This window comes from Phaenicophaeus curvirostris, chromosome 23, assembly GCF_032191515.1.
Source record: "Phaenicophaeus curvirostris isolate KB17595 chromosome 23, BPBGC_Pcur_1.0, whole genome shotgun sequence".
NCBI classification, from domain to species: Eukaryota; Metazoa; Chordata; class Aves; order Cuculiformes; family Cuculidae; genus Phaenicophaeus; species Phaenicophaeus curvirostris.
In genome coordinates, this window is record NC_091414.1 from 145,814 (window position 1) to 282,368 (window position 136,555).

Genomic DNA, 136,555 nt, shown 5'->3' on the forward strand with positions numbered 1-136,555 from the left:
GAGAATCAGCCTCCCGTATATTTCCCATATATCAAATCCCTAGCGCTGAGGGCTGGCTGGGCCTGGCAATGGCAGACAGGATTTACCTGCAAACCTCGGATGCTGGGTCTGAGCAGAAAGGCTCTCGCCATTGATACTCAGGGAGGAACTGTTGCCATAGCTTGTCTCTATGGCACTGAAACAGAAAGCAGGAGTCCAAAACGCTGCTCATCCATGTGCCGGAGCCTGTTCCAGTCATAGGCCTGTTTGGGCAGTCCTGCACTGAGCACTTAGACAGATGCCACCCCTGGGGCTCTCATGGGATTTGCAGCCGTGACCATACTGCAAGAAATTTTATGCGAGTCCCAAAAATTTGCCTACCCTGAGTGTCTAGGCACCCACGCAAACCACGAGTGGAGATGTGACTAATAGCAATGCATTTTTACCCCAGTTTGAAACAAGATCAAACAAATTATACTGCACCAGCATAAACTGTGTCTCTACTGGAGCCGGAACTGGTACTTATGGCCAAACCCCAAGTACAGATGAGTCCTAAAAAGGCATAAAAAGGAAGCTAACAATTTCATCTCAACCTGAAGGATTTATAACCTTGACAGTGAGACGTTTTCCTGTGAGCTCCTACAGTACCTTTAGGATTAATCACTGCCAGTGAAAACAGTGCCTGCTGCTCCGATTTTCAGCATAGAATTAAATCCATTTTAGGGTGAGCTAGAAAGATCTAATCTGGATTGTTCTTCCACACAAGGAAAATCTGCCCTTTGCAGAGCCATGCAGTGCAAGCTGGCATTGTGCGGCAGCATGCAGGCAAGGCTGTTTGGAGATTCTCCCCCTTGACCTCAGCATGACATTTGGCTGACATTTCCACAGAGCCCATCCCTGCAGTATCAGATCCTTTCTCCCTGTGATCTCCTGTGTCCTCAAGACCCCAGGCAGCTCCCCTGGCTAACAGGAACCCAGATTGAATTCTGGCCATTCACTGCCTGAGGTCAAGCTGTAAAATGAACAATCCAAAATTGCCCCAAAAGGCAGATGTACTAATTAGAGAAACCTTGGGTGGCAGTTCTGAGCACAATGCTTTTAATAACTGCAGGGATGTTGAGAAGCAAATAAATTATATGATGAAAGTCTACCAGGCTGCAGAACCCAGGTATATAATAAGCAAGACTGGCACCAAGGCTGAAATTTTGCCCCCTGGGCTTGGCATTTTGTCCCACTGCCTTTCCAGATGAGAAGGTATCTGGAGCTTCCGGTCGTGCCGACTACTTGGCAGAAAGGTATTTCTCAACAAGCTGGGGAATCATCCTGGGAAGGCTGGAATTAGAAAGCCAGCACTCTGGCACTCAGAGAAGTACAGCCAGGTTTCCACCAGGAAAGAGCAACCAAGGTTTCTCTCCTGACTTTTGGGCTTAAAAGTGGACATAAACCATATGGGAACTTTAAATGCGTGTAATATTGTAAAAAGCTATCTGGTGAAAGCCTTCAGTTCTTCTCTTCACCAATGCACAGATATAAAGGCTCTGGTAGCTCCAGGGGTCAGGATTGCTCCCTGCCTGTCTGTGACCTTTGATGACATCAAGTGTCCCACGCTCTAATGGTTTATCTTCCCAGTGTTCCCTGAAACTGGGAAAACCTCCCTTTATGCTGTGAGGCACATGTTTACTTGGCAACACAGGACAGTGCAGAGCTCCCCAAGAAAATGGAGACATACGTTGTTTGCATCTGCACAGCACAGCCCGCAGAGTTGTGCCAGCATAAAGCTACACACAATGGGTCACATCAATGAGGCTCTCCTGTTTCCAGCCGAGAGCCATTCTCCCAGCAACAGAGGCACTTGCAGGGCGAGCACTCCCAAAATTCCCAGCATAGGGTCATACAAGGAATCCCTGCAGAGCCAGGGCCCCACACGCTCAATTATGTGGCAGTGGGAACAGGACACCCACCTTGCTGCTTTGAGTCCATGCATGCAGCAAGGCCCCTTGAATTGCTTCTCTCCCTCCAGCTGAGTGTGCTACACCCTCCCATGCTTCTTTCCACCACTCTGTAACCTCCTTGTACCCTACATCAGGCCTACCTGTGCCCACCTTCCGGTTATACCACCTCACAACAGCCTGGTACACACTCTGCCCTCTGCTGGGATGCGCACGCATCCACTGCCTCACCAGCACCCACCAGGAGCACCGATGGTCTCTAAAGATACTGGGCTCCTCTCCCATAACCCTGTCTTTGCAGCTTCACCAACAGCTCCAACAAACCTTGCAAATGAGAGGCCTCAGTTACAGGAGGTTTATGGCCCCCTGATAGTTTGCTTAGTCCCACAGGGCATCACAGCTTTCCCCCGCGGTGGAGCTTGTTGAAATCAAACAACACACACATGTAGATCCCACTTCAGACAACTTGACCAGCAGAGACTATTGGTCCTGCTAATAAGGAACAAGGCAAGGCAAGGCAAGCTGAAATAGCTGCCCAAGAAAAGAGGACATCAGCCTCTGTATCACGCCTATGAGAGCCTCCATTCCCTCACAGGCTGCTACATGTCCCAAACAAGCCACAGTTATTTTCAATGGCAATTAAAGACTAGCTCTTGTTTCCAGGGCTGGACAATGAAACTGGAGGAAGAGCTGCCCTGACCCAGCAACCATTATGTCAATAAATACACTGGATTGAGAGATGCTGACACTCATCTTGGCTCCAGTTCACTTTTAATTCTCCTGGCCTGAAACCCTGCAGGAATAATATAGGGAGCTTGTAGCATTACGTGGGGATTTGGGGGCAGTACCTGCTTCAAGAATAATCAGCCCAGTAGGAGGAAAGTTCCTCTTGACTGATCTAAGAGCATTTACATTTTTTACTCTCTCAGGTGATAATAGTGCACTTTGTCAATCTTGCACAAAACCTCTCTGGGCTCTGGACTGGTCTGTCCTGACTCCAGCATGGATCTATTATGACTTTTAAAAAGACCTCCCATAAGGGTTAAATGACCTCACATTACTGCTAATTTGGGGCTAACTTTCCCATTCAGCACATAACAAAGCAATTCGTGTTTACCCAAGTCCCATAAAGTGACAAGGGACCACACACAACCTCACTGCGCTCAGCTTGGACACAGACAAAACTCCAGTCCAGCCCTTTCATTACCATTGCCGTTTTGTAAGAGAGGGAGAGGCTCTGGGAAAATCTTCACCCAGCCTGTGCCCAAAGCCCGACAGGCTGAATTAAGCACTCACAACAGTCAGCCTGAAGCAGCTCCACTGCTGTCCCCAGCGAGACTCTGCAGTGGGAAGAGGCAGCAGCCATCCCTCCCGTTCTCCTACATGGTCTAATTACAGCCTGCTGAGTCACAGACACACAAAACACTTGCTGCCTCATTCCTTAGCTGCTTTTCTCCCTCAAAGGCTCCTTGTGGATTTAACACATATTAATTTAATGCCGGTATATCACTCTGCATAGCTAATAAATTAAATGTCTCCTTGACCCCACTTCTGGGAAAGGCTCGTTGGAAAGCAGTTAGCGCACACTGCACACTGATGGCTCCAGGACCGTTGCCACAAAGGGACTGCCAGTCTCATCCCCATCCCATCTGCCTCTCCATTATTAATGACAGTGCAAAGTAGGGCAGGCTGAAAATAACAACAAACTACAACTGCTGTTCCCAAGCACAGAGCTCAACATAAATCTTCAGCCACAGCCAACCAGTGTCACAACGGGAGTTGAACAGCCAGGCTTGTGCTGCCACCAGACCCAGCAACACCAGCCAAGGGTTTATCCAGCACATCATTCCATTTCTTCAGGGTCTGCTCTGAAGCACAAGGGCTTTTATTTAGCCACATACTTGCCCCCTTCCCGCTGCAATTCAATGAGGTCAAAAAAAAAAAAAAGAGAACACAAACATGTTATTGGCCGAGTGAGTAAACATTTCAGGCTCTTTTGCAATCATTAATGATAGTACCAGGTGTGTGCGAACTTCCTGCATGCTGCACTGCCGTTCATTCTGAATTCACCAATGCAATTAGGGTGTCCTTTCTGCAAGAGCTGAAATTCACTTAGATTGATTTAACGAGTATAATTTCCTCTTTGGAACTGCTGGAAATTAATCATCACTTCTCCAAACTCCATCTGGAATTCACTCTGTCAGCACAACACACAGCTATAATGGTGACATCCAAAGAGAACTGCATGCCGATTGCACTATTGTTGACTTTGTTTTGAGTATTTCCTATACTTAGAATTGGAAATATGTCAAATATGCAGCAAAGTCAACTATCCCAGCACACTGCACACCAATTTTTTCCCTAGTGACAACCATCACACAGACAACAAACCAAATTCTCTGCTTACTCATTCTGGTTTTCATTCATTGAGGCAATTGCACCAGCTTAATTAGATTGACCCTAATTCATGTCAACGAAAGTGGCAGAAGAAACCCATGGAACATTTTAAAGAGAAATTAAATACACATAGCCAGTTACAACTCTAAGAAGCCACATTTGCACAAAAATTATCAATTTGTGCATGCAAATCAGGTAACTAGCTACCTAATTCCCCATTTTCAGGGCTACCTGCCTGATTTGGGTGTACAGCTGTAGGATCCAGAAAGCTGAGAGCAGTGAATGCCTCTGAGAGAGAATGTGCCAGTGACAGAATGACCCAACTAGAAATCCGTTGTTTCTTCCCCATTTCAAAGTCAATGGAAAGCTATAAATGGAGTCCAACAAAGAAAAAACAAAGACAACTTCATAGCACAGTGTACACTGCTTAAGTGACTAGCAGCTGAAAGAACAGAGTGCTCCAGAAAGAAAACTGTTTTGTTTATTAAAACAATTAATACAGCTTAAAAGGGAGAGCACTAAACTAGGTGTGAATGAACTGCCCTTCTCAAAACTGAGGTGTGTCTGCTGCAGAGGTTTTCCCAGCATTTTGGTGTCTTTTGATGTAAACCACAGAAACTAAACTACATGAATTAAAATCAGAGCTCCTTAAAATTCACTAGTTCCAGGATTATTCTTGGGAGCTAACCCATCCCTAGAATACCCCACAGGTGTACAGTCACAAAGGAACTCACATGAAAGCTTGAGCTAGTCTTTGTTGACTTCTTCCACTCCAGTGTTGACCCATTTCAAGACATCAGTAGTTTTTAACATGCTTTGGAGAAGAATCTCTATTCATTTTCCATTCTTCTGTATATAAATCAGTTTAAACCAACTGACAGCAAGCTTCCTTTTCTCCTACCATCTGGAGACTCACCAGAAGTCATGCAAATCCCCTAGGAGTCTTTGGTGAACAAGAATTGATCCCCACCCCTTTATTGCTTCTCCAGCACATACCCATACCCTTTACTCAGCCTCTTGGGAAGAGCCAAGACATACTCCAGCGTATTTTTTCTCTGGACAATAACAGCCCTGTCACAAAAAGCTGCGTATTGGAAATACTCTTCAGGGACCGTCTAAGTAAAGATAACAGCATTCCTGTAGCCCATCTCAAAACAGACTGAATGCTTAAGTGTCTTGCCCAAGAACAGAGCATGAGAGAGCAGCAAAGCCCAGATAACAACAACCACTACTGATGCCTGCCACAGTTTTCAGATTCTGGTTGGCACTATGGAAAAAAAACCAAATAAACCTCCTAAAATCTTCTTTCTGCTAAGTTGGTGCCTCTTTTTTTTGGCACAAGGACAGCTGGAAGCCAAATGAAAGTATTTGCTCTTAGAAGACCTCTATCCAGTTTTGCAAATAAACAGATAAGCAGCTGCCCAATGGCGGGGTGGGGGAGGGTGGAGACGAGGGAGGGAGGGCGTGGCAAGGATAGTAACTAACTGGGCTTCTGAAAGCAGAAAGGTGTGTAAAAACAGAAAAAAGTTTTGAGGATGACAAGAGGGATGAGTGGGAGATGGAATTACAGGCAATCGTAACAGGGGAGTGTTTGAGTTTCCTGTGAAAAAGAAAAACCACAAAACAAACCTGGAAGATTCTCAGAGCCATGGAGAAAGAAGCAGGGAGAGGGATGTGTAAAAATGCACAGAGTAGGAAACTACCACAGACGACTCTTGAGCTTTAAAAGTCTTCCCTTTTATGCAGAGAGCTTTGAGGTAAGAATGGAGCAAGAGAGAGTAATAAGCATAGGTGCTAATTGCATGGAGCATCTCCATGGAGCTTTAGATAAAAGACTCCAGCACCTGGGGTGGGGTGTATGTGAAGGAATCTGTTGATCTTGGAGACAGTAAGTGGGGCAGGCAGCTGCACCCATTGTTACTAACCTGCCTCCCTTCCCCATATGGTCATGTAAACGAGGGCTACAAATGCCAGATTTTACAGCATCTAACATCTCATCTGGTACCTATCTCACTGCCTTGGCAGAAGGCTAGGATGGTGGGAGAGCAGAGGCCAGGCCAGATTAGCCGTACTTGGTGCTCCAAGTTATGGTGAAACACTCCGCATATCCCTGCCACCAGGGCCTTGGGGAAAATGACTTCACCTGCAATCCAAGCGTGCTGACATTTACAGGAAGATCTGAGCAGAAGAAAAGCAGCCGCAGTCCTCAGATGCAGTAGCGGTTTGGCTCTGCGAGTTGCCTGCTTGCCCTGAAATGTGCCGGTACCTTCTTTTACTGCAGGATGGCGATAGCCCAGGACTGTTGAATTCATCACTTATCACATGCTTCTGTGCCTTCTGTGCGGCTGACATTATGTCTGCGTTGCTGACAGATTTTGTTTTTGAAGAGTGGATGCATATATTAAATGAGCAGTTTCCCTTCCTGTCAGTAAAGCAAGCAAACTCAACCAGTCCCTCACTGCTCTTGCCAGAAGGGGAGCAGGGGAAGAAGGGAAAAAAAAAAAAAAAAGGCATCAAATAAACCAGCCTCTGCATCAGCCTCTGGAGCTGATTGTAGCAGAAGCACTGGCAGGTGTGGAATTGCCTTCCTACCATTATCAGCTGGAGCTCATGTGGCAGTTGAGTTTCCTTGGGCTGTGCTATGGAAAGGTGACTCTGAGAACTCTTTGTAGGGCTGCCCTGCTTATGGAGGGCATCACAAAAACTGCACACTTTGCGAACAGAACCGTGGGGGCGAGTGCAGCAAACTGCTCCTCTAGCCTGGCGTTGCTAAGGGGAGGCTCTTTGCCCCATGGCTGTGACTCCCTTCCACACTGATGCATCTCTCTGTGAAGTCCTGCTAAGTCTAAGGGCAGCCCCAGGCAGTGAACTCCATCCTGTGAGGTGCTGAGCACCTCAGCCAGACCCTGTGGGAAAAAGCGGGCTCTGAGTGAAATTATAGGGCAGCATATAGCAGGCTCCTAAAGGGAAATAGCTGTGTCCAGAGCAGAGTAGAGGAATTTGCAGCCGCAGGAGGCCAACTGAGACAAACAATGTTGACTGGGTTTCAAACTTGAGTTGGAAAATTTTATGACTGCAAATAGCACTGGCAGTCATATAACCCAAGGGAAAAAAATAGGGGTAATGAAATCTCCTGCTTCAGGGCATGGGCTGGTGGCCTCTAGGGACAACAGAGGAATTTTTCCTTCCATTCACAGCATTGCTCAAGCAGCTGACTGCATTCTGTAGGGGTTTCACCATCCATAGAAATACCAGGCATCAACTGCTGATACTTAAAAAAAGTTACTGCACTGGATAAGGCACTGTTTGATTTGGTACGGCCATCTAACAAATAAGCCAGGCAGCAATACTGCCATCAAATAAAGGGGATATTGCATGACAGTCCAACCCTGGGGTCCTAGCAAATCAACAGGGATGCTATCCAAAGTCCAAAGATAAACATATCAGACACAAAGAAAAATGCATTGTGTTTTTACTAAGCTGGAGTGGACTACCTCGTACTACTACCTAATATTGCTATTCTGGCCAGACAACTGATACGTCTCTGGAACTGATTTTGAATTCCCACCTTTGGTGGCTAAAGGCTGGGCAGCTGGATCTGGGGTTTTGCGTGGGCTTCTCTTCCTCTTGAATACAGCCAATCTGCTAGCATGGGGAGAGGAATTTTCCCGAGTGTCTCCAAAATGGATTATCGCTAGTATGCAGCAGTGTCTCCTCATTGTCAGTCTAACTCAACCCTGGGCCACTTTACATTTACTGATTACAATGTCAATATTGTCCTTCCTCTAGAATAGTTCTCATTTTCCCAGTGTTCACCACTCAGCGTGGTCTTTGCTGGGTCACAGAGACAGCACCTTCAGGCTGGCTGTCCTGGTACCCCCTCTCTGTACCTCTGATGACCACACCTATAGCTGTTATTCCTGATGAAGCTTTCCCTGGCTTTGTGCAAGAGCACTTGTCCTTCTCTGGCTCCCCTGGTAACACACACACCCACACACCCCACCCCCCCACCCCCGTGCATCTTAATATCACATTTGGCTTCCTTTTACTCACAGATCTGCTGTGATCACTTTAGCACACCCAGGTCCTTCCCTTTTTTTGTTATCTCCAAATTAAATGTTCCTTGTTTATAGCTGATTATTATTAATCTCTGAATGCACGAATTTGTGTTTTCTAATGCGAATGTAAACTTTTTTCTGCTGTTCTGGTTCTGAACGTCACACTGCTCTTACCGTAGAGTAAGACACTTTTTTGTCTATTCTGAAAAAAAGGATAAGATTGAGCCCAAAAATTACTCTGGAAGAACTCCTCTAGTAACCCCCTTCCTGCCTAGTACTTCAGCTTTCAACATTTACCTGTGAGTTAAGTCTTCCTGCCACAGTTTTCCTGCCTGCTTCAAGTGAATTATCATGTCCAGATAGAATCTCACTTTTACAAGGTCTCAGGCATTGCTACACACACAGGTGTGTGTGCACGTGCATGTGTGCTTGCTGAGGAGACCTCCAAGGAACCCATTTCTTAGTGGAAGAATGATGGTCTCTGCAACCCTGAAGGATACAAACCTTAGCTTCCAGGAAATCTTGTTCTTACACCTAATCTGGTTTGGAGCCACTTTGTAGTAGCACTCCCAGCACCCCCACAATAAGTAGCTTTAAAACTCAGACATCAGGACTTAGAGTCTAGCAAATGGGTACTACAGCATCTTCTGCCCCGTAAAGATTTCAGCAACTCCAAAGGCACTCAGATCCAAAAGGGATTAGGCGGTTTATAGGACCAAAGCTGCAGGGCCCCCAGCCATTTGCTCTGTCGGTCATCATTCCTGTCAGGCTAGTTCAGAGTCTCTGCCTTTACTCTTAGTGGATTAAGGGGTGGCTGAGCAGTAATTTTCTCCTGCTTTGTTGCTTGGAGTTAGGACTGTGGAGGGGAATTAATTACATCAGAAAAATACATTAAATTGTCAGTCTGAGAATTAACTGGAAACCCTAGTCCCTCCAGAAAAACAGTACAAATGGCAAGAGAAGAAAGTGCCACAGAAAGCACCTCTACTGTCATTCACAGGTATAGATCAACACAGACGTAATTTTTCTTCCCAGCAATTAATTTCAGTGTATTATTAATTGTAATAACCATCAATTTCTAGTGGATACACTGGGCCTCCTCCAAATCCAGGCACTTAGTTGTCACAGTTAAAGTAACTGTAGTATTCCCTGATCAGCGGGCTCAGTCCTTCCACCTTCTCCCATTCAGAATCCAAAGCACCTTACAGGCAGGAAGAAAGCTTGATGACTGTAGCTACATCCCAGAACTCAGGGTCTCTGCTGCAGATTTTCTATAGGACTTCAAGGAAAATTCTCTCTACCTCCATCTCATCCAGTGATAACATCAGTCCCCTACTGCACTCATTTATTTGGAGGTAAGTTTGTTAAAAATGCAGGGAAGGTTCAGAGATTGAGATAACAGGATCCATAACAAACTGCCTGCTGAGAGAAAAACATCCCAGGGAATGCTGCTAAAAATGCCTTCAAAGAAAGACCCAAGTCCAGTTCTAGGTGCTGAGCTAGCTGAAGTCAGTTTAACTTATGTGTCATATCAGGAGACAATTGCACCAGTTAAGAGCTTTATCCATGCTCACAGAGACACCAACATAAGCGTTTGTCATTTCCTCTGCACAGTTTCACCAACTAGAAACAAAACAGTGGATTGCTACACGTGCCATTAACCTTGTACTTCTCACATCACAGACACACTATAATCAGATCTAAAGAAACAAGTATTAATTACAGCATGAATATCTTAGTCACTGTCCTGATCAAAACAAACTCCAAGAATTTTATCATTAAACACTCTTTCAAATGAGAAGCAAGAAAACTATGCGAACATATTGCTGACACATCCCATCACAGCTGCACTCTCTTTAGGACAGGGACTGCCTTCCGTTCTGAGTAGGTCCAGTACCTATCATGGGGGGCCTGGGATTGCAGTCACTGCTACATCAGCAATTAAGTTTTCCATTAAGGTAGGGGATCTTATTATCAAGAGGTAATAGTTACCATCACTATAGCAGAATACTCAAAGGCAAGTCAGTAAATGGACCATTTAATTGTTTTCTTCCATTTGACCATATTCTTTAAAAGGCCATATTGTGAGAATGGCATCAAGGCCATGAGAGCTAAAACAGTTACAAAGATCACACTTTTTAGGTCAGAGTTAAAGACGTGAGGTGACATTAAAGTACACTTGCCTCCATGTCAGAAATACTGACTTTGTGAAGCTGAGTGGAGATCTCCTATGGATATTGAGATTTGTAGTGAGAGGCATTACCTTTTATAAACCAGCTGCTACAGCTGAAAAAACAGATGCGCTTTTGGGCCCTTGAGCACATATCTAGATCTGAGTCAAAAGCAACAAATTTCAAGCTACATTCAGGCCAAGAAAATTGTCTTTGAGTTTATCAATTAGGCAAACTGAGAGAAAAAGCAGTTGATATAGATGCTAAGTTTTCGCTTGTTAACACAAGTTCCTGTGATGTGATGTTAAGGCTAATGGACTTCCAGGCTGGGGGTACGGACAGATGAGGTTGGTGATTGCTCATATCTGCCCATGTAAGTGTGGACTGAGCTATGGGCAGTTATTTACTGAGTCATTTCCGTGCTCTGACAGGATCGATTTCCAAATCATGTAAGCAGTACAATGTTACCACCTAGCAATGTTTTTTAATGAAAATGTTTGGTTCTGGACTATGACCCAACTAAATGGTTTAGAACACCAGGTGAATCTCAGGATCTCCGTGTTGTAGCCTCCATCCTTCCCCCCCATCTCCTCCCCTTTGTTTACTGCAACCCTTGCTCCCCTTGATGGGGAGGTGCTGCCACCAGGGCCTTCTCCAGCCCTTGCTCAGCATAAACTGCTATTTGCATTCAGCGGGAGACTTACCTGACCCGTGACTTCCTCAGTGGTGGGATCAAGGTGAAATACATTTACATACATGTAAATTTTTGCTGTTTGCTGTGCAAAAATATCCTGTCTCTGAGATACAGGAAAATATGGTTCTGACTCAGAATTGATGCTATCTTTCCAGTCAAGATTAGAGCCTAAATTGTGCAATCCAGCTTAACTCATAGTATCAGTTGCTATGCAAAAGGACAATGTTTCATACAGAGGTGTGGTCTTTCCAATGATTGCAACAAATGCAGACCACAGCTGGCTTGCCATTCAGATTCAGTGCAACTGGGAAGCATGGCCAATGTTTCAGGTTTCATACTAAAAGAAACTGACTGTACCTCATAAGACACAGACTGACCTTAAATCATGGTGAAATGAATGGGATCAAGAGCTTCAAATGCCTGTGAAGAAAATGTCCCTAAAGAAAAAAAAAAAAAACAAACAGAAAAGGCAAAAGCATATAGAAAGAAAAAGACAAAAAGTCTTTTTCCCACAGGAGACTTCCATCACTATTGTATTTTCCCTAAGGAGATTTCTCTATCTGTCACTAAAAATTACTGCTGTCAGCAATAATGCATCGCCACAAACCGGAGGGCTGGGCTTCGGTGGTCTGAAAAGAGATGTAAACCAGAGTTGTTTTTAACCACAACCTCACCTTAGCTCCAATGAACATATTTATTATGCAATAAATCCAACTTTGTCTGGAGAAAAAATGATGTTGGAAAGAAAAACGGTGTGTTGTTTTTACAAGGGCATGCCTGATGCCTAATCAAGGCTGAGAGAGACATTTCACTCACCTAAGGCTAAGCAACTGCCAAAACAGAGTCCAGGGAAAGGTACGCAACAGGGAAATAACAAAACCATTCAAAACCCTAGAACAGCAGAACTGTCTTCCATCAGAGACCTTAAAGAAATGCCTTACCATTTCAGTGGCAACAGAAACAAGCCTAAAACAGATTTGCTCCATAATGTGAAATAACCCCCTTGAAAATTACACCACCAATAAAAAGCTAACGAAAATGTCTCTTGGGAACAGCTCTGCCCAACAGAAAACTCATCCCTACAGATTTTAATGAATTCACCTGTAATTTTGACATGCTTTTATTGCAGCGGCACTCAACACCCTTGAGTTCTCAGTGCTAGGTGCTGTTCAGAGATGGTCTTTGTCCCAGGGAACATGATATAACTCTTAAAAAGGCGATGACAAGGGCTGCTAATTATTCATTGTTTGCACAGGGAATAAAAAACGTTTATATGGAACTAACATATGGGTAAGTGCAAGTATCATTAGCAGTAATTATAGTAACTGCCTCTATGATCCTCCTCTGTTATACTTGAGGCAGACTTCATTTCATACCTACAGGTTTGCCTGCTAAAAAATCCTCTTTCCCAACAGACAGTGCACCACAAGCCAACAGCTGCCTTCATGTGTCCTGCTACTCTGGACAAGCTGTCTCTCCACATGGAGTGGTCTCCTTTGGGTGGAGGCTAGAGGAAAGCTGCAGCAGATTGGTACTACATTTCTCTTCTCAAAGATGCTTACCAAGGGCTCTGCATAGAGACATTTAATGCCACAAATGCATGGGCTGTCAAATCATCCAAGGAAAGGGACAGTGGAAGACCCCAGCTATCTACTTTTTTACACAGGCAAAATACCATCCTGCTTCAAAGCAGCATTTGATAGGAGAGTGGAGATGCGAGGAAGGGTGTCTTCTGCCTAAATGGTTGTTGCTGGGTAAGGGCAGAATTAAATAGGATGAAGAGGGCGTGGACTGCAGACAGGCAATAGGATATCTCGTGATGCAAAAGGCATCTTGGTGTAATGGCACAGCCCAAACGGGAGCTCACAGGCTGCAGCAGTGTCCGCCCAGGCGGAGGTTCACCACCATCCCTCTGCCCCAGAAGGGGAGCGGTTTCCTCTCCATGCACAAAGAAAGCCAGGAGAACCAGAGGTGAAATGGATTTTAATCCCTGTTGAGAATAGGCAGTGGTAAAAGTCCTCTGCTCAGCATGTGCTCACTACCGAACCCACGCAAGCACCCAGGGCGGGTCTGTTTGTCTCTGCGGGGCCACAGAAACCAACAAACAGCAGTGGGGAGAGAAGTTACCGCGGCTGTATCCTCATCACACCCACGCTCCCATGAGCGGTCTTCTTTCTGCCTAATGAAGTGAGGATTAATTAGAGGAGGTAATGGGCTTCTGCAGACGCATTGTCTTGTCGAGCACTGCTTATTGCTGTTTGTTGATTCAGCCAGGCGTTTTGTAATCCCTTACGTTGTTTTGGAGTGACTACGGGAAACAGGTGAAAAAGACACTTGGCTTTACCAAGTTCAAGGCACCTGTGTAACCCCTTAGACATGAGGTCTGATGCCAAATAAAGCTGGACAATAGCAGACATACAATCAGCACTCAAATAGTCCTGTTCATCTCCAGAAGATAGCTAACGTCTAACACATAGCGTGAGAAACAACAGTAAAAATTATTTTCTATTTTTGTTCAGTTTAAATGGAATTTATCTTTGGCACTTACTTCTTTTAAGAAAAAAGTTTTTTCCTTTAAAACTTCCTTACGCTGATTATATAATGGGGGCAATATTGCTCAGACAGGCTGTAAGGTTTTGCCCAAAAATAGGATGGAGAGGAAAACCTCATGGTTTTTGCTTTTCTCTTGTCCCATGAAGAACACAGTACACCCCATAGCCTGACCTTTCTCTGCCCTTTGCTGTGTCCAAGCTTTTGTACCCATAAAACCACAGTGTGTAATGCTACTGGCCCGTAAGTAATGGTCAGCATCCACGCTGCCCTGTGGTGGCAATGCCTCAACACACAAGGCATCAGCAAGCCAGCCCTTACTGTTCCCATGCTTTCTGTGCAATTCTGCTTTGGGCTGCGCCACAAATGTAATACAGAAAAGGCTCTTCAAAAGTTTTCCCTGCATAACCGCTTGGCAAAGGACAAATCTACTCTCCCGGGGTTGAAACAACTCTTATCTCCCTGGCCAACCCACCTGGATGCTAGCAGTCACTCTCCTGTCATGTAACTCAGCCCAGAGAGCATGAACAAACACTAGCAGGTTTAAACCGCCACATGTCTGTGTTTGAGCTAAGCAGAGCTTAGGGCAGAGATCCAATGTTGTCTTTGTAAAAACCCACCACAAAAAAAAAAAAAAATAAAGCCCTAATACCTGATTTTTCACCTTGGTTCATTTCAAAAAGTTTAGAACTTCACCCATCACCGATCATTTGAGGCCCCTTTAAATCTCCCACTGGCTTTTATTTGTCTGTCCAGCAGGGCAGATGACACATTAGATTTCATTTCATTTTCTCAAGACGTGACATTTTTGTTGGCTCATGTAAGGGGGAGGTATCTCACGCCTTTCTGAACATCTTCGCATGCATGAGCACACCACAGAGCAGACAAAGCCTTTGCCCTTCCCAAGAGAGATATTTTGAAGAGGGATGTGCTGGGAAAGGTGTGGGGGAGAAGGGGGCAGACAAGGCTTCCTAAGCAGAGCCCACCATGAGAAGAGAGCAATCATTGTGGTAAGGACAGAGGTTTTGGCCCACTTGCTACAAGATTCCATGGGACTTATGTCGAAGACAATGGGATGGTGTGAGTAGCTGTGTCCTGTCCCACAGGAACAGCCTCTGCAGGCTGGGGTACAAGTAGCTCACGATTTCAGGTGGGCACATCCAGGAGAATACTGGGTTGGGTTCCTTTCCTTTTCCTCAGTTTTCTTACCTTCACCTCAAAGCTGGGTGGTGTCAGGGAACACACATATCTTAATGCAAGCTGCTACAGTTGAGGAACAGGCAGCATGAGGCACAGACACATCTGGAGGCAGCATTACCAGAATGCTGATATACCCCTGCAGACAGTGCCTGAGTCACTTGGGACACAGGTTCCTAAAGGACAGGTCCGGAAAATCCCAGCCTGTGCCCAAGGAACCAGGAAGAATGTCTTCCATCCACAAAGGATGCAACAAGAGCTCCTGCATGCCTTCAAACAGGCTGAGCGAGACTCCTGCTGAACTATTGCTCCACTCTCTTCCCTGGACATAGAGGACAGAGGAACTGTCCTTTTACTACCACGGCAAAGGAAGATTTGCTGCTTTGAGGTATTCCCTAGTGGTCATGCCAACAGCCTTCTCCACTCATTGCTTCCTTGCTCCTCTCCAAGTAGCTGAAGGCTATGAAAAATGCTGTAGGTCTAGTGGAATTGTTTCAGATTGATGCTGGAATTCCTCAAGCTTGTGCACATCATGGAAATTCAGGGAAATCAGTTTGAGCCCATGAATAAGAATAACTTGAAACAGGCCAGAAAAATGGCAATGAACTCTCATCCAGATGCTTCAATTCAGAATCATTTAGCTTTAACTGAGTCATTTAATCCAAAATCACTTTCAATTAAATTACAGTAAATCCGAAGAAGGCTCCTTTAATTTTAATTTAGTCTGTATAGACCACTGGAATTTAACTGAATCTAAAGGTACTCACCTCTTTTTTGGATACATGGGATAAACAGCCTCATCTCTTTGTGTTCAGTGCACTTCCTCTGCTCTGTCATAACCATACTAGGACTTCCCTGAATCGAACTTAATGCCTGTCCTGATTTTCCTCAAGACTGGTTATAAAGCTTATGCATTACCATGCCTGCCTCACCTGACAGTTAAAGACCAGACACAGCCTGCACAGAAAGATCTGTATAAGAAACGTATATTTTTAATACAAACACATTCCTAAGAGCACAAAGGCACCTGGTGAAGGCATTTCCTCACTGCTGGGTACGCGTGCCCAAATGCCATTAGCACTAAAAAGAAATAACAAGAGCCTGGGAAGACCCATCCTCTTGGGCGGAGGCTTATCATAGTGCCCAGTCATCAGAGGAGATTTTAGGGTGATTCTCAGGGATAAAGACCTCCCATTTCAAAACATTGGCACTTGACATTTCCAGTTCAGCTTCAAACTTGCAAAATCACTGAAGAAAGTGAATCCAGGAAACATTAGTACCAAAAGAAACATGTGCCAGTCTCCTCTCAGCCTTGGCCATGCCCATGCTCTGTTAACTGAACTCTTGAGCAATTTTTTGTCTGACCATTGCCAGATTGGTTTCTTGGAACATCAAAACTGACTACTGACTTTCTTTTAACTTATCTGATAGAGTTAAAAAAAAAACCACCCTGGCAATGCCACTGCATCATGAGAGGCTTTGATCACCTGGAACTGCCAACGCACCTTGAAGTGTGTTAAACATCTATGACTTGGCTGACTGCATCTGCCTGTTCCCATTAAGCATACCTGCAAGGAGCATCTGCTGAGAAGGGGTAGCACAAGGGACAATGACCTGGAGTTTGGGCTACTGAAGACTCCTGGAGGTTTTTCAGAGGAGGAACTTTCAGGACTTTGTGTTTAGCATGTCACCCTTGGGTAAGCAGAGGCCAGGTGAAAGTGCATTTCTGAATAAGCTTTTGGCAAGAACTGACCTCTCCACTGTGGTTATGAATGAAGAAAACACTCCAGCAGTAAAAGTCCTTCAATAGCTCTCAAGAACTCTGGGTGCTCATGTGAACTCAACAGATGAAGTTCAAGTCCTTGGATAGCAGGTGCTACCAGTCCATGCTGGAGATCTAGAATGCCACACAGGACACAGCTATGCTGGGGACTCATCCCTCCCACTCCCTGCATAAGTATCCCTGCATACAAAGGCTCTCCCCATATAAAACAGCTCAAACAGTGCTCAGCTCAAGAACCAGAGCAAAGATTTTAGACTCAGCTTTTAAAAACTCAGAGCGGGGGAGTAGATCGAGACAAACGCTGGCATAGGAGACACACTGCTGATGAAATGCTATGACACTTTGATACGAGCCATGTGGGGAGATCTCAGAAACGTCCTTTCTGGTAAAAAAAAAAAAAGTAATCCATTTCCATTAGCCTTTTATTTCCTGTGAATGGTTCAGGAGTCTTCCCACTTATCCTCTGGAGCACGAAACACCAAGGCTACCTCATCCCTTGGCCCTCTGGAAATGTGATTATTTAATTCTTTGTAGGTTATCTGGGTTAGGGTGGGGGAGGAAGCAGCAGAGGATGATGGGGTGCAATGCAGATGTTTCTCATTAATTTTGGAAGAGTTTTAAAAGCTTTAAAGTCTTTCCTAAATATAAGGATACAGCTGATTGAGAACTCATCTGCTTCTATCTCTTGGGTAATCGTGAATACCCTTGTGCTGTGTCACTTCAAAGGTGCAGCACAGCTGGGAGGGTTTTCATCAAAGCTCCTGCATGTCTGGGGGAGGTTTTCCCCCCCATGAATATACATCACTGGAGGCTCCTTTTCCCAGTTTTTCCCATGCCTCTGTCTGATTGATCCTCATTTCATTCAGATGAGCTCTTCCTTTCTGGATGGCTAAAGGGCAAGAGACAGCTCTCTCCAAAGCTTTCCCACTCGCCTGGATGCCTATCCGAAGATTTTCCTCTCACCAGAGTGGGGGAGGGAGGGAGCTGTTCAGACAAGAGATCGAGCCTTTAAATTAAATCCTTGTCATCTGAGGGCTGGGCCTGATAGTAGCGGGGGTGGGAAGCATATTCTCCAGTATCGGGACTCTGGCCAGATCCTCATTTGGTGTAAATATGTGCCAGTGGACTGATCTCAGCAGTCTTGTCATCAAAACCACAAGCCTTAAAACACTCTCCTCTCTGCAAGGCAGTAGGTTGCTGGGTAAAACCAGCATCATCCCCCGTGTGTCTACCTTGCAGAGTACGTGAGTTCTACAGACAAGGAACACTTGCTGAAATTGCTCAATTCCCCTCTCTTTCACTGGGGAGGGAGAGCAGGGCAGCTCGGTGGAATTTCAAACACTCAGCTACCCTCAACCTGGTTGGGATTTCACAAGAGGCCAGACCCTGTGTGCACCCAGCACGTGCAAAGTGCAGCTGGAAGTCGGGGCCCCTCTCCTCATCTCGGATGGGAGCTCAGCCCTCCTAAAAATTCTGGGCTGGATGCCACTTATTTACAGCACGTCTCCTGGATGGTGGCCAGATCAGAGGAGTGAGTCTGAACCTCGTCTTAGCTCTTCTGCCCTCCACCCTGTAATTGCGTGTTCCCCACAGCCAAGGTGACCCCAGCAACTGTCAGGCCAGAGCACTGCTGAAGTGATGACATGCGCACCCTCTTACACCACTGACAAAGCTGGCCCAAATGAAAACATTGCTGTTGATGATCTTTGAAAAAAAAAAAACTCAAGACATTACAAATCTCCTGTGCAGTGTCCCATGGAAAGGTGACAGCCCTGGAGATTATAAATGCCTGCTTGTCCTGTGAGATCTTCTCCTGTCCCAGCAAGACCTTTCAGCAGACAGGGACCCTCTCCAAGAGCTCCACAGCCACCACCAATCACCCACCAGCACAAGCTCGTGTCCTTATAGCCTCCTGTGCATCCTCTCCTGGCCTCAGAGCCCTGCAAACCCACATCTCGGACCTTTGCCAAGGAGAACAAAGCAGATGACATGTCACCTTCATGGGGACTATTCCAATACCACAATACCTGTTGGCACCTATAAACCCTGTTCTCCATGCTCAATTCCAGGCTGTAACCCTCCCCTCTGGAGTGGCATTCAAAGCTGAATCAGTTGTGCTGGTGCTGCATGCAATTGGGAATGTTTCTTCCCCCCAGACAGTGATGGGATTTTCCCGCACCAGTCCCTGAACGTTAATTTGATCTTGAATTGTTTATCGCTTCTTTCACTAGGGTGTGTGGCTGGATTTACTTTGACACAAGCCCCTTTCTGAATTGCAAGTTGGCAACAATAAAAGGGAGAACTCTTTAATTTTTTATCTGGCTAATTAACTTTTACAGCACTGTATAGCTTTGGCATCCAAATACTGCAATGCAAAACATTCAAACAAATACCACCCACCCCACCAGGAAGCTGCTGCCACCAGTGGCTGCAGGGGAACAGCACCTCACAGCCTTGGTAGGGGTGCATGGAAATCCACCTCTCACTGTACCAGACTCCCTGCCCATCCATTTCTGCAGACAACTTGCCTTCTGAGGATGACGTTCAAGTCATAGATACAGAACGCACATGGCTTCCCCATGTCATACTCCCCTTTCCCAGTATATGAAGTCACTCTCCCACTGGGTGAAATACATGGAAGATAAAATTTATTTCTTGTTTGAAAGGGGTGTGTAGGGATCCCTGAATCCTGCTGCCATGCAGAGCTTCACAGTCACAGCTAGCACCAGCACCTCACAGTCTTGAGCCCAGAGAGAACCCCCTCAAATCAGGCAGTGTGACATCATATCAGACAGTAAGGAATTGCCCTCCAAGAGGGATAAGCTCTAAAGCCTGTGGGATGACCCCCAAGAGCACAGTTTGGCTCACAGAGTACAACAGACAGGTTGCTACAATTAAGTCTCTCTGTTGGAACACGCAGGGTCCCCACTGCTTTTCCCATGAGGATCAGTGAGAGCTAGGGGGTTTGGGAGGCATGGTGCCCCCAGGACGTTCCCGTGTTGTTATATCTGCACCTTGTGGGCTAGCACATGTTTTACTCTGTGTGCACTACAGTTTTGCTGTTACTGCACGTCCAGGCAAGCTCCCTAACTACTTTTAGCATGAATAAAAAGGTACTGTAAAGGGGAAGGGACAGATTTCAGGAAAAGCAAGAGAAGCAGTATAAAATGGGACATCAGCTTGAGCCCGTTGGCTAATCAAGTACCATCCCACACGTCTGCCCTGCTGCTTAGGGAGGCACGGAGGGAAGGGAGAAGTCTGTCTGATCTCAGGCTGCTATCCAAAATATGTCTTCTTTGTTATAGTCTGGACTTTAACTGAGATCTGTTTAACTGCTGTATTTAATTTATTTGTGGTAGAAAAAGATCCTTCTTGCTGGCAGGCCCAACTCACCCAAGCTAAACCAGGGGCAGTACTTTTCCCCCTTCCTGTCCATGTGGGATCTGAGGAATACGCATAACTACCAGCTGACAGAACTAGTACCTTTGTTTGAGAGGCAAGTTGCTGCCTCTAAAGCTACGCAGCCAGCTATCAGGGATAGCTGCTACAGGAGGATTCCAGTAAAGCAGCACCGTGTTTGCACACCACAGAGGTGCACACAGAAAGCAGGTCACAGAGAAGGTGAAAATGAAGTCAGCTCAGAGCTGCAGCGTGAGTAACCACTGCTACAAACTGGGCTAAGACCTTCATGGCATCCTGTAAATGTAGACATAAGAAGGTTCTTCTCCTCATTCATTTGCTGTGAGGGAAAGGCAACCTGTTGGAGGGAATGATTTCACTCCACGAGTGCAGGGTTTGTGCCTTGCTCAGTAGGGGCTTCTCTTTGCTGAGGAAAAAAATCTCTCCAGATTTGTGCTTGCTGAATGATAAAACGGCAAGGGATGGCACAAGGACAATGGACTGAACCCCTGGGAGAAGGCAGGAGACAAGGCGAAGGTTGTTCCCTCTGCGTACAGGCATGCATCTTACCAGCTCTCCCTGAAACAGAACACCTAAATCTGGAAGCGACGGAGACACCTGAGAAGCCCCCACTTTCCCCCACTTGCATTGGCCCATCCAGTGTGTATTCTGCCAGCACAGCCAGCAGCCATGCATCCCTCCTCCATCAGTGTCACAGTGGCACCTAGTCTGCCTGACTGTGATATTAATGGTAATGAGGCTTACACGTGAGGGGAGGCCTTTGACCTGTGACTACACGCTGCTTGTGTGGGTATGAAACAGCTGAGAAATACTCCACTCCCCTTAGGCAGATCCTAAGGCCTTTTCCAACCACCCTTAATACTGTCAGAGTATGATGGTCTAATGAAACGAAGACACAGGTACGATCCTTAACATAAAGGCTGGTTTACATCCAGGTGTCTTTACTGTATTCTCTTTTAAATCATGACCCCTTGTTTCAAGAACTGTATCAGCTCCAGCTGCCGTGTGCAGGCAAAGCCCTGAGTTCCTTTAAAAACCTTGCCCCAGCAGAAAAAATAAAGGACATGAAATGATTCGCAGCACTTGTACCAGGAACATTTTATGGGTTTATTTTTGCTTTTGCTTTTCATTTTAAGTCTCTTCAGACTCAGTTTAAAAAATAAATCAAACCCATTGTTTCCTCCTCCTTTTGGTGACTAGTTGCCCAAATGCCTGTCTGGGTCAAGGGGACACTGCTGAGTTTTATTTTACCATCTGGCATCACCCAGCTCAGCAGATTTTTAAACCTCTTTATACTAAACAGCATTTTGTTCTCTGCTCATCCCACTGTTTCCCCATATTCACTTTCCTAAATCTTCAAAAAACAATTCCCATCAAATCTACCCACTCGGCAGCCTGTGTGTCAAGCTAGTTTCTAAGCACAAAGAGGAAAATATTTTCCCTCCTGAGCTGAGAAAGATGAAGTGTCTCCAGCTCCAGATCAGAGCTGAGCCTTCAACAGTAAGATTTTCCAGGAATAGGCAAGAAGCGTCAAGTTCACCAAACTACTTCACTAAACCCAGGACCAGGCCCGCTGCTAGAGCTCTGTGGTGTTTATGGTCCTGGACTGTCACTTTGATCTATCTCTTGCCCTTGAACTATCAGGTTTGCACCCTGCTGCCAAAGCCACGGCTGCAGCCGCTCACAGGGGTGGTGGCTGTTTCCACATTCTGCGTTCCTGGATGGTACAGATGCCTTTGCTGCACAGCTCATCCTACAGACCTACATAAGCCAGAGAGTAAGAAGAGCGAGCTGGGCAGAACTGGGCCAAAGAGAGGAACGTTGTCTGAGGGAGAGCGATTCCTGCATCTCAGGTCCAAACTTGTCTTCTTGGTGCAAGAAACTTGCGACAGGGGAAGAAGGTAACAAAATTGGTGACTTTGGAGTTGTTTGGAAATTTTCTGTCCCTCCCCTAAGCATAGGTTTCCTTGAAGAACAGTACATTCTTCCCAAAAATTACAAGTGGTTTCCAGAGAAAACTTTGGAAATGGGTGACCTCACTTTCAATTCCAGATTGTGGGGGTTTTTTGTTTAGTTTGGGCTATTGAGTATTTTCTTCTCAGACACTGCCATGCTCATTTACTTTTCCAAATAGGTGGTGAAAAGTGTTGAAGGAAGAGCTCCTCTCCAGCCCTCAGGTTTTACTTTGCCCAGCTCTTAAGACAGGCCCATACTGCACACTTTTGCCATCACAGTTACATCAGCTCCACCACCTACAGAAATAAAGACTTTAAGCCAAGAAAAGCAATCTTGCTCTGGTGAAGACATCACCTCTGCTAGGAAGCTCTGCAAGTAGCTTCAAAGACGTTACTTTACGACTACCAGTCCTCAGCCTCATACCTCTGAACTGCTGCGGGGAAGTCAGTAATGTTTTCTGCACCTCAGCCACCATCTATACAATGCTGGCATACACATCCATGTTGAGAGGGATACAGGGCTACAAGAAATGAGCAGAAATGCTACATGGGGTGTGTCTGCCCCGTAAGCTGTGAGTGCGTATCCTGCACTGAGCACAGGGGGAGCAAGCTCAGTGTAGGAGCTGTGTAATAGCAGGTGCTGCCAGAGCTGTTGGCAGCATCCTGCCCTTAGTGAAGCAGAGAAGTTAATTAAAGAGCAGGAAAGGAAAAGACCATTTAAAGAGCTGAGTCAGAATGACTAAAGGTCTTGCTCACTCATTTACCAAGATCTTAGCAAAAACTCCTTTAAAAATAATTTTTATCTGGATCAAGTTTCTTTAAGAAATTTCTCAAATCATCCAGTGGAAACCACTGGGAAATGTCACTCTCATCCCCGGAGCCTTTCAGTTTCTGGCATGTTTGTGACAACTGCCATCCCATCTCCCCACCTGCACCATTCTCTTTGTCTGATGCACCTCACCTAGCACAGGGCTACAAGAGATGCTAGAGAAGAATTATTTTTGTCCTGCAGAAATTTGCTTCCCAAAAAATGTTGACTTAGAACTTTCCAGTATTTCAATGGAAACCTTCTCCAAAAATATCTTATTTCATTAAGGGAATAAAAGGTCTTCTGTTTCAGAAAGAAACAAAAATCAGCTGTGGAAGAGTCCACACAGAGGCTATTTCGGGTGTCTGTTTCACATTTTAGGAAATACTGCAAACGTTCAGCCAGTCCTTCACGCAATACAGTGGTGACAGAGATGTTAAGAGTACAGAGCAAATGTTAAGCATGTCGCACTTATGGATTAGTTTGGTTTCCCATTGTGTCACTCACACCAGAAAAGCCCTGTTAATTTTTTTTAAGGTGTGCTTTTTTTCTCAGCAGGATTAGTGCTTCTCCCAAGCTCATAGCACACAGTGCACACAGCTCCGCTAGCACAACCAGCTGGGGAGACAATACTTTATGCTGCCTATTGCCTCCAAAGGTTTCATAAAATCAAACCACAGCCCAAACCATGCCTTCCTCATGAGATCAAGACTATTTCCTGCAGTGCCCCTCCTCAAGAAAGAAGTCAGTCACTCTGACTCAGGAAAGCTTGCAGGCTTTGCCCTCGTGGTCTGAATCATCTGTTGCATGCAGACAGGCAAGAGGTGACAAATCGATAGTCCCCCGGATGTCTGATACTACAGGAGCAGGCAAAGACCCATCTAGAGACTGCACTATATTGCAGAATGACAAGCCCCAGTGATGGAGAGTGTTATCAAGCTGAGCCCTCTGCAGGAGCAGGCATCCCTGCCTGCAGCTATAAAATCACAACAGGCCAAATCAAATGATCCACTCAACAGGCTCCCAGCACTCCAATGGGTTCACCAGTGCTCCCTGCCCTTCACGCACAGGTCAGGAGCCCTGCTCCTGCAGGCACCTGATCTGCTGTGGACAATGCAAACTCAATGCCTGCCAGAAGAGGATGCTGCTGAAAATACGCATGAAGGCCCGTGTAAAGGAGGGTGCGAGGCAGTGCAGAGGGTGGCAGGAGCTTTAGTGATGCTTCCCAAGTTTTAAACAGGTCCGGGAGGAGCGCCTGTTGCTGGAGGCACACAGGGATTTTGTCTGACAGGCAGCGACATCTTGTGGCACGGGGCCCCTGCTCTGCGCCCAAGGGTAGCCTCTCTCCCTTGGCTAAGGTTCTCACTCATGCCAAAACGGGCAGGAATTTCGTCAGAGTCCTGTGGAGCCCAGATTTCAGGGCAGATGTTTCACAGGAAACGATGATGGTAAGATTCACCTCTTGCTCACTGAAAACCACACATCATCGTTAACACAAGCTGCCGGAGGGGTCTTGGCAAGACCTTAGTGAGATAGCCCTACGATCGCTTCCTAGTCTGTTCAGACCGCTACAGGAAGCTTAAACGCTGGTCGGTACCAGCTCCACGGTTGTGATGCTAAACAGGAACAGACCTTAGACCCTCCATACCCTTAGCTTTGGGTTTTTCCTTAAAAAGGATTAGGATTCTTTTTGCATGAGAAAGAGAAACTTCATACAATTGGGCATAGGTAGCCAAGGAACAAAAGTACAGACACTAGAAGCCCATGATAAGAAGAAATGGAGATTTTTTTGAGAAACGTGTGACTGAAGAAACACATAACTGTGTCTCCTCGTACAGCTTTAATTGTGCCATGCGCAGGCAAATGAGACGTCTAATACCTTCATGGTAAACATGCAAGCTTTTGCCAGTACAAACCCCAGCTCCATGAGCTCTTAGTACCCAGAACCTGACATTCACGTGTACAGCAACAGGCTCTCTGCTGGGCTCAGAAAGTTTTCCATCTGGGGAAGACCCAGAAAAGCCCCTTTTCTCTATGTTGGTGTTATTTTCTGTGTAGTAACTTCATTGACCCATTTTCTTGCCTCCTGGCACAGGCCTGGAGGTGACTGTGATGGGAACAGCAGGAGAGCAGATGTGCCAACCAAACAGCATGATAGACTGGGCCATTTTTTCCCCACTTCTCTCTGTGCACAGCTAGTACAAGCTAATAAGACTGAGCACATCACACTTAGTGGTGCAGCTGGTGGCTGAACCTGGATGTTTCCTGCTGTGTTTCTGATACACGCAGAAAAAACCTGCTGTCTCTGAGACTTTGCTCTAGGAAGATCTATGAGGCTGTAACATACAACAGCAACTTAGGAACTGAGCTTTGCCCCAGGAGGGCTTTGGAGTTTAAAGGTACCATGCAAAGAAAACACAAACATCTCAGGAGTTTCCTAGCTGTAAATGCCAAGGCCAACAGCCAATGTGCTCATCCATCAGGCAGTGCAGGGGCACAGTGTGTTGGCACAGTTCTGGCCGCTGGTCCTGATCTTGACTGATGCTTTTGGGTTGATGACAAATATGGGTAAGTGGTAACTAAGGTATAAGGAAATCAAAGCACTGGCATTCAACAAAACCAAAGGATGTCTCAGAAGGACCCACATTCTTTGATTCTCTCATATTGTGCTCACAGCAGATCCCTGTCCCATTGCTGCACTTTACTTCCCCCATCTGTAAAGTGAGGTAGAAAAACAATCTTAATCTGGTAACATAAACAGAAAATCCTTGGTATCTTGTAAACAACAAGACCATCACATACTGCTGTTCTTTATTATTGCTAGGTCATTGTTAGATAGCTCATACAGTTTAACCTCATTTGATTTCTATTAACACTTCACAACCACATAGTTAAATTCCAAAGGTCATTTTTTTAATTAGGTGCCTGACAAGATAAGGCTCACACCATTTTTCTGCAATCCTATTGCACATGGCCTGTGACAGAGATCAGTTATGTGTCAGGTCCTGCACTTAGGACGCAACAACCCCATGCAGTGCTCCAGGCTTGGGGAAAAGGGGCTGGAAAGCTGCCCAGCAGAGGACCTGGAGGTGTTGGTCGACAGAGGCTGAACATGAGCCAGCAGTAGCCCAGGTGGGCAAGAAGGCCAACAGCATCCTGGCTTGGATCAGCCATGGTGTGGCAAATAGGAGCAGGGCAGTGATTGTGCCACTGTACTCAGCACTGGTGAGGCTGCAGCTCGAATCCTGGGTTCAGTTTTGGGCCCCTCACTACAAGGACACTGAAGGGCTAGAGCACATCCAGAGAAGGGGAATGGAGCTGGAGAAGGGTCTGGAGCAAAGGGGTTCTGGGAGTGGCTGAGGGAACTGGGCTGTTTTACCTTTAAAAAAGGAGGTTGAGGGAAGACCTCATCACTGTCCATGGCTCCCTGAAAGGAGATTGTTGCGACGTGGGTGCTGGTCTCTTCTCCCAGGTAATAAGTGACAGGATGAGAGGAAATGGCCTCAATTTGCACCAAGGGAGGTTCAGATTAGACATCAGGAAAAACTTCTTCACCTAAAGGGTTCTCAGGCACTGTAAGAGGCTGCCCAGGGCAGTGTTTGAGTCACCATTCCTGAAGGGATTTAAATGACAGGCAGAAGAGGTGCTCAGAGACATGGTTCAGTAATGGACAGGTACGGTTGGACTTGATGATCTCAACAGTCTTTTCCAATCAAATGATTCTATGTTACACTGGAGGGCGCAGTACTACAATCTTTACAATATCTCTTTTCTCACCAAAAGCACTCGGGTACACCCCATTCTGGTTAAACGTGGAGGGCTCTAATTGGGCAGTACCAGGAAGCAAGGCTGTGCGTGCGCGTTCCATTCAGTAACTGCATGCACCTCTGGAATTCATGCAACTTACTAAAAGAAAACAACGTGATGAAAAGGTAGCAAGAACAGAAATACATTACAAGTGGAAAGGTTCTGCTTCAGCATGTCTACCTGGAAAGTCAGAGTCCTGATAGCACTGTGCTTCCTGTGGCAGACCAGAGGTACAGTACAGCACTCAGTTACTTTTCATTTTGCTATGCTATGTGGCTTTGCCTGTGGGAGGAGACACATGCAGGTAAATTGTAAGCAGTTTAAATGGGAATGATTTGCATAAAGAGAAATATTCCACTGTGGAGAAATGGCAATTTAAAAATCAGTCTGTAGAATGTGTCCTGCTGAAGACTAGAGATGTACATATTTATGTCAGAAACAATAAGTACCAGGAAAGTAGCAGCAAGCCTGCATGCTGCACCTCACTGCATTTGTGGTAGGCTCTGCCTTTGAAGGACTGGAACTGAACGATTAATGTGAGCCAACTGTGTCTGCCTCATTCAGGGGCAGGAGGTGGGAACGCAAGGGAGTCAGGTGGGAGTTAGTGGGCTTGCAAACCAGGTCACAGTGAAATCCAGTGAGGCCAAAAGGGAAGCCTCTCAAAATTATAGACTAGGATGGTTCACACAAATGTAGCTCCTAGTTCTAACAGCTGTTGAAACGAAGATGTTTTATAAGAGATGAAGAAAACACAACCACATCACACATATACCTGCTTCCATAGCTACTTTCCTGTCTTAAATGAACTGAGCTGCTCTGCCACAAATTTTGAAACCACCTTGGTCAAAACCAGGTGATATTTCCTATCTCCAAAGATATTTTAAATAATTCACCTAATATCCCTTTCAATCAGGTCACTTTCAGCTTCCCCATCCACAAAATGTTACACTACTATCAAAGGATTTTGACATGATTTTGACATGGACTCCAGGAGAAGGCTCTCCACCAGATGTGACATACACAGTGAGGTATGAAAGGTAAGCGCCAACAGAGGACGTTGGGTTGAAAGGATGGCACAGGGCACGCGTGTGTGTGTATATTAACCATTGTCATTATGACCAGTGACCTGGCTGCATCCTTTCAGCAAAACCAATCCTTATCCATCTAGAAAGCGCTCTAAACTCTGAGCATGATTTGGTACCATCCTCCAAAACGTTCCTTCTCTTGCTCTATAAATTAGAAGAAAAATGGCATGTTTAATATTATGGTATGCTTGTTTCTTTTAGCCAGGAACGCATGGGCAAATGGATAAAGGTTCTGCATTGCAAAAATATTCACAGAACCTCTTGCAATGTGACCTGTGTACTTCCAAACTTCTTTGTTAAAGTCCGGGCTCGAGTAAAAGCTGTTTCTGGACGACTCCAGTCACCATGGGTAGAATCACAATTCAAGGAATACCATTTGGATGGTGAGTGTCTGTTAGGTTACAGCCTGGGTGAAAAGACATCCCAACAGCAGTATGGAAGTAAGCAAAGGAGTAGAACACACACCACAGAAAGAGAAACCATAACATGCAGCTTTATGAATGACAGAGATTTGAGCGGCTGCAAACAATTAGCCATGATCATTTGAAAATAAATTTTGTAGCAAGTGTCAGAATTTGTTCATCAGTGCTGTAGGTGAATGAACTGGTTTCAAGCTTTCCACATACCAGTGCGGTTATGTTAGATAAAAAAGACGGATTCCTTTGCCTTCCTCCTTCCTTCATATTAATCACAAGATAACAGAAGTGTAGATCAGCCACAGGAAAGCCTATGAAGGTAAGACACAAGCAAGCACTTTTCTCATGTTTGGTCACTCAATTGCAGTGGACTTGGCTCCTCCAGTGCTAAATGTGAATGTCAAGGAGAACGTAATTCTTGTGAATGCCTCCTTCCCTCTGGCCACCTGTGTGGAGAGTTTCTCTTGGATGTATGACTTGAACCTCTGGGAAGCGGGATCTGAAGACAAGGTCAGTAAGAGTGAAACTTCTTACAGGAAAAGAAGGAGCAATGCCCAGCTTGAACTGAAGTAGCTTTAAATTTCTGGGCAGGGAGAGACTGGATCCAGGGCGTGGAGAAACTGAAATGGCCAAAACAGAGTTAAACCAAAGCCAGAGAAAAAAAGTAGATCTCTGTGTGTGCTTGAGCATCCTTACTTCATTAATAGTTCACCTTCCGATTCTACTCCTATTTTTATCAGGAAGATGCAATGGGAAGGCTATACTACAATCAGTACCATAGGGCAATATATGAGGTTTAAAACAAGCCCAGCTACAGCTAACAGCATGCCATGGCAGCACAGAGCACAGCACCAGCTAGAAATCCCTCCCTAGGATCCATACGCCCTAGAAGAGATGCTCCCTACAAACAGCAAGCAAGGCATTAAGTGTCTCTCCATGCCCTTGCAACCACTTGGGCCACACACACACAGAGTGAAGAGAATCATGGGCTAAAAAGTAGAGAAACACCACCCAAATAATCAAATAACTCTTTCCAATCATCTGTTCCTTTTGTTCCTAAACAGAAGCAATATGAAGGCATCTTTAGGAAGAACACAGTGACTATTGACACCAGGGCACTTAGAGGCAACTACTGTTTAAGCGCCAGATCTTCCTTCCAAAGCATTGACTTCAAGCACAGCGAATTCTCCCAGCCAGTATGTGTGCTGTTAAACCACAAAGGTATGTCTCTGCTGAGAAAAGGAGGTGGTGAGACGTCAAGTGGGTTAGGGCAAGTAAGATTTCCATCAAAATTAGCTTTCAACCTCCAAAAATGGGCTTTCTGTTAAATGGATTGGTTGGATTTTCTGGTGAAAGGTATCTACTTTCTACAGAAATGTTTAAATTTTAAAAAACCCAACCCTGAAACATTTCTAGAAAATCCTGAAATATTGTATTTGAGTGACACTCACAATTAAATTTTGGGAATATTCAAATTTCTCCTGAAAGTCACGTGAATAAAGCACTTTACCTGCTCCAAGTAAGGCACTGGCTGGTCTCAACATTCATTTCTGACTGTGACTCTGACTTATCTGGTCTCAGGCAAGTCTGTTTCATTTCTCTGCATTTGTAACATAAGCGTAACATTTTCTGAGATTTCTGAAAGAAAAGCTGAGTGCATTAGACCATTATTAGCATAAAATATACCACCAGCAGGAGATTATTTTTTGTCTTTTTCTTTTTCAGCAGTGGAGGGGAAGTTCCCATTTTCTGCCACGATCCCTGTGTTTGTCCTCCCCATCCTTCTAACAAGTGCCTTCATCATCTGCTTGCTGAAACAAGACGCTAAGTGGAAGAAGATGCCTCATGCTTTGGTATGGCCCCAACATGAGGTCCCCTCCTGACTCAAAGTCTTGCTGATTTTCAGGGGGTGACTGAGGAGAAGTGGGGGAGTTGCACAGGCTCTGTGCTTCTCAGTTTTGCATTGATGAGTCTCATCATATGTAAGCTTTGATTCTGGCACACCCTCTATCCAATCCCTTCTTTAAAAACATCATTAACTCACTGATCTGTGTGTTTTGTTTCTTTTTTCTGCTAGGATTTATCTCATTTAAAAGCTGCTGGACCTGCCTTTTGCTGTGAGCCCAGTGAAAAGGAGTTCTTCAGAGACTGCCTTATCTGCACAGAGAAGCCAGTGTCACAGAGGAAGACAAACAAAACTTCAGCAAGAAACAGCCCACCATGGATGACTTCTTTCCTATCATCATCAGAGGAGGAGGAGGAGGAAGAGGAAGAAGACAGCAGTACTTTCATCATGTATACTGAAAAGCTTCATTTTCCAAAGAGACATCTCAACTGTCAACCATTCAGAACAACTCAGGGGGAAACTAGCTCGGACTCTGGATCTGGAGGTCTCTCTGTGGAGACCGAATCTGGGCTTGACCTAAGCACCTTGGGTTTCTCATTTTTTCAAATGAGAAAGAATGAGGCGGACACCTCTGGATTCCAAGGAAATAAGAAGGCATCTCTTTCTCACAGTTCCTCTTTGGGAAGAATATCCCTCACTGATGTGAGATTCCCAGGTCCCAGCGAACATGTACAGCACGATACAGACAGGAATGAATGCCTGGAAATCACCCCTCTTCAAACACTGACAAAGAGAGTTTGTGCCAGCCTTCCAGTCAATGATAGCTACCTGCACAGGAAGGCTCATCATCTCAGCAAGTATTATCAGAAACCGATTGCTTATCAGCATGTCCAGACTGGTGAGACATCGCAGCTCCATGAGGACCCTAGCACTGAGCTACTCATTTCCTTTCAGACATTACACATGCCAGAAGATGAAGGTATTGCAAGTGACTGTGACAGCGATAATTTTACTGAAGGGACACCTCTCGCATCCATGGTGCTAAGTGACACATTTGAAATTTCAAATATGAAGGAAAAATATGATCACAAGTTTAAGTTCAAAGACTATGAACACGCACATTACATGGGAAGGAGCTAGAGTACCCTAGCAGCCCTGCGGCATGCCTGGAAAATGCTATAGAGCTCCAGATATCCAGGCAAGGATACCTGAACAAGGACAATGACAAGTAACTGATAGTGTAGTGGTGCTTTTTGTATTTATTTATCTAGACAGAGTTTTTTCCACTAATGTCTGGCCCATCAAGATACAGTGCTTTAGGGACACAAATGGTGTATTTTTACTCTTAAGTGACTGCCATGTGCTCGTCATCCCTCTGTCCAAGTACCGCTGTGATCAGGAGTTAAGGCTCAGGTATGACGCACACTATTTGACCCAGGCAGGGGTAAGGCAGGCAGTGACATCTCCTGTAGTATCACACAGTAAACATGCAGCGCCTTCTCTTCACCCAAGACTCCAGAGCAAACTAACTTTTACGTATGAGTTATGAAAGGCAAAAACACCTCTGAGACAGCAAAGCCACAACATGGACCTGTGTGAAATCGTCAGCTGGGTTCTGAAAACACAGTATGTTGTGCCTATATGTTGATTTTTGGCCAGGATGAGTTACTAAAGCTACATCTGCTTCTCTGTCACTGCAAAGCTGCAACCCGGCTTGACCAGATGCACCTTACAGAGACACTCACCAACTTCTGCTTTTTGTGGGATGAAAAGATCTCCACCTCAGCCTACAGAGATCCCCTTCTGTGTTTCAACAGAGTGAACTGAAGTCAAAGTGATAAATGTGCAGCATGATTATTTATTTACAGGTTTATACAAATATACTTATTGACACTGAAATTCCCCCTGCTGTGCAGAATGTCTGAAAGCTGCTTTATGCAGAGGCAATAATATTTTGATATATAACTCCATGTGTGTCTGTGTTTATGTTTCCCAGAACTACAAAGGGTGACCGCAGCTCATCCTGAAAAACGTAACATTTTAAAGCAGACTCAATCACAGGCTTCCCATCCCTAATGTTTTGGTTTGAGTAGAACCCTGTGAGACTTCCCAGCCAGGTTTCCCTTTGCGTCACTGAAAGATGAGGCCTGTGACCATCTCTCTGAATCACAGCAGAAGTCCAACAACAAAGAGCACAGGAGAGACAAAGCATCTGGTCCCTACTGACCTCTTCATTTGTATTTTTAATTTGCCCTCTTCACATCTCACAGATACACACTCTCCTATTTTATTCCAGAAAAAAAAGGACACCCGGAAAAACAAAGACACATAGCAGCCATTCTCTGCATTCAGAGAGTTGTCTCAGAGGTGAAGGGTGTTCATCTTCACAGAATCAGGAAAACAACATCGGAAAGAGGGAGGGGGTATTAGGGGCTGTGAATTTCTGTGAAAAAGGAAAGCAAAAAGGGGAGGTGGGAGAAAAGAGTCATCAACTGTAACTTTCCTTCTTTTTCCTACCTGTCCTCCGCAAAGTGTCCTTAGGAACATCCTGTATTGTAATCTCTCCTGTTCATTTAGAAAGATAAAGATCATCCAAATAACAACCACCACCCATTTTCTTGTGCAATCAAGGAAAACCCCCCAGGCTTTGAGTTACAGGAAGCTCTGAAGTTGTGCAGCCTCTACAAGACTATTTTGTCATGCCACAGCTCTGCAAACAGGGCCTGGTTTCACTTTGTAGCCTTTTCCAGCTTTGATCTGGATGGGAGCTGGGGGAAAGGCTGCAGGCCAGGTGAGCTGTACTGGTAGAGGCAGTATCCTCCTCCTCCATGTCTTCTTTCACCAGGGCTTGAGACCTGCTTTCCACTGCAAAAGGGTCAGGGACAGCCAGAGCACACTGCTCCCTCTTCCAGAGCAATCGGTGCGTATCTTACACCTTTCTTAACAGCTGTAGCTGTTTAATGAGAAAAGCAGCTCCTCCCTCTCACTGGAAGATGTACGACCCAGCCAGCCAAAAAAACCTGGACATTGCTCATCTACAGCATAAGTGCAAGAGCTGGAATCGCATCTCCTAGACCACTGGATAGCAGTCACTAGGCTTCATGCAGTCCTCAGAATGGGGTTCTGCAACCTGAGCCCTGCAGCAGCTTGGAGAAGATAACCACCTTGGTCTTTTTGGCCTTAATCTGCTGTCTTTACAATATTTCTGGCACACAAGGTTTTTCTCCTCTTTCCCAGGCCATGCCAAGTTATAAGCAGAGTTCCATGGAAAAAACTGCGTCACAAACTTCTGAGTCTGTTGTCCGTAGGAACTTCTGACATAAGCTTAGGCTCTACAGTTTGGAAGCTGATACCAAACTGTTTCATTTTAAACTTGGAACCAAGTGTTTGGAGATCTTCAGGTACCTAAAGATTCAGAGAGGTGTTTCCTGGTCTATTCAAAAGGCAACATCTCTCTAGAAATAGGGGCAGAAATAAAAGTTATAAGTTACATGCATTCTTGGGTGCACTACAGTTACCCTCACCTCTGCCCTATCATGGGTCATTACACAGCAGAAGCATGAGGCAGTGACATGAAGGAAGGAAAGAAATGGAAATACTTTAACAAGCTATGCAGGGAACACCCTAACAGAGAGTGATATTTAATTAGGTGTAGGCTATACTGGTGGATAGGTGTGTCTTGTTTAATATATCTGTGAGGCTTCTGCAGTTGTCCAGGCATGATGAAGGAGAGAAAACAACAGCAAAGCATCAGGGAAACAGTTTGAAACATATAGCCCCATCAGTATAGAAGCAGGACAGGGAATAGAAACAACTTAAGGAACAGAAAATCCATGAGATGAAGAAGTAAGCAGAAGGGGTAGTAACATCTATCACACGTTTTGCTACAAGGGTGGAGTAGTGGAAGTAGAATGCTTTCTGCTTCTGAAAGCACACGGGGTTTGTGTTTTAATTAAACTGACTGCAGGTGTGACATTGCTTATGGGACTTACTTGTAATAATAAGAAAAAGTGCATTGCTTATAAGGAATTTGTCTAATGCGCAGTTGTCAAAGTGGTTTAGGGCAATACTTCTGTTAAAGCTTTTCTAGAGCTGAAATGATCACAATCTGAACAGTTCTCCATGCTCAGAAAGACGGTCCAGTTGGTTTTGCTTTGCTGAACCTCAGCTTTATGCAACAATCCAGTTAGTCTCAGGCAAAACTGGGGACTGAGGACAGGACATCCTCATTTTGTGAACAGTTACGACCATGGAATAAAGTAAGCCCAAGAAGCAAGCCAGGGAGGTTGTCTGTGTCAAGGGAATAGCGATACTATGAAAAATAAATAGAGCAGCAAAGGAGTTTCCTAAGCCTCAAATGCAGGTTGTATGTGTGAAGCTTTCTCCACTTAGGACATCTTGAGTAAAATAAGCAGCATGCAGCTGTACCAGTTCTTCAGATATTAGACACATCTGATGGTTCTGAATCCACACCTCCTGGAGAGAGGCAATCAGTTTACACTTCTGACCAAAGAAGGAAAAGTCTCTCCCTCTTCTGAGAAATGCCTGAAAATGTAACCTAACAACACCCTAAAAAACTAACAACACTATAGAAAAGGACCTATATCTCTCCATCACTTAGATTTCATACAAACTCCCAGTTTTACCATATTGCATGTGATACTCAGAACAGAGCCTTGTATTGAAAACAGCCACAAAAATAAACTGTATGTCAACAGTGGCCTCTCAGAAAAGCCATGGGCTCCTTTCTCATGCCCTGTTCCATAGGCAGCAGTGCTACATGCTGGCCATCTGGCTCTCATCCTTGCCCAGTGTGAACAATAGCAGAGAGCTTAAAAACTAGTGAGTCATCTGACTTTAATTTTAAGACAGTATTTGAAGGTATTTCTTAAGAAAATAGGTGTCTTGCTTGCAGCAGTTATAAAACCAAGTAGAAGTGCAGCACTAGGTTTTAACTCCTAGAGTTTTAACAAGTCAAAGTTACCCAACCAGAAAAGCAAGCTCCAAAACCCAGAAACCTCAGACTGGAAGCTCTTTATCAGCAAAAAGGTATTTGGCTCTCTTTCAAAAGCTGGGGATTTTCTAAGCCTCTGGCTTGTACGCCTTTGTACAGTTAGGTGTGTGTACGCAGAAGGGGAGAGGTGCTCCTGTTGTAATCCTGACATTCCCTCTCACACATGCGCACACAACTTTAGCTGGTGATCTTGGGTCTGAGAGACACGCGTTACTGAGCAGCAAATCCAGCCTGGTCTCACAAGAATTTAACTCATGTAAAAGGTGATTCACCTGCACTCAGGATCAACTGTCTGCACTCCCAGTCCACCTTGCATAGCTATTCATGAAGCAACTTCTGATTGCCTTGGCTGTATTTTCAGTGGTCGGTAAGTCCTGGCTTCACCTTTCCTATCACTGATATTGGTTGTTTCTGTCTGATCCTGTAGTATGGGAGGTAGTTCAGTCGTGTTTACTGAAAGAAAACCTAAAGAACTGAGCTGTTATCTGAGGTCCTTCAAAAGCTCTCTTCTGTGTTATTTTCTCCTTTCAGTAATTTCAAAGTAGCTCAGTGTTTCAAGGATTAGTAGGGAGGAGAAAAGATTCCTTCGCTTCAAAGCTTTTCCACTCACGTGTTACAATCCAAATCCTATGGGAGTAAAGGATATTTACTGACTTCCAGGGCCTTTGGATCAGTTCCCCTTTGTCTTAAGCAGAGACACTAATGAGTACAAGAACAGCCTTGATTTTAAAAGAGGAACAAACAAATAATATATGCCTAAAAATGTGGCAAACCCACTCCTGGGTGAATGAAGGATAAACTTGCTATATTTTCAAATGCCAGCGTTTCAGCAAGCAACTTTATCATTCAACTGCTCTTGTGTCCGTGATCTTACAATGTGGGGAAAGCACCTTCAGAAACCTCAAAAACCGAGGGACTTTCACACTGTGAAATATCCTGTTTTGCCCCTACCCACACTTGACAGAGCTTGTGTTACGCTGCTTTGCATAACTGTGTCTCCCTATGGATAAACGTAAGAAGATGGCGATTTCCCAGTTCCAACATGGTCAGAGCATTGGTGACTCTTTATACTGACTTTATACTGACCAGGAAGATTGTGCAAGTCCTGCATGAGCAGAGGAAAGGGCTGAACAGCAGACGAGGTTCAGGACAAAACCTGGAGTAGATTGCAGTCCATTTCTGAGTTGTTTCCCCACCAAAATGTCATACACAACGAGAATGGGAAATGGATCTCTGTCTTTCTGCCTGATTCCCCTCCTGTGCAGCACACTAGTTTAAACCGCTGACACTCAGTTCTCCTCCATGTGGGGAAAGCAAGGAGTGAGGATCGAGGAACTGGTATGGTTTAGCCTGTGCTTCTACCACAGCAGCTCAATGTGATGTTGTCCAAGTCACTCCCATCCTGGTCCTCAGTTTTCCCATCTGCAAAATGGTGCTGATTTTCCTTGCTTACCCCATCATTTTCTTATGGGGGAACTCACTGATTTTGAGTGTCCTATGACAAGCATTGTGATGGGACTGTTCATTTTCATGAAGTGCAGGCTGAAGCCCACATAAGCTCAAGGTATTTTATCAATATTGCAAAACAAGAGTTGGGTCATGTATAAATTATCTAACTTCGTGGCTATAATTCTAATTTACAGAGCTCATCAGTTCTGAAGGTTACTCTCCAAGTTAGAAGGTCTTGTGAATCAGCCTAGAGAAAATTTTGCACTGTGTATTCTCATGACAAGAGAGAGCCATATACTTCTGCGGTTTCTGCTCAGACACAGTCTGCTGCAGGAGGATCACGGTGGTGTTCTGCTCTACCGAGGCAGCTCAGACTGGGACATGTTTGTCATTTCTGCTCCCTAAAGCCAGAACCCACCCTCCATGAGGAAGAGGCACAGGGCTCAGAAAGCTGAGTGAGTTGTTTGCCTTCACCCTGGCACACCCAGACCAGAGTCCAAGCATCAAGTCTTTGCATGTTGTTCTGTACAGACAGTCTCTATCCAATAAAACACAGAGAACGAGAGGTGAATGGCAGCCATATCGACAACGGATGTGAAACCAATCTCAGCATGTCATTTCCCTGAGTCTAGGCAGAAAACAGAGACATTCATAGATATGAATTCAGACTTGAAAACAGGTTATTTCTCTTAGTCGTCCAGCTATTTTCCTGCTTTAAAAGGAACCTGATAAAGAATTCAAAGATTCTCTTTCTGACTCTGAGTTTTTGAAATCTTTCTGTAAAAATTCCTGACTTACATTTCTTTGGGATGAGTCAACGATCACTTATATGGTGATGCATGCAGGGTTTGAATTCCTGTTCTGTTCAAGCTTCTGTTTTGCAGCCCATCTCTAGCAAACTGGAATTGGCATGCCTGGTATTTCTGTTCACCAAAAGGCTGAGCAGCCTTGGACCCATATTTATCCCGAGGCTGAGATCCCAGAGTATGCATTTTAATACTCTTTTCTTTGCTCTCCTAGGCATTGGGACTACAGAGAGGTCATCATGTCTCAAACACGCAACATTTTCTTCTACAAACTTTGAGAACATCCTGATATGGGAAACCAAAGCAGATATTCCCCCTGGCACTGTATTTGATGTCCAGTATAAACAGTATGTGAAGTTTGCTTCTTTTTGGAGTTCTGTTGGTCGTAGGGCCACTGTTCTCAGAGAGAGAAGGGACAAGAAAGACATGTAGATTTTGTTGTTTCTGCTGCTTGTTTTACTGTTATGGAAATGGTTCTGCCTCAATAAGGACAGGATTATTTAAATTGGTAGACGGTGCTCAGTGAAACAAATACTTTCACATTTTGTTTTGACATCTTTACTCCATTACTGAGCTACTCTCTGCCTTCAAGTAACTTCCTGCTCTCCCTTCTGTGGTTTACTCACCTGTAAATGCAGGTAATAGTAATTTTCTTCCTCTAGTTCAGTCACGAGAGCTAAGAGAAACCAAACCAATGATACACAATAGTTTTGTTGCATTTGGGTAGGTCCATGAAGTGCAAACTTGCATGCAATCATTCAGTGTCAGAGTTGGGCAAAGAACCCCAGAGCTGCTGACTTGCAGGACTCTCGTGTGTGCCCTGAAATAAGCTGCACTTCCTCAAGGCAACATCCATGCAGAAACCATAAATGAGAACGGATTCAGGGCTGCAGTCCAGGGGAAACCTCTGCTATTCCATTCCCCACCACTTTCTAATTGTACTAGTGAATTTCAAAATTACTAAGAGCTGGCAAAACAGCCCATTTGAGTCATTTTGGAGATGAGTTGTATTGCATCTGTTCTAGTAAACAAACTAAAAGCTTTTTTTATCCTAAGGTATGGAGAAAAAGTCTGGCTTAACAAGCGTGAGTGCCAGAGTATCACGCAGCCTTTCTGCAACCTCACTCGTGAAACAGAGAACTTCATGGAGCATTACTACGCCAGGGTGAGGGCCACTGGCCAGAACTACTGCTCGTCCACCTGGGTGCACTCAGAAAGATTTGAACCCAGAAAAGAGAGTATGTACTGATGCTGAAAACTATTAAATCCTGACTGCTAGGGATTCATTTCAAATTTCACTGATGTTTAGGAGAGCATTTCCTCTAATTTCAGTATTGCAAGACTCTGTGCTTTACAGGAAGGGAGTGAAAGCCTAAAGAATCTTGTTATGGGCAAGGAGGCAAACAAGCAAATGGACAGGGCCTTCCCTGAGGTCTGAGCCCAAAGCGGGATGAGAGGAGAAAAGGAAAAGCCAGATGTCCTTGAAGGAAGAACTGCTATTAAGGCTGATGAGATGCAAAAGGAAACTACTAAGAGACATGATGGGCAACCTATGGACAGTCAGCAATACAGTCATAGAAGCTACAAAATATGAACTCCTGAAAATCAGGATAAGAAGCCAGACCATTGGATACTTAATGTTCCCAGCCCCTAAGTGAGCTCTGCTGCAGATATGCAACACAGCTTTTGGCAATTCTCTTACTGGCTCTGTGCCTAAAATCTTCCTACCACATATTTGCCAAGAATAATCCAAGGTAGCATTAGCAGTCACTGATTACGAACTTTGATCTTAACAGCTGTCACTTCCGATTCTCTTTTCTAGCTATTATTGGAGCTCCAGAAGTGGAGTATATCCCTTATGTACGGTCCATAAAGTTTCTCATACGGCCCCCCTATACTCCACTGAGAGATGAGGATGACCGCCAGCTAACCGTAGAGGACATCTATAGCAAGTTTGGCGCTGTTTATTACCACTTAACAATATTTAACCAAAGGACACATCAAAAGGTAAAGCCCAACCTCAGGCCACGAGCCCTCTGACCTCTGTAAACTACATTTCACATAAGATGGAGAGGGACCACAGAGCTCTTAGAGGATGGATGAGATTTCTGATGTACAAGGGAAAGTCTCGGAGTCTTTGACTCTCATTAGGCAAAAGGACCTGTAAGCATTCCTCTAAAATTCTGGAAAGGAAACCAGAGTTCCCCAAGGTACTGTATAAGTAGCAAAAAGTAAAAGCGCTGGTGACTAAAAAAGAGAACAACTTATTAGTTCAAGTCCCAAGGAATAGAAATGCAAATATTAAATACAGTAACAGTAGAAAGCAAAGTATTTATTTAGAATTCCATTTATGCGAATTATTACATTTGTATACTAACTTATTAGTAAATAAAATTATATGCTGGATTTTGCAATCTGATTTGGAGAAATTATATACATTCACTCTTTCTAAAATACAAAATTTGCCTTTATTTTAAATAGTGGACAAAGAATGAGCACAACAAAGAATTTGAAGTTTCCAACTTGGACCCAGACACTGAATATAATGGAACAGTATACATCTCTCTCCTCCAGAGAAGCAGCAGACCTCAAGTATTTGGGGTTAAAACGCTGGCAGGTGAGGCTGTTAACTCTGCTCATTTAAAAGTCCAGATGGAATACTGGATACATAAAATAGACAAATTTTCAGCTGGTATAAAGTAATATAGCCTTGCTAGAGATCTTGAAGCAACACTGACTTTCTTAGTTTAAAAATGTAGCCCTGTAAGACTACACCTATGACATCATTTAGCTAATCCCATGCAGTTTTTCTAATCCAACTTTCTGAACGCATATATCCCACTTGTCCTCTTCCCCATGAACCAGACAACACATGGCTTCTCTCCTGCTTCGTGGCACTTGCATTCTGTGCCGGACTGGTGTTTGCTGCAATTAGTTACGTGATCTATAAATACGTCAAGCAACACAGCGCACAGCCTATGTCTTTGGTAAGTGTTTCTGAGCCACTGCAGCAAACCTTTAAAACGCTTGGGACTATCTGCATGCCCCAGAGTAGCATTGCTAATTGGGAGGATGAATGAGCCCACAAGAGCATTGGCTCGGTGATCACTGCAGACTATGGGCAGTTTAAAATCAGCTCATCCCACCCCAAATTTTGTTACAGGGAGGTGTAAAGTAAGTCAGCATAGATGCCTGCAGATATGAATAATCTTGGTTATTCTATTAAAGAAAATAAACTGCATCTGTTTTTGCTGGAGAAGAGCAAGACTCTATACCAGCATGGTAGAACAGCTCAAAATCACAGAGGCCCAGATGCTCCCTTTCTTCTAAAATTTTCAAGTTTTTTAAGATTTTGGTTTCCATTTTTAAGTGACCACGGGCAACTGGATTTACGTCTTTTATGATCAGATAGTTGCCCAGATGCATAACAAGAATGTCTGTATTCCTCTGAAGGATCATGCCCCAGGAAAAAAAACCAAGAGTTCTTTTGTAAGAGCAATCCTCGTGGTCATTACTAGCCTGTACTGATACTTTGCCAATGAAAATTTTAAAGAACCTAAAGCAAACCTTCAAGGTAACAGCTTCTTGCTACTAACTCATGTTTGTCTGTCTACTTCAACAGGACTTCAGAGGGATTTCATCATTCCAGCCTCTTATACTGACAGTGGAACATATTATAAAGCCCATGAGTTTATCTAGACCTCCGCTTCTCATTCCTGAAGTGCAGTTACCGTGGACCAGCCAACATTTGGACAGAGCACTGCAGCCACCGTGGTCTTTCTGTCCTCCAGAAACTGCCTATCAGCAACAGACCGATGTACTGATATCTAAGCTGACAACTCAGCCACCCTGTGTGGCAAGCACAGCTCCCACTGGTTACGCTCCTCAAACAGCTGAGCAAAGTGTTCCTACTGTCGTGTCCAGCAAAATTCTGCCCCTAACCTATGGGGTGTGTGCTGAAGGCACAGACCATGTTGATAAGAAGAATTTGCAGCCAAGCCAAATGCTAACAGAAATTTCTCAAGATAGTTTTGTTGGTGGAAAGCTCATAACCCAGATGCTGGGTGAGAGCTGCAGCCATTGGAATTATGAAGAACAGAAGCCAAACATGGCATTCTGGAACAACAGTGACACAAGAGAATCAGTTCTTTTACAGGTGAGCCCTAGACAAACACGGCAATTGCTGTTGCAGACTGACGGGATGGAAAGTAAAGTGCATGTATCCCAGCTGCCACTGCCTTTGCTTGAACAAGGAGGGTGCTATAGACAACAGACAGCAGAACTGCCACTATTACTGTCCTCAATGAAAGTTGACACAGACTATGTTCGAGAGGATGAATCACTGCCACCCCTGCCAGCAGCCCTCCTCCTCTCGGTTGGTGTGAGTAACAACTTCCCTGGAGAGAACAACACAGAGCAGTGGACACTGCTACATTCATTCTCACATACAGCAAATAAATTGCAATTCCCAGAGACTCGAGAAACAGAAACGTTAACAGCAACAAAGGAGCTAAGCCGCACAAAACTGAATAATGTTGTGTCCCAAGACATTACCTCTGGCTGGGACAACGGCACTCCTCTCACCACAATGTTCAAAGATCTGGGCTTAAAAGTACTGTGGGACCAGGAAGAAAACACAGAATTTTATTAGGAAGACTTAAAATCCACATTAACTTTGCTTGGAGGAAACAGAAGCCTGCCTTACAAACAGGACATTGCAAATAAACATAGCTAATCTGGGATGAATCAGCATGGCACAGGGTTGTCAGACTGCTTCCACTATTCTTCTGTCATAGGAACAGGTGCCGGTGCCTTTACTTACACAATTACTGCTTGGTACACTGCAATAATGTCTCTTTGCACCTAAGTAATAGGTCTTTATTTCTTGGATATTCTTGAAATTGATAATGAATCAGGCTACTTAAAGCTGAGTTAAGATTCAAGTTCAAATTCTGCACTCAGTTTACTGCAAATTTAGCAAAGTTCACAACAGAAACTGTATTTGCTCTTTACTGACACCAAAGATCTAAGTCTGAGATATACAAGTATCCCTCCTTTGAAGAAATTCAAGCGCAGGTGTATAGAAAGATAAAAGAACTAAATATACTGTGGCACAGTAAAACAATTAAATACATATAGGTGTTCTACCCGTGGATTTATGATTTGTGTAAAACAACAAGCTGTTTCCATGAAACAGACTTTGCTGTTAAAGCAGTCACTGAAACTGTGGTAATAGCTTTTGGTGCAGCAATTCTGTGAACCTACACATCCCCTGTCCTGCTGGGCCCTTGAATGCCTGTAGAAAGAAAGCCTTTTTATCGCTGCAACAGATTAATGCAGTCCTGGCCCAGTCCTGATGTATTTCTCAATTCCTGTTCATTTCTTTCTCTGAAATAGTCGCGCATTCTCTTCTTCCCTTGAAATCCCCAGGGACGAAGCAGCTAGGATCACACTTCACGTAGGCAGGAACGTTAGGATTTACACTACTCTCACTTCTGCCCTGAATCTCAGTTTTCACCAATCTCAAATCATGCACTCAGTAATCTCTAAAGCAGAGTAGGGAGGTCTTGAGCTGCTCCCTCCCACACTTCACTGACACTGTTGGTGGGGAACATGCTCCATCTGCATGATTGAGAGGAGCCTCTGATTGCAGAGCCCTTCTCTGCTCCTGTTACCAGCACACCCACCTCCAGGGCTGGAATGAAACACATCCAATGTAAACTGAGAGCCAAATTCTTTTAGCGCGTCACCTTTACCAAAAGCAAGGTAAATAGTATTTATTCAGGGACAGAGGAGGCAATTTGTTTTAATTAAGAGGAAAGCACAGTTCAGCCTGTTGATTTCCACTGGTGTGGTGAAAAACAGTGAGTATCTGATGACATCAGTTTTAGAGGAGAACCGAAACCATTAATAGGAATAAGCAAATCTTTAAATGGTACAGGGAAGCACTCACATGAAGAGCACTACTAGAAAAGGCCGACGAGAAGCAAAACTCAGCTGCTTTCACCACAAGCGCACTCAGTTTTTCTCAGTTTTTAGCTGAGGCTAAAAGCTAAATTCCACTTGCTTTGGTGTGATTTTGCAAATAAACCGTAACCTTATGAAGTAAAGAGGTTTGATTAAGGGATTAAAGTAATTGTCTTAGAAACTTCATAGGCACAGGTTCAACTCCAAACTCTAGCATCAGTAAGTTGTGTATGGCAGGAATTACCACAATCCCACTATTGCCCCGTCCCGTCCTCATCTGTTCTCCCCCTAACAGCAGATGCTGTAACGAACAGACAAGAGAGAGACTCTGAAAGCCAGGTCTTAAGGAGGCAATGGACAACAGTATTTTCAACTTCCTGCTCTGCCCATGGCTAAGTCAATATTTACCTTTTCGGCCTTGACACACTAAACAGGAGGAGACTGATTCTCATCTCATGAATCACCTCTTAAATATAACAGGAAGATCATTGCTTCTAAAACTATTTCTCTTTGGAAAAGCTTTGAAACAGATGTTGACGCTACTAAGCTGTGTTGTAGGTATGCAAGGGAAGTGCTCATCCATCTCCCATGAGCACGTGCTTACCTTGCTGCCTTCCACTTCACTGCTTTTCATAATCAAATTGTTATCTTTATTTCAAAACACATCCCAGCAAACAGCTGCAGTGGGATCTCATTATCTCAGTCTCATTCTGTGTAAGGACATTTTTCAGATAAACAGCAGGATTTCAACATTGTTCCAAAGGTTTTCCCATGAAGCCATCCCAAGCTAACTACAGCAGGTGGCAGCTGTAACCCTAGAGCTAACATCGCTCTCTGGCTGCCCAGCTAAATCTGGGAGCTGTCTCTCCCCACATTAGCAGCCTGGCTCGCAGCACACCAGGGAACCTCACACGGAGATGGACGCGCTGCTGCTAGCTGAGGCTCACGTTCTCCTGTTACTTGCTCACTGTTCATTTTGGCATTGAAAGATGCCTGTTTGAAGAATATAAAAATCACCAATGATTTTTTAACAAGTCTTTTGAGGAATATCTTACTCAAGGAACAAATTAAAAGCTCCATATTCTGTAAAGAGAATGAAGTAGAGTTGAGGGGCAGCCCTGAAACTATTAGGGACCCTGATAAATCAGAGTTTATACTTTAGCTCTGGCATCACATTGGCCTGGCAGTATTGCTGGCAGTGATGGGGAACTACGATGTGGCAGAACCACAGAAGCTGGATCACGATGCTAAGTGGCGGCCTTACACTTGCTGGTTCAGAGGACTTAAGAGGTTTATGTATATTGCCTTTCTTCTCAGACTGAAATAATGAGAGCTGCGAGACATCATTACACAATATTTTTTCTAAGAAAAAAGCAACAGAAGCGGTCCGCATCCATATCAGGAGAGCGTAAGTAAAGACTCTTCTCCGTAAAACATACAGCAGAGTGTTGATATGACAAAGATGAATGAAATTATTAAGAAGAATAGGTCATAATTTCTGATTACTTCTCATAATGCAAAATTCAGGAAAGCACTCAAGTGGTCATGCAACCAATGAAGTGTTCCTTCGACAGCTCAGCTTACACCAAAACTGATTCAGTGGGCTCTGCCCAGAAGTACCTGTTTACTGCTTTCTTAGGCACGTGTGAAACACAGCCACTTAATAAACTTCACACGCAGAAATACTTGTTGTTTTAGTGTTGATCCTGCTGGATTTCATCTTTGTTTTGTTTGGATGACGAAGCAAACAAGGTTCTTAGAAATGGATCCTATTGATATAGGCAGGGTGACTCAAACTGTGCCAGATTTCATGGTGGAATTCATTTCCACAAGGCCTTGTGAAGGCCACAATCAGAAAGCGTTCAAAAAGGAATTATGCAATTTAACAGGGATACGACTATCAGTGACAATAAAGCATTGTGTCCAGCACAGGACACAGGGCTGAACAGACCCTGAGCTTCATCCAGTACAGCAATTTTATCTTCTTCCATGCTCTTTACAGACTCCTAGTGGCTCTGAGAAGCCCACTGCTGATGGGCTGACTCCTCAGCTCATAAAATGTAACTGGAAACATCTGGCTCACAAACTGGTATTGCAGCCTCGGAGCTTCGCTGCCTTCAAACCTGCATTTCTCCCTCTGACACCACACAACATATCATCCACTTCTCACATTGCTGGGAAGCGTCTATGCTGAATGCTGAAACTACAAGCTTATCTTGAACAAATGGAAAACCAGCAGCCTCAGTTCTTTTACCCTACCCTAGACTCCACAGGCAGCTTGATACGCGAGCTCACCTGCTGCTGTGGCAGCAAGTCTTTGCCTGTAAAAAGGAAAGTGTAACAGTCACAGCCAACCAACCACCAGAGCTGCTGTTAGCTCCACATCTGATTATACAGTGACATAATTTGTCTGGAGTTGGCACTCACTAAAGGGATGTCAAAGTAAATGATTTCACTCCATTATGCAGCAATGGCAATGTTAACCCGAGGGAAATTCCAGGAGGAGATTAAAACATTCACAATTTATTTGAGATGCTTTGTGAGCTTCTATCCTAAATGAGCAGAGGATAATCCATTACTGGTGTCTGAATTTCGGAGGCACCTGTCTTTCCTTGTATCAGTTGGCAAAGGCAATAATTTGCCTGATGCAAAAAAGTTTGTGATCAGTTGCCATCACGGTGAACAGCTCCAACTGTGTAACCCCTGCACGGGTCTCCCCATTGTCACTGCGATGGCATGGTCAGATGCTATATTTAAGACTCCAGGATGGGCACTCAAACATGGGGAACATTCTTTTGGGGAGCGTCATTCTTAGTGTCATCAACAGAGAGAAGGAAACGCTCCTTTGTCTTTTCTTATGAGGACAGGCACTCTCACTGTAGTCTTCACAGGGTGAGTCTGGTTTATCTCTAAATAAACTACTGTTTATAGCAAGATTTTATAAGACCTTTGTAGCAGCATCAGTTATTTTGTATGACCACTATTTGAATTGCACTTCTGAGACAAACTGTGCTTCGTGATTGTATCTGCCTTAAAGTGTCATTGCTGTTTTTCCAGTGTTGTTCTGTTCTATTTCATGCTTTCTCACAAGGATCTATTCTGGTTTACTGGTCTGTTTAAGAAAAACCATATATACTTGACTGAAAAGTATAGATTTTGGCAGATCAGAACTCTCTTTCTCTACCATAAACATCAGATTATTAAAAAGCACTGAAAATGGAAAAATAAAGAATATTATATTCTAAAAATTAATCTGGATCGGTAACTATTCGTGAACCTGGAAACAAAGTCCTGGTGCCCAGTAGTCATTCTGCAGCTGGAATAGTCCTGAAGAAAGCAGTACTCTATGAAAGTACAAAGATATTTTTTCCATAAAAGCCTGTTCTATTTTCTCTTTCTTACACTTGCCAACATACCTTTGTTTCTTCCATATTTAATATCTACTGAGGAAATATTATTGTAATAATTCTGTATTTTATTTTGCATTTTGGGATGTTTTCCATTTATCACAACAACTGTGCTTTTCCATAGACTGGTTTTAAGAAATTTCTACTAGCAGTAAAAGCTGAGGGGTTCGTATTTTTTATCAATTTTAGGATTAGAAAGTAGTAAAACTAAAATCCAGGTGCAGAATCTGCCAAGGGACAATTTGAGTAATGGAACATGAGCCAGGGTAAGATTTAAGAGTATGTTTGAACAAGTATTATTCAGCAACAATTGCATTACCAATGCTGTTTTTATAAAGTAACCTAACCTCTCAGAACTTGGGAATCTGAACAGTTTAAGGATTGTACTGTATGCTTCTGAACCAACTGCAGGACAGCAGGAGATAAGGAGGGAAACACTTCTAAAACTTGCTGTTGTTTAATGCCCACTCATTAGTCAGTGCCTAAAAGCAGTGCAGTGCGTATTCACAGCAAAAAGGGTGCAGCAACAGCCTCGATCTTTAGCAGCGAATACAGGAGATGATATGAGCCAAGAGCACTGACATGTGCTCCCTGGTAGGATCAGGATCCCTCTGGGAAGGTTACTCCAGGGAAAACCCTGCTGTTTACTGAGCAGCTCCTTTAAGAATAACATTTTGAAGCATGTTATGTTTTCCCTACAACCTTATCAACCTTATTCAAAGACCTACAAAGAAATAACTAGTCTCTCAGGATGCGCTCAAACAACTGCAGAAAGCACGCCCTTAAAATACTGAACATTGACTGCTCTTGTCAGCCCAGATGCATAGATGGGAATACAGGCTGAAGACATGCTCTGTTTTGGCAATGACAGCTGCAATATTAATTCCAGAAAATTCACTTGGGTTTTCCCACTACCGCAGACACCAAGTGATGCCTGCACAACAGCCTGGGTGTTTGGATCAGCAGCGTTGCCTCATCTCACCACTGGCACAGAGCACAGTGCGACCACCACAACCCCGGTGGCAGGTCACAGGCTACTTGGCATCACAGCATCCCCTGCAATATCGACTGCAGAACACAAATCTGTTTATCTCCTAAACTTCTCCATACCTCACTAGCTGATGTTCCATACATTATTTTGTCCCTGATCTCCCACATCCCTCTGATCTCTCTCCTCATGATGCTCCTCATTTGTCTGCATGCTATATTGGGGATCTGACCTAACAGAACTCCCTGGAAGAATAACCACCAGATTTAGGGCATAAGATCAGTCCTAGGAAAATAAATATACCCACAAAATTACTGGTCTCTTACAGCTTCAGCAGCCTTTAAAGACTATGCATTTCTTCCCCTGATACTATTTTTCACAGAAGCATCACGAAATAATTTGAATGACAGGTGACAGTATTGCAAGAACCTTCATCCACAGCCCTTGAATCACAAAAGCAAAGCAAGGACTTAACGATAACTTGAAGAGATTCTGTTAAGGTGTATTATTCAAAAGCCACTTTATGTTTTATTTCATTCCAGCAAGAAAGGTCATTTTTTACTTCCCAGCATGGGAACCCGAACCTTCTTCCACAACAGAGAGGAGGAGCAAAAGGAGGAGAGGCAACAGAGCTTGCAAATGATCTCCATGACTAGAAAGAAAAAGTTCAAAACCAGGTAAGCCACAGAGTTAGGGAAAGGCCAAGTAAATAGAGTCCAGACGGGACTCTCTGCACTCGGTACTGAGCATTCACAGATGTCTTGAATTTTGAGTTTATCAAGTTATGGAGCTTTGTCTGGATTCTTTTACATGCATCTGCCTCTGGAAGTGAGGAAGAAGAGACTTGCAGCCCTTCAGAGATATTGATAGCAGCTGCCCTTGCCTTGACCTCTGAAATACCACAGTAAGTCAGAAATCATTATAACTCAAAACCACTGCATGCAACATTGCCTTTGCAAACAGGGCTCACAGGTTCCAACCCATTTCGCCAGACACTAAAAGGGCAGGTTCAGTCAAGAGGTTCTTCTTTTAAAATGAAAAATGCCAGTCCTTAATTAAATGCAGGAAACAAAATTCTATTGCCCTGGTACCTGCGATAATGAGTAATATTGCCCTGCTCACACACAAGGGCTTAAGGGAAACCAGACTTCATAGGAACAAATGGAAAAAACACTCAGGTTAATAAATGAGTAACAGACAGAACTTCTCCTCTTTCCTAGAAAATCTTGGCCATGAACATGGCTGTTCATCTTTCTGTGATGGCTGAACAATCTAAGTAGTTAGCAACATCCCTCTTCTCTTTAATCCTTCTCCCAGTTCCCTGATCAGCATTAAAAGTGGTCAGGTAGTGGGTCCTCTTCTTGTGCCACTTAAGTATTATCTCTCATGGTCATGCTGCGGGTTTCTGTGAGGCAGAATTGCCAGACATTCATATGCATACTACATGCAAACTTTACATTTGTTCTGATTTAGTAAAAAATATGTGCTATAAAACCACAATAAAGACCAAAATGAAATAAAAAGCATTCTCCTAAATTCAGTTGGCTTTTATCATCCTTTATTGCAGGGATTACAAGCTAAGAAGAGAAACTGCTATCCTAGAGCTAGAACAGAGGGGGCAAAAGAGAGTTCGGTTTGGGAATGACATGGAAAAACTGGAAAAGGAGGTTATTAAGAACTGCAGCCTGCTGCGCGTGAGAGCTGACCGGAAGGCCCTTCGGAGGAAGGTCAGATCAGACATCTCTATTGGTACCAGAAATGCCAACAGGATTAAAATTGCGAAGACTAACTAGCATTCTGGAGAGGATAGAAAACATAATCAGGATAACCTCAAAACAATTAGAAATAAGGACAAGGCCTTATATTCCTGCCACTGAAGCATTATCACATGTCTCTTGTAAAAGAATTTGTGAAATTAGAACACAGTCCCTTTCTGTTGCCTTTACATAGTCTATCCTTGTCACAGGCTGTAGAAAAGGCATGTGTAGAGAAGGAATACATTGAGCGGCATTCGGGGCGACCACCTATGTTCTGGATCCCCCTCAGAGTACACGCGGTCTGGGAGAGGATGGAAGTGAAGCTGGCATGCACAGTCCTGGCTTCCCCACCACCGCAGGTTACTTGGTACGTCAGTGTATAGCAGTGACTCACATTGCCCATGTGGCTAACAGTGTGTGTGCATCTCACACAGCAACCAGAGGAGTAACACCTGTGTCCGGCTAGAAAGAAGGAAGGGACAACTTCAGAAACCACAGAAAAGACTTTCAATTCCCCAGTTCCTCTATTAGGACCAGGAAAGACATTAAGAATTCAGTGGGTCCTGGAGGCAGTGGACAGTCCTGCGGGTGTCCTTCTGGGATAGGACTGATATACACGTATATATCCCTGCTTCCCTTGCTGCTGTACTCTGTCCTGCAGGCAAACTTGGGATTTAAGTCTCAGAAACCAGAATCTCTTGCCAGCACTAAATCACCACACACACACAGACACCCCCACACACATCCATCATCAAAGCTTAGCTACCTTGGATACCATGCAAGTTTCAGCACTAAACTGGTTTGTAAAATACAAACCAACTCTTTCATTTACTCAGCTTTCAATATTTACCAAACACAGGAGAGGAAGTGTTATGTACTAAGCCTGACTGTGGCATTTACCAATAATAACAGAGGGACAGGAATAAATGAAAGATCACCTCAAAAAAAGACCCAATTTGAAAAGTGTACTTTGGTCGGTTTGTTAAAGTGATGAACCATTACTCCCATGGAAGGTTTGAAGTATGCAAACATTTGGATTACAAATGACTTTGTAGGCAGCCAGCTCTGCTGCTGTCAGAGCTCCTGATGTCCTGTGTCCTTCCAGATCAACCTCTTAAAATTATTCAAAGAGCAAAGAGAATATGAGCCCCCACACAGACTCACAGTGAGCATAAGGAAGAGAGAGACATCTGCTCAAACTCCCTCACATAACCTGCAAAGCAGGGCACTAAACTGCGGAGGAAGTGACAAGCCAACACTAAACTGCCCCATGCAGTCTGCAAGCAGCCTTGGGCAAGGGGCACACACAGGCCTATGGGAGGGGATCTAGGGTAGCTGCAAGGAGACCTGTAAAAGAGGGGATTGTGTCTACTCCTGTTTTCTGTCGCACCCCTGTTGTGTTTGACATGGTTAACTTTAAACCACAGTGCTAATTTTACCAGTCGATTTCTCCATCCTTTCCTAAGTGGCATGTTTCCTTTGTGTTCAACTAGGTTTAAAAATGGAATTCGTATTGAACCTCACCTTGCCCCAGCAGGAAAATACAAGATAAAAAACAAGTTTGGGATGCTGACCCTGCACATCAGCAGGTAATGTATGTGCTCTTGTCTGAGCTGTTTTTTCAGCTGAATAAGACCTGCTCTCCTGACACTCCCAGTTTGTGTACACGAAACAAAAAAAGATAATTTCTCTGGAATCTGACCCTGCTTGACTCTACTGCATTGTGTCTGAGCTAAATCTTTGCTGCAATCACAACAGCAGTTCATGAGTTTTTTTAAAAAAACTTAAAACCATTTAGAGCCGTATTTATCTTTGCTCCTCTTTTTAGGTATGGCCAAAACATTCTCATTTAGGGTAAGGCCACGCACATTAAGAGCCCTTCCTGAGCAGACATACCATGGCAATTTAGGATGGCTCAATGTAACCAGAATGACAGTTCAAAAACTGTGAATTATGCATAAAATAAAGAAACGTGAATATCTGCAGTGGAACCAAGCATTCCACAGGTCTTTTGCTTGTTCATTACTTGAAATGTTTGGCTTCTGTGAACTGAGAAAAAACCAAATTGACCACTAAGTGTAAGTAATCCTTGTAACTGAAAGTAAAACAGCTTCTTGATGAAAAACAGGTATTCATTTCTAACTTCTGGGCTTAAAGGGGAGTTTGACCTGTGAAGTATCGAGAACAACTGAAACCTAAATGGAGGGGAAATGTTTTCCTTCCAGGTGCTCCATAGAAGATTCTGCTGAATATAGTGTTGAAGTTAAGAATCAATACGGCGAGGCTTATTCATTTGCTACAGTGCTTGTCAGGAGTAAGTAGAAAATGTTCCTTTGGTTTAAAATGCACAAATTCTGTAGATTCTTCAAAATATTTTCTATGATATACATTATATGATAGAAACATATAAGCACTCTGTAGAAACAGAGAAAGAAGTGAGCACTCTGTTAGTAAGAGAGAAGAATTCTCTCAGTTATTAGTGAGGGGAAAGCACAACCAGGTGAAATAATGTATAGGGCTGATACAACAGCTCCTCTTTCTCAGTCTCCTCTGGACTCAGGCAAAATCATTTAGATTCCACATAGACACAGCTGTCCTTCCACTGTGCTGACATTTTACTAAATTTAGGCACTTGTTTATTCTGGACTGATATGAAACAGCCATACAGTTAAACGCATAATAGGCTTAGAAAATCTGTTGCATTTCTGAAGATAAGCTAGAAACTGCTTAACAAGTACTGCAGCTTTCAAAGTGATTTCTCTGTGCACTGTTGCATAGAACACCATATTTCTCTCTTAAATCCGTAAGTACCAAGAGCAAATCCAGAGAAGAGTAACAAAGCTGGTGAAGGGGCTGGAGAACAAGTCTTACAAGGAGTGGCTGAGAGAGCTGGGGTTGTTTAGCCTGGAGAAGAGGAGGCTGAGGGGAGACCTTATTGCTCTCTACAACTACCTGAAAGGAGGTTGTGGAGAGGAGGGAGCTGGGCTCTTCTCCCAAGTGACAGGGGACAGGACGAGAGGGAAGGGCCTCAAGCTCTGCCAGGGGAGGTTTAGGCTGAACATTAGGAAAAGGTTTTTCACAGAAAGGGTCATTGGGCACTGGAACAAGCTGCCCAGGGAGATGGTCAAGTCCCCTTCCCTGGAGGTGTTTAAGGCATGGGTGGACGAGGTGCTGAGGGACATGGCATAGTGATTGATAGGAATGGTTGGACTTGATGATCCGATGGGTCTCTTCCAAACTGGTTATTCTATGATTCTATGAAATACAAGACTGTCTTCTCTCATCCGTGCTGTGCTTAAAATAACTGGCATAGGCTCTGCAGATACACATTGTGCACAAGCCAAACCCAGACATATGGCAAAGGAAGTCAACTACCAGTAATTAAAAGGAAACATTATAGCAAGCTTTAAGAAGTATGCAGTGTAGTTTCATAGGATCATAGTTTAGCTGTTCACATCTCATGTATGTATATGCATATATATAAAAAAACCCCAATTTTGTCATCAAAAGCTTGCTGATAGAATGGCAGACAAGTCACCACTTCAGAGGGACTGACAGAGTCAAGGGAGTAAATCAAATGGTAACAGGTGAATAGGAAGGGAACAGGTTTGCTTTGGACATCTTACTGTTCCTGACGAGATGAGTTTCTTTGACTGATTAAATTGCAAAGCCAGCTGGAACTACTTTTTTTGGATAGATGTCTTCTTTGATTTAGGCAGTATCTTTACTGTTAGTGCTTTAATAGATTCTTGGCTCAGTCATGGATTATGTTATCATCATTATTCTTTGCATGCCATGTTTTGATCACACCTGACTACTCTTTGGGCACACAAAAGTGTACAGACGAATGTGACTCCAGAATCATAGCAGAAGTGTATTTTTTATGATATCTTTCAGGTAATTACACAATGTCAAAATTCAGCATATCTGGAAATACGTAGCACACAGCAATTCTAAAGGGAAATGTATAATAGCCCAGAAAACCTTCACTTGCAAGCCTTCCCAGATTCCTAACTCCCCTTACCCTAAAGCAGAAATACAGCAGAAGTTACCAGGTATGCAATGCTTCCCTTCTATGAACGTTCTCAAGCTATGTCCAGAACTCAGGAACTAGGCCTTTGCTGGAAAGCAGATGCAGCTGTCTGAAAAAAATTCCACGGCAATAATCACATACTTCTACCAATTTCCATCAGCATCTTTAGGATCAGAGCAGGCATGATGATAGAATAAAAGCACAGAAACCCTTGAATGGGACTGCTCTTTTCACCTTCAAGTGCCTCATTAAACTGTCCTTCATCGGGTCTGACAGCATTTCAAACAGCTTCCAAACATTGCTCCTGTGGTTGCGGGTGAGGTCCACTGTTCCTTCTCTCTTGACCCTGTCTAATGCCATCCCAGTAACGTGACTCTTCCTTTTGCTATTTGCATTTAACATTCTGAAAATAGAGACTACACCAAGGCCTTAATCCTGCCTCTACTGGAAACATTCCTCATCCCCCAGGCAGGCTGTTGGCATCTCTTCTGCTGGTCCCACACTGTCTGGAATGCCCTTGATGCCAGGGAAGGGTCTAAGGATCTATGGTTACTACAGAAGAAGTTCCCTTTACCTAAAGACATTGCTGAGGTTCTCACAGGACCTGGCATGAGGCTTTGCTTTGCCCCTTGTGCTTTCTGATTCTTTCCTGTTCAGCTGTTAACTCTCAGTCCTCACCTTCTGCTTACGGGACAGCTCTGCTACTGCCAAGCTTCACTCATTGAAAAACTAGGCATTATTCTATATGCATTTCTTCCAGCTTATTAGAAAATATCTCAATTTCATCCTGTGTTCAGAGCATCCGTTCTTAGACTTCACTCCAAATCATTTCATTTTGTGCTGGGACACCAGCACTTCCCACAGGCCAGATCAGGCAGAGTGGGCCAGCATTCACATATGATGCCTCCAAAGAATCCACGGCTGTTGAAAAGGAAACACACTTCCCTACTGAAGTAGGCTGTTGAAACAAGTGATTTGGTAGGGCACACACTTCCCTCGGCTCCATGAACTACCACAGTGTCTCAGGACAGACATCCTTTCTTTTGGTTGAAGCTTGAAGTCCCATCCACTGGCAGTCTTCAAGAAGCCCACATCTTCCTCTGTGAATGCAGTTTAAACCCAGAGCTTTGGCCAAACTCCACTTTCAGTAATGTTTATGACACCAACACTTTTTTCTTTCCCGTGCTGTATGTGGCAGTAAGTAGCTGTCATGCTCTGTCTCCAAACAGGGACGTTATTGAACCATTTCAGTTACGGGCGATCCAAGATTGCCACACTCCTGACTTGGACACTACCATATTGGTACACTCCTACGACAAAAGCTGTAGCTCTCTGTTCACATGCTTTTATTCAGTGTAAGTTTTCTAGAGCAGCTTAAAAAGACAGAAGCCAAAATGAAAACAAGCCTTCCTTAGCTACACATAACCGCCTGCACATATGAGCATGTAAAGCAGTATTACTTATATAGAACAGTCGTATGAACAACTTCCTATGTAGGCACAACCTCAGTTGTTTGTGAAGATCATCACCAGATGCATTAATGTTTTACCACATGATGATGCTTTGAAGGTTCACATTAAAAGCTTGTTTGAGGGAAAAACAAAATTTGCTGAGCATCGTTGGGTGTTTTTTGAGGGGAAAATAAACACTGGCATGAGAGTTCCTAAATGCATTTTCTTCTTGTCTTACAGAATATTATGGAAAGGAGTCAGGGTTTGATTCAGAAATATACAGAAGTGAGTAAATGACCATTATTATTATTTCTTTTATTTTTATAGCCTGAAGCAATTTAATTGTTTCTTTCTAAGCTATAGCTTTTCCTATTAGCCTGACTGCACATGAAAAGTGCAAGGCTCAGGGAGCACTCTAAATCTACAACACTAAAAATACTATCAGGAGGAAGGCTCTGGGAAGCCTCTTTATCACGCTGACTTCTACTCTTATTTCACAGGATCCCTTCTGGCCAGGGAGGCAGATTTTGCTTTTCCTCTGACACCCTTATTTTCAAGAGAAAAGGAGCCTTTCACCCTCTCCTGTTACTTCTCTTCTGATTTACTTGAACACCAACGAGACATTACCTGGTTCAGAGACGGTTTGTATGCAGCTGCTACGTTTATATACACATACCTATAGGAAAATACCATTTGAAGTCATAGTTGTGTTTTAATGTTCACAGAAGAGAATGAGAATTCAGGATTCTTGAGGTGCTTTTAGCTCCTCTCAAGCACCAGATGTTATTACTTAATTTGTGTATTTTTCTTATTTGTAAAAGGAGGATACCACTAAAATGTTTTGGAGGTAATGACATTTCTGCTCACAAGAACAATTTGAGGGCCTTAGTTCTATACAGTGAAAGCAGCGAGTGCTTGAAAAGCCAGCAGTTCTACAGTGAAAAAAAATTTTGGATATTCTGTGTCATTCTGCTGGCAATTTGTCTTCTCATGCTTCACAGGGGAGTTGCTGCAGAACTCTGAATGTCAGGAACTGAAGTACCAAGACTGGGAGGCTTCTCTGAGGGTGTCATGTGTTTACAAAGAAGATGAGGGATTCTACACTATCCATGTCCCCTTGCTGGATGGATATAAAGAGCAGACCACTTATGTGTTTGTCAGAGGTATAAACAGGATTCTATCCTACTTAGTACAAAAGATCCTTTCCTAATACTTTAGCATAAAGGAATTCACAACCTCATTCACAAGAAAATGTCTCCCAGTTTTGTGCATGGATCAAAATGTCTAAATCTTATTCTCTGTAGTGATTTAGGCACTAGAAAATATGACTTGTGTTACTGGGATGTAGGCCCTTACACACATAAAATTATGGTGCTGAATGAAAATTTTGGTACAGATAAGAAAAAATCTAACCATTATCCCTTGGTGTTTCCATAGATGCTGCAGCAGAAACTGCTGGTGCACCTGGATCCCCTCTCAACATAAAATGCCATGATGTAAATAAGGACTGCTTGATTCTCTCTTGGGTAGCACCCAGTGACAATGGAAGAAGTCCGATCCTGGGATACTATATTGAAAGGTCTGTATGTTAATGACCTTTGAGAAAAACAAAAACATGATCATGTTGTGGAAAAACCAGGAAGGAAGTCCAGGGGCTGTGTTCATTTCAGGTGCATCGCTGGGTCAGAGGACTGGGTCCCGTGCAATGACAGGCCTGTGAGAACCTGCAGGTACCCTGTCTTGGGCCTTGCTGAAGGACAGACATACCAGTTCCGAGTAAAGGCTGTCAATAAAGAGGGCATAAGCCATCCATCAAAATCCAGTAATCCAGTTACGACGTATGACCCCAGCAAGGACAAGAGAGTGACAGGTTTGTAGTAAAACCAGGACAATCTTCTCTTCTAAGTACAAAGTAGGGCCGCAGGCAGAACTGAATGCAGTCCAGACTGTCCGCACTCGCAAACATCACTACAATGCCTTTGCTGAACACACACTGGTAATAGTCTGAACAGAAAATGATCACAATACCAGTTACAACATTTCATTGCATGTGTAATAGATGTATCCAATTACGCACAGAACAAAATGACACAGTCCTGTGCTCTGCCTTTTTTGAGACGGCCCAAGCAACTTCTCTCAGCAGCTAATGTTGCCCTGCTTTACATTGCAGTTATTCCATATGACAAAGGCAGGACAATTGAAATTTTCAAGGATGAGCTAGAAGGTAAGCATACTGACTGTCCTCTCAGAGAGAAATGATTGTTACACAATGAAATCTGTAATAACATGACTCTGGATAAAACGCACTTAGGAAAATACATGGTGAAAGATCATTGTAAGCTGCTCAGGAATCATCAACTGTCCTGGACACCAGAGCCTTCTGTAATAATCTTGGTTTGCCTGTATGTACCCAAAGGGTTTACATTTCCTCCCTCATATTGAAGAACCTTACTTTATAGTGGGAAAATATAATCCATTTTAAAACAACTTCATTTCCCGCTGTGCTGTAATTAAAGCAGAGCCTATTCTGACTTTCCACAGAACATATTAAAACTCCCTTGCCACCCACCAACGTTCATGCAAGTGAGGTCAGAGAAGATTATGTGGCTTTGGCCTGGGACGAACCAGATCCAAGAGGCAGGGAGCCACTGAATTATTATGTGGAAAAGGTAAGAAAATAATATCCCATAGAAGGGAAACTGCAGAACAGAATATTTTATTTCTGTCTAGAGCACAGGCAAGGTTATTCCCTGTCTCAATACCTGCAAAATTATAGACACAAAAATGGCTTGCTCAGCCTTTTCCGGCTCCACAGTTTATTTGAGCTATAATCTTGACTCTTAACACCACCTCAAGTAGTAATAATTAACAAAGAATAAACAAGTAAGTTTTACATCACCGAACAGTAGCAAAGTTTTAAGGCAAAATGTGTTCCTGCCTGATGGGCCTTCAGTGTGGAAAAGTTGGGAAGAACTGCACAATAGTTCATTTTCCTGTTCCCTCGAAGCATTTTGCTGTTAAATTAGTGTCTACTATTGATCTCCTTTAATACATACTCATTTCCCACCTGCTGTACCATTTCTGCCACAAAAGGGCCCTCTGTTGCCAGGGAAGAAAAGTTTTGGTGTATCAACAAGGAATATATAATTTACTTTTTTTGTTTGGTTTTCTTGTTTAGTTTTAAAACTACTTTCCTGTAAAGATCAATTTTGTTATTACTCAGGAGCATTTTAATCTGGTGTTACATCATTAATGGTAAATCATCACCTTTTTTGTTACAGTCGATTGCAGGCAGCAATTCCTGGCAAATGGTTAATCAGGATATGTCAGTTAATTCCCCAAGATTTGCACTCTTTGATCTTGTTAAAGGAAAATCATTCTGTTTCCGCGTGCGATCTGTTAACAAGTACGGAATCAGTGAGCCGTCCCTGCCCAGTGAGCCTGTAACTGCTGGAGCAAAACTGGGTAATTATTTCCTTAAAATGCTCTACCCTAACACTATGGAAAAGGAGATGCAGTATGGAAGCAATGCGTGGATGCCCTTGCCCTCTTTCCTTGAAACTTCATAGTATATGATTACACAGCAGTTGCTTTGATATCAGGAAATCTCTTAAAGCCTTAGATCCTTGTTTAATTACTTTGCAGTTGGTCGGTGCAGTGTAAATCTAACCAAGCAATGATGGGGGAGTTACATTTAATAGAGTAAGAGACAGTTGAAGCCTGTGTTTAATTCAAGTACGCCTCCAGCACTGTAAAAGCAGTTACATAGACCAGTGTTGGATTGGACAACAGGACTGCTGAAGAAGCCTGTTTCTGGAGGCTTCAGACAGAACAGCAGTTTTCGCAGGCCTGATTTGTTTTGTATTTTTCCTGGACTGGGCTGACAACTAAGAGATGCAAAGACTCACTCCCACGTTTCCACTGTGAAAAGAGACAAGCACTAACTCTTTCATTTATTTCACTCTCCCACACTAAAGCTGCCCGCTGCCCATTCATCCTATGCTTCTTGTAAGGAGTGCAGTAGGTCCCATTTCATGGTGGAGTCACGTGAGACTTCCTATACAAGTCTCCTTTCTCCTCTGCTTCAGAGAAGGTTAAGTCAGTGTAACCCTGCAGAAAGCAACGGGCTGTAAGGGAGAGAAGTATGAGATACGGCAAACCCCAACATAAAAACACAGGCAGGAGACTGGGACAATGCCCGTGGTATTTCACTCTAATTTGGAAGTGAACCTCTGGAAAAGCTGAATAAATCAAACAGGTCAACTCACTTATATATTTTTTTACTTTATAAATTTTAAATTCCCCTTTTTTTCTCTGTTTTTTATTTATTTATTTATTTATTTTAGCTCCTCTGCCACCACCATCTCAGGTTTTAGCTTTCCGAGACACCAAGACATCTGTTGTTTTGCAGTGGGATAAGCTAAAGGATGGCCTGAAGCCTCTTGGCTACTACATATACTGTCAGGAGACTGGAACAGAGGAATGGCAAACTGTAAATAATAAGCCCGTGACATGTAATGAGTAAGTCCAGCTATTATACTCCACTGGGAGAGGACTGGGTGCCAACTTGGATTCTCTGTGAACTTGGATTCTTCTGTTTATGATTGGAGTCCTATTTCAGATAAAAAAAGAACTGCCTTTACTGCACACACAAAGGCATGCACACACACAAACACCACATCCTCTTTTAGAATTAAGCATCACTCAAAGTCTCGCTTTTACATCCAAAGCCAGACTGACAGCAAAGGCTGCACATATCTTCATAGACTGGATCTGCAGAAGGCATAAAAATTGTGGCCCCAGCAGAACCATATGCCATTTTCTGCTTGTTTTCCAGCAGAATAAGTCGGTGTCACACAAAGACTTTGGAAAACCTCTCTAGCTGTGGGGGTGACATGTCAATCAGACAAAGTTCACTGAAAAGTCCTATTTATTCTACCGATACCACCAGCCAGCAGTGTGACACTTCTCCATCTGAGCTATACCTACTGTCTGATTTGTTTGAACTGCACTGACATGGTGCACTTTAATTTGCAATGGCAAATAATGCTTCTGTAAGTAACAATGCCTTATTAAAATGTATTGCTGTCTGTTCAACAGACTGGTTGGTTACCTGTACTTTGAACAGTCACACACAAATATTCATTTGCCCTCCTAGATTTACTGTTCCTGGGCTGCAGCCTGGAAAAGAATATGTCTTTTGTGTGAAATCTGTCAGTGAGGCAGGACTAAGCGAAAGCTCACCAGAAACAGACCCTATTGTTGTAAGGGCAGCTATTGGTAAGTAACATGCACACAAGTCAAATCCCTCCAATGTACCTATCATGCATAGCTACTATTACATGTAGTGGTAGTAATGCTGGGCAGATAGGCAAAGGAAGGCAACGGGGAACTGTTTTTCTTGTATGCTGCAGCTTCCATCATTAATTATTCTTGTTAAGGGTGGACACAGTTACTTAGCATTTTGACTTAGCAGTATGTTACATTTTCAGGATTCATTCGGTACTGGTAAAAGTGACCATTTTAAGTGCTCAGTTATCCTGCTATCTTGAAATCAGTACTATGTATTACTCCAGGATAATTACAAAATCCTACCAACCGCATTAGTCAGCATCTAACCCTCCATCTTCTCTATTTTACCAAACCCACTGCTTCCATCTTTTCTATCAGAAAAAACATAAAGTAACATGCAAGAAACATCCATGACTTTTCCTGTGACTTCCAAATAAGAACCTGATAATTTTCAAGTACTTTTACCCTGCAAAATTGGTATTATGGGATCTTAACACAAATAGAATCAAATCTGCTATGAGCATACAGAGATTTCCTCAGCCCAGTTTATCCTGTACCTACATCTCTTTTCCTGATCCCTAGATCCCAAACCTGCAACGAACAATACCTTGTTTTCTCTCTCCCTGTGCTGTACAGCTTGTCCATCAGCACCATACGGGTTTGTTCTTCTAAACTGTGGGAAGGCTGAAATGACCATCGGCTGGAAACACCCAAAGCGCAAGGGAGGAACAAAGATTCTGGGTTATTTCCTAGATCAGCATGATGCATCTGAACTAGATTGGCATGAAGTCAATATTAAGCCAATTCCCCAGCGAGTTTACACGGTATTCTTTTCAGATATAATACTGTCTTTTAAGCACAGTGGGAACTGCAGCTATAACAAGGGTTAAGCTGTTTCCTAGTCTAGAACTGTCTTCCTGCCCTCACAAGACCACCACCACGCACGGCTGCACTAATAATCTATTTCACTTTGGAACCCAAAGGTCAGCAACCTTGAGGAAGGTCACTTTTATGAATTCCGTGCCTGTGCGATGAACATGGTTGGTGTTGGGGAAGTGTCTGAACTCAGCGACCTGTTCAAATGTGAAGAATGGACGATGCCAGAACCAGGTATCTCTTATGTAAAAACAACAGCCAGAAAAAAAATTGCTGGGTATAACAGTTATCCCCTCACTCTTCCCTGAATCCGAGGGGCTTCTGGAAACTATAGATCCCTATAAGGGTGGCTCCTTACAGAAAAGCATACCAATACATCTAGCAAAGTTCCAAGTCAGATATGGGTTCTCATTTCTGCCTCACACAGATACAGCACCCACTTTCAGAGAACAAAGAATCTGGATCTAATATCATAATGTCCTTGCATACCACACCAAAGCATGAAACAAGCCGATGTACGCTTTTTTTCTAGAACCTCCTCTATAGTTAATTAGCACAGAAAGCATGCCCTGTAGACCCACTATTCAGTTGTTATCATAACGGCTCTGTTCTCCTATCTCATGCTCAACCCAAGTGCACCTGATGCATTTGTTAATGCTGCTGTTTGACAGCCTGCCCTCCTTTCAACAGGCCCTCCCTATGATGTGAGGTGCACTGAAGTCCAAAACACGTCCTTGATGCTGTGCTGGGAAGCACCACTGTACACAGGAGCAGGCCTGGTCACTGGCTATTACGTAGATGTGTGTGAAGAAGGGTCAGAGGAATGGAAACAAATAAATAAGCAGTTCGTAGCCACCACCCATATGAAGGTCTGTATGTGCACTTAATATCCAAGTGCTGCGCCTCATTTAGTCTTACATTAATCCCTTTGTTTCCTGCAGGTTTCAGAACTGGAGACAGGGAAATGCTATATTTTCCGAGTGAGAGCACTGAACAAGGCTGGCATTGGACTTCCTTCACTCCCCTCAGATCCTGTGGTAGCTAAAACCAAACCCGGTATGAAACCAGAACTGTGAGAGCTTCTAAATACTATGGTGATTCCAGTAAAAAACTGCTTTATGAAACACCATCTATGTGTTTGAGAGCAAGAACAAACCTCAGTCAAAATAATGGCAGGCAAATCAAACTGCCCAAATTAATTTACTCTAACTGTACATGTTGAGTTTGGTTTTTTAATTATTGTTTCAGTTAGACGCCCAGAGTCCAAGCCCCGATCTGTTTTGGTAGGGAAAGTTTTGTAGCTTGTTTTTTTATAATCATACAGGTACAAATGAAATTGAACTTGGGGTCGATGAAGAGGGGTACATTTACATGGCTTTTGAAGCTCCTGAAAAGAATGACTCCTCTGAATTTATCTGGTCAAAGGACTATGAAGGACCACTAGATTCTGACAGAGTTCAGGCTGAAGAGAGAGGCAATAAGTGAGTAGATAACACATGTTGCAAAAATTAATTGTTGACTGTTGACTAAAGAACACATTAAACAATGAGAAAAATATCAAGCCAAATGTTTCCCTCTCCTTCCAACATTCAGTTAAAATACATATATTCTACTGAACTCCTGCAAATCTCTGTTCCTGATTCTCAGCTCTCATGACCATGAAATGGGGTGTTCAGTGCAACCTTCAGGTCACAAAAGGGAAGCATCGACCATCATATTGCTAAAGTTCTGCCTTGCTCCTCAGTGTTACATGTAAATGACAATGAACACAATATTTGATGTTCCAGGTGTGTCAAATATATTGCATTCTGTTACAGAAGGCATAATTTTGGAGGAAAACATAATTTTTATTATTTTTATTTTTAAGTTCTAAGCTTATACTGAAAGACCCCTCTGAAAAGGATCTGGGTATATACTCAGTGGAGGTGATGGATGTAGACGATGATATCTCTGCCAGCTGCACTTTAACAAAAGAAGGTAAAGACTAATAATTGACAAGAACAAAAATCTAATGTGCTGTAATTTTCTAATAGTAGAACTTTAGAGGAAAATTTCTTGGAGAGGAATAGTAACATAATGACACTAGCATCATTAGAAAGATGTTTCCCATTCCTTGAAGGCTCAAGGGTAGTTTCTTTTACAGGCCCCTAAGGAAAGATTCCATGCTCCTGGAAGGTCATCTTTCCATTACAGTTCAGATTTCACACACAGTTATACTATGACAGCAATGTAAAATTTCTTTAACATGCTTCTTGAACTGATACAACCAACACTTTATTCAGACATAACTAAGAATGACCATCACAACCTTTCCTAGTCCTCCTCCCTATGGGATGTTTTGTACTTATTATCTCCTTCTTGACACAAATAAAAGAAGTTGATACAACGAATTTGGGTTGGCCTAGTTGTACTAACCTAAATGACTTTTTGTTTTTCTATGTGTTTCAGATCTGGACAAGCTACTGAAACGCAGCCATGAAATCAGGAACCCACGTAAGTGGAACCAGTAAGAAGCCACTGCTACATGTACAGACTCTGCAAGGGGAACCCAGGCATAAACCCTAGTTCAGCCAAATTCTGAAGTTTGCCTATGAATTCCCCTGTGTGGTTCTCTTTTATTTTCCAGTGATCAAGCTGATATCTGGATGGAACATTGACGTTCTGGAGAAAGGAGAAGTGCGGCTGTGGTTGGAGGTTGAAAAGCTATCACTAAATGCGGAACTGCATTTAATCTTCAATGACAAGGAGCTTACAAGTACTCCAGTATGCTTTGTTTTGGTTTTAATTCTGATTTACTTTCCCTCTGCCAGACAGGGAGATAGAGCAAGCCTGTATGTTCCCAACTTTCTCAGTTCCCATCAGATATTTTGATGTGTCATTTTGGAAGGCACTAAGGCCTGGTTTTCCACTGTGCATGAGCAGAAAGCCAAACTGTCTGATTCTTAAGCTGTCCAGTCCTCAAATCAGTTGAGGCTGCAGCACAGCTGCTCCTAAAGACAGTGTAATCTTCCTCTGTGCAGCAAAACCTTCCATGGTAACACTCAGAGAGCATCCCCTCTTTATCCAGATTTCCTGTTATCCACCCCGACCTGAGAGGCTACCACTGACAACCTTGCTGCAGCAGAGGCTTCCCTTTCATAGGGGAATTTTCTGACAACAAACCTCAGCTATGTGTAATTCACCTAGCAATACATACACATGGCAGGGCAGAGAGTTTTGCCTTGAATGAACAAACTCAACTCATTAGAATGGATACTAAAGAAATACCATCCCTCACAATGAGACGGGATATTCGTCTTCTGCTTTACCAGGCAAAGCTGCAGGCTCTCCACCCTATCTCTGTGAACTGAATGCAGATATATCTCATGAATCTTCAGAGCAGATGAGAGTGGTTTTTTTCTCAGCCTGAGGCACTAGAAATAACACTGCATCATGTGTTACAGTAAACTCCCACCTTCCGGTGTGTTCAAAAAATGTCCTAGCCTCTTCCTTGTCTTCCCATACCAAGTTAATTTTATAACATTTAAAAAGTATTTAGAATGACAGGACCAGAGGGGAGCACAGTTAAGAATGAAGAAAAATATAAATCACTCGCCTCTCAGTTAAATATCGTGCAGCAATGCCAAGACAACAAGAACAGACAAAACAAAGGGACAGGACTAGGCCAAAGAATTTCAGAGCTGTTATTGCGATGTCAGGGGTTTTTAAAACAATGCATAGCAAATTCATTGAGGGCCCTGTTTGCTCTAAGAACTGTCTTTTCTACTCTGGAGAACTGACATGGTTACGCACCATTACAAAATATCTGTTCAGCTCTTTGTCACAATAATAATTTCTTCGAGTAAACAACGCAGCAAGGCATAATTATGATACTTATGCTTAAGCATCTGGCAGGTTTTGGGGTGCACCTACAGAAGGTTCAGTAGTGCTGCATAATGTCAAGAGGTGGTAATATTACTCATCATTGCCCAAATATGCAATTACATGCCACAGGTGTGTAATTAAGTGCAACACTTCTATTATACTAAAAATCATACAGATTCTGGTAAGCTGAAAAGTCTGCAATATCCAACACAAAAGAACGTATTGTGTTACCTTTTAGAAGAAACTTTCTCCCAGAGAAAAGTTCTGCAGTAAGCAATTCTACTGCATCTACGTACATAAACAAATGAGTCCCAGAATACAGCACATGCAAGTGCTTTGACTTCATTTCTCCTGTAAGATGAGGGATGTCTATGAGGGTGCATATATAAAAGGACCATAATGTCTGAGTGTTGTGGAAGATGCTGTGCCAGGATCTGGCCTTGGAACAGTTGTACTGTGGGAAAAAATCCATTTATGATATTTGCTTTGTTTTACACAGACACATAAAATAAACTTTGTCAAAGGAAAAGGCCTCATAGAACTGATAATCCAGGATTTCTGTGATGATGATAAAGGGATGTACACAGCTCAGCTGCAAGACGGAAAAGCTAAAAATCAATTCACCCTAGCTCTTGTGGATGAACGTAAGTGGAAATTCAGGATCAAATATAGATTGCCACGCTCAGTGGAAAGTTTTCTATGTACTTAAGGCCCCAAAGTATTTCCAACAGTTACAATGGCACACCGGGAATGGGGAGAACAAGTTGTTTATTTTAGTGCACATTTAAAGTCCAGGAATCGTGTAAGAAATTATCTGAATTTCTCTTTAACATAAATTGAAGCTTTTGGTCTTATAAATGGGGTCCTTAATGATAAAAATGGTTTGCTAAAGCAAAATATCCCATACCACGCTAGTTATTTTTTTCAGATGTTTTACATATTAACTTGCTATGGCAAACTGTGTCTTGGCAGCAAACAGTACGACATATGTTATCACATGTATTCATTTATCTCAAGACAGTGCCAGCTTGAAAATTCAGTGTATTTAACAGCGAGTCAACTGCATTAAACTGAACACAATAAAAAAACCAGTGCCAATTGTACTGAAAGAAAGCTGAATGAGAAACATACAGGGTCCTTATAATTGCCAGTACAGAGAGACTTTTTTAATTAATTAAAAATTGAAAAGTAACAAGATATTCATTCAAATACTTCCCACAGAGCGTCCATCTCTATGCTCAGTTCTTGCAGTTAGCTTTCAAGTGCCCTGAAGCTTCCAAACTTTTTGAATGGAAAGTGTCTAAAAAATGCTAAGCCCAGATGACTCCCTTTACAACCAGTGGACAACACAGGCACTTTCACAGAGTGATTCAGACATGCTAAGTCCAGGATATAAAATAAGTTTGATTAATCATTCTCTTAAAGTGCCCATTTTTCTTTACAACAACGAAGGAAAGAGAGAGAACTAAAGTTACATGTGGTTGTCCAAAACAGAGAAATTCTACACTCTCTGCCTTCCTGTGTGTTTCTTAAACATTTTAAGTTCAGGGTTTCTAGCCCACATTTTTGTATGGTCAAAGCTCCTATTTAATTTCCTAAATACATAATAGTCTTTCATTTTAATAAACTCTTGTTTTAATAAAAATATATGTTAGGTTCTGAGCAATCAGCACAATGACAGAATGATGGCACTGATCTGCTCAGGGTTCTCAGGGGGGAACGTAAGTAATTTGGGCACCAGAGATGTCTTATAAACAAATGTCACAACCCCAGTGACAATAACTTTTATGTTATTCAGAAACTTCTTAAATGTTACACTGAGAAATACCAGGTGGTTGTTGACTTTGACCATTGGTGTTCTCATAGATTTTGCTAAAGTTGCAGAAGAGGCGGACGCAAAACAGAGAGGATGGAAGAAAATGCAGGGTAAGAAAAGCTAAAGGTTAATGACTTGCTAACAGGATGGCAAAACTTGAGCGAAGCCATTTCACTGAGTGCTCTAAATCCTTTTCTCTATAATATTTTTCAAGTGTGTTATTTAAGCTGATGAATACACTCAGATAAGATTCCGTATTTTGAGACAGTCTGCCCCACTCTTAAGAATCAAAATACTCTATTACAAATATTCACTTAATAACAAATGTGACACCTCACTAAACTATAGGCCTGGACTCCTGTCCTCAGAGACACTGAGGGTAAGATGAAAGTGTTTATGAAGTAATCTGTCCCTCAGTTTACCGTCCCAGAACCAGGAGGAAAATCAGAAAGTGTGTGGCTTTTCTATGTTATTGCAATTCACCTGGGAAATCTCTATTGACTCCTACACTGACTTGATGCAAAGTGGAGTCACAAAGGACTGGTTAGACAACACCATTAGCTACGTTTTGTGATGGGATTCCTCAACAACGACACGCTACCTAAGGACATTGCACAGCCAGCAATAATTACATGCTCTAAACCGTAGCGCTTACTGCATGCAAAACAGGATCATGAAGCATTCCTTGCAAACCTGAGTGCTGGGAATCGCCACTAGATGGAGGTGTTTCTCTAGACAACTCTCCAGAGCTGTGGAAATATATTACAAAAGATGTATTTTCTTTTACAGGTCCACATTTTGTAGAGAATTTGAAATGGAAAGTTACTGAGAACTGTGAAGCACTCCTTACCTGCAAGGTACATACAGCTGGGTGACGCAAATGCAGTCTGAATTCCTTTTTAGATGGGTAGATGAACAGTGTTCATCCAAATGCTGATTTGCAGACCACTGAAAGTTAAGTGATAGTATGTCGTGGACAAAAATTTAAATAAAGAAGTTTCTTGATTCTGCAGCTATGTTCTAATGCCAGTAATGTTCCATACTAGAAGGCATTCAGAAATAAAATGTCTTTGGGACCCTGACTTCTAAATGTTGACTTCCAACAGGCAACGAACCTGAGAAAGGACACCAGCTTCCAATGGTTCTTCAATAAGAAAGTACGAGCAGGCGGTGCATTCGATCCACAGACTGGGATAGGAACTCTTCGTATTAAAAAGGTGAAAAATATAAAGCAACTCACAGGCTTGGGTGATTGCATGAAACGCAAAAAAACACAGATGAGTTTTAGTGCAATCCCTGCTCTCGGCTAATTTGAATCTTGTTGGGGTTTGATTTTTCACTTTAATTTCAAACAGCCGAATCACCTGTAGAAAACAAGTAGATAAATGTACGTGAACAGGAATCTCTGCTCACACAGGCCCGAGGACCAGCAGGAACACTGCAGGCTGGAAGTTAACAGCATTGGCAAAGCAAAAGAAGAAAAATTATCAAGCAAAGGGCATTCACCATCACCGAGTCCCAGATATACCTGCACCTTACACCACCGAGGGCACAAACAGTGGTACAGAGCGACTAGAGACAAAAGCTGAGACATTAACTCTCAGTAACTGGCCGCATATCAATTCAGAATGAACCAGAGCCCATTCTAACCTTTTAAAAGAGGCTCTGGGGAGAAATGCCTTTTTTGTCCTCATTTTTGATCAAACCAGCCAAATTCACTGGGAGGGAAGAGAAAATCTCAGCTTTCCCCCTATTTTCCAAGTCCTGCCTTATTTCATTGACATGTGAAATTTCAGGGGGAGATTTGGTTTAGGGGTTTGGTTTGTATTTTTTTAATAAATATTTCATATGTACATGTGTGTTTGCTAGATAACCAAAGCAGATGAGGGCCAATACAAAGCACTTGTTGCAGATGATCGAGGAGAGGACTACACCAAACTTGATCTTGCAAAAGGAGGTAAAAGAACCTTCCATCAGACAGTAATACACATTCACACCTCTGCCTCGGATTAATTTTGCATTTAAAAACAATTCCATAACTTTCTGCCACATTATTAATTAGCATTGCACTCACATGCTCTTACAGGGATTACACCTGCATTAAAAGTTACTTGTCAAATGTAGAGTTTCCTGATCCACAGCAGCACATAATTATATATATATATAGGTATGAGGTCTGACACAAAAAGAAACGAGACTATGCCTTTAACTTTTTACTTAACAAATTAAGAAAATCAACTACAACCAACTTCAAAATAGTTCCCCTCTGAGCTGACACACATTTGCGTGTGATGCTGCCAATGTTCCATGCAATTCTGCAGGTGCTTTTCTGAAAGGCTGCAGAGGATCTCCATTGCTTTTGCTTTTCTTTCTACCAACAAAAATCAGGTCCTTTGAGCACTAGCCTAATCTTTGGGATCTCTTCACCTGAAGCCTCAGTTGATAATAAAAGTTTCCACCACAGGTTTCTTCAGTTTCACGAGAAACTTGATGTGAACTTACTGTTCGCTTTTGCATAGAGACACTTTCCAACTGAGGGTAAGAAAACATCTCTATTTGAATACGTGTCTACTCATACTGGGTGAAGTGATGGAGCCGAGTCTTGCCTCAGAATACGTTTTGTACACATCTCTTTAGCTTCTCCCTCCCACTCCTGGTTAGTCTCATTTTTCTGTGTCAGACCCCATATGATAATAATCTTAAAAATCACAAGTATTTCACGTGAGATAGGAGTCATAAAATGCACTATGTAAAATAATCTTTCATTCTGCAAGAGTTATATAGACCCCAAAGAGCAGAAGTCCCCTTTCTACCTGATCTCAGGGCTTTTTTTTTTTTTTTTTCACCTGCCCATACTGTACTTCATTTCAGTCAGTCCTCCAAAGCATCAGGAGAACAAACTTCCATTTCCACACTGCATCCCCCACCAGTGAAAAAATCGTAGGCTGAATTACAATGACAGAACAGGCATTAAAGACAACATCAGGTAGAAAACCAATTACACGTTACTGGAGATTCCTGCTCCACTTTTCAGTATTCTGAATATGCTCTGGAAATGGGAAAATAAATACACAATTCTGACATCCTATTGTCATTTACATATATAGTAATTTATCAAGCTATGACTGCATTATAAATTCTGTCAAGCACCACATTTAAAAGCTCAGCAATGTTTCAGTCCCTTCAGCATCAATCAGATCAGATGTAATTTCCCAAATTTATAGACACTTAACTCTTTATGTCTTTGCAGCCTTTGAAGATCTCCTCAAGGAGCTGTGCAGGATCAGTGGTATGTCATTTTCTCATAAGTAATAATGGAAGGGGAGAAAGGTGGGGTGCCACGATCAGAGCAAACTGCTCAGTAGCTGTCCCCAGGTTTGGATCACATACACCACCACCCTTTACTATTTATTTAGTATTAGAAGCACCATCAAACTCTCAAGGAGGATGGTCACTAAATAAACCCAGGAATATAAAACCCTCTGCACTTACAAATTAATTCTGTGAGCTTTATGTGCCAGCAGCCTGCTCCTTGTCACATCACTTGCCATGTGAATTTGGCCAAGTTGCACTATTTCTGTCTATGAGAGATGTATTCCAGACCCAAGTCTCTAGAAAAGGTGCTGACATTTTCCTACCAGCTGCTAAAAGACCTGGGGGCTTCAGGAGGCAGAATACCATCCTGCTTTCAGCTAGCCATGTTCTCCAGAGAGAAATGTTAATAGGCTGCTTGGGATTTCATTTGTGTAACATATCAAATTGCCCACTCTTGAATGTCCTCCTCAATGTCAGTCTTTCAATTACACTGTCAGCTCTTTCTGCTACACCTCTGAAAATTCAGCCTACTGAAGAAGGCATCAAAATCTACACAGATGTGAAGTACTACACTGACTACATGAAAGCAACCTGGTATCACACGTAAGTCCCAAAAAGATATTTGCAAGGCTTCTGGAGTCACATGTAACTTGTTATCATCAAAATTAAACACACTGGGATTGAACCCATAGCTTTTTAACACAATGGCAGATTTGTCCAAATAAGGACTAAAAAGCAATTCAATCTGCATCCTGAAGCATGCCTGGGAATTCCAAAGTAGGCAGTCACACTATTCTTATTGTTGCATTGTAGAAATAATTAAGAGTGACCAACTTTACTAGAATAATAACAATGTGTTTAAGGTACTGCTCAGTTATTGCCACTTTTGTTATAGACAGGAAAGAAGTTTGGGTTTGTTTTTTTTTCCACATTCTTTATTTCCACTACTTTGTACTTCCTAAAACACTCTATTTCCTTGCTCTGAATAACAAATACTCCCAAACATCACAAAATTATTTCCAAACACTAGCTAATTTAGCCTCATGTCTTGAAAACATAAAAAAAATGGTATTTTATTAGACACCACCCACACAGGTGGGTTGATAAGTGGGCTGATTTTCAATATTGTTATAGGGCTGAATGCTTACAAATACTCAACATCAAAATCCTATTTAATCTCGTTTATAAGTAAGAACTAAGAGGTCTTTTGTAGAGTTTGTAGAGTCTTGGCAAACTGCCTAGAAGTACTAGATGCCCTGTGAGACTTTCGTGACTGAGTATATAATTCCCCATGAAATTAACAGTGAGGTCCTGACTCCCACTCTCTTATTCTAACCAGCATAGGCCTAAAAAGTTATCACTCCAATGCATACAGCTCTACACAATACTGTTGCAATGATATTGTTTATTTAGGGAGAAACAACTGGAAAGCCATGACAGACTGAAAGCTGGGAGCACAATGAATCAGATCTGGCTTCACATACTGAACCCCGCAGATGCAGATAAGGGAAAATACACCCTGATGTTATTTGATGGGAACACCTCTCACAGACTGTCAACTGACTTGTCTGGACAAGGTAATCTGAGTCGAACATTGCTGCCATGGGAATGAGATACACCTGAGCTGCTTTCCAAGATTCCTTCAAACCAGAGGCAGTCATTCCTGTCTTTTTTTATCTGAACCAGAGCCACAGTTCCATGACAACACGCTGGGAAATCGGGTTAAGGAGGACAGTGAAGTGCCCATAGAAGTCAGAGGAAACAAGGGGAGAGAACTGCACAGCAGCAAAGCCTGCTGCCATAGCATAAGGCACTCCCTGGGAAAGGATGAGTGGGAGGGCAGCTGCTCCTAGGATGTGTCAGATTCCTCCATAGGCCACCAGAGCTTACAGGCATTGTGGAAAAAGAGAATGTGGCTCCATGTTTACAAAGGCTTTTCCAAACTGTTGAAAGTTGAAGGGCTTTTTCCTCCTCTGGAATTCTCTTTGGAAAAGGAGTACTAGATCACACTTATTTCAGTAGTATTTAAATAGGTTCATACCTCTGTAAGGCAGATACAGATACTGTCTAGATGACAATCACACAGATCTGTGCGTACAAATACCTGTAATTCCAACATTGATGCATTTATGTTCCATCTACCAAGTTAAATGAAATAAACAGCAACTTTCCCTAAAACGTTTTCATTCCTTGCAGCCTTTGAAGATGCCCTGGCTAAGCACAGAAGGCTAAAGTAAGTTGCTGCCTACATATTTTCACAGCTAAATCTATTTTGAGTGTCACATCCTGTACTGAGAATACAATGCCTAATAAATAAAACCACTATAATTTTCTTTCTCTCAGGGAAGCAGCAGTAGCAGAAAAGTGTAAGTAAATTAATTTCCCTCCTTCTATGGAACAAAGCCAAGTAGTACACTGATAAGTAAACCTAAAAGGTTATATTTGTTCATTCCTAGGTCGTGCCAGAGTTGTTCAAGGTCTGCCAGATGTTGCCACCATCATGGAGGATAAGGTAACACTGAGTAACTGTTCGCATAATTAGCCCTTGCACAGACACAGAAGAATAACTGATGGGGAGAAAATTACTTGTTTTCCCCTCCTCTGTTCCCAGCAGCTTTTCTGAGCTACTGCAATGGCCAAAGCACAATTCCATCAGCCCCCCACTGCTGTGCATCCAGACACGCGTGTGCTTCTGTACATGTAGGTGCTCTTTGTGGCACGGAACCTTTCTCCCAGGTTACAGACATTACTGCATCCTAGATCGGTTTCACAGCCAAATCCTGTCTGCTGTCTTCCCATTTCAGAGGATAAGACTAAGGCCTTTAGGTACCAGACCTGATTTTCTCATCATATAAACTTGCTGCTTACATTTCTGAGTCACATTCCCCTTTACTGGTACACAGGCAGAATAAAATCCTGTCAGGTAATTGCAAATTCACTACCTGCCTATTTAAGTATCGCTTCACAGTGTATGAAAGCTATAAAAAGACAGCAGCACAAATATGAGTCAAGCTCAGTGAATTCAGTCAGGTTAAATCTGATTATGTTGGAGGATATCAGGGAAAAGAGTGGACAGTCATGGAATCTCATCCATTGAAAATCTCTCATAATTGATTTTTATTTTTCTTAATTTCTCATCAACTGAATTTCCTTGCTCACTTTATCGTCATAATCTCTTTCTACTATCTGTTTTACAACAGACCCTGTGTTTAACCTGCTGTGTATCTGGAGATCCTTACCCCGAAATCACTTGGTTCAAAAATGAGAAGGTTATAGTCTTTAAAGACCGTTACAAAATGGATGTGAAGGGGACAGTTGTCACAATTACCATAGAGAAAGTCTGCAATGAAGACACTGGAAAATACAGCATCCATGTCAAGAACAAGTATGGTTCTGAAATCGGGCAGGTTACCATCAGTGTCTATAAGCATGGAGAGATACCAATAGGAATGGAAGAAGAGTAAATCCCAGATGGGATTATACTAAAAAAGCCTAAACGAATTTGTCAACTATGTCTCATCACATTTTAAATGAATTTAACTCCTCTGGATGCCTTTCAGCATTTCCGCCCTAGAGTTCAGGCTCATGGCTCTGGTTTTATGTTAGTAATATTTAAGTATTTGCAGTAGTTGTTAGGAAACAATTCTCATGCATGTGTGTGCGTGCACGCACCTGGCATGCTCACCTTACAGAGAAACCTTCTTCTAGTAAATCCCTGTGAGAAATACCAGAGGATTCACAAACGAGAACCAGGCTTTTGGTGGAGTTTTTCTGTATCAGATCACTACGTGTTACTGATTATTTTGTGGCTGACAAATGCTCGTGTGTGTATATTAAACATTTACCCTTGGTGATGGCTCAGACTGTTGTAAAGTACATTTATCCTGAAATCAGTTGGCTTGTGTGTGGAAAGTTAGGAAGAAATGGGAAGAAAACAAGGCAATGATGTTTTCAAAGCCTGGTTCTTTACAGAGGAACACATTCAGCTTCTAAACACACTGACATGTTTTACACATAAGGACTGAGTGGACAGCTACCAAGACGGACCTAGCTCCTTCCATCCTACTGAGCACATAAGCTCTTCAGAATTAGAAGAGATTTTTAGGTTTATTAGTTACGTTGGATTATTCCAGATGTAAAAAGAAGTGCGGCCTCTCAACTGCTCTGAAGCCACAGCTATACTCCCAGCTTCTACCAGTAACACTGCGTCAGTGACAGATAAAAAAAAAATAAAATTACTGCATTCCTAATACAGCCATCCAGGTAAAAGCACTTATTCAGCTCCACAAATAAGCATAAGCTATCCTCACAACAGCAGTAATTTTCCTGGTTAACTAGGGGACACTTCCCAGTGTCAACATAAATGAGCGCAGATATCCTGTAAAGGATTGCCAGTCGCTTGACCAAAGGCAGTTACTGAAAATTAAATTTATATAATTTATATTATTAAATTTAATATTAAAAAGTGAGAGCTTAGCTGATTATCTAGAATCATTCTACAGTGAATGAAGAAAAGCAGGCCCTTCTGATGGCATTATTACCATTATCACATGGTAAAACGGACAAACCATGTCCTAGAATAACTCCAACATAAACAGGTACCATTTAGAGCCAGGAGTTACACCCCACACGTAAAGACAGTGTTAATCATCATGAGTACCTCATCCTTGCTTCTCAAGTATTATCATACGTAAATGCAATTACAAAATTGGCTCTTTGTGTGTGCGAATTTTCTGTAAAATTACATACTGAAAAAAAAAGTTGTGAATTTGTAACAAGTTCGGCGTTGGTTTTATATTTAAATAGAAGAACCACTGACCAGTATGGAGTAATAAACGCTAACTTATAAAGGTCACCTACCTCTGGGGTACAGACTCTATTTGAATTAAGCAATCTAATTGCAAGACACAATGAATGTCTTCCAAAATCAACAGCCATGCCTGCACAGACAGCAAGGAATCTCACTCAAAAGCTTTAACGAGCGAGGACTGCTTCGTGCACTTGGTGAGAAGAAAAATAATCACCTCCCATTTACTTCTTTAATTTCAGTCTCCAAGCAATGTTCTTAAACTGAATTTAATACAGCCTTAGATGCACATCACTGACATCTACTGGATAAAGTCATAAGCGACTGCCCCACTCCAACATGCTTTTCCCTGTCCTCAAGCAATTTGAGGACCACAATTTTGGAAGAAACAGCTGTGGATTTTATTTCCACCAGTCCAAGCATCCACAGCAGAAAATATAGTGCTAATTCGGAAGTTCCTGCTGTAAGAGAGCAATTACCTCACATCTATTGTAAATTATGCCATTTATCTAAAGAATTCTACCCAAAACACAGAAATTGTATTAAACAGAAGTTGTGAACAAAAAGAAAACAAATTAATCCATGCAACTCTTTACATCAGTTATGAATAATTAACCAAGCACAGTAATCCACAACAAACTTAACATCCCAAAGCAGCTGGTCAAGGTAAGCCTTCTACAAAGCAGAATGAACTAGAGGTTATGATCATTAAAGACAAATACATGATTAATAATTGCTACTTCACAGTTAATAGTTAGCCAATCATCTCACAACTTGGGCTGGCCTTTCCCTTTCCATAAATAGCATCTGGATGGCCATAGACAGCCCCCACTTTCCTGCTAGCATCACCACTCTAAACTACATTATAATATCCATAATGGCATTCAACGGAACCTGGCAGGTCTATGCTCAAGAGAACTACGAAGAGTTTCTGAAAGCTCTTGGTAAGTGCCCATTTACTTCCGAAAACCCCTGCTCAGACTGCAGCATGCTCTTTGCATGACATCTTTTATTACCGTATTTCTGTATTTCTTTTCTTTTGTTTGTATGACAAACTACTCCCCGTTAGTCAAGTCTGTTTCGTCTAATTTAGAAATTATGTAGACAGATTATAGATAACCCCCAAATCCCTATCTTAACACGAGTTCCTCATGAAAAAGGAGGTATATCAGAAACCAACTTGTTTTGATTAACACACAACTTTGTAAATACATTTAGCTAGAAATAAGTTGTCAGTGACATGCACAGATTTCCAAGGTGATATTAGCAGTGCAGGCACATTGCACAGCATTAGCAATTAATGTTATATCTGTTTGTAGTCTGCAAGGAATGAAATTATCATGGGCCTACATTGATAAAAATGCACTTACTCTCCTGGCAATCTCAGCAAAATATCCACGTTGGGGTTTTTAAACAAATATAAGAGATGTTCAGCAGAATAAAGCTCAGTTACAGTTGAAAAGCCTAGTCCTACATTTTGATGCCTGAACCAATCCCGCTACTGCTAAAGATGACGCTCTCAAATCCTGCTAGAGACCCATGGGTTTTCTCATGAAGAAATGTCATCACATGGCAAGCCTTACTGAAAGAAACAAAACATATTCTGACTCAAGATTAACAAATATAGTATCAAAATCTACACCGACTAGATGGAATGGAACAATACACCCACAGAGGAATGAGGAATCCAAAACAGGATTTGTCTTTTAACTTGGACATCAGTTTCTATTACTGGTTTGTATCTTTTTCACCTTTATCACATAAAATAATTTGCTATTTCATATAAACACACTACTTCATAACAGAAAAAGTCCTTTTTTGCCTTTTTACAGCATTGCCAGATGACCTTATCAAAGTCGCCAAGGATATTAAGCCTATTATTGAGATAAAACAAAAAGGAGATGACTTTATTGTGACATCAAAAACACCCAAGCAATCTGTAACAAACTCATTTACGCTTGGAAAAGAGGCTGAAATTACTACCATGGATGGCAGAAAGCTAAAGGTAATATATTCCAGGAACACGTGCAGCTCTTTGTTCATCCTTACACTTCAGCTTCTGTATACGAGTGGCACTTGTTTGCACCATCTCCATTAGCATACATCTCCATCATTTCAACAGTAAGAAGTCCTTCTTCTAAAACTCTTGTTAAAACACTGTGGGTTCCAGTTTAAATTAGCAGATATGCTTTTGAAGCATCAGTATAATTTATTTCCTATTTATGCAATCCCCTACTTATTATTCAAATTGAATTTCAAAATCTAAAACTTTCTATAACTTTTAAATCTGCCCCAACAGTGCACTGTGAACATGGTAAATGGGAAGCTTGTGTGCAAAGCAGAAAAATTCTCTCATGAGCAAGAAATCAAAGGAAGTGAAATGGTGGAGGTAAGTGTTAGAAAAATGCTGAAGGAAAAAGTGTTCTGATTAGCTCTCAGGGTTGGCTTAAGACCTTAAACAGATCCTGGCTCCCAAATTACTAGATTACTTGCAGAATCCCTTACAAGTGGTTAAATCTGCAGACACAAAATTTTCATTTTTCAAAAAAACCAACAGCCACTGGAAAATACTAATAGTATCCTTTACAATTCCTCTTTCTTATTAAATCAAATTGCATCCTGCTTAACATATCTTTTTATTGCTGCCCTGGGGTCAATTCTAGGCACTAACACGTGAATGGCTTTACCTGCCGAGTACACTGCAGCAAGACAGCTCATAAATTCCTCTAGAACACTATAGCAGTGTTTCGATCCCCAGCACTGGCTCTGAAAAGAAAGTAAAGGCTGAGTCAAACCTGGAAATGTACAATGCACTTGTTCCACATACAGTTCTCCTAAGTCCTTTCTTTAGTTATAAATTGTTTGGTATGGACAAAGAGCTTTTCTCTGTAAAGTTAAGCTCATTAGGCTTCCAAGAAGTGTCCACTTGGGTAAAGACTACTACAAGAATGACAGCTAGCAACATTCAAGTTGTAAGTGTCGGACGTAGAATTTCTAAAGATAATTTTGAGTATCTCAAACTATTTTTGGAACATTAAGTAAGCAAAGCTCCACACAAAAGAACCCATTAGTATTTGGGACAGTGGATTTCTGTCACAGGGAGCAGATCTTTCTCACAGTATCTATGATACTTCTTAAAACAGTGATAAAACGTAGTTGAGGATGGCATTTATATTTAGCTTTTCCATCTTCGGAACCGGTTCTGTAAAAGATAATTATTTAGCACAAATATTACACGCACATTTATGAGCAGGCATTGTAAATGCATTTTCTCGTGGCATAACATGGATTTATACATGAATTTCAGAAACTTCTGCTCACTTAGCTATAAATAGATACCCTAAACTCTAAATGAAAAACAAGTCACGCACTTTCGCTTTCTACAGACTATGACTGTTGGTGGAGCAACACTTGTCAGAAGAAGCAAGAGAATTTAAAGACAGATTACCTTCTTTGTGACATCTTTACGTACCTAAAATAAAGTGCAGTTTCCACAAGGTGTGATATCTTTGCTATCTGAACAAACAGTACAGAACATAATCATGACTTCTGCTCTCCTTTCACACATGCATCACTCTCCATTCCTGTAAGACCATGTTTTCCCCAAGTATTTAAAAGCCACAAACAATTACAAAGCAGTAACAGGAATGACTGCTCTCAAATTGAAGCACACCAGAGTACGATTAAACAAGATTGAGGCACTACAAGAGCAAAGGGAACTAAAACTTCTAGTTTGCAACCTACTCCAAATGCCTGCCTGTCACATTTTGTGAAGCTCAAGTACACGGGGCTGTTTCTGTTCACATTATGTCTCAACCGAAGCATAAAATACACAGGACCCATGCCTATAGCCATTCCTCTGTTCACTGCTGATTAGGTCCAACTATTACATTAGCAGTCCTGTTTCACTTATTTAAGTCACTGCACGTGCGCTAGTATTGGTCTCGGGTGTAAGACTTCACTGAAAAATACTGCTGGGCTGGTTATGCTATTTAAAGCCCTCATGGGGACGTTTGATTCCAATTAAGAGCACTGAGTCTACATCTTCCAAACCTAGGAGAAGCGCGGTTTGTGAGAGTGGAGGTCTGTTTTGGTTAATAACACTCTGGGAAGTGTATTCTTACTCTGAGTTAAGGCGCTACTCACAGGGAGCTTAACTAGTGTAACCATCAAAGTATTATTGTGCTCATTTTGCTGCAGAGGTAATTCTAATGCTAGCTACACTTCTGCAGACTGAATTAAATTCCATGTGAATCACACATAAATAAGATAAACAGAACAGAAATCAAGACAGTGGTATAACTCAGGGAGAAGGCTACTTTAAAGCATCCATACTGCAGAATACCATATAAGAGCCTGAAACACTTATGTTTGGAAGTTGCTGGGTAACTGCCACTAACTACACAATGGAACACTACTAAACAGAGACTCAAAACTGGAATACTGGTACACAGACGCAGTTTAAGTCATAAATTGCAGAAACTACATACTAAAACTACATACATACTAAAACTACATACATACTAAAACTACATACGCACTAATCTTGCAGAAATTAAACCAATGCTGGACGATTTTAACTCGGAAGCACTAAAAATTCTTAAAAAGAACACTTTGGTTACATTACAACTGCAGTGATTTAACATTTCCGACAATCACGTCCAATCTTTTCAACCCAATGGCAACCTTCTTCTGCCACGGGGCCTCATGGCTTTGAGGGAAATACTCAGTGCAGTTCCTTATGTGAAGCAGTCAAAACCTGAAAGATTTGATCAGAGTGCAAACCCTGCCCAAAATAATCAATCATTTCCAGATTAAAAACTCCTACAGGCACAGACAACAGTACTGGATCCATTCTTCCACAAAATCAAGTAGGGTTTTGGTTTGTTTTTTTTTTTCTGCAAAGGACTGCATGAGAGAATTTATAATCTTATTTGGATCTGGTTCAAAACTGTTCCTTTCCAATTCAAAAACCTCAAACCCCGTTCTTTGGCAATTCCATTGTTTTACGTAATGCCTACGGAAATATTTTCTCCTTTGGCATAGCTGCTCCATGTCATGCAACACCATCATAATTTCAGTCTCTAATGTGCTTCCTTGACTTCACTTTCATGTTCTTTTGAGGACTCGTGTGAGCAGATCTGTGTATACATTGCAAGAAGCAGCAAACTCATCCTCCTGCTAGCATACTTAGCAGAGTCACATCAACTATAAAGTGTAGAAAACACTGAGACCCCTACCTCTTTTCTGCAGAGTCCCGCACACAGACCACTCTGTGCAACCACCACCATTTTCTTTTTTTCGAAGAGCAGCACATACAGTGGACACACACCTTCTGTGTCAGTGATGGGGCTTTATCCACCATTCAAAACCTGTAGAAAAGCCAGGCAATTCCAACTGTGAGACTTCCAGGATATGAACAGAGGTGTTCACCCACCAGTTTTAATTCATATTCAGCCATTAAAAACAAAAGAGTGGAAACAGGGCAGTGACAGAAGCCAGGACTGCACCAGCCCAAACCATCTCTCCCATAGAATCATATAAGAGTTTGGGTTGGAAGGGACCTTACAGCTCAGCCAGTTCCAACCCCTGAGATGGGTGTGGACACATCCTACTGGATCAGGCTGCCCAAGGCCCAAATAACCTGGCCTTGAACGCCTCCAGGGATGGGGCAGCCACCACTGCTCTGGCCAACCTGAACCAGTGCCTCATCACTCTCACAGTGAAGAAATTTCTCACTATAACCAGTGTAAATCCGCCCCTCTCAAGTTTATGCCCCTTACACCCTGTCCTATCACTATAAGCCTTCAAAAACAGCCCCTCTCCAGCTTTCCTGTAGCCCCTTTCAGTAGTGGAAGGTCACTATAAATTCTCCTTGGAGCCTTCTCTTCCCCCGGCTGAACAACCCCAACTCCCTCAGCATGTCCTCGTATGGGATGTGCTCCAGCCCTCGCATCATCCTTGTAGCCTCCTCTGGACCCGTTCCAGCAGCAGTTCCAGTTCCATCCGCGACTTGCTGGAAACTCCTCGCACCAGCACAGACCAGATCACCCACAGCTCCTCACCCAGAGCCGTCGTTTATCACAGAACCGTTTACGTCGCAAAAGACCTTTGGGATCCTCGAGCCCAGGGCCGTGAGGCCCACCGCGAGCCCCGTCCCGAAGCGCCGCATCCACACGGCTTTCACTCAGCCTCTGACAGCCCCTTCCGTGAAGAAAACTTCCCAACATCCAGCCTAAGCCTCCCCTGGCGCAACCCGGGCCGCGCGCTCCCAGTCCGCGCACGAGCGGCTCGGGGCGCCGCCGTCTCGCGCCGCCCCCCGTTTTGGCGGGAAAACCCGTGGCGGCGCGCGCGCGCCGGGACTCGAGGGTCGTCCTCTGCGCACGCGCACGCACTCGGCGTGCGGGGGGGCTGCGTGCGCGGCGGGAGGGGGGAGGGGGCGGCGGCGGAAGCGGCGCGCGAGTCTCGCAAGTCTCGCGAGAGGCGGCGCGCGCGCAGCCCCCCGGGTCGCCCCGCCGCCCGCTCCGCAGCGCCCGCGCCGCCGCCGCTCGCGCCGCCATGTCCCGCTACTTGCGCCCGCCCAACACCTCGCTCTTCGTGCGGAACGTGGCCGACGACACGCGGTGAGCGGCGCCACGCGCGCGCCTTGGCGGCCTCTGGGCCGAGGAAGCGGCGGCGCGAGGCCAGGCCTCCCCCCACTTCCCCGGCGCGGGGCCGGTTCCCTAGCGGCGCGGGCTGGAGGCGCGGCCGGGCCGCTGTGCGGCGATTGCCGCGGCCTCCGGAGGCGCGCGATGGGAACGGCGCTTTCTTCCCGCAGCGATCGCGTCGCGGCGGCGCTCGGCGGGGCCCGGGCGCGCGGCCGGCGGGGATGGCTTCGAACTGGGCTTTAAAAGCGTTGGAAAGTGCGGGTGGCGCGGCTCCTGTCTGTTGCTCGGATACTCTTGTTGAAGCGATAGATTTCTCCGTCTCTGTTTTGCCGTCTCTGGTGTCGCTTTTGTGTTTGTCAGCCGCGGAACGCACGTGTGAGGCAGCGCTGCTGGGGCTGCGGGGCTTGGGAAGCGCCTGCGGGGTCCAGCGCTGTGAAGGCAGGTGTGAGTTTCCAGACTTGCTGCCGGGGCAGCTTGCATTAAAGTTGTTCAGCAAATAACAGTAGCGTGGGCAGCATAGAATTAATTTTTTAACTATGAGAAAGAAGAATTTCTTCATTATGAGAGTGGTGAGGCCTCAGCCCAGGTTAACTGTGGCTGCCCCATCCCTGGAGGGGTTCAAGGCCAGGTTGGATGGGGCTTGGAGCCCCTGATCCAGTGGGAGGTGTCCCTGCCCGGGGGGGGGTTGGAGCTAGATGATCCTTAAGGTACCTTCCAACCCAAACTATTCTATGACTCCATGAACTAAGTACTGTATTGTGGTCTTACTTTTTAATGTGATTTTTCTCTCGGTTTTCCAGCAGGTTTTTTTTTCTATAAGAGCAGTCAGAGGGTATTGTTGCTTCCAAACTCTTCAAAGTAATGTGGATCCTGTAGGGGCTTCCACTGTAAGCCTATGATTCAGTGGGGTGTTCTTATGGTTGGTTTCATTGTGAGATCTTGGTGTTGGTTGTCATAGTTCCCTTCTGCTGTCACTGACTGACTGCACTGGAGATTCTTTCCCAACCGACAAGAAAGAGAAACGAATAGTAGTAATGCTTTCATAACACGTAAATATAACATTAGATCAGTCTTCCTCATACAAGTTATTGTCCTCAAGTGACACAAAGATACCTGTAAAGAAGCTGATGTGAATAGGAAAGTTCTCTGTTGAGGGGAGAGCAGTTGTTCCAAGTATAGTGATGGATCTGTCAGCAGTTTTGTGCTCAGCTCTCTTAAAGCCACCTCTGGAAAAGGTGTCCTGAGGGCATGAGTGGTTTTCTCAGTGGCTTACAACAGTTTAATTCTGTTTGATGTGGTTTGTGAGTATTGATTATTCTATGGAAATGAGTTTGTGTGACTGGTTTATTCTCATGCTGTTTATTTGGATCTTACAGTTGATGTTTGCATGTTGCAAAATCATTGTCAAGAGTTACTGAAGTACTTAATAGTAACTCTTGGATTCTTCTTTTCACTCTCTGCCCATCTTTGCTAGCATGTCCTACACTGAACTGACCAACAGGCACCACTTCTCAGTTCACGCTCCTGTTGTAGGGCTGTGCTAAACATTGGTATCAAAGTGTCAGGGTCTGTTTTGAGCGTCCAGAGTCCTGAGTGTTTCAGAAAAGCCTGGTGTGTTGCTCAACAATTTTTCCCAAAAAATGTTTTGCTGTGCATATTCTCTACCAGTTGCTCCTGCGAGGGTGGGTGGGCGGGCATGCTGATTGTAGGTTTTATTCTTGTTTTAATTTGGTGGATGTTCTGCAACACCTTAAACAGTGAAAAAACATGTAAGATATTTGTGATATTCTAGGTCTGAAGACTTGCGCCGTGAGTTTGGTCGTTATGGGCCTATAGTGGATGTATACGTTCCACTTGATTTCTACACTCGTCGTCCCAGAGGATTTGCTTACGTTCAATATCCTTTCTTCAGATGGCTGATTAGTGAGGGGTGTTGAAGTTTGAAATTCAAGTTTGTGTAAGAGGTAACAAATCTAAAAAAAGCAGTTTACTTTTGTGTTGTACCTAATGTGTCTTACTGATATTGTGGTTTTTCATTATTTGTGAAGATTAACTTCTCTCAATTGTTCTTTGCCTTTTTGCAAAATTTAAATCAAGTCCAGTAATATAAAAGCTTGCTTATGTCACTGAAATTAATACTATATAATTTAAATGCAAATCTATCGCTGACCTAAAATTGTCTAACACGTTTTTATTATCACTGGTTTGTAAGTAAATTTTTGCTTAGCAAACTGTGGCTGGTATTCACTGTTAATTTAAAAAATGGAAACTGGAATTAGTTGATCAAAATCAGACTGTATAAAAATTGAGGTGAACTCTTTCTTTAATATTGTCCCCTAATTTACTGTCCTCTGTTGTTGCCTCAGAGTTTAAAGCTGTACAGTAATGGCGACCCCAAAGAGAAAGCATGAAAGAACCTTTAGAGTAGAGTTCAACAATTGAGGCAAGTAGACAAGCCAAAGACCTCTTAAGGATCAGGCTTGAAGAGAAGGGACAGTTTGGGAAAAGAAAAAATAAAGAAAAGCTGGAAGAAGGACAAGCCATAATGGGAGACAAAGCTTCGCTTTATCCACAAAAGGGGGAAAAGGTTGTTTTTCAAAGTAAAAGATAAAGCCATCTGTCATTTTTGGCCAAGCATCTCATGACAAGTCCTTCTGACAAGCACTTAAAGAGTTAAAGGTCAAGATGAAGTTGAATGGTGGCCAAGATTAAAGGAGTCATACCTGATGTATCCTACAGAATTACAGTTTTTCTTCTGTCTGTCACGTAAGCAGTAACTTTGAATTATTCTGGTTTGGTCCCTTGGCAAAACCTGCAATATTTCTCTTGTGAGTGCTATTGTAACTGTGGTCTTGAGTGAAAGTGCATTCGTTCTTGGGTTTATCAAGATACATACCTACAAAATCATAGAATCATTTGGTTGGAAAAGACCTTTGAGATAGAGTCCAACTGTACCTGCCCACTAGTAAACCATAGCTGAGTTTCTGTATAGACAATGCTGATGATGAACTTAGTTGCTACAAGGAGAAAGGCAGCTCGTTCTTTCAGGTCCCAAAGCTGGCAGAAGGGGTGTGAACTACCGCAGTCTCGGGAATTAAAACCAGTAATGTCTGTGTTACCGAACCCTTGACTCAGCGGACGGTGCAGGGGTTTAGCGTGTGCTCGGATCTCAGACTTGCAAACATGATTTAAACTTAAAATTAGTTTTTATGAAAAAAAAGGAAAGCTTTATCCCCATTCTAAAATTATTTGACACATGTTAATTTTCACTGCTGGTGTGTCTAACATCATTTAAGATCTAGGGTTTAATTTTAGTCTATGTAGCAAAGACAACTGAATGCCCATTAACAAATGTGTTTTGGAATGCATATCATTGGTTTTTTTCCTTGCAAAAGTACAAGTGGGAGAAGAAAAAGTTAAGAGTATCACACAGCAACTGCTTGCTGATGGATAAGTTCCTAATCATATTATGAGATTTTAATTTTATTATAGGAGTTCTCAGATAGCTTGTGGTTAATTAAAAAAAAGAAATCTAGAGTGTACTGTAGTGTGACCAAAAGAACTTAAAAAAGACTTAAAACAAAAAAAACCTTGTAAAATTGGGAAATAACCTGTTATTATTATTATTTTAAATACCAAATCTGTAAATTACTCAAATTCCCAAGAACCTTAACACTTGCCACATTTGAAGATGTCCGTGATGCAGAAGATGCTCTCCATAATTTGGATCGGAAATGGATTTGTGGTCGGCAAATAGAAATCCAATTTGCACAGGGGGATCGGAAGAGTAAGTACCTTGCATATATTTCATCGGGCTATTATTTTAGCATTAAAGTTGATTGCCAGGCTAAATTATGTGTGCTATTAATTGTTGTGATGTGTTCTTACTTGGGTATAAATAGTATGGGGATGTTTTACTTTTTATCCAATAACTATTAATAGACTCATTTTAATTAGAAACAGATACCTAAGTGAAATGGTCACTTACCACGATGTGATTCTTACTGCTGGCTGAAGATTTTAGAGAGGTTTCTATACAGCTCTGCCAAGCTTTCTTTGCAGAAACACTGTTGGAAGTTCTCCCTGTCAAAATGAGCAGCCGGGTTTTAATGTATTGCAATGTTTATGTTGTGTTGAAGCATATTAGTGATTCTGTGTTGACATTTACAAGCACATTCCAGTTTCCAGGATTGAGGTAACATCTTCATTTTCTTGTTTTCTGAACAGATAATTATAAAGACAACTTAAATCCTTTCCGTTTGTTATTGATATACACATTCACTAAAGAGAGATACAGATACTACACAGCAATAAAATATGCTGTTGGTAAACCTAGCATGTACTTGTTGGTCTAAAACAGGACAGTGATACTTGTGTGCAGCTTTGGAATAAAAACATCTTAAAGATCTCTCAGTTAAAGCTATCAAAGAAACAACCTAAGTGTCTAGTTTCCCTCGAATGCACGCATTCAGCTTTTATGGCAGTTAAGGGAAATTACATGCCCTGAGGGACAAGCTTTTGCCCTGTACGTAAACATTTCTTCTAAGTTTCTGAACAAAGATTAATGAAATCTACCTTAGGGTTGTAAACAGCACTTAAAACATAGAAATTGTAGCCGTTTAGATAGCGTTCTTTGCAGTGTGATATGTTTAAGATGCTTTAGCATGGTCTTTGTGTTTGAATGAGAAAGACAGCTGTGCTACTTAGCGAAGATACAACAGGAGACTAATAAGTTTATTCATTCTTCTTAATTGTTTTGATAACTAAGCTATGGAGTTGAACATGCGTTATTCTGTTGAGGGGGACTCTAGAATCAAACTTTTCTTTGTGTGGCCTCTATGGCTGCTGCTGTGTAAGCTCCTTTAATTATTAAAGACAACTGCAGATCAGATGTAGTGTGTGGTACTGTGTGATCAAGAAAATGGATGTTCAATTCCCTGTTAGATTTCACTTTTTGTATAAATTCAGGAGTGTTAGAATGTTTCTGTCACAGGTTTGGCCTGTCACGAGTTTCCAGGTGGCCTGGGATCACCTTAGCCAGTTCTGTGTTTTTGCTTTTATGCAACATTAGTTCTAACTATTTTGGGGTGTTGTTTTTTATTATTGTTTTTCCTAGATTTGTAATGCCCACAAGGCTGCATTAATTTTTGTTCAGTGGTTAAAGCAGCAAAAAGCAGGTAGCGTACAGCAATCTCTCATCTGTCCTTTTCATAAATGTGTCTGCTAGAATCATGAATTGGTCTTCCTGCTAAATACCAAATATATGGATCAGTAGTGTCTCTAAAGGAAAAGTAGGGCATCTTTTTTAACTTAAAATGTTAAATATTGCTATTTTTTTTACAGCACCAAATCAAATGAAAGCCAAGGAAGGGAGAAACCTATACAGTTCTTCTCGTTACGATGACTATGACAGATACAGGCGATCTAGAAGTCGGAGTTATGAAAGGAGACGGTCTAGAAGTCGTTCTTTTGATTACAGCTACAGAAGATCGTACAGTCCCAGAAAGTAAGTGTAGTGTTTGGCTTGAACTGCATGGAGTTGGTCAGAGGAGAAACCACATTATTTGTTAAAACTTTGAGTAATCTTTTCCTGTACTCACTTTGTAATCACTGGTGGGAGTTACGAATTGTGCATGCTACATCAAATCAAATATTGAATGAAATTATTCTGTGCTTCATTTGAGAACAACTAAAAGCAAATGTACAGCGTGATTAATTTATTAAGCATTTGCGTACATATGTTCAGTATTCATCACCATTTACTTTTTCTGATGTACCTTTTTAGCAGCAGACCTACTGGAAGACCTCGTCGTAGCAGAAGCCATTCGGACAACGATAGGTAAAATATCTTTTACTCCTTTTAAATTGAAAACTAGATCACTGTATTCCTTTAACTATAGGTTGTAAAAGTTTCTCCTGAAAAAAAAACGGTAAACAATATTTTAATGTACTAGATGTCTAAGAATAGTGTTTTTACATTCAAATCTCCTCTCTCCCCTTTATTCTGATAGGTTCAAACACCGCAATCGATCTTTTTCAAGATCTAAGTCCAATTCAAGATCACGATCCAAGTCACAGCCCAAGAAAGAAATGAAGGCTAAATCACGGTCTAGGTCTGCATCTCACACCAAATCTAGAGGCACCTCTAAAACAGATCCTAAAACACACTATAAGTCCAGCTCAAGATATGAAAAGGAGTCGAGAAAAAAAGAACCAGCTAGATCCAAATCACAGTCAAGATCACATTCTAGATCTAGGTCAAAATCCAGATCAAGGTCATGGACTAGTCCCAAGTCCAGTGGCCACTAACAGTGTATCCATGTTGGGTTTAGGCATGTAAGATTCATTTACACACAGTTCAGTTTACTTAAATTATCAGGAATATGATGTTGCAGCAGTGCTAAAAAAATACTTTCTTTGTCAGATTTCCCTGTAGCCAACAATGGTTAAAATTAAAACAATGTTGAGAAGCCACTGAGAGCAAGTAAGAGAGAGAGAGAGAGGGAGAGAGAGAGAGAGAGAACATCCAGTTGGTTAAATGTCATGGGCAGCTCTGATCTGGTTGTGGTGTCTCTATGTATATTTTTGTAAAGATTTGCATTTTTAATGCTTAGATATCAGTGATGACCTGATTTATCGTAACTTGCAACATTGTCCTATGAAAAACATCACACCCGTAGAGAGCGTGGTACCAGTTTGTGCTGAACAGTTAAACCAGCTGTTTAACTTGTTCTTTAATGCTAAACTTTGTGATACAGCAGAGAACTGGACAGATGTAGTGCAGTCCTGACTGCTGTGAAATGCAGACCGGCAGTTTTGTGTTTCCCTTATTCCAAGGCAGGTTTCATGTTCTCTGTGCCCACTGACACAAGTAGGTTGGCAAATGGAGCTCTGTGGAGAGAGCATGTTGAGATTTCCTTTTACCTTGCCATCTGGCAAGATGGTACTAATGTTACTTGTACAACATGGGGAGAGAGTTGGTCTTTGAAACTCAGAGACTGTGTAGTGTCATGACTTGTCAGAGTAGAGGCGCCACTGCTTTTACCTGGCTGCTAGTTCTGAATGTGTGAAGGAAAAACAACTTGAAATGGAAAATTAAATTCAAATTTCAGCAAGTGGCAGAGCAACTGAATATTAGGTTGTGTGTACGTTTTATGCAGTTTTTGTATCCTAAATTTTAGTGAGCAGTTAACCATAAAATTGCTTAGTTTTCCTGCTGTTAGATACAAGTAGATTGTTTCGAGTTGTGTGTGTACAGTATATAAGAACTAAACTTTTATGCCAATTACTCCTGTGGTTGGTTGGTGTATTCATAGGTATAAAACTGTAGACATCTCTCTTCCTGAGTAACAAAGGCTTGCTTTTACATGTCAAAAAGTATTGGTCAAGCAAGTTTGAATCACTTCTTCCTCAGAATGGATAGTGGTTTGGTTACTAGATTTCATTTTACTTAAGAACAAATGTTTGAAGTTGGATATGAACAAGAGCTGCATCTCTAGCTATCTAGTTTATCACTAATACAGTATATTTAGTAAATCGAATGTGAAAAATAACCAATGTGTAATCTTACCAGTATTTCTCTAGAAGGCAAGATACTTTGTTATGAAAATGGCTTCTGGCATTTTTCTATTTCCCCTCCAAAGCCAGCATCAAACACCCAGTGTTTCTCACTGTCCTATGTAGTAGCATATAGAGACATTGATTTCAAAAATTCCTCTTTAGAGAAATGTTCTAGGTTTTGGCTTTAGTGTTTTCAGCAGGGCCTTTGATGAAATGCAGATGGCTTTTAAATATTGGCAGCAGAACGTGCTTAGAGGGTTGATCCTAGAATCTTTGTACATTTGATAGTATTTCTAACCTTTTCTTTACTGTTTGCAGTTAATGTTCATGTTCTGCTATGCAATCATTTATATGCACGTTCCTTTAATTTTGTAGACTTTCCTGGATGTATAGTTTAAAAACAGCAAAAAGTCTATTTAAAACTGTAGCAGTAGTGTGCAGCTCTAGCAGAGGAAAGTTGTGGGATTAAACTTTGTATTTCCTTTCTTATAGAGCTTCTAAAAAGGTATTTTTATATGTTCTTTTTAACAAATATTGTGTACTACCTTTAAAACATCAATGTTTTGATCAAAATAACTAAAGACCCAGCTTATTTTCTGCTTGCTGTAAATTTAGCAAACATGCTGTAATAAAAAAATGAAGGAAATACTGATCCACTGGAATTATTGTAGTTTTAGAATTGGACTCCAGAGCATGGTTAGGAGTAGAGCTATGCACCCCTTGTGGAGTAAAGTCCTTACTGTGATGTTTCAGTCGAATTTATTATTTAATGTCCAAACAAATGTCATTTCACATTCTAAAAGGGGTACTGGACAAAAGCAGCATGACAAGCATATCTTTTAGTCTAATCTGTTGACGTTTCTTTTCCATTAACTTTCATTATTGCTGGATGGAGTTCCTTTATGGTCATAATTCAGATATTATTATCAAGGCTATCAACTGCTTAAAAATACAGCAGTTGAAGATTCATATAGACACAAATTTCTAGTATCACCTTATCAATTTATATTTGCCGTATCAAAAATTGCGTCAGCTGGGGGTCTCTAGGAAGTGGTAAAACTGATGGTGTTTGGGATTTGAGCATAGTATTTACCGCTGGTGGTTCTTATGCCACTGAACTAAAACAGCTCTGAAAAGCACTTAATTGCTTTAACAACCCCCACTCTTAGCTTTTGTAAGCTGAGCTGATGTAAAAACAGCAGAAACCCCACCCAGCATGCTTAAAGAAGAGAGTCTTACAGAGCAAAGTCCTGCTGAGGGGCAGTCTTGGCTATGTGGTGGGAAGGGGCTTGCTGTAATCAATGCTCTTGCCAGTCCAGCCAGAGTCACAGCTGGGACGGGGCGGGGAGGGAACATCCATGTGTCCAGGTTGCGGTTCCGATGTGAGACTGCAGGGTAGCAGGGGCCACCCCTGAACTATTGTGTCCGCATGTCCTTGTGTTGTGTGCCTCGACATTGATGTATAGCACAGTTTAAAGTGTTTTTTTGTTTTGAAAATCCAGTTCATTGCAAGTGTGATGCAGTATCTGCCAGTTCTGATGGTTCTTTCTTTCTCTCCCAGAGGTAGGACTAAACTTTGACTTGACTTGTGTATATGAACAAGCCAGAAAAGCCGAACACAAACCCACGATGTTTCAAGAGTGCATGAATAAAGATGTTGTCCTAGTTCTTGCTCCCATGGAAAAATTGTGAAGAAGCTGTTCTGTGGGCCTTTCAGTTGGGGACGAGTTAGCAGGATGTGGCAAAAGGGCAGGGAATGTTGACGCATTGGTGCGAGTCCAGCCACAGCCCATCTAGATAACATCTTGCTTGGTGCAGGGGTCCCAGTCTGCTCTAAAACAGCAGGGGCCTATTGTGTGCACACTGCCTGCAGGGTGCGCACAGCTGAAATGTGAGGACACACGCAGGCTACAAAAGATCGTGTGTAGGCATCTTTCTTTTGGAGTCTCAAGAACGGTGGGAATTCTGTTTTTCTGTGGTATGAATTAGTTTGTCATTCCTGCAAAACTTGTAGAATTGTAGTGTGTAAAAATTCTGCTGAAAGTAATAGCTGTGCCCCCAAATACCAGCAGCAGATTGGTTTCTCAGGAGTAACAGAAGGCTCTATTGGAACTTCTTTTTCACCCAAAGTCATTGCACCCAAGTGATAATTAAAAATCTTAAATTTAGTGGTTAAGTAGCTGAGTGTTTAAATTAGGGACTACAATAGCCTGTTCTCTAAAAGCTCAATGTGATCCTTTCTATGTCTTTTACAGATGTTTAAATGTACAGTACAATGGCTTTATTCAAAGTGGAAATTTTGAATTTAAATGTTATTTTGAGCTCTCTTCTTGAAAAGAGCTTTTTTTTTTTCCCTTACTGTTCAGTCTGGGGTAACAGCTTGAACCACATTCAGAGAAAGGCAGTTGGGCTGACCCATCACAGCACTGCTGCTGAGGTTTTGGCAGGGCTGTGACAGATTAACATTTTGAAAAGTACCAAGGGATAAATTTACACATTTTTAGGACATAGTCACCCATTGATAATTGCTGGTTTTCTTCATTTACCTTGTAACTTGCTGAACTCTGTAGTCCATTGCTATGGTATTTGTCTGAAGATGCTCTTACTGGCAACTATTCTAGGAAGGGGAGACTCTGTACCCTGTAGCGTGTTTGATCAAGAGATGCTAATGTTTTATTCATACACATCCTTTCTTCTTGAGTTTTGTGTTCCATCTGTGCAAATAACCCTGTGAACTGGGAATAAAATGTACAAGTTTTGACTATAACTTGAGAGCACCTTCTGACTTAATTAATGCAGCTGTAGCCTGCTGGGAGCTGAATGGCCAAACACGTGACTGCCCAGGAGGATCCCTGGTGCCCTGCGGCAGAGCATGGTCACTGCCAAGCCAGAGTTACACCATTTGCTTTGCTCCCTGTCCTGCTTCCCTGGGCAGAGCCACAGCCCTCCTGCGGGCTTGGTTTGGGTTTGAGAGCAGCTGGGCGTTCCCATACCACTGGGATGGCATGAGGGCTGTGAGAAGAAACTCAAGATGGGTGATGTGATGTCCAGCACGTTGTGGAGGGGGACCGAACACACACCTGGCTGCTTAGGTTGAGCCATACTGCCAGCTCAGGGCATGAAAGGGGGGCATTTAAACAGTAATCATCATTCTGAATCAGCAGAGCTCCACAGAACTCCTCTAGCTGCCACAATGATGTAATCCTGCTTTTCCGTACCATCTCAAATGAACACGTGCTGCAGGAGGTGGGATGTTTACTCTAGTCAGTACATACACACTGGCCACTGCAATCTGCCACCATGCTCCCTCACAGGGGAGAGCCCAGGGCAGTGACATCTCTGAGCACAGCCCACAAGTTCCATCTGATTTGGAGCAGTGGATCCATAAATGTTCAACCAGCTGCCCATGCGTCTTGAGTGCACAGAGACTGCTCAGAACATCTCACAATCTGCAAACACCTCTCTCGTTCAAGCCCTTCTTCAGTGATCACTGTACTGAAGAGATAACCCTGGGTTCTGCTCCAGAATCTGACCAGCTGCACCGTGGCAGCTTCCCCGGCCCCATACCGAGAGCCATTGTATTTTAGCAAATATTGGGGCAGCGCAGACTGATTTCAGATATGGTATCAGCAACAATGCTGAAATGTCACCACACCCCCCAGACTTGGCCATTTGCATTTGTGAAAAATCCACTGGGATTTGTTTGAAATCCTTTGTGTCCCCTCTCCTGCACATCTAGAACAGTGGCATGTGCCACCAGGACAGAGTTCTTTAAGTGTGTTTTTTTTGGGTTTTGTTTAGCTTTTTATCAAAAAAATCTAAATAAGCCTCTTTAACAACAAGCTCAGAACCAAATGAAATGCACATTCACTGTCTGAAGTGCAAGGGCACAGCCACAAATGTACTTTTTATTATTTTTTTCCACAGACAAAATATGGGGTTTTTTTAACCCAGCCATGTACTCAGCGTGGTCACTTACATTCAGCAGTTTTGTAGTAAAAATATGTCTGTGTGGGAAAGCCCAGCATGAATTTACATATGCTACAAAGTTTTACATTTTTTACATGGCTCTGTCTTCCCAACAACACTTCAACCCCCACCCCAAGCCACCATTACCGCAGGGGTGCAGATTTCAGAGCGGCCAAAGAGACTGCACTATCTGCATGACTCTAAAATTAGATACAAAAATGTTCCAAAGCTCAGCAGGGCAACTGGAATACACAGGATTTTGGTTGATTTCAGCAGCTATCTGGCAATGTGGTGCCATCTGCTGGCACAGGCAGACATGCCCAGATCCCAGTGAGAACAGCTGGAGCCTGAGAAGAGTCAGACCCAGAGCTGCGTCTGATGGGCTCTTCCGTCCACTCAACACCTACCAAAACTTCATCTCCATTTTAGTCTCACTCTTCAAACACTCCTCCACCATCTCCAGCACCACATCAGGCTCCCAGATGTGAAGAGAGAATCCTCTCTGCTGCACCCACAGCTGAAGCACAGCCTCCCTGCCCAGCACGTCTTCCCTGTGCAGTTTTGACTGACCAGCAACCGGGCACACTGGGCAGCGCAGCAGTGCCAAGCCACAGCTTTCAGTGCGGCGTTTTCCAGTTAACACTGCATTAAGTTAGGTAAAAGCTGGTTTTCTAAGGCCATACCAAAAAGTTGTCTCAATTCCAACTGTGCGGCAGTCCCATTTACTCTTACGATAAATAAAATAAACAGTGACTGCTCAGGATTTGATTGGCTTGATTATAGAGAAAATATGTACTCACAGTGAACACAGCTTCTGAGGTAACGCATTAGGGCAATGTAAACTTCCACCCCCTCTTCCAACTAACTGACTGTGTGCAGCAAGAACATTAGTTCTGTGCATCTGGGGTCAGGAAGAACGATTCTCTAATCTGAAACCCTCAAAATTTAAATAACTTTAAAAACATAAAAAGTTACATCTCAAGCCTGGACTTTAAGCAATGTTTTAAGCTGAAATGTCATTATTTCTTTATCAGAGGGTTTATAAGAACCAGGTACCCAGTGGCTGGGTGGCTTAGGAAGAACACTGGGTGAGGGTGGCTCACTGAACTTTGCCCCAGCATAGTTCTGATTGGTTTGAGGTGCAAATAACAGCTTGTGATTCGATAGAGCAGGGCTCCAATTCTGATTATCAGAGAAATGAACATTGTTCTTTCCCCCTTTTTGCATGGCCTGCCATGCACCAGATGACGAGTTGCATCCATGCCCTCTTTCTTTCTTCATACAGGTCTTTACCTGCGAATTCTGGTCTTTATTTTTCTGCCGTTTTTTAAGTTGTTGATGGTTCTTGGTGGTATTTCTAGACTGGGGAACTGGAATGTTGAACCTTTCTCCACCTCCCATCTTCAATTTAAATGTCACCTGCAAGAACACGGGAAAAGTCAGTGGAGTTACATTACTGGTATTTCTTTTAAAACCAAAAATACTTCAGAGAATGTTTTGATTCCAAGCAAGGGCACTGAGATCAATCTCACCTAAAAATTAATCAACTGAAAGTAGCGGTTTTTATCTTTCACTGGACACCACTGCAGTAATACAAAAGAACCTGGCTGAGACACTCGGAACTAAATTACAATGCAGTCCATCTTCTGAGTGGAGACCACAGACTGCAGGGGCTCAGCAGTTCTACTGTTGATAGTGTGATCACGTCATATGCCAGACTGTCCTTCAAGAACTGCAAACTATCCCCACAGCTTCCTCACCCTTATTCTGAAAGCACTGGTCCTGCATCAGCCCACTTACTGACTACTGAAGGCCTTACCTGGAGAACAGGACAGACCTTGCTCACAAAATACAGGGCAAAATTTAAGGTGTTAGGATTTAATCCACAAGACATTTAAACCAAGCTTGTTACAAGATCTGGGTGAAGTCTACACCAATAAAGCCACCCACTCCCCAGTCTTTTTGGTAAGTCCAAGAATTACCCTGATAAACCCAAAGTGAACTGAAAATAACCCCAAATTGAGAGCAGCCATTTGTGACCAAGCTCCCAAAGACAGCGGCCGGATAACAGGACTGGGTACTTCGCACCTTCCTGCTGACTCTCCCTCACTGTTCCTCTCCCACACACCCCCCTTTACCTTTCAGTTGTCTTCTCAGATTCCACACTCTCCAACTCTTGCCCCCTTTCTTGCTTCCAAGCCTGAAAGAGCAGGTGCTGCCTTTCACTGGACTTCTTCCTTGTGCTACAAATAGAAGTTTTCATGGGCTGATCTGCTGTGTTCAGCCAGGGAGCCAAGCCCAACATCGGACTCTCCACACAGAAGCTGCAACGGAGAAGTCCCACTGCACAAATGAGAAGTCAAAATTCAGGCTAAGAAAACAATCGTTTCCATTTCGAATTTAAAAATAAGTATATCGAACTACACTGAAACAATATAGAGAATTCATCAAGTCAGTTGTGTCTCCTTTACAAATAAGATGACAATATACTTAAACCTAAGAAAGGCGGCATTTATCTCGATCTACATAAACTCACCATACCTGACATTTCACAGAGAACAGTACTTTTTATCGCACTATTTATTTCTCTAAATAAATACTTCAGTTAAGAAGCAACAAACAAGAACCTTTTAATATTTTTAATAGGGGGAAACATCAACTCCAATAGGAAGAGAAACTCCTTGGAGGCGAGCTCTAGGGAAGGAGCACTCAGCGCGCCGCGGGCAGGATGCCCGAGCGCCCCCAGGGCTCCTCGAGCTGCCGCCGCGAGCACAGCGGCCGCCGTTACCTTCCACTGGGCCCCCGCCCGGCCGCCCCGCCCTCCGCCACCGCAGCCCCGATCGGATGCCCCCGTAGCGCAACACGACAGCGCTGCCCTCACCGACTTCTGTCCGTACCGCCGCCCACGGCGCGGACACGCACACACGGGCCCTTTGGAACCGCGGCCGCCGTTGCCCGCCCGCGCGGAGCCAGCCCCGAAGATCAGCCGCCGCGACACTGTCCTGCACAAAATGGCGGCCGCTCTCCCGGCCTGCTCAGCCAATGAGCGCGCGCGGCCCTCACTTCCTCCCGCACAGCGCCTGCTCAGCCAATGAGCGCGCGCGGCCCTCGTTTCCCCCCCTACCCCCGTCTGCTCAGCCAATGGGAGACAGGCCGCGCCTGCTGCCGGACAGAGCGGCGAGGCGGTCGTTCCAATTCCCTCAGCGGCGCGACGAGGCGGCCCGGCCGGGTCTCGGGGCTCGAGATGGGGACGCAATTAGTAAAAGACCCTCCCCGGCTGTACGGGGGTCCCTGAAAGCGGACAAAGAGCGAACCCGCCTGCACCGGCCCCGAATCAGATCATTTTACATGATTAAAAAGTATTTAGCGGGATTGCCAGTGCGGAAACGCAGGAGACAGGAGAGGGGCTGTTCCCGGCCGTTATCCGGCGTGGCAGAGCCGCGCTGTGCTCGTGCTCACGCGCTGCTCTGCCCAAGGGAGCGCATTCTGCCTCAAGAAGCTCGACACGAGCCAGCAACGTGTGCTCGCAGCCCCGAAACCAGCCGTGTCTTGGGCTGCAACCAAAGCAGCGTGGCCAGCAGGGGAGGGAGGGGATTCTGCCCCTCTCCTCCTCTCTTGCGAGACCTCATCTGGACTATCGAGTCCAGTTCTGGAATCGCCAAGATAAGAAGGAGTTGGAGCTACTGGGAGGGCACACATGATGCAAGGGCTGAAGCACCTCCTGTACAAGCACAGGCTGAGAGAGTTGGGGTTGTTCAGCCTGGAGAAGAGACAGCTCCAATGAAACCTTACAGGACCTTCCAAGCCCCCTGCGATGGGCAGGGACTTACCTTACTTAATTAGATATGGTCACATTCTTTCCCATTCTTTCTCACTGCGCCCTTGTTAAAAGTCCTCAGTTAAGCACAAGTATCCAGGTAAAGGTGAGCTAAAATTTATTATTCGAGCTAATCCTGCATAGAATCATAGAACAGTTTGGGTTAGAAAACACCTTATAGATCATCTAGGTCCAACCCCCCTGCCATGGGCAGGGACACCTTCCACTGGATCAGGCTGCCCAAGGCCCATCCAGCCTGGCCTTGAACCCCTCCAGGGATGGGGCAGCCACAACCTCCCTGGGCAACCTGTTCCAAGGCCTCACCACTCTCATAGTGAAGAAATTCCTCCTTAAGTATAGTCTAAATCTGCCCCTCTCCAGTTTATACCCATTGCCCTTTGTCCTATCACTGCAAGCCTTTGAGAACAGTCCTTCCCCATCCCTCTTGTAGACCCTTTCAGATACTAGAGGGCTGGGCTCCCTCGCTCTGCGAAGCGCCCCTTCGCCTCGATCTAGTGCCCGGCTGCAGCCGAACCGCGTCGACATTTTAGATGTAAAATCACAACATCTATACATAATATTCCAATATATAATAAGTTGGCAACTTAGAACAAATCAGTTCTTCCTTCAATGTCTTTTCGTGTAAATTACCCCAAAGCAGCTCCTTTTGCTGCCAAAACCACAAGGCGAGCCGGGGGGCGGAAGGAGGGAGGCGGCCCGGACCCCGCGGCGGCCTAGGGGCGCCTGCGTGACGTCACGCGCACCATGGCGGCGGCGGCCGCGCTGTGGCTGTGTCTGTCGCTGCTGCGGGCGCCGGGCGCGCTCGGGGCCGCGCTGCGGTATCGCCCGGACTGGGCCAGCCTGGACGCGCGGCCGCTGCCCGCCTGGTTCGACCGCGCCAAGGTGGGGGTGTTCGTGCACTGGGGGGTGTTCGCCGTGCCCGCCTGGGGCTCCGAGTGGTTCTGGTGGCACTGGCGGGGCGAGCGCCGCCCCGAGTACGAGCGCTTCGTGCGGAGCCGCTTCCCGCCCGGCACTGACTACGCCGACTTCGCCCCGCGCTTCACCGGCCGCGACTTCGAGCCCCGGCAGTGGGCGCGGCTCTTCCAGCGCGCGGGGGCCAGGTCCGGGCGGGGGGAGCCACCTCTGCGGGTCCCCGAGGGGATGGGCGTCCCTGAGGGGGCGGGGGAGCCGTTTCTGAGCGTCCCTGAAGGGATAGGAAGGCCGGAGAGGATGTGGGGTTGTGCCTGGGGTGCCGGTGAGGACGCGGGGGCCCCTGGAGGGGTGGAGGAGACAGGTCTGGGGACCCCTGAAGGACTGGGGGTCCCCCAGCAGCACTAGAGATCCCCGAGGGGTCGTGCCTGGTGCGCTGCGGAGGTGGCAGCTCTTGCTGCTTCCCGAGTCTCGATTGCCCATTCTATTCCAGTATTAAAATCCATTGCAAACTTATGTTGGTTTTGGTAGTTGCTTCTAAATTTAGAAAGAGGGCTCCCTGTGTTTTCGGTTTGCCAGTGAGGCTGGGGAATATCTCAAGTATCCTTTCTCACCCTGATGGAATGCTTTTCATTCCCTCAGGTATGTGGTACTGACCGCAAAGCATCATGAAGGCTTCACCAGCTGGGGGTCGCCTGTGTCCTGGAACTGGAATTCTCTGGATACGGGACCCCACCGAGATGTTGTAGGAGAGCTGGGAGAAGCCCTCAGGGAGAGGTATGGCACTGACAGACTGTGCTGTTCCTTCCATCTTTGTGCATTGAATCCTTCTGGCTGTTCTTGACAAACAGCAGAAAGCGAGGAGTTTAATATGAAAGAAAGTAGTGCTTGGAAAACCATGAAATCATCTGTGAGATAATAATGCCAGTAATCTGATCTGCCATGGATTCTTAATCTCTGCTGCCAGCCTAACTCTTCCCTCTGTTTTCTGTGTTTCAGCAACATACGTTATGGCCTGTACCACTCTCTGCTAGAGTGGTTTAATCCACTCTACCTAGCTGACAAAGAAGGTGGTTTCAAGACACAGAACTTCGTTTTAAAGAAGACAATGCCAGAACTTTATGATCTTGTCTCAAAGTAAGAACTGCAACCAGCTGGGAATGGAGAGCATTTCCTGTTTTCAGTACTGTAGAGAAAGATGCGACGCAGACGCAGAGAAGAGACATGACAAATGTTAATTTTTGCTAAGGCAAAAACTTAGCGGTAATGATTTGGGGTGGTTAGAAAAGGCATTCACATTTGCCCTGTGGACAGTCTAGTTTGTAGAATAAGACAGAGTAAGGTTTTTTTATGCAAGAGCAATTCTTCCCTTTAATACTACCTTTGTGCAGGGCAGCTTTCAAAGTGGAGCAAGCCACTTAATATGTAGTAATTTCACTGTGGATTTACATCCTTGCCTTGCTTCCCCTTGTTGACAAATACAGGAGGTTTGGGCACACGCTGCTCAGAATGGAGCCTCACTCCAAGCTTTGTTTGAAGCAGAAGGTGATAGGGGTAAACCTCCTGGTAATGGCAGGCAATAGGAAGAGGAAGTGAAGCTACACTCCAGATGCAAGAAACGCATCCTTTGTGTTAGGAGAAAATAAGCCATTTTGAAATAACATTCATCTCTCTGTTAGGTATAAACCAGATTTGATTTGGTCGGATGGAGACTGGGAAGCTCCAGAGTCGTACTGGAATTCTACCTCTTTCCTTGCCTGGCTTTATAACGATAGTCCCGTCAAGGTATCTCTTTCAGCTGTCCCTCTTCTGGCCTCTGGCATTTTATGGGTATGGAATGTCTGGCACCAGTGAGATACGAGTATGATCAAGTCAGAAACCTGCTTGACAGATGCCAGATATGCTTTATTCTTTCACAAAAAATAAGAAGCCAACACTGCTCCTATGGGAAGACTGTGCCCTCCTTCACAGCACACATGTGGGAGGCTCATAGGCCAGGAACCTTGTGTGAATAGAGAGAGGTTCTCCCAGAGGGGGATTCAGCTTTCTCTGGAGAATCCTTTGTCTTTTTCCATTGATTAAAGAGGGAGGTTTAGGTCCTTACATCCCAACTTTGATGCCGTTGCTAACTTAGGAGGGCCAAAGGCAAGCTGAAAAGTCCAAGACAAAATATTCTTCCTGCTGAGTTTTGTTTGTTCTTTCAGGACACTGTTGTTGTTAATGACCGCTGGTGTAACAACTGCTCTTGCCGTCATGGGGGATACTACAATTGTGCTGACAAGTACAAGCCAGGGACCCTGCCAACTCACAAGTGGGAGATGTGCTCCTCCATTGACAAGCTTTCCTGGGGCTATCGAAGCAATATGAACATAGCTGAGTTAATGGATGAAGCAGATATCATTGAGGTAAGAAACCTGAAATCAAAACAACAAGCGAGGGGGAATTACTGAGAATTGGAGTTTTCCTTCATCCTTTTCTTGCAGAAGGAGTTGTCAGGTGTTTCATGCAACCAGGCTGGAGTTAAAGGACCAGTTGAGGACAAAGCTCTCCTCAGATTTCTTTGCTGTGTGAAGTGACAGCAATTGAGTTTGTTGCCTTGGTTTATCTGTCACAGGAACTAGTGCAGACTGTGAGTTTTGGAGGCAACTACCTTCTCAATGTGGGGCCTACAAAAGAAGGGGTCATTGTTCCCATCTTCCAAGAAAGACTTATGGCACTTGGGAGGTGGCTGGAGACTAATGGGGAGGCAATTTATGAATCGAAGCCATGGAGACTACAGATGGAGAACAGTACAGTCACAGTCTGGTAAGGACTCTGTTGCTGGTACCATCTTGTCTGGGACTGCCAGAGCTGACATATCTTCTTATTCATTCTTACATTTGGTACACTCTGAAGTGTACCAAATCTGTCAGGTGCAGATGGCATTCAGGTAATATCCTACAACTGCAGTGCTCAGTTACTGCCCTGGGGTTTTATCTAAGAAATGTCTTGCTGGAAATAAGGGAATAAAAGCCAGGACTTCATCCATCTTGCTTGATTTGGGAAAAAACCCCTCTTCCACGAGAAAAATTTCCATGCTGCTGCTGTTGGGACCATATAAGAAGTGATCCTGGCTGGTTTGAATTGCACATAATTCATCTAAACACATTCTGTTTGTAAATGTAATGATATTTGATTTTAAGCTGTTACATAATAGTACTAATGGCTGTTACCCAAACATAAGATTTACACTGACTGAGAAGGACGTTATGAGTCAAGAGTCATAAATGCTACAGAATGGAGTTGGATTTTGCCCGGTTGTGCCAAGTGTGTGCAGGAGGTGCAGGGCAATGGTCAGGATAAGACAGCGTGTCTGCTCTGTTGACCACAAGTGGAAGCAAGGACAGATCAGCAAATGACATTTGCTTTTAGGAAGCACGCACAAACTTTGTGTGCGTTTCATCAGCCAGTGCTGATGAGCTAAATGGTGAGTCCAAAGTGACAGATTTTGGAATGAGGGGAAAGTAGGTGACCCCTGTGTGGTGACCATAGGTGAGCTTCTGTTCTCATGCTGTCTGGAAAGGTCAAGCTCATGTCTGGTTCTCTGTCTTATGGTACTTTTTGCCTTGCTGAACTCTTTTTCTCTTAGGTACACTTCTAAAGGACCAGTGGTCTATGCCATCTTTCTGAGCTGGCCTCAAGACAGTGTTTTGGAGCTCACTTCACCTGCTCCATCCCCAGCTACACAAGTAAGGAACTCGATAAAAAAGACAATGCACTCTGAGAGCCCATCTTGGGCTCGTGTGCACTGGGAAGGTGCAACCTGACTTCATTTGGAAACTGGGGAGAGTATGGAAGTTGTCAGCCCATACTTGTTCTGGGGTGCTCTGCCCACCCCGCTATGGAGCCTTGCAGCATTCCAGGTTATTCTCCAGGCTTTAGCTCACTCTTCAACATAGAGGGTGGGATAGGACTTGTCAGGACAGGTTCATGGGCTGCCACAGAACAGAGATGCTGCTTCCCAGAGTCTTTTGGTCCTTTTGACACAGAGAGGTGAAGTAAATAACAAGCCTCACACATAGAATGGATGGTTGGCATTACATCTCAAATTCAAATCACCTTCACTGACCTGAACACAATTGTAAGTGACGCACATGCTGGAGTGCCCTTTGCTCTCGACAAACAGAGTGAAAAAACCCAAATAAATAGCTACAGTCAGAAGTTTGGCCCCAAAATGTCCCATGAGTTACCTTCTGTGTAGTGTGAGTGATGGGTGGAAATGTACAGGACTGTTGTGGATGTGTGGGAATGCTGTACGGACACTGCAGACGGGTTTTGAGTGTGCAGGGGGATTCAAATGGGAAGTATCCATGTTGGCTACAACTGAGCCTTTCTCCACCTCTTCTGCAGGTGACGATGCTGGGTTTTACGGGTCCTCTGAAGTGGGAATACTCCCTGGGTAAAGGACTGCTTATAACTCTGCCCTACATGCTTCCCACTCCTCTGCCTCCCCAGTCTGGCTGGACTGTCAAGCTGGAGGGGGTGAAGTGACAGCTGCAGGGTGAAAGCAGCTGTCTGCCCTGTCTTTCTTTTAAATTGAGCCTAAGAGGGTTCTTCATTTATTGCTGAATAAACTGTTTTTCTCTAAGATAATTTATGTTTTACACCCTTTTGTCTGAGTGATCTGTGTGTCAGTGGGCTTTGTTTGGCAGCAAAGCACTGACCTCAGCGGGGGGAAGCTCGGATGTCCTGTGCCGTATTCTGTGGGGATGCTACACCCATGAGTCAAATATCTACGCTTGGAACAAGGTGTTTTGGTGTTAAGCTGAGGTTCTTGGCAGATGTTAGCACTTCACTGCTGTGGAGATGGTGTTGTTGGACAGGCTCAGAGCTGGAGACTGAACAGTCAGTGTGGGGCTGCGAAGGGGACCTGCACTGGGGGTATCAGGCCTAGATATTGGCATGTGAAGCTCCAGGAGGACGCATGTGCCGTGGGGGAGATGCACGTGTGAACAGGTACAGGATTTTGGCTGCTAGAGCAGCTCACAGGGTGTGGAGCATCAAGAGCCATGACTGTGTTCCTATGTGTGTGTGGCCAGTGCTGGTGAGCCGGTCTATGCCTGGCAGCGGAGTCCACACTTCCCTGGCTTAATTACGTTTTGAAACTTGTTTTGATAACCAATGTGATGGTCTCATATGCGGAATCATGAAGCCTGCCTTGTGATAGGCATGTTCTAGTGAAGAGCAGCCACAGCGCCATTGCCAATTCCTGCATATGATGTACTAGCATAAAAATAGGTTCTCTGTAATGCTGTATTACTTTGGTATTGGTTGATGTAATTATGATCACATACTTCCACCACAAATAGATCAGTGGAAGCTTGTTATTTGAAGAGGTCTAGAAGAAATCATTAACAGAAAATCATAATCTCATACAAATCCATTAACAAACTTTATTTGTATTCTGTTGGAGACAGCTGCCAGCAGGAGAGGGTTTGGTTTGGGTGAGTTTAGTAGAGAAGCCACTGTTCTGAGCTGAACCTCTGACTTCTGTTGTTCCAGTGAAATGAAATTTCCTGCACTGTGGTTGAACTTCTCTAAAAAGGGTTGAACAATCCATACTCAAGTGATGAAACTCCTCACCATAGCGTGTATTTCTGTGGTACAGAAGGCCCCACAACATTAGTACAGGTTTTGTTTTGTTACTGTGTGATGTGGTGCAAGCTAAAGTTGTCAGAACCCTGAGCATTTGGCACCAGCAGAGGCCCAGGGCTGGGAGGCGTGCAGAGCTCGTGGCGTAGGAGCTGTTACTCATTTGACAAATAACGGTCTGTGCTGAAAACTGCGTGGGCTTCGCGGAACTGGCACTGCGCGCCAGAGTCCCGCTTGCTCGGAGCATCACCCGGCTCCAGCGATGATGCTGTCACAAACACAGAAGGGGGAAAGGGACAGCGGAGCGATGGCCTTTTCGCCGCCCGTCCCCATCACGCCGGCAGCCTCTGGCGTGGCGAGGGAGCCCGTCCAAAGCAAACACGCCGTGTTTGTTCAGCGCACGCCGGCCGAGGAGCCGCGGTATAAGTGCGCGGGGGGCAGAGCAGCCGCACAGTGCGTTGCTCGGGGAAAGATGCCACAGTGCGACACCGGCTCGCTGCCGCGGGACGGCCCGCGGGGACAGGTACGGGCGGGCTCCCCGGCGGCCGCCTCCCATGGTCACGTGGGGCGGTCACGTGAGAGCGGGCGGCGGCAATGGCGGCGCGGCGGCTGCTCCCGCGCTGGCCCGGGGCGCTGCGGGCGGTGAGCGGGGTGGGGGCCGCGGCGGGGAGCGGGGCCGCCGCAGCTCTTCTCACGCTCTCCCTCTGTCCCCAGGTCAGCGCCGCGGCCGGAACCTTCCCGAGGCGTGTGAAGGTGGTGGAGGTGGGCCCGCGCGATGGGCTCCAGAACGAGAAGGTACGGGCGCCTCCCTGCCGGGCTTCTCCAGCCGAACACCCGTGATGATGAGGGGCGTTTGCAGCCTGGCAGAGGGTTCTTGTAACTTAACAGTCATCGCTTTTCCTTCCTTCTTTCTCTTAGAACATCGTACCGACACCGGTGAAAATCGATTTAATCAATATGCTGTCAGAGACGGGGCTGCAGGTTATAGAGGCCACCAGCTTTGTTTCCCCCAAATGGGTTCCTCAGGTCAGCATTCAAATGGGATTTGCAGTTGTTGTGTTATAAAAATGCCTAGTAGTACTTCAATAGAAGATTGTACTTGCTTAAAAATCCTTGTTACTGTGGCTTGTAACGGGGCAAGAAGCAGCAAAGCCGAATATGGGAGTGTGCAATATCCCAAGGCTTCAGTCTGGACCCTGCAAAAGAGTAGACATATGGCTCGCACACAGACAGGCAACTGTGCACACGCTGGCTGGGCTGGGTAACTGAACTGTGAACCTTCGCGGGGGACAGTGCTGTTTGCTCTTTAGAGGCCTGTTTCTCTTATTCCTGACTATTTCTGTTACTGTTATAAAAAGAAATTTAAAAAATCCTGTTACAATTTGCACAAGTGGGTGTTCTCACCCCTGGAACCCTTTCTGTGTTGCCTTCCCAGATGGCTGACCACACTGAAGTCATGCAAGGGATTAATAAATTGCCTGGCATCAGTTACCCTGTGCTGACCCCTAACCTGAAAGGATTTCAGGCAGCGGTAAGACATGGCAGTGTCTGAATGTTCTCAGTGCCTGTATGGGGTTGCGGTCCAAGGAACATTTTGCTATGTTTAAGGATGGGAAGTGTGTCTTTCCTCCTGGCAGGCAGCAGTCTCATCTCAGAGTCCCTTTACAAGGGATCATTTTGCTGGGGAAATAGGAACCTGTTGTTCATAATAGGAAATACCTTGGTATGTTTTCTACTATGACAGAAAAATGGTCTATTTTAACAGAGGGCGATGCTTTCTGTCTCATCCATGTGTCCCACTGCTCTCCTGACCACACCTGGCAGATGTGGCTTTACCGCCCCATTGTAACTGTAGGCTTCCTTTAAAGACAAACGTCGATGTGTTGTTATATTTTTGCTGTGGGGTGAACTAAGAATTGGGTTATTTGGGAAGGAATTGGGAAAAAATGTTTGGTTTTTATAAACCAAGAGAGCTGTAGTCATGATTGTGCTTGTTGTTTCAGCTCACTCTAATTTCTGTTGCAGGTGGCAGCAGGGGCCAAGGAGGTGTCAATCTTCGGAGCAGCGTCTGAGGTCTTCACCAAGAAGAACATCAACTGTTCCATCGCGGAGAGTTTGGAGAGGTTTCATGAAGTGATGACTGCAGCAAGAGCGGCCAGTATTCCTGTTCGGGGGTAAGGAGCTCCTGCAGTGAACTTCGAGCAGGTCATGTGGAGAGGTGCGACTGCTCGCGTTTGTCTCTGCCTGCGAGTGGGATTTGTTCTGAACTTTACCTTCTTTTGGAGGTGTTTTTGCCCAGATGGGTGTGAGCAGATGTGAGCTGAGTGCGTTAATTTGGCAGCACCACCACACTGATGCTGTTGCAGCTGCTGGCTTGGCACAAAGCCTGTGCCAGTTGTGACTGTTTGCAGTCTTCCATATGGGTTCACCCTTTCTGTAATTCTGTCTTCACCTTTACCGCATACTGTCTAAAACGGCAGTAACTTCTTGGCAGGCATTCCACATGGAAGTGTGTAGATCCACAAACCTAACAGTCCTCTGTACTCTGTCTTGGCAAACTTTTCATGTCCGTGAAGAAGTAATTGTTGAATAGGATCATAGAATGGTTTGGGTTAGAAGGGACCTTAAAGATCATCTGCCTCCATTATGGGGTTAATAGTGTAAGCTTTGTCCACTGGTCTGATTTTTAGAATATGAAGTTAATTCTTTCATTGTGTAGAGCATGCAAGGTGCAGCACAAGTCCTGACTAATTAGGGTGGTATAATCTCAAGTCCTCTAGCTGAAAGTGCATATTTTTTTTAACCATAGGTACGTTTCCTGTGTCCTGGGATGTCCCTATGAAGGGAAGATTTCTGCAGCTAAAGTTGCAGAGGTGAGTTCATCATAAATACAACCAGAATTTCGAAGTGGTTTTGGGCTCCCTTGAATGAATATGGGCTGGGCATTGAGGGCTGGAGGCTATGTCAAACCATTGACCCAAAGTCTGGGGGAGGTTTCACCTGTGTGAAACGGGTGAGGGAATTCAGGGAAGAGTCTGGTGTCCCCAGGGCTGTTGTGATCCAGGGAGGCACACTCTGGTTCCTCTGTACGGTGGCTCTCCACCCCTGGGGAGAGCAGTGACAGAGCTGCAATCAGCAGCTTGGCTTTTGGACAGGTCTCCAAGAAGATGTACGCGATGGGATGCTATGAGATTTCCCTGGGGGACACTGTTGGCGTTGGGACCCCAGGGAGCATGAAGGAGATGCTGGCAGCAGTCATGAAAGAGGTGCCGGTCGGGGCTCTTGCTGTACACTGCCACGACACATACGGGCAAGCCCTTGCTAACATCTTGGTAGCACTTCAGGTAAGACTCCTGCTTTGAAGTCCAGCATCTTTCCTTGAGTTTCTCCTGTGCTTGTGAACTGTGGATTTGAGAAGCACGACCACTGTGTGTCCTTTAAGAGATGCTTACTGATAGTGGTTCTGTTTGCAGATGGGCGTGAGTGTGGTTGATGCATCTGTTGCTGGTCTTGGAGGGTGCCCCTATGCCAAAGGAGCTTCAGGGAACGTTGCTACAGAGGACTTGGTGTACATGCTGAACGGCATGGGCATCCACACGGTAAGCATGGGCAGCCTTTGCTTGCAGCAGCGGAGCCTCTTGCATGATGGCTCTGTGAGGGCTTCAGTGCGGGGTTCAAAACAGTCCTGGGAGCCTGAGCGTAGCAAAATCACTCTAGCTCTGCTGCAGGATCAGCCTGACTGGGCCTGAGGGCCATGTATTGCTACCTCCACCTGCCAGAGCATTTCCTTCTCTCCCTTTTTCAGCACTCTGCAATTTAACCCTCATGCTCAGAAATCACATAGAGAGCAGCAGGCACTTGGGGCCTTTTTACAGTGCTCTACAGCCACCCTCACCCCTGCTGGTCTCTCCCAGCAAAGCTGGTTGTTACTGGCATAACCATGACCAAGACATGTCCTGTCTTTTGTCCCCTGCAGGGTGTGGATCTGCAGAAGCTGATGGACACAGGCACATTCATTTGTAATGCTCTCAACAGACGAACCAATTCCAAAGTGTCCCAGGCATCTTGCAGACTGTGATACTGAACAGAGTTTCTCCTTTGATAAAGTCAAAAGCAAGGATGTGGTGCTGGCCAGGTTTCCCCTCTGGTCTGCTGACTCTGAACCTCGGTGGTCCTCCTCAGGGCTTAGGAGGAAACATGTAATCCATCAGAATCTGTGAACAAAACAAGAATGCTGTGTCCAGCCATGGAGACGAGGATAGCCATTGCCTTAGGGAAGGAGGGGGACGTGGATGGGCTGAGGCAAAGTAGTGACAGCACCCCTGGCCTCCCTGCAGAGCTACAGCTTCAGGCACTAGCTCGGACAGTGCCCGGTAGCTTCTGCCTCAGCGTGTGTTGCTGTAGACAGCCAGCAAAGAAATAAACCACAACTTTCCCATTCGGAGCCCGTCTCCAGGTCAGGCTCGACCCTTCTTCCCTTCTCTTACCTTGCTATGGGTGTTGAGGTGGAGATTGAAAGGCTCCACTTCATCCCGGTGTTGGGGCAGCCTTGGCCCTTCTGTCTTGGCGATTACGGGTTGTAAGAAAGGGCTGTATCTGTTGTAAGGTACTTTTAAAGATTGGGAGTAATAAACACGTTATTTAATTCTAAACTATCAGTTTGAGTCCCTTAAAGCGCCTTGGTGGCTGGTTTGGGTCCAAGCGCCTCTTCTACCTGCATCCAGCATGGAAACCCTGTGTGGCCGCGGCCCCCCTGACCCGAGCTGTCCAGGACCTACGCGTGCTCCTCCCTCGGACGGGTCCCGGGCAGCCGCCGCGCTCCCGCCGCTCCCTGATCCGCTGCGGTGATTCCGCAGCCCGGGACGCCGAGCGGGGTCGGGATCGGGCCCGGGGGTCGGGCCCGGGGCTCGGTGCGCGCCGCCGCCGCCAGGGGGCGCTGGGGCCGCCACCGCCCACCGCTGTCTGCCGAGGTCCCGCCCAGTGGGCGCGGCCGCCCCACCCCCCCGCGCGTGCGCGCCTCGATGCGTTTTGTCCTCGCCACCGCCCCGTAGTGAGAGTAGCGCGTTCCCACGGGAGAGCGGCGGGCGGGGAGCCGGGAGGGAGCCGGTCCTTCCCCTTCGCCCTCGTAGGGATGGCGGAGCTGGAGAAAACACGGGGAACGGCGGAAAAAGGGCAGAACTGGCGCCCCTGAGGAGACCGGCGGAGCCCCCGCCCCTGTGCCGAGGGAGGAGTCGGCCTGAGGCGTTTGTGCTGTGGGGTGCGGGCGCCGGCAGGGTCTCGCCTGGATTTAACAGGCAGGAGGAGGGTTTTTCCCTGGGGCGCAGGTGTCGGTGACGCCTCCGCGTGCGGGAGGCCCCGCCCAGCCGGATGTCCTGGCGCAGGGAGCGCCCGCAGGGAGCGCTGACGTGACAGCGCCGAGACCCGCCTGCCCCTTCCCGCTGCCGTGGCTGTCCCGGGCTGCTCCCGACACGTCTGCACTCAGCGCCTTTGCTCCCCCAGGGAACCATGGCAGAGAAGATCCTGGTGACCGGCGGCGCTGGCTACATAGGCAGTCACTGTGTGCTGGAGCTGGTGGAGGCTGGCTACGTCCCTGTGGTCATAGACAACTTTCACAATGCCATCCGAGGTACGGAAAGCCTCCATCCCTTCCCGTGCAAAGGGCTTGCCCGCTCAGCCTGTGCCAGGACCTCCAGCTATCCCACAACCTGCTTCGCTCCCTTCCATCCCCACAGGGGCAGACGCGCTTCCCGAGAGCCTCCGGCGTGTGCAGCAGATTGTGGGCCAGCCCATCCTCTTCCAAGAGCTGGATATCACTGATGAGACAGCGCTGCAGGAGCTCTTCAGTAAGGTGAGAGCCCAAGGTGGCCTGCTGAGCTCCAAGGGGTTTGTGCTGGGGGTGGGAGCCAGGTGGGAGAGGTGGACTGGGCAGGAGCTGAGCCCCCAGAACAGTGCTGAGGGAATGCTCTGCCAGCAGATATTCCTCTGGGCTGGTGAGACCACACAGGCTGGCTGAGTGGAACTCCTGAGGAGACTCTGACTGGTTTCTGTCTGAAGCTTCTGTCTCTTAATGCTAAGTTTGCTCTCCTTCTGCAGCACCGTTTCTTGGCTGTGATGCACTTTGCGGGGCTGAAGGCTGTGGGGGAGTCTGTGCAGAAGCCCCTGGAATACTACAGGGTGAACCTCACTGGCACCATTCGGCTGCTGGAGGTGAGCAGAGCTGGGAGGCAGCGTGCAGTGCTCGGGGCCCTTCCGGCTGATGGCCACTCCCTGTGCCCAGGCTCGGTCCCAGGGGCACGGTGGTACCTGCATGACAGGAGCTGGAGGACGCGGAGCTCACTGGCTTAATGGCTGCTGTTCCCTACTCCCCAGACCATGAAAGCCCATGGCGTGAGGAACATAGTGTTCAGCAGCTCTGCCACTGTCTACGGCAACCCCAAGTACCTGCCCCTGGATGAGAAGCACCCCGTTGGGGGCTGCACCAACCCTTATGGCAAATCCAAGTACTTCATCGAGGAGATGATTCAAGATCTCTGCAGAGCAGAGAGGGTGAGGAGCTGCCCAAAGCCCCATGGGGCTGGGAACTGAGGTCTTTTTCCAGTGGAATGTGCTGGGGTGACCAGGCAGTGCTGCACAGCACTACACCCTCCCCAGGCACCCATGATGTTTTTCTCCAGGACTGGAACGCTGTTCTCCTGCGTTACTTCAACCCCATCGGTGCCCACGAGTCAGGCATGATTGGAGAAGATCCGCAGGGGATCCCAAACAATCTCATGCCCTATGTGGCGCAGGTACTGCCCTGCTGCAGCTGGTCAGCAGCCCCGGGCTCACAGTGCCTGTGTGGGGCACAGGCTGACAGGGCGCTCTGGGTTTGTCCCTCTGTGCAGGTGGCAGTGGGGCGCCAGGAATTCCTCAGTGTGTTCGGGAATGACTACAAGACGGATGATGGAACAGGTGCGTTGCAGAACGAGCAGAGCAGAAACACCCCATCCCCTGGAGCAGCTGTCGCAGCTCCCCAGCCTGGCTGTGCCCTGAGGAGGAGAGCTTTACACTCACCATCTCTATCCCCATAGGCGTCAGGGATTACATCCACATCGTGGATTTGGCCAAGGGCCACATTGCTGCTTTGAAGAAGCTGAAGGAGAACTGTGGCTGCAAGGTACCAAAGGGGCCGTTGTCCAGTGTGTGGGGCCAGGGGAGCCAAAGGGGGAGCCTGGCCTTTCTGCTCTTGCAAAAGAAGCTGACCCACATCCCTTTTCCTCCTCCCAGATCTACAACCTGGGCACAGGCACTGGCTACTCCGTCCTGCAGATGATCCGGGCCATGGAGAGAGCCTCAGGGAGGGAGGTGAGGTCTGACTTACAGCCTACAGGGCCAGTTGCTCCCACAGGCCCCTGCTCGCCACCCCAAGCCCTCGTTGCCATAGCAGCTGCTGCCACTGCTCCTTCAGCTCCCAGGTCTCGGATGAGTCCCCATACAATGAGGGCCAGGAGCCCCCAGACCCCACGGTGCTGCTTTCCCTGCAGATCAAGTACAAGATCACGGGCCGGCGGGAGGGAGATGTGGCCTCATGCTACGCTGACCCAGCACTGGCTGAGCGTGAGCTGGGCTGGAAAGCTGCCTTTGGCCTGGACAAGATGTGTAAGAGTGTCCCCCTCCCCAGCATCCTGTGAGCCGCAGGCTGCCCCTCTCCTGTCCTGCCCCTCACCACTGCTCTCTCCCTGTTGCAGGTGAGGACCTGTGGCGGTGGCAGCTGCAGAATCCCACGGGCTTCAGCAAGAACTGAGCCATGGCCTAAAGGCTCACCTGGCTGCTGTGTGCTGCTCCAGGCCAGCCTCCCTTGCGGCCCCAGTGAGGCTATCATCGTACTGGGTGCCACTCCCGTTGCACCTCCTGCCTCTTGCGTGGGGCAGGATGGCAGGCACATCCCCAGCCTCTCCACTCCTCATCCCCCCAGGTTGTTTGCATCTCATAGAGCAGAAACAAGGCAAAGCAGAGTCAGGGCCCAGCTTTGGCAGTGAGGGCACGAAGTCCCCTTGTGGGAATGTACCAGGGTGGTGGCAGCCCCAGCAGGGAGAAGGCTGGGCCCTGGAGCCACTGCTGGGAAGCCACTGCCCTGTGCCCTGGGAAGTGGCCACATTAAGTCCTGTTGGGCACAAACTGCAGCGAACCCTCCCTGTTCCCTGCTGCAGCTGGCCCCAGCCCACCTGGCTCTAGGAGCAGGAGGTGCCTGGTCTCAGGGTTAGCCAGGGCACACGCTGCCTCCTGCCTAGGGAGCGCTGTTGAGCACCTAGCTCATGGCCTCGGGCCCCAGGAACCCCTAGGATACCCATTCCCACAGGGACCAGCCACGTCCCAAGGCCACCATGGCTCATTTCTCCGGCCCAGCGGCACTGGGAGAAGGCCCTGATGGCGGCCAGGGCCTGCTCCTCTCCCCCCTACCCCCATTCTGGTTTTGGTGTCCAAGCCTCATCTCCCCCTTGCTCTTCCAGGCTGGAGCAGTCGCTGTTGCCATTAGAGCTGACGGTGCCGGGTTTTGCTCCCGTGTTGCCTGTAGCAGCTGCTTCTGTAATCACATTGCCAAAGGCTGCCCAGGAGAAGGCTCTGCTCAGCTGTCAAATACTGGTCCTATTTATTACTGGCAGCTCTAACAGGTTCGGTAGACAGTGATGATGCAGTCAGCCTGGTGTGCTGTCAGTGGGATTAATAACTTATGCTACTAAATTATGAATTGAGCCTTTGATTTGTTCTTAAATAAACTTTCTTACTTTCTCAGTGGCAGCTCTGTTCTGCTTCTGTGCAACCAGTGCCGCCGTCCCCGGGGCCTGGCTCTAATCCACTTCCCCTGAACCTCCGTTACAGAGGTGCTGACGGCGCTTCCTGCCCAGCCACAAGTGATACCAGTTCAGCTCTGGGAGAGGTTTACCATTTATTTAACCTTGTATCTGACTCTGTGGATCACACACACAAAACCCCCAAACATTTACAAGGAAGACAAAAGAGATAGAGAAGAAATAATAAAAGCTCTTTGAGGAATGGAGAGAAGCCATTCTCCCTCCCGGGTCCTCAGCACAGCCTCAGCCAGGCATGTGCTGCTCAGGTGGGAAGTTAGCAGGAATGCTCTGCAAAGGGGCCAGCGCAGCCTCCCATGCCATCCCCAAAGATGGCCACGAGTCCCCGCTGGCCCCTGCCATGCACACAGTTCCAGTTCACAGTCAAATAGGTCGGTCTGTCTGTCTGCCAACCCTTGGTGACCTGCAGGGAGCTGTGTTCCCATCCCAGACGGCCCCTCTCGCCTCCCCACCCGCCCAATGCATGGAGGGGAAGACACAGCAGCTTTCAAACAGAAAACGTAGAAGGAACAGCAGGACTGAACCCCTAAAGCAGTGGAAGAGCCAGGCTCCCCCCACCACCAGCAGCAAGTTTGCTGGTTTGAGACTTCCAAAAATGGGGAAAAAAAAAATCCAAACCCCAACCCAAGAAACCAACCAAGAATGGGTCTGACAGATCTGACTCTCCAGAGAGCAGGTTATTGCTTTGCACATCCCAGGTGCGAAGGGCAGGGTGGGAGAAGAGCCCTGCAGCACCAAGCACCACCCCCACGCCGGAGCAGCCCTTGCCCTTGGGAAGTACTGGCCCCAGTGCAGCAGGGCCAGCCACGGGCAAGGGCTTTGTGGGGCGAGGGGTGCTCAGGGCATGGACCCACGTGCAGCCAGAGAACGTGACAGGGAGCAACGATCCTCAACGGGGGCGGGTTTGGTGGTGGTTTTCCTTAAAAGACACATGCAGCTCTGGCCTAGAAGGCCCAGCAGAGCAGTGGGCTCAGCCCGTGGAGGAGGCAAGGAGACAGGCAGCAGCGCTGCTCAACAGCGAGGGGGAAGGGGCGGCCAGCAGCTCACCCATGGAGGAGATTCGGGGCCGTGCCCCACAGCCACCACCCAGGAGGACAACCCGCGGCTGCAGCCTCCAGCCCGCCAGATGAGGGAGCCCAGGGGAAACAGGCGATTGTACATGGAGAGACCGACAGAACCCAGACTCGGCCCTGGGGAGCATGGAGACCACGGCACTGCCTCACAGGATGGGGCATAGCAGCACCTGGGTGTTCCACGCTGGTGAGATGATGGCCGGGAGCAAACTTGCTTCCTTGAGCTATGCCAGGAGACTCTCCTCTCCCTCCTTGGGCCAGCCAGAGTCCAAAGGGAATGAGAAGTAGCAGCAAGAGAGACGTTAAGGACCAGGCCAGCACTGGGCAGGTTCCCTGGCAAAGCTGCTTGGACGCTGGCTTTAAATGGCAGCGCTTTGGGACTCAGGGCACAGAGTCGGGCTGAGGGAGGGGGAGATGCCTCTGGGACCCCTGCCAGGCTAAGGAGGAGATTGTAAAAGCAACAGGAGAAGGAGGAGGAAAGAGGTGATTATCTTGAGGGCAGAGCTGCCACAAGCCAAGGGCTGAGGCTGCTGGAGCTGGGTGTGAACCAGCAGGGGAGTGTGCGTGTGCGACAGAACCGGCGCCCCATGCGAGATGGTGCCGGAGTTGCGTGGATGCCTTTCTGCCAGCCCTGGGAGACAGGGTGACCTTTCGTGGTACCCGCCCAGAGCAGAGCTGCTCCCTGGGCCTTGAGTTGCTCGCAGGAGAGTCCCGGGTTCCTGAGCTCTGATGAAAACCCAACTCAGGTGACTCTGTGAGTCACCTGAGCAGAGGCCAGGTCAAAGGCAGAGGAGAAGCAGAGCGTGCTTGGGGCCAGTGAGGATGCCCCTGCCCTGCCCTGTGCCCACACCGCTCCTCCGGCCGCACGGGGACACATCCCACCCCTAATACTGTTATAGAAAACACCAGTCCCAACAACAACCCCATGCCGTGCCAGACCCACAAACTGTGGTGCCCGAACGGGGAGTCAAGGGGATGGTGATCCCCACGGAAACTTGCTTGGAGCAAGAGGAGAGAAAAGGCCACTCTAAGACTTGCCTTAGACAGCTCCGATCTCAGCTTCAAGAGCAGCAGGGAGAGATGGGGCACCCCCTGATGAAGAGGACACGGTATGAGGAGATGGGGAGAGGCAGGGGCCAGAGGTGCGGCAGGAGGTGCGGTGGGTGCCATGGCTTCTGTTTGTAGCGGACGGGTCACGGGGGTAAGATCAGCAACTGCGACCTTGGTGTCCTTCCCCGCAACAGTCTCGATTGGCTCCACTTAGATCCGGGGCAGCAGCTTCTCAATGAACTCCTTCACCGCCATCATCTCCTGTGGAGAGTACAGAGCCCATCATGCCAAGTCTCCTCAAGGGCAGTGCCCCGCCCTGAGGCTGCGCAGCCTTCCCTGAGCGAATTGGGGAATAAACACATCCCGTATTTTCTGGACTTGGCCATTTCCATGCCCTGCCTGACCCACTGTGCCGGGGTCAGTTCTAAAAGCGAGAGCAACCCCTGGCAGACCCATTCCCTCTCTACACCCCCACACTGACCTGAGGACATGAACTGTGCATCACACCGGGGTAGGTTTTGAACTGGACCTTGGCGGGGGTGACGACAGATTTCAGCTTCTCAGCAGTGAGGGCCCCAAAGCGGACGGGGATCATGGGGTCCATCTCCCCGTGGCACTGCAGGATGGCAATATCCTTGTTCACGCCATTATTTGCTGCCTGCAGTGAGGAAGGAAGCACTCAGGAGAGGGGACCCCCTGTGGGAAACAGGGCAGGTGCTTTCTCTGCATCCCCATGCACATTCCTGGGCAATTCCCCTCTTCACGCGGGCGGTGGGAGAGCTGCTCACACAGCACCTGCCACCAAATGCTGCCTCCCACACAGCCCTGGGGCAGCAGACACTCGGACAGAGTGGAGGCAGAGCCCTGGGGTCTCCTGTGCCCTCAATCTGCCCCAGGAGCAGGGGTGTAGGTTTAAGCCCTCACCACAGGCCCCTTGTGCCTCCAGCCAGCCCGAGGCTCACACTGCAGCAAATTCTGGAAGGGAAAATCCACCCCCACAGACACGCGTGGTGGCAACAGCACAGGTACCTGCGGGAAAGCCTTGTGCAGCGGGAGCCAGCAGCTGAGTGCCACGATGCCAGCCAGCTGGTGCTGGCAGGTGAGAGCCGTGTACAGTGACAAGGCACCGCCCTGCAGCAGAGAAGGAAGGTCCTTGAGGACCACAGAGCATCCATGGCCCCAGGACACCCACCACCCACCCACCTCCCTGCCATGGGTGCTTGCTTTGAGGGGTGTCTTTGGAGAGGAAAAAGGGAACCCAACCCTCAGCTGGCTCTGCCACAGCTCAGCTCACCTGCGAGAAGCCACCAAGGATGATGCGGTTGGGTGGGATCCCATTCTTCATCTCATGCTCAATAATTGCTTTAACTGGAAAATGACAGAGAAACGTGTTAGTGAGAGGCGGGGGGGGCTGAAGGGCAGGACCTGAGCCCTGAGGGTGCACGCACGACACTCAGCGTGTCAGGGAGAAAAAGAAGCCAAAGTTCCCAGGACCAAACGCATTTGGCTTCACCCAGGAAGAAGATGGGCTGATATCACAGGACAGCAGAAAGGAAGGAGAGGTGGAAAGAAAGCATCTGCTCCTGCCCGAGCGAGGGAGACGCATCCAGGAGCTCAGCACTCCCCCCTCTCCAAAGCTTCTTACTGTTTTCTGCGGCTTTCTTGATCCCAGCTTCATCTTCAGGTGCATCAGGAGTCAAGCCCATCAGATCAAACCTGGGAGAAGCACAAGGTCAGCCCCAAACCTCTCCCAGCACCTGGGGAAGTGGGAGCCGGGGTTGCTCTGCACTTTCCCCAGCTCCTGCAAGGCACTGGATTCTGGCTCTTCAGTGCCGCCCACCCCTCTCAGTCCCCAAAGCCCCCACCACCCACACCTGCTGCCCAAAGCACTGACCAGGAGGGCATAACCATCTTCATGTTGAGGGTCACTGGAATCCGGGGCCTGTGGAGAAAAGTTTGAGTGGTTTGGTTCAAGTGCAAGAGAAGAAAACCTGAGCCAAGGGGAACAGGGTGCCCGTCCCTCCTGCCTGCAGCCACAGGACACCAATCCCAAGGGATAGCAGCGGGCCAGTGCCACCAGGCCCAGCCTGGGGGCTGCAAGGTGACCCCAGGGATCACCCTGAGTCCTGAGGTGATCTCAGCTGAGTTGGCAGCTCCAGGGCGTTGCCAAGCAGCCTGCCTAGGGAGGAGAGCACCTGCATCCCTGTGTTTACTGCTGCCAAGCCAGGAGATGCTGACAGAGCTGCTGGGATGGGACACGTGGAAGCCAAGGCCCTTCTGCCAGGGATGCTGCTGCAGCAGAGCTAAACCAGCCCGGTGAGTGTCCCCCTGAACAGGCTGCTATCGACACTGGGGACACATGGGTGAGCATTTTCCATTCCTCCTGCCTGATTAGTGGGACGGGAAAGGAGCTCTGGTGCCTTTGACTTTCACTGCAGCCATCAGGGAAGAGACGGAGAAGAGGAGGAGGGAGAAAACAGACTCAAAGCAGCAGCTCCCGTGCTCATCAGCTTTGTGGGGAACCAAGCTGCCTGCAGGCAGAAACAGGGCTGGGGCCCTGCACAAACGGCCATAGCAGGGCAGTCAGCACAGAACACAGCCCCACAGGTAGGTCAGGGCACCCAACAGCCTTGGCAGTGGACACCAGCATCACAGCCTGCCCTGGGTCCTTGCTGACGCCAGGACAGCACTTACGCATGAGGGCAAATGTACTTCACGTAGGGCAGGCGGATGGAGGAGAGCGCGTCAGCCCAGCTGTGCCTGCAAAGAGAGGAGGGAGGTCAAGGCCTGCCCAAGCACCCTGGAGCATGCTGGCAAAGGCAAGGGATTTCCCCCATGGAAATTTCCCCCGGTAGGTTTTTTCCAAGGCTGCTGGCCCACTGCCCCTGCTCCAACGTTATTTTACCAGGCCCTGCCCACCCCGGCAGCCTCAATCCACAAGGGAGAATCTCTTGTGCAGGCAGAAGCCTTCTGTTACCGCTGTGTCTCTTGCTGTTCTCTAAGGTGGCCTTGCACATTACAGACTCGCAGTCCTGTAGACAGAACCCAGCTCCCATAGACTGGAAAAACTGCAGTGCTTATCTGCTTGCCTAACAAAAGCAGAAACCCAAGCCCACGGGAGCCAGGGGGCTGCATGGCTGCTGGGATCATAAATATTCAAGTGCCAACAGTGACTGGCTGGCAATTCCTTGTGAGGGCGGTGCAGGCTCGGACATCGGAGCGAGTTCAAAGCCCCAGACAAATACTGGAGCCGCCCCTGGGGAGAGCAGCACTGGTGCCTGCGGGAATCGGATGGGCCCACATTCAGCACAGCATGCATCAGAGCCAGCTCCAGGAATACTCACCCTGTGTCTCCCAGTCCATGTAAAAAAATGACCTGTTAAATTAAGCAGAAAACCAAAAGAATTAGCTGTTGTGAGAGCCAGGGGCCTGGGAGAGAGCAGGGCTGGGCTCGTGGGGACGCAGTAAAAGGCCACTTAGTCACTAACTAGAGAAGACTCAAAGAGGCAGAAATTATCTGATGCCAATGACACATCCCTGCAGCTCTGCATGTGACGGATGGGTGGAACAGGCACATCATCATCATCGTCACTGCATCACAGGGCCTGCTATCGCAGCCAGACTCACAAGTGCTGCCAGCCCCTTGGCTGCCCAGCATAGCACAGGGCAGGAAGCGACAGATCGACATGGCACCATGCTGAGCAGAGGCCAAGCTGGCCAAGAACTCACAACACCCACTCCCCTACAGGCTTTCATCTAAGGCCAAGCAGCCCCTATGCGATGCTGAGCAGAGGGAGAGCAGCCTGAGGGGCCCCAGGGAAGGACAGAGGATTTATTTTGGGGGATTTGCTTTAAAAACCTAACCAGCCAAATCGGATCCAACTCCCACTGACTTCCCTGCAGGTCAGGCCCCACTGCAAGGCTCTGTCCATGCTTCCACGTTGGACCAAGCGCCACAAACAAACAGCCCAGCCCAAAGCACAGCTACTTTTCCCCAGCAAGAAAAGACCCTGCTGGACCCGCAATCCCTTGATGCATCCAGATGGACATCTGAGGAGCTGAGGGATCACAAGGTCTGCTTGTGGCTCCTCTGAACCCCACAGAAGCAGCTCCTTATCTGCAAGACTGCTAAAAGGAAAGAGGTGGGTGAGGCAGGAAGGACTGAGCCTTACCGCGGCAGTCTCCCGCTCTGCCCCTGAGACTGTCACTGCGTCAGCAAGGAGGGGGACAGACATGTTGTTACCACACATACACTGAGAGGGACTCGGACACTGCACCTGCAGGACAGAGGGACAAAGATAAGGCAGGGAAATACTCCCTTTGTCTCACCTGGCAACACTTTGCTCCAGAGGGACGAGCTCTCTGGGGGAAAATTAAAGAGTATGTGAAGGCTTTGATGTTTAAGCCCTTGGGACAGCCCTGCTCCGTCCTTGGTCTGGGAGCACTGGAGAGTCAGGAAGCAAGCAACAAACACTTCCCACACCACAGCACCACATGCGTGCGAGAGGAGATGCATGTGTGGGGTGTTGGAAGTGTTAAAATTAGCTCTTTCTGTTACACCTCAAAGCCAAAGTTATTTCTGTGACTGACACGACGTGGGCAGAGCATGGCCGGGCAGCATCAGCATCCCTTCCCGGCCGCCAGCAGAGCCACAGAGGAGCCTGACCCACATCTGCTCAGACGGGGAAGCAGGAAACACCGGCACGTGGCAGCACAGGCTTCACAGCATTAATAAAACATCCAGCCCTCTTTCACAGGACCGTTTAGGGATAAACCAGAGCATTCGGCTGCTGTCCGGAGACCCAGCCCGGTGACACCCCCACACAGCGATCGCATCCTTGTCGCTCTGTGCCAGCAGCTGCCGTCCCAGCGCCGCGGCCTCCTGCACCTCCTGGGCCCCGGCAGGGTTTGCTCCTGGCCCGCCACCGGCAGCTCGAGGCCGGTTTCCAGGTGTTCCAGGCCAGGTCGGATGGGCCTCGGGCAGCCTGATCCAGCGGGAGGTGTCCCATGGCAGGGCGTGGAAATCGATGGGCTTTGAGGTTCCTTACAACCCAAACTATTCCGATTCCACAATTCCAGCGCTGCCGCCAGCCCGGGGACCGCGCTCCGCTCCTGCCAGCTCCGTCCCGGTAGGTCCCGACGGCCCGGGGCCCCCAAGCACCCAGCCTCCCCGCTCCGATCAACGCGGAGACCGCGGGAGCCCGGAGACCCCCGGAGACCCCGCCCCGGCGCCGACCCCCAGTGGTTCCCCCACCTCCCTTCCTCCCTCCGCCCTCCCGGCGGCCCCCCCTCCCCCGCCCCGGTGGTTCCGCCCGGTGCCGCTCCCCCGTCCGTCCCGCCCCGGTTCCCGTCCCCCCTCTCCCACCTCTGCCCCGGTGGTTCCGCCCGGTGCGGCTCCCCCACTCCGGTCCTCGTCCCCCCCCCGCCCCGGTGGTTCCTCCCGCCCCCACCTCTCCGCGGTCCCGGCGCGCGCTCCACCCGGCTCCCCCGGCGCTCCCCGACCGGAAGTCCCGTCCGAGCAGCGAGCGCACCGGAAGTGACGCAGGGCCGGGGGCGCAGCCCCGCCCGACACTGACAGTGGAGCCGCGGCCGCGCGCGCTTTTATTGCGGGAAAAGGAGCGGCCGCGGGCACCGCGCGGGGCACAACCGGGGCTGGTCCCGCCGCCGCTGCGGCCCGGCCGCTCCGTCAGGAGATGAAGGGGGTCTGCGGTGCGATCGGCTCCGAGCGGTGATCCGCGGGGTTCGGCGACGCCTCGTAGCTGCAGATGGTGACTTCGTGGCGATGGGCCTGCACGGGGACCGCGTGTCAGCGCCGAGCCCCAGCCCCTCCCGGAACAGACACCCCCTCCCTCCGCTCCCTCGCCACGAGCTAAAGCCCGTTAAGCACAGTCTCGTTCATCTCCCTCTCACCTACCTCCGTCCACTCTCCTTTCAGACCTATATAAAAAATCTTCGTTGTCTCTGCTCCAAAGTTCCTCGGGAAGTGGATGGAGAGGTGGTGAACACTGGAGAAACGGGCAATTCTGAAAGAAAACACGCTCTGAAACCAGAGTTGCGTGTACCAGCTGCCCCTCTGCTGCTCTGCCACCTCTTTGGCACGGTTCCAGAGCCCCTCCCTGTATGTAGCTCTTGCCCCAGTCTTTGGAAGCAAATGATGAGGGTGTGGGAGGAACAGCTTCCCTCACCCTTGCAGTCAGTGGGCCAGCAACAACCTGTCACCTGGGACGCGACACCGAGGTGATCCTGCACCCCAAAAAGCCCTGGGACACAGGCACTCCCTGGCTCCATGGAGGACATCTTCAGAGCAGAGGTCACACCTGAAAAGCCAGGGAGGCAAATTCTCCTCTGGGCAGCTTGGGGATGCAATGGAAGGGACTGCCCTCTGCTAACACTTCCCTAAAATTGGGCAGCACACCAGCAGGCTGGACGGATTGCGGTGCCTGCGCATGGGGGGAGCAGCCCTTATGCTCTCAGGCACATGGAGCCTCTCATACTTGGTGGGGTACTCCAGCTCGCCTGTCAGATCCCGGTTCAGGCTGAATGTCTGTTCTGCTTCCCTGGCTGTGTCATCGAAGGACATGTGAGGGATGTTCTTGAACCTGTGAAGATAGTGAGCAAACCCAGGAAGTTATTAACATGCAGCTCAGCTAATTAGCTTCCTCCCATTCGTCAGCACTACCCAGATTCTTCTCCATGTTTAAAGCCTGGAGCTGCTTTGTTGTCTAGGGGAGAAAACGCCAACACCACCACAAAGCATCATCCAGTTCCAGAATACTCAACATGCTGATGTGATAACAAGGAAGAGCAGGAAACAGAGATGGAGATCTTGGCATGCTGCGGTCCATAACAAAACCCAAACCCTAGCACACTGGAGACCACAGGAAACACGGGCTTGATGAAGATGCATTTCTTCCCTCACAGCAAGAACTGCAGAGTGCTTGGTACGCTCTCATTTAATACACAAAACAAGGCAGCTTTGGGAGAGATCTCTCCTTTCAGGAGCCAGAGCAAGACACATGGCTCTGCATGGCCAGACCACTGCCAGGAGTCTGACGAACCTCACTCGGCTGCCAGACACCCCATCAATCGTGCCCTTCCCTCCTGCCCAGGCCTCAGATTCCCTCAGAGCACAACCCTCTCGCCTGCCAAGCCTCACGCAACCCGCTGAGCCGGCAGCTAGTGCCGGTTCTGCAACCAAACGTCCACTGCTCACTAAAGCCAGAGCCTTGTTTCTCCAGGGAAAGGCAGCAAGCAGCCATGCTGCTCCCCAGATCAGCCTGGGTTTCCATCTCCTCCTGAGGCCTTGGAATGACAGAGGTGTAACTGCTCCCTCCCATGCCGCGTAGCCCTGTTCCTGACCAGCAGCTCCCTTTGCGCTCCAGTGAATTCAGGCTCATTTCACTCACAGCCTCATCTCCGCTGGGTGCGTTCCATCATCTTCTCCCATCACCATCACCCCTTTTAACTTCACGTTGCCCGTAAACCTGCCGAGAGATGCAGGAGCGCCGTTTCCACTCTGTTCTCCCCAGACCAGCGCCGGTCATGGGTGCGCAGGGACGGGGCTTCTGCCCTGGACACAGCGGCAGGGAGCAGTCCCGGGAGCGTGGGGGGAACTCACGGGACGTTGAACAGCAGCTCCTCGTCGTCATCGCTTTCCACGAACTGCGGGGAGAGGAGACAGAGCGGGTCAGCCCGGGCCAGCGGGGCGGGGACCTCAGCGGGGCTCTGGGGCAGGGGGGGCTCCGGGGCGAGGTGCTCTGGGGTAGGGGGGCTCCAGGACGGGGTGGTCCCGCACGGCCGCGCTCGCCCCCGCGCCGCCCGGTGTCTGCCCCGGCCCCACCTGGGCGCGGTCGCCGCGTTGCTCCCAGGCGCGGAAGACGAGGGCGCCGCTGCCCTCCCGGCGCTCGTTGAGGCACTGCAGCCGCTGCCGGTCGATGCGCAGGTAGAGGCCCCAGGCCGCGCCGCGCTCCCCGCCGGCCGCCGCCGCCTCCCGGCAGCAGCAGCAGCGACCGGGACCGTGCGCCATGGCCGCGGCGCTGGCCCCGCCCCCCACACCGCGACCCCGCCCCCACCGTGAGGCCCCTCCCCCTGACCCCGCCCCCCGGAGCCGCCCCGCCCGGGCCCCCGCGGGATCGTAGCGGCTCTCGCTCAGAGACAGGGCAGGCGGAGGCAGTCCAGTGTTTGGCTTTTATTGAGACACGGTTTTCTCTGCTCATATAACTTATCTAATTAAAATATTCATCTCCGTTACCACAAAAAGGAACATAGAAAATCCTATGTACACGATCGGGGCCGCAAATCAACCCTGCCCCGAGGCGCCCCCTCCCCGGCCCCCGCGTCCAGCCCCAGCGCTAACGCAGCAGCAGAGCTCGGGCTGGGTCCTGGGCCTCCCACCCAGCCTCTGCTGCCCTCTCCGCAGCCCCCACACCTCGTACAGAGGAGGGAGAGCGGGGAGCACAAGGGGCAGCACAAGAAAATCTATTGGTACCCAATTAAAAAGACAGCAAAATTAAATACAGCAAAAAGGCAAGAGGATGAGCTGTTGTTTTACAGTACAACACACACCAAAATGCTGCACGGTGACATTAAAGCATTTGGGACTTCAACAAACCCACAGCACAAGACAGGCCGAGAATGTTGTTCCAAGACCTTCAAAATAAGAAGAGAACAGTGCAAATAAACAACAGGCGTGTGTTCAGAACGGCTAAAAGATGGAAAGAAAGGAAGAAAGAAAAAAGGAGAAAAAGAAAGCAGGAAAGAAACCAACAGAAACCAGCAGCACAGAGGGATTTTCCTGAAGCCCTGCAGGGAAGACGAGGATTCCCCCGTCACCACACACAGACAACTCCACCGGCTCAGGATTTCGCAGCCACAGAAAGTAGAGCTTCTCCAGAGCTGTCAGTACCAAGCATCCACTACCAGCACCTTTTCCATCCAGACAGTAAAGTCCTTGGGCAGCAAACATAGCTTGGGACAGGAGCAGCACCCCCCTTTCCAATCCCGCTAGACCTCTGAGCGCTAACAGAGGCTGTTTCTGACCACTCGGGTCCAAACAGCACCATCCTCTGCTTACATCACCTCAGGTAAGCTTGCTTTCCAGGCAGACATAAACCACAGACACCTTCTCCTCAGTTAGGCTTCCCACTGAACAGCAAGTGCTGCGCTGTGTCCGGCTCATTTGTTGCTGCAGCCATGCCTGAAATCACACACCTCCTGCAACACTTGGGCTCTGACCTTCCCAGAGGATCTGTGTGCCAGGGCACCTCCTCACAATTCCACCAAGCCCAAAATGTGAGTCCACCACATCCTGTTGCACACCTTCCCCTTCCAGAGCTCCAGTTTCTCAGGCACCAAGGACACGTGAGCTTTCCGAACTCTTGCTACCAAGCATGCATATATTAAATCCAAACCACAGTCTGCTTGTCACTCCCCTTCAACCCCAGTCAAGTGGTATCAAGTTCAAAGACTAAAATCCTTGCCTTTTTCCAAAGAGGTGGCAGAGGGAAACAGCCAGGGAAGAGGCAGGATTCCAGCACTGCCTTCCAGATTGGAAAGAAATCCTTCCCAGTTCCACACAGAAAACAAGAGAAAAGTATTCCTTCTTTGCACTAAAAGAGGCCAACTGATGCCTTCGTGCATCTTTAAAAACTCATTTTAATTTCAGAGGCCAAGTCTCCTCTCTCTCTCAAAAATAAGGTTAAAATCTGCCTTGATGCACAGTAAAATTTCATTCCAAGCCCCTTGTAGTTTTCTTTCCAGTAGCCAGCAGAAGACAACAGCAGCAGACACGAAGTCCCCCATGGCTCTTGGCATCCCTGTACAACAGCGTAAGCATCTGTGCAAGGTCTACAGTATCAGCAGAGAGCAGGTCGAGGGCTAAGACTTTATTAAGACAGACAATGAGAGCAAAGCCTCAGGACTGGATGCATTTGCCAAAGGCTCGATAAGCAGAGGGGCCACTGATCCGAGGGGTCCCAGAGAGCCCAGCTGGGGCTCTGGGCCCAGCAGGTACCAGATCATGAGGAAAGACTCCTGGGGCACCCAGGGTCCACTCAGATCAGTGGATTCTTGCCAGCTCGAGTCACAGAGGCTGCCCTTGTGCTGGGACTGGAAGGAGGAGACTACTGGGAGTGACATAAATATCAGTGGGATAGGGGGTAAAATTTAATTAAAACCATTTTATAATTTATTAAAAGGTTAAATAGTAAATAGTCTCTGGATCTTCCACTCTCAGCAGGTGCCAAGACTTCACATTTTCTCGTGTCTGAAGATTCTGTATATCCTTCTTTTGATGGATGACAAAGCCAGAAATAGGATGTTAAGGGCAGGGGCAGAATAGTGGGGGCTTGACAATGAGAAAGGGAATAGAATAAAAGATAAAATACTGCGCTGTCGTCTTGTGCAGATCGAAGTTTCTCCCAGCAGCTGCAGCCTCCAAAGAGTTCAAAGGAAAGGTCCGTTTGGGTACCTTGTCGCCCTTCGGTGCCCCCCATGAGAGGGGAAATCCCAGAGCTGTGCTGCAAATTTATCTCCGAGAGAACCTGTTTTTGAAAGCTTTGATAGTCTTTGCCATCATGGGTGCAATTTCTGCAACACAGAAATAAAAACCCAAATCAAACAAAAAAACCCCACATCAGTATCCTGGGGTGCAGGAAGAAGAGCATGGGGAGGATGCAAGGGGGATTCTCCTCCCACTTTGTTCTGCCCTAGGGAGGTCCCATCTGGAATTCAGTGTCCAGTTCTGGGCTCCCCAGCTTCAGAAAGACAAAGAAGAGCAGCCAGCAGAGGGCACAGAGATGAGGAGGACACTGGAGCATCTCCCGTAGGAGGATAGGCTGGGAGACCTGTGTCTGTCCAGCTTGGAGAAGAGCAGACAGAGAGGGATATTCTAATCAATATTTCACAGGTGGGGGCAGGAGCAGGGAGCCAGACCCTGATAAGTGGTGCCCAGCAACAGGACAAAGGGCACCGGGCACAAACTGGAGCTTGGAAAGTTCCGCCTGAACATGAGGAAAAGCTTCTTTCCTGTGCTGGCGATGGAGCAGTGGAATCTGCTGCCCAGGAAGGGAGTGGAGCCTCCTCTGGAGAAATCCAAACCTGCCTGGATGTGCTGCTGTACAACCTGCTCTGCGTGACCCTGCTTTAAGCAGGGGATGGACTGGATGAGCTCAAGGGGACCATTCCAACCCCACCATTCTGGGATTCTGTGATTAAAGGAGCAGTCACAGCTTTGGAGAACAGTTCAAAACTGCAGCCCTGGCAAAGCAGAGGCAAGGCAGGCATCAGCGTATGCTCCCTGACCACAGCCTGTCATACTTTCAGGTCACAGATGGAGGAGAGCCCTCTGCTTTCCCTCCCTGCTTCCTTCGAAAGAGAGCTGCACTCCAATGGTATTGTCCCAAATGGCTGCCTAGACACGGAAGGACAGCCAGAGAGGAAAGCAAGGTTTCTGCTTCTCTAGTACCCTTTGGAGAGGCTGACAGAGTCAGCACTGAGTGGGCAGTTGCATCAGATGGTTCCTTAATGCTCTCTCTCATGCAAGGAGTTTGAACAGCCTTTGCCTCCCACTCCTGCGGGAGCACAGAGAGGCCACCAGCATCACCCTTCCTGCACAGCCTGGGTTGCTCTTAGAGCAGAAACAGTAGCTTCGTGTTTGTAAAGAAGGAGCTCTAGGAGCACAAGCAGATGTTCTGCAGTTTGCACTTACTCTTCACTGGCGGTTTCCTGGGGTCATAGGAGGAGAAGGTGCTACCTGAAGACGGGACAGAATGGGCGCTGCTGGTGCTGGGCCCATCGTAAGACTGCTCCTCACTCACACGAGTGTGGCTTTTGCTAGATGTGTACAGGACTGGTTTTATTCTGAAACAGAGACAGGACAGACATTTCAGTAAAGGAGGCTGTGGTTTGGTGCAATTCTTTAGATACAAGCCACCTTTGTTAACAATAGCATGGAACCAGCACCGACCACGATCTCCGTGCTTCCCAGCGAGAAAAGAGCTGGTACAGTTCCAAGTTTCACTGCAAACGGACCTCCTAAACATGCAGCAACCTCTCCTGCCAGGATGCAGAGCTTCAGGGGGAAGCTGGCAGGGGCGTACCAGCAAGTACTACTGCTAAGCACTCACTTGGTCTTCTCTGGCATAAGAGGTCCTCCAGTCCCAAACTTCTCTTGTCTCCTTCGCACGTCCCGAGGGGGCTTTGCAGCAGAGTTCACAAAGGCCATTTTGGCTACTCGACCTGCAGGAGGCCAGAGGGGAACATTGCTTAGGCCCAGCTGATTAGAAAGGAGGCCCCTCAGGGCTTGTCTTATGACATCAAGCTCCACCACCTTTTCCTAGTCCATCCATTCCAAAGCTCGGGCAATAGACTCTAAGGTTTGAGCCTCTTGCACTTCCACCATGGGCTCTAAGAAATCAAACTGATCAGGTCAGTAGTTCTCATGTGTTCACAGTAAGAGCGGGAATACTTCCCACCACCCTGGTATTCTTCAGCCTCAGCATTGAGAGAAGACCCTCTTGCAGAAAAGGAGGCGCCTCCGCAGCCCTGCACGTTCTTGCAAGGAATTATTGCTGTGAGGTCTGTATCAGCAACACTAGGGATGAAACTGGGAGCCTCCTATGCTGCTAAGGTAAGGTTGCCACAAAGAACAGTGAAGCAACTCCTAAATTGGACTTAAACCAGTCACTCCAATGGACCTTCCCCACATATCAGGCCATGTTCCCAGGCTCCTCTCAGATCATTCAGCCCTGTTTTACCTTTGGGTTTGTTGGCATGAGCTGAGCCAATGTTCCGTGCTAACATGAGCAGACGCTGCTCTCTTGCGTCATGAAGTCGAAGGTACATCTCCCGCCAGGACTCGAACTCTTCTGGCTTCTCGTTCTTGAAGTCTCGGAGACAGTGATTGTGCCACAGTTGATCTGTATCCTCTATTAGGACCTGAAAGAAACCCACACTTAAGCTGTTATCCCGCCTGGCACCTTCACCCCCGTCTCCCTCAGCACCAGCCAGTGCCAGCGGCCCTAGAATCCCTCAGAGGGCATCACAGCTTAGGGGTCAGCTGGCAGCAAGATGTGGGCAAGTGGCAAATGCAGGAACTCAGGACTAGCAAAAGCCACCTCTTGTTGCGAAGAGCATTGTTCTTTACTGTTCTGCTATTGCAGATGGGGACAGAGGGTCAACTCTCAAGTGTCACCATCCCTTCCCCAGGCCCAGGCACTCACATGATTACATTCCTCAATGCGATACAGCTGCTCTGGGGTGCATTTCTCCAACACTGGCTCCAGCACTGAGAACGGGACACCACCCACTTCATAGATAGCTAGAGAGAAGCAAGATGCACAGAGTATTGGTCCTGCTCTTTCTTTGCCAAGGAAAGGGCTTGACACCCCGAAACGCAGTGGAAAAAACAGCAGAGCTGCCTGCCACTGCACAACCTGAGGGGACAGAAGAAGGAACTGGGGGTGCAACGGCTCTAGTGGGTCGTCAGGCAGCAAGGTCTCCAACTTAAGAAGTGCCTGAACTTACACTGAGGTCTCTCCTCTGTTGGTTTGCTTGCCTTGTGACAAGGGGGAAAGAAGTGTTCCCATGCTCTCAGCCAGATGCTGCCAGCCTATACACAATGAAGTTACCAAGACTTCAGTACCTCTGCATAACAAGATGATTTGGAGGGACACTGCCAAGAATTCAGCAGAACGTTACATCCTGCCAGTGTACAAACATCACTGAACGGCATTGTCCTTGATATTTTCAATACAACAGATGAGGAAAGAAACTTACAGTCAATGTTGTTACTGAGGACTCTGATGCATTGCTGATACAAAGACATCATCTTTGGGAGGTAGGCAGTTTTAGAGCCTGAATAAACTTGCATCTTTGAATTCAACCGACGGCCTGTAAAACCTGCTTCACTCTCTTCAACTGGTGAGGACACTGCTATAAAGAGAAAGACTTTGAGTAAGGAGAGAACAGAGGAAAGAAGAGCCCACCTTGAAGAATGGCACAGGAGACATGGATCAGTCACCCAGAAGCAACTTAGAGGGCCGAGTCTTCTCTAAGACAGCTGCACTGCAGTTCAGGAAAGGTAAGTCCAAAGCCCAAGCCTACAGCAAGGTCAGCAAAGGATCTTCCTCATTTCTGCCAGAGCGTGTGGAAAAGTAGCCACTTTTTCTCTAAAACCCAGTCTTTGGGCATCAGAGGCAGGACAACCTACCCCAGCAGAAAGACCTGAACCTAGCCAGCATCCGCTCTCACTCCCTCCCACAAACAGCAGCTGGAGCCCATTTCAGACCTCTTTTCCCACCCCACATACCTTTCCTTTTTGTCTGGGAGCAGGTAATGGATTCGATTGAAGGAAGAGGGCGATAATTGGCCTGGATCGGGGGCAGTGGGATGTCTGGTAATGTTGGTACCACATCAAAAATTATCTGGAAGGAGAGGATATACATGCAACTAAGTCGAGAATTCAGCAGAAATTTACATCTTGCCAGTGTACAAACAGCATGGAACTCAACTGTCTTTGATGTTTTGAACAAGGCACTCAATTCTGAAAGGCTTGTACCAGGAAAAAGCCTCGGGGGAGGCTGCACTCCTGCCACACTACAAGAAGCTGCGCTCTCACACCAGTTCTCCCATTTCTGGAGACCAGTATATTTAGCTAACAAAACTGCAGTACTGCTATAGACAAAAAGGTCTCTTTTAGAGAAGCACAAATACTGGAGGAGAGGCATGGCGCCCTTGCTAGCAGGTGGAGATGCACTGCGCATCAGGCCGGATCCTACACTGACTCACATCTAAACATAGTCTGCAGGCTTATCGAGTACATTGTGCCCAACATGATTCCACAGGAGTCTTCAGATGAAGGAGTTCTATTCTATTCTCTCCATCTTTGAACAAACAGAATTTTGCCTCTTGCATTTTTTCTCCTCCCCCTTCACCCACTTTGCCAGCAGAGTTCCACTCTAATGGCATCAAACCATGCCTGCAGCATCAGGCACAAGACAGATATGGTGTCTCCCAGGAGGAACTGGGAGTCACAGGCTTAGACAGTGATGAGACACAACAAGCACAGCCTGACATGGAAAACAGCCCAGCACTTCCGAGGGCAAAACTAGTAACCCCCAGAGGGCAGAGGAGTGACAGCAGCGGATCCCCCCTTCTTTGTTCCCTTTCAGACCTCTAAAACCTTACCCTGTTTGGTTTAGGAGGCTCTGGTAGTTTCTTCTCTGCCTTTTTCTCGCTCATTTGCTTGTGGCTTGGACTTTTCCGACTCGAGTTCGAGCTGTTGGTACTGGCTTTGGATCCATTCTGTTTGCTGTGGCCTCGGTCTTTCTCCACAGGTGCCACAGAGGGTTTGACCACTTTCTTCTTCTTTTTCTGGGGCTGGTCGTAGCTGAGGTATGACTCAAAGGACATTGTAGGCTGTTCAAATTCATCCTCCCCTTCCCCGTCCCCAGAATTTGAGGAAAAGCCCACTGATTTTTTGTGCACATCAGAGACTTTGCGCTTCCTCTCTGAAGATTTTGAGCTCCCAGAAACCCCCTTTTCTTTAATCCTATTTGACAAGTCACCCTCAGCTTTCCCTTTCTCCCGCTCTGTGTTTGAGGTCTCCAGGCTCAACCTGGGCTTTTCCAATTTGCTTTTTTCAGAGTCCCGATGTTTTTCCTTCTTAACATGGTTGTCCAAGCACTCTTCCAAGTGTGGCAATCTGTGCAACTTCTCCTTTCTGTCGGTGCTGCTTTCTCGTTTCTTCTCCTTCTTGGTGCCAGCTGACATCCTCTGCTTCTCCTTTGTGCCCCCTGCTACAGGGGCTTCTCGGAGCTGCTCTTTGAAAGAGCTTTTGTGCAATCCTTCTGGGCTGCAGGCAGTGGGCCTGTCCTCCCCTCTGCCATCAGGTCGCCGCTTTTTGGGAGAAGACTTGTGCTCTTTGTTTCCACTCACGTTCCCTTTGTTGTACAACTCACCAGGGCTCCTCTCCCGGCCTCCCACCAGCTTTTCCTGAAAACTGTGGCCTTTACTGGCTTTCCGATGAAACACCGGCGGCTCTTCCTGCTCCTCAGAGGTGTATGGGTCTGTGTACATATCCTGAGGGCTCTCGCTCAGCTCAGGTGATGCAGCCTGTCCATAGTCCGAGTTCTCCTGATCTGAAGAGAGCCCTGGGGAAGATCTGCCCCAACCTTTCCCTTCATGGCTGCTATAGCTGTACGTCTCATGGGCTCTCTCTGGCCTAGGATGCCTTTTGGACTTCTTTTCCCTATGATCTGGGCTATAGGACTGGCTGCAAGATGGCTGGAAGGGCTCTGAACACTCCTGCTCAGGTTCCTCATCCTCTCTGAGGGATGCTTCTTGACGTCTTTTGCTTGAACTGCTCCTCTCATAGTCACGGTCTTCAGAAACTAGGTTATTTCTGAAGGGACAAAAGCCCAAAAGAGTTAGATTAAAACTTCCCACTAGGAATTAAAAGAGCTGCTCCCCATGCTCCACGTGGATGGGAACCTGTCTCACAGAATGCTAAGCTTGTATTGGGTAGTTTTGTGGCAACAATAACACTAGTTCTCTGGAACATCAACATTCAGGGATTTAGAATCTGCATTTCTAGTGCAGGAATCTATTAAGCATTTTTATCAGCACTGGAGACTGCGCAATTCACTGGGGAGCAGAGACAGATGTGAACAGATTTCTCCATGCCTACAGACTCCTGCTTGTGTGGTGCCCACGGGAAACGTTTGGTTTGGCAGCTGAGAATGCAGGGATGCCACAGCCATCAAAATTATCATGAGTAGCTCTGTCCTTAGCACCCACACCTGAATGGCCTCATTGCTGGGTTCAACACAGCTGTCACTACAGCATGGTTGCTTGCATCAACTTTCTGTTTCCATAGGATTTTTTCACACAAAAGCCTTCTTTCAAAGCAAGCCACTTCCTTTCCTCAGGCCGAGAACTTCCTGTCTAAGCGATCACAGAATGGGAAGCAAGCAGATTGCATCTCTCACTTTAGTAAAAGCGCTTTTCTGGCCTCTACTGGAAATCTCTCCATCAAACGGCAAATTCTTGAAAATCGGTCCCTACTTTTAGGCAAAACCGCAGCTGTCAGCAATCCAGCGCTCCATGGCTGGTGGAGGCAGGAGGCTTATTTCAAAACATGGCCAAAACCCCACATGGAGTCAGCATGCTTCTGGCACGAATCTCTCCAGAGCCTTCACTGTGTTTCTGTGGACAGAAGAGTTTATAATCTCCCCTCCTGCAAAACTGTAACCACACTTGGCCATCGAGATAACTGAAGAGGTTAACTCACCTGTCTGCCTCCTGGGACACTGGCACAAGCTTCTTCCACCTGGCTACGAGATTCTTTGCAAAGTCTCCTACAAGCTCGTGCTTCCGCAAACTGTTCACGGTCTTGCCAACACCCGTCTCCTTCATGAAAGAGACAAGACATGGATTCATCTTAGCAAACCAGTCAGCATTCTCACCTCTGCTAAACCTCCTAGAAAGCAAATCAAGTTAACCCGCTAACTATTGCTGCTAGGTAGAAATAAACATCCTTCATCTCACAGCAGAGACACCACATGAATTACATCATGTGTTCAGCAGACATTGTGCCACTGATGACAGCTCTGTAAACCAAAGACGACTTAGCTCTGTCTGCCTCAGTCAAACACTAATTACTTGTATTAATGAGCCAAGTTTGTATTTACTATGGCTGTTGGTAAATGTGAAGACAGAAGTCACCAGTACTTTTAGGGATTGGCACTTCCTAATTTCCTGCTGATTCAGGTGTCGTAAGGAACTGCTCCAACTCCTGTACCCCAGTCAAGCATTAAGCTTTTGGGAGAGCAAGGCCAACACCCGTGACACCAGGCTGGCACAGGTGGTGAGGGAAAGCAGCGTTTCTGTGGCAAACAGGGATCCTGTGCCTTGATAGCCATGATGAAAGCGTGAGAGATTTCACAGCTCTTACCACAAGAATGTCAACCGTGATGGGCAACTCGGACAGCCTCTTCAGACTTTTCAGCAGCTGCAGAGACAAGGAAAGGGTTCAGGCTTGTCATAGAGAATCACACACTGAGATTCACAAGAAAGCAAGTTCTGCACTGCCAGAGAGCTTGTTAGAAAGACCCAAGTACAGTCTGCTGCCACCTTGCTCCAAACCAAGCTCCCGAGAAGCTGAACATGATAAAATAAATAAATATTGAGTCTTTTCTAAAGATTTGCTAGCTGGATGTTGAGGGAAGGAAGCTTTCTAGATGCTCTGGAATATCTAACAGGAAAGCCCTATCTCTCCCACAGACCGTCCACTCAGTGCTGCTGATAGCCTCTCAGCCATAATCTGTGCTGATCCCTTCCATGACCACTGCCTCTCACCCCACTCTTTCCCTTCACCATACACCCGTGAAAAATGTTGTTTTCCTCCCTGTTGACACTGCCAAGGCAGGCCCTGCCAGCGTCCAGCTGCTCCATGAGCCAGTGAGGGAAAAGGAGCCCTCTATGACTTGTACTTCTGCCACCCATCGTTTCCAAGATGTCTGCCGACACTGTAGATCTGCCAGCACCACTGCACCTCACATAATTTCCCACAGCTCAGCTCTTGCCAGACCGGTGCTGTCAGCATTCCCATTGTTCCAGCTCTCATACAGCCCAGGCTCTGCTCACCACAGCTGTGAGAGGTGCCACGCAAAGGGCTGTCCCTCATCCACAAGAACCTCTCCTGAAAACTCTGTGCTCATGCGCAAATTAGCACTGTAGGCCTAAGCTATTTCAGTCACCCCCACTGCCACCACACAAGGATCACAGAGGTTTCCAGGTTTCCTTCCTTTTGAAGGCTCTCCAAAGGGATCTGAACAGGCTGGATGGCTGGGCTGAGACCAATGGCAAGAGGTTTAACAAGGCCAAATGCTGGGCCCTGCACTTGCGGCACAACAACCCTGAGCAGCTCCAGACTAGGAGAAGTCTGGCTGGAAACTGCCTGGAGGAGAAGGACCTGGGGGTGTTGGTTGACGACTGAACCTGAGCCAGCAGCAGCCCAGGTGGCCAAGAAGGCCAATGGCATCTTGGCTTGAGGCAGAAACAGCATGACTAGGAGGTCCAAGGAGGTTATTCTCCCTCTGTACTCGGCACTGATGAGACCGCACCTCGAATCCTGTGTTCAGCGCTGGGCCCCTCACCACAAGAAGGATGTTGAGGCTCTGGAGCGAGTCCAGAGAACAGCAACAAAGCTCGTGAAGGGGCTGGAGAACAAGTCTTACGAGGAGCGGCTGAGGGAACTGGGCTTGTTTAGCCTGGAGAAGAGGAGGCTGAGGGGAGACCTCATTGCTCTCTACAACTACCTGAAAGGAGGTTGCAGAGAAGAGGTAGCTGGCCTCTTCTCCCAAGTGACAGGGGACAGGACAAGAGGGAATGGCCTCAAGCTCTGCCAGGGGAGGTTCAGGCTGGACATTAGAAAAAAATTTTTCACAGAAAGGGTCATTGGGAACTGCAACAGGCTGCCCAGGGATGTGTTTGAGTCACCTTCCCTGGAGGTATTCAAAAGACGGGTGGATGAGGTGACGAGGGGCATGGTTTAGTGGTTGATAGGAATCGTTGGACTCGATGATCCAAGAGGTCTTTTCCAACCTAGTGATTCTGTGAATAAAAAGTTCTTTTAAACTATTTGTAGCTTGGCAGTGTCCAAGCAGGGATACATCTGGGAGCTCTGCACAATGCAGCAAAACCTCGCTTTGCTTGCATGCTCTGTGGGCCACAGGTCCACGTGCATGGAGGCACCAAGGGAGACAGCGCCAGCGCAGTGAGACTTAAGAACTCGTAATCTGTATTTCCAATGGAAACAAGGTGATGCAGCACATCCCACGGCCTTCAGGTGAAATCAGCCAAGCAGACTCAAATCTGGCAGCTTAGCCTGGAAATAACCGAGATCCCACCGGTCCTGTGAGAAAAGGACAGCCAGGCAGAAGACAGGTAACACAAGGCTTGTATCTTGCTGGACACCAGATCAAACAACTTGAGACAGCTCTCCTAAAACACTCCAGCACAGGGAAAAGCTTCAGTCAAGTCGCCACAAGACACATAGCAGAAAAACCTCACTTGTTTCCACTCCAATAAAGTTTTGGTTTATGTGTGTGAATTGTTTTCTTCTTCTAAAAGAAGTCAGCCAGGCTGTTACAATGCTACTAACACACATTAACACATTATGACAGCACAGCTTGGCCTCTTCCTCTCCCTGAGGATGCTCTCTTGTTCATGTTTCCCTTTCCCTCTTTCTTTAGTCCTGCAGCGCAGTTTATATCTTCTCTGCTGGGAGAAAAAGACCATTCCAAAATCCTTACAGCAGCCTCCAAAGTTTCTTTCTCACAATCCTACGCCAGCAGCCCAGTTTTCACCCAGAACCAACATTAACACTAACCACATTACAGCAAGAGGAGAGAGCTGTACGTGATACCAGGCAAGCGCCATTCTCTCATGTCACTGATAAAATGTTTCGAAATGACAAGGCAGGAAAACCGGAGACTGGGGATGGAGCAAGGAGTAGGCAGCACCTGGAGGCACGGTGGATTTGCCCTCCTGACAGGGTAAGGCTGTAGCTGCTACAGAACTGCAGTGGGAATGGTTCTAGAAGCAGAGCCGAAAGCCATTCCGGACATAGGAAGGTTTTTGGAAGATACACAACCCATCTTGACAATGCAACAGCAACAGAATTCAAGCCTAGAAACACCAACACTTCTGAGGACAGAGCTGAAAAGGTATCAGCAATAAAAAGAGTACAGATCACGAGATGTTTCTGCTGGGGAAGGGAAAAGGTTTAAAGGTACTGTCCCACCTCAGAACAGCTTGTGAATGCTTACTGCCTGTCCCTGCCTTTGCAAAACTGACAGGATCAGCAGAGAAAGAAACGACTTACTGGAGAAAAAGGCAGCCTGTGTAATGAGTGCCCGCAGTCTGGCAGTGCCCACAGAAGACAGACAGGCAGTTACTGCCCTGCACTAGCACAAGGGTCAGCAAACAGGAGCACTCATTCTCTGCCCACAGCGTGCTGAGCCAATATTTGAAGTCTTGCGCGTGTTCTCAACACCAGAGAGTCCAATACCCCTGGAACAACTCCTCAGCAGTCCCGCAGCTCCGTTTGGGGCCCCACCACTTAAACCCTGCGCTGGTCCTGGCCGAGAGGGTGAGGAAAAGAACCAGGCCCTCCCCTTGCCTCGACCCCAGCTGGGCTGGGGGGGACACAAGGACCTGCATCGCCAAGGGTCAGCGCTTGAGCAGGCCGTGCGAGGTCTTGGAAAGCGAGCGGTTCTGCAGGTGTTTGCCATGGTTAAACAAAGTCAGCCGAGTGCAGAACAGCCGCTCGGCCCTCCCTGCCTCCTCTGAACTAAGTGAAACACGAACCGAGCGCCGTTAACAGCCACACAGACAACGCGACGTTCCAGAGGCTGCGACACCCCAGAGAACAGGAGGTCGGGACGTGGCGGCCCGCACCTCGGCTCCACCCTCAGCCCAGGTTCCAGCCCCAAGCCCGTCTCGGTGCCCGGCCGAACGCCACCCCGGCCCGGGCGCGGTCCCCGCAGCGGCTCCTGCCCCGGCGATTGCGGGCCCTGCCGCCCCGGCCCCACCCTCCGCCGCGCCGCCCTCACCTTCTTGGGCTCCGCGCCGCCCGCCAGCCGCGCCTGTAGCCGCCCCACGACTTCCAGCACCGACCCCGCCATCTTCACTACGGGACAGGCCGCGGCGGCGGAAGCGGCTTCACCGCCCTCCCGGCGCGCCGGCCGCCATCTTGGCAGCGGGCAGGAAGCGGAAGCGGCGTGGCCGGGCGGGGGCGGGGCGCGCTACCTCCCCGTGGCCCGGGCCGGGCCGGAGGCTTTCCCGGTGTCCAACGTCATCCTCCGCTGTCGCCTGGACCCTTGGGAGGAGCCCAGCACCCACCTCACCACAGCCTCCTTCCAGGAGCGGCAGGGAGCCATGAGGTCTCCCCTCAGCCTCCTACTCTCCGGACTAAACAGCCCGAGCCCCTGGGCTCCAGACCCTTCCGCAGCTCCATTCTCTTTCTCTGGATGTGCTTCGCTCCCTCAACGTCCTTCGTATAGTGGGA

At 46.3% G+C, this 136,555-nt stretch overlaps 11 protein-coding genes across 25 annotated transcripts; 8 read left to right on the forward strand and 3 right to left on the reverse strand.

Moving 5' to 3' along the window:
* The first annotated feature begins 26,795 nt into the window (after positions 1 to 26,795).
* IFNLR1 (interferon lambda receptor 1) lies at positions 26,796 to 32,068 on the forward strand. Of its 3 annotated transcripts, none has more exons than XM_069875109.1 (7): positions 26,796 to 26,998; positions 27,682 to 27,805; positions 28,055 to 28,236; positions 28,637 to 28,779; positions 29,334 to 29,490; positions 29,995 to 30,122; positions 30,347 to 32,068. In XM_069875109.1, exons 1-7 carry the CDS (start codon positions 26,941 to 26,943, stop codon positions 31,253 to 31,255), a joined length of 1,701 nt encoding a protein of 566 aa, XP_069731210.1. In that variant the 5' UTR covers positions 26,796 to 26,940; the 3' UTR covers positions 31,256 to 32,068. The 3 variants fall into 3 exon arrangements, with proteins under 3 accessions (XP_069731210.1, XP_069731211.1, XP_069731212.1); XM_069875110.1 differs by having other exon boundaries at positions 29,998 to 30,122; XM_069875111.1 differs by having other exon boundaries at positions 27,682 to 27,796.
* A 3,262-nt stretch (positions 32,069 to 35,330) lies between these two features.
* IL22RA1 (interleukin 22 receptor subunit alpha 1) lies at positions 35,331 to 43,630 on the forward strand. 3 transcript variants are annotated; one of them, XM_069875320.1, is made up of 7 exons: positions 35,331 to 35,496; positions 37,599 to 37,731; positions 38,441 to 38,622; positions 39,207 to 39,391; positions 39,866 to 40,001; positions 40,250 to 40,371; positions 41,007 to 43,629. In XM_069875320.1, the coding sequence occupies exons 1-7, from the start codon at positions 35,454 to 35,456 to the stop codon at positions 42,033 to 42,035; spliced, it is 1,830 nt and encodes a 609-aa protein (XP_069731421.1). In that variant the 5' UTR covers positions 35,331 to 35,453; the 3' UTR covers positions 42,036 to 43,629. The 3 variants fall into 3 exon arrangements, with proteins under 3 accessions (XP_069731421.1, XP_069731422.1, XP_069731423.1); XM_069875321.1 differs by lacking the exon at positions 37,599 to 37,731 and having other exon boundaries at positions 35,343 to 35,496; positions 41,007 to 43,630; XM_069875322.1 differs by lacking the exon at positions 37,599 to 37,731 and having other exon boundaries at positions 35,356 to 35,492; positions 41,007 to 43,630.
* A 4,672-nt stretch (positions 43,631 to 48,302) lies between these two features.
* On the forward strand, positions 48,303 to 74,002 carry MYOM3 (myomesin 3). The gene is made up of 36 exons (XM_069875525.1): positions 48,303 to 48,423; positions 48,576 to 48,650; positions 49,314 to 49,473; positions 49,713 to 49,870; positions 50,997 to 51,092; positions 51,729 to 51,817; positions 55,228 to 55,272; positions 55,488 to 55,628; positions 55,989 to 56,150; positions 56,425 to 56,566; positions 56,658 to 56,857; positions 57,158 to 57,211; positions 57,529 to 57,656; positions 58,269 to 58,452; positions 59,334 to 59,508; positions 60,146 to 60,267; positions 60,916 to 61,103; positions 61,263 to 61,389; positions 61,846 to 62,024; positions 62,097 to 62,211; positions 62,480 to 62,636; positions 63,023 to 63,132; positions 63,604 to 63,648; positions 63,782 to 63,918; positions 65,519 to 65,663; positions 66,886 to 66,945; positions 67,625 to 67,692; positions 67,942 to 68,052; positions 68,705 to 68,792; positions 70,086 to 70,124; positions 70,648 to 70,753; positions 71,564 to 71,727; positions 72,347 to 72,383; positions 72,494 to 72,516; positions 72,607 to 72,662; positions 73,351 to 74,002. Exons 1-36 carry the CDS (start codon positions 48,317 to 48,319, stop codon positions 73,612 to 73,614), a joined length of 4,257 nt encoding a protein of 1,418 aa, XP_069731626.1. The 5' UTR covers positions 48,303 to 48,316; the 3' UTR covers positions 73,615 to 74,002.
* A 1,744-nt stretch (positions 74,003 to 75,746) lies between these two features.
* LOC138730376 (fatty acid-binding protein, liver) lies at positions 75,747 to 78,547 on the forward strand. The gene is made up of 4 exons (XM_069875528.1): positions 75,747 to 75,901; positions 76,790 to 76,962; positions 77,257 to 77,346; positions 78,344 to 78,547. Exons 1-4 carry the CDS (start codon positions 75,769 to 75,771, stop codon positions 78,392 to 78,394), a joined length of 447 nt encoding a protein of 148 aa, XP_069731629.1. The 5' UTR covers positions 75,747 to 75,768; the 3' UTR covers positions 78,395 to 78,547.
* Positions 78,548 to 81,461: 2,914 nt separating this feature from the next.
* On the forward strand, positions 81,462 to 91,931 carry SRSF10 (serine and arginine rich splicing factor 10). 6 transcript variants are annotated; one of them, XM_069875516.1, is made up of 7 exons: positions 81,462 to 81,580; positions 83,397 to 83,501; positions 85,288 to 85,391; positions 86,948 to 87,110; positions 87,390 to 87,443; positions 87,616 to 87,717; positions 90,726 to 91,931. In XM_069875516.1, the coding sequence occupies exons 1-7, from the start codon at positions 81,516 to 81,518 to the stop codon at positions 90,742 to 90,744; spliced, it is 612 nt and encodes a 203-aa protein (XP_069731617.1). In that variant the 5' UTR covers positions 81,462 to 81,515; the 3' UTR covers positions 90,745 to 91,931. The 6 variants fall into 6 exon arrangements, with proteins under 6 accessions (XP_069731617.1, XP_069731614.1, XP_069731618.1 ...); XM_069875513.1 differs by having other exon boundaries at positions 87,616 to 91,931; XM_069875517.1 differs by lacking the exon at positions 87,616 to 87,717.
* A 5,784-nt stretch (positions 91,932 to 97,715) lies between these two features.
* Positions 97,716 to 102,512, forward strand: FUCA1 (alpha-L-fucosidase 1). Its single transcript, XM_069875573.1, has 8 exons — positions 97,716 to 98,071; positions 98,523 to 98,657; positions 98,880 to 99,017; positions 99,560 to 99,665; positions 100,085 to 100,285; positions 100,495 to 100,685; positions 101,509 to 101,608; positions 102,270 to 102,512. Exons 1-8 carry the CDS (start codon positions 97,716 to 97,718, stop codon positions 102,408 to 102,410), a joined length of 1,368 nt encoding a protein of 455 aa, XP_069731674.1. The 3' UTR covers positions 102,411 to 102,512.
* A 1,203-nt stretch (positions 102,513 to 103,715) lies between these two features.
* Positions 103,716 to 108,163, forward strand: HMGCL (3-hydroxy-3-methylglutaryl-CoA lyase). Of its 5 annotated transcripts, none has more exons than XM_069875173.1 (9): positions 103,804 to 104,034; positions 104,226 to 104,306; positions 104,430 to 104,537; positions 104,947 to 105,042; positions 105,537 to 105,685; positions 106,321 to 106,384; positions 106,667 to 106,855; positions 106,985 to 107,110; positions 107,488 to 108,163. In XM_069875173.1, the coding sequence occupies exons 1-9, from the start codon at positions 103,819 to 103,821 to the stop codon at positions 107,587 to 107,589; spliced, it is 1,131 nt and encodes a 376-aa protein (XP_069731274.1). In that variant the 5' UTR covers positions 103,804 to 103,818; the 3' UTR covers positions 107,590 to 108,163. The 5 variants fall into 5 exon arrangements, with proteins under 5 accessions (XP_069731277.1, XP_069731274.1, XP_069731275.1 ...); XM_069875174.1 differs by lacking the exon at positions 103,804 to 104,034 and adding an exon at positions 104,102 to 104,153; XM_069875177.1 differs by lacking the exon at positions 103,804 to 104,034 and having other exon boundaries at positions 104,181 to 104,306.
* Positions 108,164 to 108,625: 462 nt separating this feature from the next.
* On the forward strand, positions 108,626 to 111,430 carry GALE (UDP-galactose-4-epimerase). Its single transcript, XM_069875567.1, has 10 exons — positions 108,626 to 109,137; positions 109,244 to 109,359; positions 109,605 to 109,718; positions 109,881 to 110,057; positions 110,186 to 110,299; positions 110,396 to 110,462; positions 110,582 to 110,667; positions 110,778 to 110,855; positions 111,035 to 111,149; positions 111,239 to 111,430. Exons 1-10 carry the CDS (start codon positions 109,017 to 109,019, stop codon positions 111,292 to 111,294), a joined length of 1,044 nt encoding a protein of 347 aa, XP_069731668.1. The 5' UTR covers positions 108,626 to 109,016; the 3' UTR covers positions 111,295 to 111,430.
* A 988-nt stretch (positions 111,431 to 112,418) lies between these two features.
* LYPLA2 (lysophospholipase 2) lies at positions 112,419 to 120,034 on the reverse strand. Its single transcript, XM_069875568.1, has 10 exons — positions 119,934 to 120,034; positions 118,656 to 118,760; positions 117,828 to 117,859; positions 117,178 to 117,243; positions 116,378 to 116,425; positions 116,129 to 116,199; positions 115,778 to 115,851; positions 115,513 to 115,614; positions 114,965 to 115,141; positions 112,419 to 114,744 (listed from the first exon to the last, which is right to left on the reverse strand). The coding sequence occupies exons 2-10, from the start codon at positions 118,731 to 118,733 to the stop codon at positions 114,694 to 114,696; spliced, it is 699 nt and encodes a 232-aa protein (XP_069731669.1). The 5' UTR covers positions 118,734 to 118,760; positions 119,934 to 120,034; the 3' UTR covers positions 112,419 to 114,693.
* Positions 120,035 to 120,055: 21 nt separating this feature from the next.
* PITHD1 (PITH domain containing 1) lies at positions 120,056 to 122,530 on the reverse strand. Its single transcript, XM_069875569.1, has 6 exons — positions 122,324 to 122,530; positions 122,102 to 122,145; positions 121,890 to 121,967; positions 120,978 to 121,082; positions 120,398 to 120,506; positions 120,056 to 120,271 (listed from the first exon to the last, which is right to left on the reverse strand). Exons 1-6 carry the CDS (start codon positions 122,507 to 122,509, stop codon positions 120,170 to 120,172), a joined length of 624 nt encoding a protein of 207 aa, XP_069731670.1. The 5' UTR covers positions 122,510 to 122,530; the 3' UTR covers positions 120,056 to 120,169.
* A 128-nt stretch (positions 122,531 to 122,658) lies between these two features.
* On the reverse strand, positions 122,659 to 136,255 carry ELOA (elongin A). 2 transcript variants are annotated; one of them, XR_011339003.1, is made up of 12 exons: positions 136,101 to 136,255; positions 132,437 to 132,493; positions 131,774 to 131,892; positions 129,670 to 130,885; positions 128,792 to 128,906; positions 128,260 to 128,415; positions 127,704 to 127,801; positions 127,239 to 127,419; positions 126,609 to 126,720; positions 126,191 to 126,342; positions 123,897 to 125,070; positions 122,659 to 123,328 (listed from the first exon to the last, which is right to left on the reverse strand). XR_011339003.1 is itself a non-coding variant. In XM_069875095.1 (11 exons), the coding sequence occupies exons 1-11, from the start codon at positions 136,170 to 136,172 to the stop codon at positions 125,009 to 125,011; spliced, it is 2,340 nt and encodes a 779-aa protein (XP_069731196.1). In that variant the 5' UTR covers positions 136,173 to 136,255; the 3' UTR covers positions 122,659 to 125,008. The 2 variants fall into 2 exon arrangements, 1 of the variants encoding a protein (XP_069731196.1); XM_069875095.1 differs by having other exon boundaries at positions 122,659 to 125,070.
* Between the last annotated feature and the right edge of the window lie 300 nt (positions 136,256 to 136,555).

Bases quoted from the DNA above. Each gene is read 5' to 3' on its own strand.
- IFNLR1 (XM_069875109.1), top strand. From the start codon at position 26,941: ATGTCTACCTGGAAAGTCAGAGTCCTGATAGCACTGTGCTTCCTGTGG. The intron at 28,237-28,636 runs GTGAGTGTCTGT...ACTCAATTGCAG, and splicing joins CAAGGAATACCATTTGGATG to TGGACTTGGCTCCTCCAGTG. The intron at 30,123-30,346 runs GTATGGCCCCAA...TTTTTCTGCTAG, and splicing joins AGAAGATGCCTCATGCTTTG to GATTTATCTCATTTAAAAGC.
- IL22RA1 (XM_069875320.1), top strand. From the start codon at position 35,454: ATGAAGCAACTTCTGATTGCCTTGGCTGTATTTTCAGTGGTCG. The intron at 38,623-39,206 runs GTATGTACTGAT...TCTCTTTTCTAG, and splicing joins ATTTGAACCCAGAAAAGAGA to CTATTATTGGAGCTCCAGAA. The intron at 40,002-40,249 runs GTGAGGCTGTTA...CCCATGAACCAG, and splicing joins TGGGGTTAAAACGCTGGCAG to ACAACACATGGCTTCTCTCC.
- MYOM3 (XM_069875525.1), top strand. From the start codon at position 48,317: ATGGGAACCCGAACCTTCTTCCACAACAGAGAGGAGGAGCAAAAGGAG. The intron at 55,629-55,988 runs GTTTGTATGCAG...CATGCTTCACAG, and splicing joins CATTACCTGGTTCAGAGACG to GGGAGTTGCTGCAGAACTCT. The intron at 62,025-62,096 runs GTCTGTATGTGC...TGTTTCCTGCAG, and splicing joins TAGCCACCACCCATATGAAG to GTTTCAGAACTGGAGACAGG.
- LOC138730376 (XM_069875528.1), top strand. From the start codon at position 75,769: ATGGCCATAGACAGCCCCCACTTTCCTGCTAGCATCACCACTCTAAAC. The intron at 76,963-77,256 runs GTAATATATTCC...CTGCCCCAACAG, and splicing joins TGGATGGCAGAAAGCTAAAG to TGCACTGTGAACATGGTAAA. The intron at 77,347-78,343 runs GTAAGTGTTAGA...CGCTTTCTACAG, and splicing joins AAGGAAGTGAAATGGTGGAG to ACTATGACTGTTGGTGGAGC.
- SRSF10 (XM_069875513.1), top strand. From the start codon at position 81,516: ATGTCCCGCTACTTGCGCCCGCCCAACACCTCGCTCTTCGTGCGGAAC. The intron at 81,581-83,396 runs GTGAGCGGCGCC...GTGATATTCTAG, and splicing joins AACGTGGCCGACGACACGCG to GTCTGAAGACTTGCGCCGTG. The intron at 87,111-87,389 runs GTAAGTGTAGTG...GTACCTTTTTAG, and splicing joins AGATCGTACAGTCCCAGAAA to CAGCAGACCTACTGGAAGAC.
- FUCA1 (XM_069875573.1), top strand. From the start codon at position 97,716: ATGGCGGCGGCGGCCGCGCTGTGGCTGTGTCTGTCGCTGCTGCGGGCG. The intron at 98,072-98,522 runs GTCCGGGCGGGG...TCATTCCCTCAG, and splicing joins TTCCAGCGCGCGGGGGCCAG to GTATGTGGTACTGACCGCAA. The intron at 100,286-100,494 runs GTAAGAAACCTG...TATCTGTCACAG, and splicing joins ATGAAGCAGATATCATTGAG to GAACTAGTGCAGACTGTGAG.
- HMGCL (XM_069875173.1), top strand. From the start codon at position 103,819: ATGGCCTTTTCGCCGCCCGTCCCCATCACGCCGGCAGCCTCTGGCGTG. The intron at 104,035-104,225 runs GTACGGGCGGGC...CTCTGTCCCCAG, and splicing joins GGGACGGCCCGCGGGGACAG to GTCAGCGCCGCGGCCGGAAC. The intron at 104,307-104,429 runs GTACGGGCGCCT...TCTTTCTCTTAG, and splicing joins ATGGGCTCCAGAACGAGAAG to AACATCGTACCGACACCGGT.
- GALE (XM_069875567.1), top strand. From the start codon at position 109,017: ATGGCAGAGAAGATCCTGGTGACCGGCGGCGCTGGCTACATAGGCAGT. The intron at 110,300-110,395 runs GTACTGCCCTGC...CCCTCTGTGCAG, and splicing joins TCATGCCCTATGTGGCGCAG to GTGGCAGTGGGGCGCCAGGA. The intron at 110,856-111,034 runs GTGAGGTCTGAC...CTTTCCCTGCAG, and splicing joins AGAGAGCCTCAGGGAGGGAG to ATCAAGTACAAGATCACGGG.
- LYPLA2 (XM_069875568.1), bottom strand. From the start codon at position 118,733: ATGTGTGGTAACAACATGTCTGTCCCCCTCCTTGCTGACGCAGTGACA. The intron at 116,200-116,377 runs GTCAGTGCTTTG...TGCTTCTCCCAG, and splicing joins AAGATGGTTATGCCCTCCTG to GTTTGATCTGATGGGCTTGA. The intron at 114,745-114,964 runs GTCAGTGTGGGG...TACTCTCCACAG, and splicing joins TGCACAGTTCATGTCCTCAG to GAGATGATGGCGGTGAAGGA.
- PITHD1 (XM_069875569.1), bottom strand. From the start codon at position 122,509: ATGGCGCACGGTCCCGGTCGCTGCTGCTGCTGCCGGGAGGCGGCGGCG. The intron at 122,146-122,323 runs GTGGGGCCGGGG...CTCTCCCCGCAG, and splicing joins AACGCGGCGACCGCGCCCAG to TTCGTGGAAAGCGATGACGA. The intron at 121,968-122,101 runs GTGAGTTCCCCC...ATCTCTCGGCAG, and splicing joins GAGCTGCTGTTCAACGTCCC to GTTTACGGGCAACGTGAAGT.
- ELOA (XM_069875095.1), bottom strand. From the start codon at position 136,172: ATGGCGGGGTCGGTGCTGGAAGTCGTGGGGCGGCTACAGGCGCGGCTG. The intron at 131,893-132,436 runs GTAAGAGCTGTG...TCTTTCATGAAG, and splicing joins TCACGGTTGACATTCTTGTG to GAGACGGGTGTTGGCAAGAC. The intron at 126,721-127,238 runs GTAAAACAGGGC...GGCCTCCTGCAG, and splicing joins TCATGCCAACAAACCCAAAG to GTCGAGTAGCCAAAATGGCC.